The 144,179-nt window shown below is 43.1% G+C and overlaps 2 protein-coding genes and 1 long non-coding RNA gene across 4 annotated transcripts; 1 reads left to right on the top strand and 2 right to left on the bottom strand.

Moving 5' to 3' along the window:
• Positions 1–53,354: 53,354 nt before the first annotated feature.
• On the bottom strand, positions 53,355–73,952 carry LOC121286714 (D-beta-hydroxybutyrate dehydrogenase, mitochondrial-like). 2 transcript variants are annotated; one of them, XM_041203723.1, is made up of 6 exons: positions 73,815–73,952; positions 66,943–67,003; positions 64,279–64,389; positions 62,563–62,704; positions 61,609–61,761; positions 53,355–54,906 (listed from the first exon to the last, which is right to left on the bottom strand). In XM_041203723.1, exons 1-6 carry the CDS (start codon positions 73,877–73,879, stop codon positions 54,437–54,439), a joined length of 1,002 nt encoding a protein of 333 aa, XP_041059657.1. In that variant the 5' UTR covers positions 73,880–73,952; the 3' UTR covers positions 53,355–54,436. The 2 variants fall into 2 exon arrangements, with proteins under 2 accessions (XP_041059657.1, XP_041059666.1); XM_041203732.1 differs by having other exon boundaries at positions 66,943–67,000; positions 73,815–73,948.
• A 7,561-nt stretch (positions 73,953–81,513) lies between these two features.
• LOC121290623 lies at positions 81,514–97,394 on the bottom strand. Its single transcript, XR_005945853.1, has 3 exons — positions 96,952–97,394; positions 83,676–83,853; positions 81,514–82,327 (listed from the first exon to the last, which is right to left on the bottom strand). It is a non-coding gene; the product is annotated as an uncharacterized LOC121290623 (long non-coding RNA).
• A 15-nt stretch (positions 97,395–97,409) lies between these two features.
• bdh1 (3-hydroxybutyrate dehydrogenase, type 1) lies at positions 97,410–135,191 on the top strand. Its single transcript, XM_041211280.1, has 5 exons — positions 97,410–97,801; positions 107,958–108,068; positions 114,683–114,824; positions 125,236–125,388; positions 134,354–135,191. The coding sequence occupies exons 1-5, from the start codon at positions 97,586–97,588 to the stop codon at positions 134,821–134,823; spliced, it is 1,092 nt and encodes a 363-aa protein (XP_041067214.1). The 5' UTR covers positions 97,410–97,585; the 3' UTR covers positions 134,824–135,191.
• The last annotated feature ends 8,988 nt before the right edge of the window (positions 135,192–144,179 follow it).

The raw sequence follows: 144,179 nt of genomic DNA, 5'->3' as shown, positions 1-144,179 counted from the left end.
GTTGGAGGAAGTGAATGTTTAAGGTGGAGGATGAGGTGCCAATGAAGCAGGCTGCTTTGTCCTGGAGGGTGTTAAGCTTCTTGAGCGTTGTTGGAGCTACATTCATCTAGACAAATGTTGAGTATTCCTTCTGCCTTTTAGATGGTGGCCAGGCTTTGTTTGTCAGGAGATGGATTCCTCTCTGTAGAACTGCTAACCTCTAACGGCTCTTGTATTTATATGGCTAATCCAGTTAAGTTTCTGGTCAAAGATAACCCCTAGGATATTGATGAGCGGAATTTGATGATACGAATACTGCTGAATGTCAAGGGGCGATGGGTAGGTTCTCTCCTGTTGGAGATGTTCATTGCCTGGCACTTGTTTGGCACAAATGTTAATTGTTGCTTATCAGCCCAAGCCCGAATGTTGTCCAGGTTTTGCTGCATGCAGGCACAGACTGCTTCAGAATGTGAGGAGTTACAAATGGGGCTGAAAATCAGTGAACTTCTCTATTTTAGAACTCATGATGGAGGGAAAGTTATTGATCAAACAGCTGAAGATGGTTGGGTCTAGGACAAAGTTGGGTCTGGGTGAGGAATGCCAGCAGCAATGTCCTGGGGTGGAGATGACTGTTCTCCAACAACTGCAACCATCGCCCTGTGCACTACGTGAGACTCTAGCCAATGGACAACTTTCCCCCTAATGGCCACTGACTTTCAATTTTACTAGGGCACCTCAATGCACAGCCAAATTCTGTCTTGATGTCAAAGGTAGTCAATCTCATCTCACCTCTAGAATTCAGGCCTTTTGTCATGTTTGGCCAAGGCTGTAAAGAGCCTTATAGTTGGGTCATCCTGTCGGAATCAAAACTGAGCATCGGAGAGCAGGTTAGTGCTGAGTGAGTGCTGCTTGGTTACACCTTCCATTACTTTGCTGATGATCAAGAATAGGCAACAAAAAACGAATGAAACCAGGCAGATCAACCGGCATCAACCTAGGCACCGGAAACAATAGCAAGCCCAGCCCTGTTGACCCTGCAAAGTCCTCCTTACTAACATCAGGGCGTTGGTGCCAAAATTGGGAGAGCAGACTCATAAACTTGTCAACCAACAGCCTGACATATTCATACTCAAGGAATCATACCTTAGAGGCAATGTCCCAGAAACCACCATCACCATCTCTGGGTATGTCCTGTCCCAACAACAGGGCAGACCCACTAGTGGTGGTAGCACAGTGGTATACAGTTGAGAGGGAGTTGCCTGGGAGCTCTCAACATTGACTATGGACCCCATGAAGTCTCATGGCCTCAAGCTTGGGCAAGGAAACGTCCTGCTGGTTACCACCTACCAATCTCCCCCAGCTGGTGAATCAGTGCTCCTCCATGTTGAACACCATTTTGAGGAAGCACTGAGGGAGAGGCAGGGGCAAAGAATGTACTTTGGGTGGGGGACTTCAACGTCCATCACCATGAGTGACTTGGTAGCCCTGTTTCTGAGCGAGCTGGCCGAGTCATAAAGGGCATAGCTGCTAGACTGGGTCTGCGGCAGGTGGTGAGGGAACCAACAAAAGGGAAAAACTTACTTGACTTTGAGCTCACCAGTCTACCTGTCTCAAATGTATCTGTCCATGACAGTATTGCTAGGAGTAACCACCACACAGTCCTCATGGAGACAAAGTCCTCCCTTCACATTGAGGATACCCTCCATCGTGTTGAGTGGCACACCATTGTGCTAAATGGGATAGATTTCCAACAGATCTAGCAACTCAAAACTGGCCATCAGTGAAGCGCTGTGGGCCATCTGCGGCAGCAGGATTGTACACAACCACAATCTGTAACTTCATGGCATATCCCCCACTCTGCCATTTCCATCAAACCAGGGATTCAATCCTGGTTCAATGAAGAGTGCAAAAGTGCATGCCAGGAGCAGCATCAGACATACCTAAATATGAGGTGTCAACCTGGTGAAGCTACAACACAGGACTACTTACATGCCAGACAGCATAAGCGACAAGGGATAGACAGAACTAAGTGATCCCACAACTAATGTATGAGATCTAAGCTCTGCAGTTCTGCCACTTCCAGTCATGAATGGTGGTGGGAAATTAAGCAACTAGCTGGAGGATGAGACTTCACAAGTATACCCTCCCCAGTGATAAGGGATCCCAGCACATCAGTGCAAAAGACAAGACTGAAGCATTTGCAACAATCTTCAGCCTGAAGTGCCAAGTGGATGATTCATCTCTGCCTCCTCCTGAGGTCCCCAGCATCACAGATGTCAGTCTTCAGCCAATCCTACTCACTCCACATGATATCAGGAAACGGCTGAAGGCACTGGATACTACAAAAGCTATGGGCCCTGACAACATCCTGGCAGTAGTATTGAAGACTTGTGATCTAAAACTAGCTGTGCCCTTAGCCAAGCTGTTCCAGTACAGCCACAACACTGGCAATGTGGAAAATTGACCAAGTATGTTCTGTGTACAAAGAGTAGATCAAGTCCAACCCAGTCAATTACCGCCCTTATATCTACTCTCAATCATCAGCAAAGTGATGGAAGGGATTGTCAACAGTGCTATCAAGCAGCACTTACTGAGGAACAGCCTACTCACTGAAGCTCAGTTTGGGTTCGCTGCTCATTGCACAATGTTCAGCACCATTTACAACTCCTCAATACTGAAACAGTTCATGTCCATATGCAGCAAGACCTGGACAATATTCAGGCTTGGGCTAAGTGGCAAGCAGCATTTGTGCCACACAAGTGCGAGGCACTGATCATCTCCAAAAAGAGAGAATCCAACCATCGCCCCTTGACATTCAATGGCATTACCATCGCTGAATCCCCCACTTTCAACATCCTGGCGGTTACTATTGACCAGGAGCCATATAAATACTGTGGCTACAAGAGCAACCCACCTACTGACCTCCAAAGCCTGTCCACCATCTACAAGGCACAAGTCAGGAGTGTAATGGAATGCTCCCCACTTGCCTGGATGAGTGCAGTTCCATCAACACTCAAGAAGTTTGACACCATCCAGAACAAAGTAGCCCGTTTGATTGGCACCACATCCACCACCTCCAGCATCCACTTCCTCCACCACCGATGCACAGTAGCAGCAGTGTGTACCATCTACAAGATATATTGCAGCAACTCATCAGCTCTCCTTCGACAGCACCTTCTAAACCCGCCCCCTCTACCACTTAGATGGACAAGGGCGGCAGATGCATGGGAACCTCACCATCTCTATGTTCCCCTCCAAGCCACAACCATCCTGACTTGGAACTACATTGCTGTTCCTTCACTGTCGCTGCATCTAAATCCTGGAACTCCCTTCCTAACAGCATTGTGGGTGTACCTACACCACATGGACTGCAGCGGTTCAAGGCGGTGGCTCACCACCAACTTCTCAAGGGCAATTAAGGATGGGCAGCAAAAATACAGGCTTAGCCAGTGATGCCCACGTCCTGTGAAAGAACTAAAAAAGACTGATGGGGCTATAATTGGCTGTATTGAAATTGTCCTGGTTTGTGGGGGGAAGGGGGAAGTGGGGGTGCGGGGGGGAGGGGGGAACAGGGGGCAGGAAAGAGATGCTGTCTGTTTCATAAAATGCCAGAACTGAAACTCCATGCAGCTTTTAGATGATATGAGCCTCGGGCACTGCTGGAAAGTGGTTCATATCATTTTGAAGCTCTATAGACTTTCAGTTCTGGAATTTTTTGTAGCCCTGGGCATTTATGAAAAGTGGCTCATAGCATTTTAAAGCTCTATGCAGTTTGTGGTCAGTTTATTTTTGCCATGGTGCCAATGCTGGAGTGCTGCCCCCCCCAAAATTTTACCATCCTACACGAAAGTCTAGTTTGCCTAGTGGCTGTATGGCCCTACTTTGCATTCACATGCTGGGTTCCATCATCGAGGAGGGCAATGTTCATAGAGCCTCCTCCCCTGAAAGCTGTTCAATTGTCCACCACCATTCACAACTGGACTTGCAGGAATGTAGAACTTAGATCTGATCTGTTGGTTTTGGATTGCTTAGCTCTGTCTATACAATGCTATTTCCACAGTTTGGCATGGATTTTGTCCTGTGTTGTATCAGTTTGGCACCTCATTTTTAGGCATACTTGGCGTTGCTCCTGGCATGCTCTCCTGTAGTTCTCGTTGAAGCCGGGTTGGTCGCTTGGCTTGAGGGTGATGGTAGAGTGAGGGATTTGCAAGGCTATGAGGTTACAGATTGTGGTTGAATACATTGCCGTTGCTGCTGATGACCCACAGTGCCTCATCGATGTCCAATTTTGAGTGACTAGATCTGAACTGAATCTATCCCAGCACTGTAGTAGCGCCACAAAACACGATGGAGCATGTCTTCACTGTGAAGCCAGGACTTCATCTCCATAAGGACTTTGTGGTGGTCGCTCCTACTAATGCTTTTATTGGATAGGTGCAGCTGCAACAGATAGATTGGTGAAGACAAGGTCAAGTGGGTTTTCCCTCATGTTGGTTCTCTCACCACCTGCCACAGACTCCATCTGGCAGATATGTTCTTCAGGACTTGGGCAGCTCAGTCAATAGTGGTGCTGCCAAGCCACTCTTGGTGATGGCCGTTTAAGTTCCCCATCCAGAGTACTTTCTGTGCCCTTGCTACTTTCCAGGCATCTTCCAAGTAATGTCCAACATTGAGGAATATGATTCAGCAGTGAGGAAAGGTGGAAGGGGTCATTCATCAAGAGGTTTCCTTGGCCATGCTTGACCTGAAGCCATGAGACTTTGTGGAGTCCAAGTCAATGTTGAAGATTTTCATAGCCACTCGCTCATGATGTACACCACAGTGTTGCCATCTCTTATTGGCTTGTCCTGCTAGTGGGACAGGACAGGCCATGGGAAGGTAATGGAGAAGAATGGGTCATTGCCTGTAAAGTATGATCCTGTAAGTATGACTATGTCTGTGGGACATGTCTCTCAATTTTGGCACAAATCCCCAGATGTTTGTACAGAGGATTGGCTGGTTGTGTGTGCCTTTGTTGTATGCCTAGGTCAATGCTGGATGGTACACCCTGTTCTATTCTTATTTGAATTTTTCATAATGGTTTAATACAAATGAATGGCTTGTCAAGCTATTTGAGAGGTCAGTTAAGAGTCAAACACTGTGCTGTGGGTCTGGAGTCACACGTAGGCCAGACCAGGTAAGGATGGCAGATTTCTTTCCCTGACAGATGTTAGTGAATCAAAACTGTTTTTAATGATGTTCTGGTAAGTTTCAGAAGTCACCATTACTGAGATGAATTTTTTATTCAACTTGATGATTTGAGTTCAAAATTCCCCCAGCTGCTGAGGTGGGATTTGAACTCATGTCTCCAGAGAATTTGTCCAGGCCTCTGGCTTATTATCCAGTAAGTTTACTAGTATGTTACTGTTATGTTCTACTGTGGAGTTGCTTCACTTGCAAACCGGTTGTGCTCTTATCTTTCGGCAGGTGAGTTGATAACAAAATACTGCAGACGCAGAAACCAATATGAAATGAAGCACATGCTATTTATTTACACAGACAACAGAGCACTAACATGATGGGTGCTTCTCCAACCAGGCCCTACTCTAGATTAACATTAACATTGTAGCCCGCGCTACACAGCTATTGTTTCATACAGTCAGGTGGTCAATCTGCACACATTCTCTTAAAGGTGTATTGCACCTCAGATTACCACAGCTACCGTTCCCTATAGTTTAGAGAAATTACATTTCTCCATTCTTAAAGCACAGTAAATGATGCAACATAAATCGCTCCATCAGACAAGTACATAAATATCTGGGACACACACATGATTGATTAAGGAGATATATATATATATAATAACTTCCTCCAAGGATTAATAGGAAAAAGAACCTGCTGGTGTAGTATTAAATCATACAGACCATAGAATCCTAAAATCAATTCCTCAACTACATCAAGCTAGCTGATCTTAGAAAATGGGCCACTCTAATTGGCCTCAATGCCTCTTTGGCCAGCTGTTTGTTTTTAAGAATGAAAGGTGATCTTATTGAAATGTATAAAATTCTTAGAGGGCCTGAGAAGCTGTTTCTCTTAGCCGGGAAGTCTAATGTATGTTGGTTTTAACGGGGTAAATAAGGTTGCAGAGACATTGATATGTAAGAACAATAACAATTTATTGAATGAAAATAACCATTTACAGATATATAAGACTAAACCATAACCTTTAATTCTCCTTCTGGACTTAGTCACATGACTCTCTCTTCATCATGTGGGCAGTACTGTTTCTCTAGTCCCACACATTAACTCTTACAGTCCTGAACACTCTAATATTACATCTGGAACTAGGGGTCACAGTCTTAGGATAGGGAGTCGGCCATTTAGGACTGAGACGAGGAGTAATTTCTTCACTAAGATGCCTGTGAATCATTGGAATTCTCTATCTCAGAGGGCTGTGGATACTCAAGTTGTTGAGTATACTCAAGGCCGAGATTAATAGTTTTGAGTGCCAAGGGATATGAGAAAAGGGGGGAAAAGTAGGATTGTTGTAGCAGTTCAGCCATGATCTTATTGAGTGGCATAGCAGGCTTGAGGGCCTGCTTTACTTACTCCTGCTCTTATTTCTTAAGATCCAATGTAGTTCTTAGCCAATGACCATGACAAGAAAGTAGTTGCATGTGGGCTTCAGGTGATATCTTGTGCTCTATAGATTATAACAGTTTGCCAATAGATAATACTGTTCGAGTTCACATAGGCAAATGAGTTATTGCAAGGTTTCTAGTACATGTGGAACTGTCCTCCACCAAAAGGAAGAATCAGTTGGGAAAGAAGGGGAGAAAATTTTGTTGGGAGGGGAAGATGATGTTAAAAATATCTGAAGCAGCAGGCAAACAAATAACAAAGGGAGAATTTTCACCCTATTGGGGGGCTGAGCAGGAGTGAGTGTGGGTGGGCGCACAGCCAATCGCCACCCGTGATCGGCTATGGGCCATTTTATGTGGGCGGGCCAGTTAAGGCCTGCGCAGTGTGATGCACATCCAGAAGCGCTGAGTGGTCCCTGCACAGGCAGGGGGAGTAGGCTGAGTTGGGACCTGCGTTCTTATGCTCACGTGCATGAAAAAGCACAAAAATCTTCCTGAGGCACAGAGCTGCCTCAGGGAGCTTAATTACATTTTGAAAAATTTGAATAAAGAGAGAAAAAAACATTTCAGACATGTCCCCTCATGTGACAGTGTGACATGAGCAGGGACATGTCAATGAATTTTAGTTAAAAAATTTACTTGAATTATAAATCCTTCATGAAACCTCATCCTGCCCATGGATGAGGTTTCATGTTAAATGCGAAGGACGCCTGTGCTCTTTGCCTGCCCCACCAACCCTAAGGTTGGACGGGCAGCTCCTTCAATCATTTTAATTAGTTTTTAAATGGCCTTAATAGGTCTTTAACAGTTTGGCAGGTACGCAGCCGACTCCGGTGTGCACCCGCCGAACTGAAGATCTGAACGATGGGCGGTGATGTCAGGATGCATGCACGATGTCACCACACATCATTTTACGCGTCAGCAAGTGGAGCCCACCACCGCAACCCGACCTGAAGTTTCTGGCCCGATAAATTTTCCTCTATTACCTTTGTAACAACAATAACTTATATTTATATAGCACATTTAACATAATAGAATGTCCAAAGGTGTTCACAGAAACATTATGAAACAAAATATGACAGCGAGCATATAAAGACATACTAGGTCAGATGACCAAAAGCTTATTCAAAGAGGTATATGTTTTAAGGAGTGCCTTTAAAAGGAAGAAAATGAGGTAGAGAGCCAGAGAAGTTTAGGGAGGCATTTCCAGAGCTTAGGGCATGGCAATTCAAGGCAAGGTCACCAAAAGTGGTGTGATTAAAATCAGGCTTGCTCAAGAGGCCAGAATTAGAGGAGCAGAGATGTCTCGCAGGGTTGTAGGGGTTGGAGGAGATTACAGGGATAGGGAGGAGCAAGGCCGTGGAAGGATTTGAAAACAAGGAGGAGAATTTTAAAATCAAAATGTTGCTTAACTGTGAGCCAATGTAGGTCAGCAAGCATAGAAGTGTTTGGAGAACAGGACTGTGTGAGTTAGGATGTGTGCGGCAGAGTTTTGGATGACCTCAAGTTTATTGAGGGTAGAATGTGGGAATCCTGCCAGGAAACAGTCTGTCACACTCTCAGTAATCATTGCTTATTCCACCCTCAAAATAGAATTCCTATTAAATCCTATTACACTAGAGGTGAATGTTGTACATGACAGTTAAATGTACAAGGCAAATAATATCAACAAGGCATAAATAATTTTCTTTTACCTGTAGAATGACTGTAGATGTAGAGAGTTGGCACACAATTTCAAGTGACATGAATTGTTTCCTTTTTCTAAGTGTGCTAACTGTTAAAGAATGCTGCTCTTATTCACTGTCTGAAGCAACATGTCACCAGTGAAATGATTACTGCTCTGGTTGTGGTTAATTCAGTTTAACTATTGTGAGCCTAGAAATTCAACCATGTAGCACTTGTGTTTTAGAATCCAACTGGCTTCCTAAGCCTACAACATGGAAGTGCATGCTTGGTATGAGCCAGAAGTAGTCTACCCACCATGTTTGTGTAGACAAGAAAATGGTATCTGGGGCCCATGTCAAAAACAGAATTTAAACTCTTTCAATATTCAAAGAAAGAGCTTAATGCCTGTTTGAAGCCCCCGATGCAATGTTGGTTTTCTCTGAAGCATGCAGGAAAACTAGGGGCAAAATTTTGCAGTTGGTGAGCAGGGGGCGGGGCCCGCTTGCTGATGCGTAAAATGATGCAGGATGATGTTGGGAGGAACCTCAGATGTCATCCCGGTCCATTTAAATTTTCAGGAAGGTGGGGGCGCAGCGAAATCAGCTGTGCTCCCGCCGACCTGTCAATGGCCAATTGAGGCCATTGACAGGATCATTGAAACAATTAAAGGACCTGCTCGTCCAACCTTAAGGTTGGTGAACAGGCCAGGAGCCCAGGCGGGTAATAGAGAAAACATGAAACCTCATCCACTGGCGGGATGAGGTTTCATGTAAGGATTTAAAAAGTTTAATAAAGTTTTAGTGTAAATTATGAACATGTCCCATCTCATGTCACATGAGGGGGACATGTTAAGGATTTTTTTTTCTATTTTTAATGTTTTTAAAAGTATAAGCGATCTCCCTGAGGCAGCACCTAGCCTCAGGGAGATGTGCGCTCTTTCGTGCGCATGTGTGAAAAAGCACACTCTCGCTTTTGGGGAATCCCTCCCCCCCCCCCCCCCCGCCCCCCACCACCCCCCCCCCCCCCCAACCCCCAACCCGCCTGCACAGCAAGTGCATAGTGTTTCCTGGTGGACGTCATGCTAGGTGGGCCTTAATTGGCCCGCCCATATAAAATGGCGGCGGGGCCCGCCTCTCCAGCGGGGATCGGCTCCCAGCCCGCCGGAGATTGGGTCAGGCCCATCCGCCCGACAGGCAGAAAATTCTGCCCTAGGTTTATATGCAGCCTAATAGGCAATTGTTAAAGGGACCATTGGGCTTCAATCAACAATGTGAGTGCTTAAGATATATTTTCCTGTATGTAAAGCCTGGAGGAGCAAATGTGCTTAACCCAGCCCCACACTGAAACCACTGCTGGGCACCACAGCTAAGCGAGTTATAAGGGCAAGTGACCAAAAAGCTGGTCAAAGAAGAGCATCTGAATGGTGGACAGGGGCTGAGAGGCTTTGGGAAGAAATTCCAGAACTTAGGACCAAGGCAGCTGAAGGCATAACCCCCAAAAGTGGAGTCATTAAAATTGGACCAGAATTGGAAGAGTGCAAGCATCTCAGAGGGTTGTAAGTTTGGTGCAGGTTACAAAGTTTGCCATGGGAGAAGGGTGGAGATGTTTGAAGTCAAAGATGAGAATTTTTAAAATCGAAGCATTGCTTATATGGCAGCCAATGTAGGTCAGTTAACACAGGGATGATGATGACTGGGACTTGGTGCAAAATGGGATAAAAGTAGCAGAGTTTTGGAAGAATTCAAGTTTATGGAGGGTGGAAGATGAGAAGCTGGCCAGGGAAACATTGGAATAGCTGAGAATAGAGGTGATAAAGGTACAGATGAGGATTTGATGCAGAGACGAGCGATGTTAGGAAAGTGGAAATGGGCAGTCTTGATGGTGGAGCAGATGTGTGTTCATATCCCAGTTCTGTCAGAGTGGTTAGGATCTGATTGAATGACTTTGATCAAGAGGTGGGGTGAGACGAGAGCGCATACTGTTGCCTGATTACATTTAATCTAATGCTGCATGCAATTATGAATCCTTCACTAAAATATGATATTGGATAATTTTCCTTATGTAACAAGATTTTAAACGACCTGAGATTTGCTGATGACATTGACCTAGTAGCAACATTTAAAATAGATTTGCAGGAACTGATAAGGGTGTATATGGAGAGTAGAAAATTTAGATTACAGATGAACAAAAAGAAGACAAGGGTCATGCCATTTGGGAAGCATTAGGATGATGTACAGATTACAATTGGAGAGGCTGTAGGTGAACAGGTAAATAAATTTATGTATTGTGATGATTTTTAACCTGCACCGAAACATAAAGTTGGTATTTATTTCAAGGGAACTGAAGATCAGGCAGTTTTTATAAGGAGTGGCCAATCCGCAAGGGCTTGGGTGGCAAGTTGAAAATATATCCCCGTGTATATTTTCACACACCAAGAACAATGCCACAAAAGATCTACGAGTTAATATATCAAACGTTTTGAGCCTGTGACTGTCTGCCACAAACATAAAATGCAGAGCGCAGTAAGTGACTCAAATTTCACTTTTGTTAAAAAGCAACCAATCAAAAACACACACAGTGCACTGCACCACCCTTTAAAAAAGACTCCCATGGCCACAAAAAAGGAACTAGTCGCATTCCTCAAAATATTGAGAGAAAGCCTTTGGGCACCATGACACTTCCCCTTAGTTTTTTTTTTACCCTTGCCATTTTAACATGATACCCCAATCTCCCTTCATTTTTGCTGTTGTCGCTTTGCTTGATATTATGACAGGCTTCCCGTCACTTGAGCCTGGCCTTGTCTTCTATTCTAATTTGAAATCTGTGATCTTTCATCTTTACCTTACCTCCTGATAATTGAACCAAGTCTCAGTTTGTCTGCACATGCATGCAAGGTGTTGCTCAGTGCCATCTCTTAGGTCCTCTGTACATATGTGACCTCAAGGCCAGTGAGAAGCCATTACACACATGGGATCTCCAGCTCAGCCTGTGAGAATGTAAATAAATTGCAAGGAGAAAGGGGGAGTTGGTGTAATCTGTGAATAAATAGGCAGACAGAGAAAGTAAAGGAGACATCCCAAGGCAGACAAATTAATGAATCAGTCAAAGAGAGAAAAAGTAAGAAGATAAACAAAGGGAAATCAGTAAACAGAAAATCAAATAGGAAAATAACTACACAGACTGGGAGAGGGCAGAAAGATGGTCACAATTTTTCTTTGTAAAGAATAACGTGGGAAATCAACTGGTAATAAAGTATAATGGGATTGAACGGGTTGTGGTTTACCTCATCAAAATCCATGCAATGGGAAAGTAGGCATTATGTTCTTGCATTAGTTATGCACTTATTTTGCAGTTAAATAAAATTGCCAATAAATCACTTGTTTTCCTTCAGAATAGAAATGTGTATGAAGGCCGTCAGGTTGGGTATGTAATTTGTAGTGGTGTCTTACAGAACACAGATATTCACTGCATGCAATTATTATTGAATTCCTCAATCCTCATCCTATATGGAACATTCCAGCAAGTACACAATCAAAAATTCACTTTATATTTCAAGCCTTGAAGTTGCAGAAGAGTATCGATGGTGTCATGATTGCTGGAAAGTGACGCCAAGTTGCCCCTCCACCACACGCTTACAGCTTTAATTGCTGCCAGTTTGAGATGGATCAAATTTAATTAGTTCAAATGCACATGTTGGCTTTTAAATTTCACCATAGTATTTTATACTATTCAGAAGCAATAACCATGTGCAATGTCCACCGGCAGACAGTTACATGGAATATGTATTCTCTGAAAGTGCATATCCTATTTCCAAAGCAATATTCAGATCTGTACTTAATGTCATCTCATTAATATCAAACTCCAATACAATACATGCTTAGCTCAAATGTTAAGGCAAAATTACAAATGGATCTTCAGTGATGTCATAGACAACATTAAATAAATGGGTCTTCAGTTAATTACTTTTTTCATGGCTTTTTTCTTTTTAAGAAAAAAAAACACACTCTATTAAATATTAACAGAGGTGCAAATCTCAGTTGTGAGACTACATTTTTTATATTTTCTTCATCTAATGCTTCTGTGATTGTAAACAAGGGAGGAGTCAAAAGGAGACAGATTGAAACTGATGTTGGAAGCTCTATGTAACATGATGCCAGTGAACTAAATGTGCAAGTGCAATAACTTTGCATCTGGCCTTATGTCCCACCTCAGCAACAATCACATCTGCAAACAAACAAAATGCTTACTCTGAAATCCAGCTTTACTCAATAACTTGAGGCAATGCATATTTCCTCAGAGTCATTTTGATTGCACTAGGGTTTACAACAAATAAGGCTGTTGTGCAAATCTACAACAAGGTGAAACCAAATGTGGACATTCTTCTAACATATGGCTGTCAGAAGCATTGGGGGAGGGGAGGGAATGGAAAATCTCCTTCTTATGACCAATGGAATAAATATTGATACAGACTTGGGTTGAAGGCATCTGTGTGCTCTTTCAGCGTGTGTTTTGTGCAATGTAGTTGAATAAGAGAAAGGAGCCTATTAAAAAGAGTAAAAAATAATTTGAGAATATGTTAAATAAAACAAATTTAAATTTGGAAATCAAAAATAAAAAAGCACTCAAATTTGAAATCCAGATTGATAACATTACTTAAAATCAAACATAACTTTTGTCTTGTAAATATTTCATGAGTTGCAGTGTACTTCATTAGAAATACTGTTATAAGCTATAATGTGAGAATGTGAGTACATGTCCTACACATGCTTTTTAACACAAATGTGTGATACAATGAAAGTTTGTTATATAACTTCTAAATATGGTTTTTACTTCTCAGTTAATCCATTAAATTAATTAGCACAAAATAATGCCTTAAATACAGGAAAAAGGAAGTGTCCATAATAATTATTACCTAATCAATCACTAACTGCCATGACTCAGGATATCCTGGATTAGGTTATATTGTTTCAGCCTGTGCTAAATTGATTCCTTGAAGCGTGAGTATTTTTCTGTCCAATAAGACTGAGGGAAAGTTTCTGTATTTGAATGAAGTGCTCAAAGTCAATAAGGCTAGAACAAAATCATCTGTTTTGTAAAATAACTTTTAGTTGCATCTTTTTATCAAGTGAAGTTTTAAAGGTCCTGGATTTCCTGCCGTTGCTTCACTGTAGCTTTAAGAGTATAGCTGAACCCTTGTTTACATATGTAAACCCTGCACATTTGCTAAAGTTGTGGTGACACGGTGACAGAATGTGCAAGGTAATTAGTCTTTTAAGTATGCCCCTTTTATTTTCTAGATTGACTAGATTGCCCATCTCTCCCCTGCACTGCTATCTTTTAAGTCTCCCCACACCAGTCATAATTCCATGAACTAGGGGAATAACTTCTGTGTTGCTTTGTGCAACGTAACTAAATATACTCAAAAACAACACAATTATCATGTTGCTATATATGTAGAGACCAGAAGCAATTCTTGTAAGCAGCAAAGCTGTCTATGTCAATGCCATTCCTAAAGCATCCACAAGGCCCTCCCCTTAACTGAACATATTAATTGTTGCTGCCCGATTCCATGCCCAAACAGAAATTTCTTACCATTTGGGGAATTGTTGGAAAGAGAATTAAAATGGACAACTGAAATACAACATTGGCATACATGCCAACCTAGATAATGAGCAAATGCCAACACAGCCCCTATTTCAAGATCAGGCCAGACATATAAGAATAAGTAGTTATTAGTTCATCTCTTATGTTGTTGTACACAGTAATTTGGAACATTAACTCCCTCCCCCACGTGTCTCTGTTGTCTTCATGTTGCTGCTTCTCTACCTCACCACTATGGCTTTTTTCTCTCCCTTTCCCATCTGTTTCTGTCTCCCTAGTTAATAATTTTGCTTCTCTTTCTCTGTCCTCTTCTGCTTTTTCCCTTTTTTTTACTCTTTTGGGATGGCAGTGTCACAGTGTGGCATAGAAAGGAGACAGCAATGGCTGCAGTCTACATTTGGAGTGGTGGCTGTGGTGGAATGTGGCTGTCAGCAGCTCCCTTCTAATTTCCTCCCCCTATTACTAGTGTTTCCCCACTCCTTTTCTGCCATTGCATCCTCAATGGCTTCACTTTTCCACTACCCTCTGACCTTCCGATTACACCCCGTGATCTCATCCCTATCTATTATCCTTTGAACTACCCACTCAACTCCTACATTCCCTCCCCAACAATCCCACCCTTGACTTCACTGTGTCTCATCTCTGTATATAGTATACTTTAGAAAGGATATATCAATCTTGCACGAGCACAGATTTTCCCAGAAAGTTTCTAGGCTCCAGGTGTTAAATTATGTGGAGGGATTACATAAGGTCATAAGAACATAATAGGAGCAGGAGTAGGCCATTAACCTAGCTCCACCATTCAATCAAATTATGACTAATCTTATACCTTATCTCCACCTTCCCACAAACTTCTATCTCAACTCAATCTTACATAGGCTTGAATTCCATGGAATATAAAGGTAAAGGGATACTTTGATTGAGATTCTTAGGCCAGAATCTTCAGGATGGTGTGTGGGGGCAGTGACATCGGGCATGCATCCTGACGTCACTGTGCGTCATTCCGATCTTCAGTTCGACAGGCGTGCACCGGAATCGTCTGTATGCCTGTCAAACTGTCAAAAGCCTATTAAGGCCATTTAAAAACTAATTAAAATGATTAACAGAGCTGCCTGTCCAACCTTAGGGTTGGTGGGCAGGCAAAGAGCCCAGGCAGCCTTCGCATTTATCATGAAACCTCATCCACGGGCGGGACGAGATTTCATGAAGGATTTATAAATCAAGTCAATCTTTTCATTAAAATTCATTGACATGTCACAGCTCATGTGACACTGTCACTTGAGGGGTCATGTCTGAAATTTTTTTTCTTTATTTAAATTTTTAATAAAGAAATTAAACTTCCTGAGGCAGCTCTGTGCCTCAGGGAGATGTCTGCGCTCTTTCTTATGCATGCGCGAAAGAGCGCAGGCTCCGACTCAGCCTCCTCCCCCAACTCGCACAGGGAGCTCTTGGTGCTTCTGGGTGCGTGTCACACTGGGCGGGCCTTAATTGGCCCACCCATATAAAATGGCAGCGTGCATCCGCTCCCAGACCTGCTTAGACCCCCCCGACGGGGATCAAATTCTCCCCTTAGAGTTTTGAAGAGAAGTAATAGGGTAGATAGAGAGAAATATTTTCTTCTGGACAAGGGAACATAATGTTAAAATCAGAGTAAGGTCATTCAGGAGGGAAGGAGCAGATGTTTAGTAGGAGTGTAGAATGCTCTCTTACAAGATGCAGTAAGAGCTAGCTCAGGTTTTTTGCTAACCAAGGATATTAAAGGATATGGAGCCAAGGGACGTGGATGGAGTTAGGATCAGCTTTGATCTCATTGAATGATGGAACAGGCTTAAGGGGCTGGTGGTCTATTTTTATGTTTCTATCTCATTCTAACCCTCCGTCACGCACTCCTCCCTGTTGGGATCATTCTTTAGTTATCCTTTTGTAAAGCTAGAGACAGTATTGTGTCTAAGAATTAACTTAATTTATTCTGATTTCCAAACTTTTATCATTTAACATTTCATTGGGTAGTATAAGTCTAGTACCATGCCTGAAACCATCTGTGCAGGAAACTTCTAGATGTCAGTCATGAGAAAGCATTATGTAACCTTGAAGGTCGTGTTATGATCTAGTTAGGAACCAGTAACCTTTTGTTTAAAGTAGACAAAGTTTGAAATCCCAGTTACCCACTAAGAGATCCCTGGTTTTAAACAAACAAAAGCTATACAAAGTAAGAAAAGTACAACAATTTACAATACCTATCTTATGTTAATTCTGAATATTAGAGAATGAGGTAAATATAAATTAACAGACAAACTGTGGTCAAACACACCACACTACACATTAAATGGCAAATGTGACCAAGGTAGATCACACAGACTTCTCAGCGATCCACCCAGACACCAGTGACCACTGCGAGTCACAAAATCTCAGAAAAATTCTGTCTCGCTCAGGAGGGGTTTCAACTCTTCACTTTCAAAGTTCTAGCCTCTGAATTCTCTCGTAAGCCGCTCCCGACTTGGACTACCTCAAGGACTGCTCACCTCCCAATTGTTCAATCTCTCCTCCATGGAATTCACAAATCTGCACTCCTACCTGTAATTACCAGCATATTTCCAACTCTTTTGCAGATCACAAACTTCACTAAGCTGGCACTGCCGTCTGGGCTTCTCTGAACTCCAATATCCCAGTTGCACTGAGCTACAAATGGCTTCCAGGACTTTGCTGAGCGCTAATTGCCTCCAGCACAGAGCCAGCAACATTCTGCCACCATCTCAACTCTCTAGGACTTCTCAGAGCACCAGCTGTCTGGACCATGAAAACAGATCCCAGGGCTTCTCTGTGAACTGTTAGCCACACGAGGTCCAAACTGCAACCAATCCCCTCTCCCAGCAAATACACAGATAAATTGAAACTAGAGAACCTTCATAAGCTCCACCCACCTCCACGACGATGTAGCCTTTCAGGATTCACTGAATACTTTCAAACAAATTAACCTGTGATTTGTAAAACAAAACATCTCTCTGGACTGCACTTCTTTGCAAGCAGTGTAGATATCATGTCTCCAGCTAAGTAAGCCCTGCTGTTTTATGGCTTTAACCTTTATAGCTGTTAACCCCTTAAGTCACCATGGCCCCAACCTTTTAAGTGTAATAGACTCTGAGCTGCTTTAGTTGCATTTATCCCATTTTCTATAGTTAAACTTTAATCTTCCCAGAATTAAACATTATCTCTGAAATATTTCCATGAACTAGACATATATTTGTCACAGTTGGCAAAGCAAATTTTCAACCACTTTTTATATTTTCTATCTGCTGGTGGAACACCGTTGGGTGTTTTATGACCCCAATTCTTTGAACAGATTACCAGATCAGGATGAGAGGCCTTGTATCTTTTTATATCATGATGTTACTTTCCATCATTGCTTTCCAAGAGCCATACCATTGTGGTACAAACCTTTGATGTATCCTCCATGGTGACCAATTCTTTTCTTATGGTCCAGTACTCTCCTCTCTTACATTCCCCCTCTGCTGTGAACAAAGGCTTGAGTTTTAAAAAGGTATGGGAGCTAAATTGGATAGCCCCCGAAATTGCACATGGAGATTATGATGCGCAATTAACCTGTGTCCATTCAAAATTGATGCAGGCAGCAATACAAACTTCATGTCACCTGCTCATCACAATGATTGTGGTGTGCAGCCCAGTGCTGTTGACTAGGGGACCCACGTTTGTGCGAGATGAGCACCATTTAAAGCTAGCCTGCAATACTTAATACAAAAACAGAATTACCTGGAAAAACTCAGCAGGTCTGGCAGCATCGGCGGAGAAGAAAAGAGTTGACGTTTCGAGTCCTCATGACCCTTCGACAGAACAGAAGGGTCATGAGGACTCGAAACATCAACTCTTTTCTTCTCCGCCGATGCTGCCAGACCTGCTGACTTTTTCCAGGTAATTCTGTTTTTGTTTTGGATTTCCAGCATTCGCAGTTTTTTGTTTTTATCTCTGCAATACTTAATGCCAGACTACACCTCTTAAGAGGTGAGGTGCATTCTGATTGCAGCAGGTGCTGGAACTTTTTAAAGAAGAGTTGAAGATCAGGCTGACATTAAAGAGTGTGGAGTACTTACAACTTCTTTGCTCGGGGACTAGATTGATAAAAATTTGATCACTGTTGCTACCAAGAAGTGGTCTATGGCAATGGAGTCTGGAAAGGAAGGGCAAGAAAAAAAATTAAACGTTCAGCAATTTGAAAACAAAGCAATAACAGCAAGAGCTCAACATGTGTGAAGTGAAGGGAACTAGTCCATATCAAAGCCCAAGGGCAGGGCTATCAGATCTTCCACGGGACAATAAGCACCAGACTTTTAGTTGGAAAATTACCAAAGGAGAATCCACGTCTGTTTAGTACAGATTACAGATATCTAATTTAATTTTATGTGAAGAGTTTAATAGAAGTAATTAATTCAGTACCTCTGAGTAATCTGAAGTGGCTCTTTATTACTTCCCCTTCATCCGCAGCAGAAGAATTCTAAGCACATGGAGGTTATCAGAATGTACAATGAGAGTTAATTAAAAATTGTAATCCAATCTGTCTTCATAGTAGCTTCAAATTGAACTTCCAGAAAAGAACAGGTTTGTTTTTATTTCCTCCTGTGCTTATAGGTACAAATATATAATTTTCCTATTGGTAGTTTTTGTACCTATAAATGTAGTTTGGATAAAATTAATCTGTGGAATTCAAATTTAGCAAGTTATTGAAACAAGCAGCAGAAAACATTGATGCACTGGAGGGCTTTGCCATAGAATGCTAAAAGAGGGGTTGGGGGCTGTCACCTTTCCCTATATATAACCTCTCAGCAAGGGCAGCAGGACAGGCAGTGAGGTGAAGGTAGGAGCCTTTGAGGCAAAATAAAGGTCTAACATATTACTGGGTTATGCAGAACAGGAAAGGCTCAGGCTTGTGCTCAGTTACTTGCTCTCAACTGAGGGAGCAGTGGAGCACTCAGGACTTTTTCCACTGAAGCACGAATCATAAAATTACAGAGCTAAGTTATGACACAGCCGATGGTAATTGCGGAGTTGTTCAAATTCCAGAGGGAAGCTTGAGATAACTGCCAAAACTATTTTTTGCAATTTGTATGTTTTGAGATGTGGGCTTTGAATTCAATAGTAACAAGACCACTGAGTCTTACAGGTTTTTATAAAACTAGATTAAACATTTATTAATAAAAGAAACAATTTTAAGCACATGCCTATGTCTACAAATTACTACTATAATAACTTCTAAATTCCCTAATTAATCTGACTCCCAGTTACATCTCCATTAAGGCAACAGTAAGTCACATCGATTTTAAAAGATCCAGGCAAAGAAACATGATACCCTGAACAATCCAATTCAGAGTGAGTTTCCTTAATTTCAGTTCATTGTAGACAGCAGCTTGAGGCATAGATGCTGAAGGCTTTTCATACTTGTTAGATCTTAAAATGCCTACCATTACACACAGCCTTTGCACCTTTATAAATATTTTCCCCTTTGAATGCAAATTCCCATTGTTTCACTATGTCTTTGGACTTTACCTCCCTGATCATAAAAAATTATTATAGTACCAATTTTACCAATAAACTTTGGGAAAAATAAATGCACTGTTTCTTAACTTTACCTGACTAGGTAATACATTTCATTCCTCTTTTGAAAACAATCTGGTCTGTTTATTTAAAAATGCAAGTGTCTTTTTACACCTTATATTCTGAACTTTCCCCATGTTTACCTATTTAACATTTCAAACCTAGCTTATCTTTTAACACACCAAAGCCTTCAGACCAGCTACCTTTAATCCACTTAGGTCTCTCTCTCTCTCTCTCTCTTTCACTCACTCACTCACTCACATATATATAGACACAGATACCACTATGTTACAATAAATTCCAATAATATTGTTATATCTTCCTGACAGCTGTGGAAACTTTTATCTACTTAAACAAACCCTTGTTTTGTAATATCTTTTTATTTACTGCTATCATTATAGTGCTAGTATTATTTAACACCATAATTCCATTTGGCCCCAATCAATCACTATAAACTGAATTCTACTGCATCAGTGTGCTTTTAATCAGCTGTATGTTACTGCCCTAGTCAACAAATCTGCATCAGATTTACCCTGATTGCAGCAATTTAGGAAATTACCAGTTTTCATCAAGCTGTCATCCAGACGTTATTGAGCTGTGATCTCTAGGTAATTAGGCTGTTAATTAGGCTAGTATGCTGCTGTGGCCAAGTTATTAAGCTATTGTCTCAAGATAACTAGTTTGCTATTTCAAGGACCTGGTTCTTAGGTACCTGAACTATTATCTTTAGCTGCAGTCTTCAAGCTGTAATCATTTTGCAGTTATATAAGTTAATACTCCATTATCACTGGGTTATTGAGCTGTTTTTGCCAGATTACTGGGTTATCAAGTTGCACAGGAACTATCAAATATTTATTTTCTTTTTAACTCTATGGCCGCTTTCCTTCTCTTAATTTGCCTTTAGCAGCATTGAAGATACTAATTATAGCTTTTCTAATTAAGCTCATCTGAGTTGCTGTCAACTCTGGAAATTAAATTGGCAGGTTTTAGTTACAAAAGTAGCTTAATTTCAAGGTGAGAGTAATTGAGGAACCTTTGTTATTAAATATAAACAGCTGGAGTCTGCAGATGAAAACAGGATTTACAAAGGAATTTGCAGTAATGGTCGCCATTTTAAAAAGAGTATTTTTCAAACTACTGTATCATTACTACCATAATCATGCCCCTCCTTTTCTCACCTTTTATGAATAGCAATAAGGGTATAATTCATAGTATTCGTGTGTCTGCTGATTTTCTCTGTTGACCTATCTATCCACAGCCTCCCATGCCACAACATTCTAACTTCTTCCACTTCCAATAACCAGACTCATTTCCTCTATGAGACTTGGCACCAGCTCCTTTGATCTTATCCCAGCCAAGCTCTTAGCCACTTAACTACCATTTTACAATGTGCTCACTGACATTGTTCATTCCTGCCCTTCAAAAATTCCCTGCCTCTTTTAAAAAGATTTCCTTCAAATGTCTCTGATTAAAGCATTATCTCCAGCTTCTTCTAAGTCATCAACTTGAAATATTTACTCTATTTCTCTCTTCATAGATGCTGCCTGGCCGGCATTGAATGTTTTTATGCCAACTTCCTCTTGCTCTGTTAAGATGTATACAGTTTTCCACCCATCTCTTCCTGTTGCAGGCCTACCAGTCCATCCTATTTTCTGAAGAGTCATATTGGACTCAAAATGTTAACTCTGTTTCTCTGCCAGACCTGCTGAGTTTCTCCAGCACTTTGTTTTTATTTCAGAACTCCAGCTTCCACAGTATTTTGCTTTTATCCCATCTTCTGACTCTGGTCTAATGTGCATCTATCTCCCTTCCCTCCACCTAGACTTGCCGACTCCCCAGGAATTACAGAAGGCTGCTGTAAGTATCGCAGGAGAAGGGTCATAGGGACATCAAAAGAAACTTATTTTTTCATTTTCTTTGTGGCTTAATTATAAACAAAAGGAATTGCATGAAAGACTGTTTGACTGATAGTCAGGAATTATCCAATTGGCTAACAATGAAACAGTTGGTTTCCAACTGGCATGGGAATGTGGTGCACCGAGATGATGGGCATGTCATGCAACTAATATCAGGAGCAAGGGGGCTAGATGGGTTGGAGGCCATGTGAATGGGATGTAACCATCATCGTCAGCTCTGCCTTGATTCAACGATGTCTATATAGAGTCACAAGTTTCTGCCATGGATCTTCATGTGATTGAACAGGCCGACACCAGCACATCTTTAGGCACATGGGCCAAATAGGTCCAATCACAGCCTGTAGCCCTAACCCCTCCACTGATAACAGAGTTTTCAATTACCATAGTTCTGCACTCTAGAATTGTGTTCTACAACTTTGCTACCGATTTCTCCATCTCCTGGCAGAATCTTTTTTTATTCCTTCATAGGATGTGGGTGTTGCTGGCTAGGCCAGCATTTATTGCCCATCCCTATTCGCCCTTGTGTTGGATCCTGGTCTTTAGTTTAGTTCGACTAATGGATCCTGGTATTCCTGAGTAAAGGGGAAGGAATGTAGTAATCTGATGTGTAATATACCTTTAAGAAGAATGCATAATGGAAGAGCACAAGGTCTTAGCTTTGTCAGGAACCTCTTTTTCAGGTATTGTCCGAATATCAGGTTCTTTGGTGGGCACCTGCAAATCTATTTCCTCAACTCTTGTAGGTACAGCCAATCTTTCAGTCACATCTGTACTCAGTTGAATTCTTCCAGCAGGAGGTGTTGATGCAGTTGTGAACACCGGCTGAATCATTTCCTGATACTTTGTTTCTCTCCTCCTTATATATGTCTCCTTATGACTCGGTCTTCCACTTTCACGTGGTAAGAAAGAGGCCCAGTCACTGCACTTATTTCACCTGATAACCATTTAGGTCGTTCACCAAAATTTTTCACATATACCATCTCTCAAATGGTAAACTTTCTGTCATGACTATGCCAGTCATGTCCAGTTTTCCGACTTCCCTGCTCTTTTCCACCTTCCCCCCTAAATTTGGCGTTTTTAAGCTCAATCTCGTCCCGAGACGGCGTTTCATCAACAATTCCGCAGCTGCGATACCTGCTGTCATTTGAGGGGTGGTCCTATAAAGGAGAAGAAAACATGCTAGCTTGGTCGCTATGCAGTCTCCTGTTAATTTCTTCATGCCGGTGTTGAATGTTTGAACCGTCCTCTCGGCCAGTCTATTCGAAGAAGGGTAGTACAGTGAAGATTTTATGAGTGATACCATTGAGGCTGATAATCTGTTGAAACTTAGCACTCTTAAATGCTGTGCTGTTTTCTGATACGGCCACGTTTAGTATTCCGTTGATTGCAAAATGTTGAGGTAGCTTGTCAATTGTCACAGGTGTTGGTGACTTTACCTCATCTATGTCCATTTTGAGTAAGCATCAACAATCAGGAGAACCATTGTTCCCATAAAAGGTCCCACATCGTCAATATGTAATCGCAGCCATGGCCTTCCTGCCCATTTCCCAGGTTGTAACAGAGCTGTTGAAGGTAACTTTTGACTTGCTGACACTGCATACAACTTATCACTAAGTTCTCTATTTCTCTATCCATTCCAGGCCATCATAGAAAGCTGTGTGCTATGGCCTTCATTTGGGAAATACCTGGGTGTGCACCACGTAGTTCAGTTAACAATGGCTTTCGTCCTTTTGGAGGAATAATCGCTTGAGTTCCCCATTATAAGATACCATCCTGTCTGGTTCCCTCGTATCTTCTGTGAAAATACAGTTTCATTTCATCTGATAGCTGTTCTTGTGACCAACCATGAAGAACCTGTTCTCGTACTTTGGATAAGACTGGGTTTCGACTTGTCCAATCTCTGATCTGTCTCACACATACTGGTGATGAATCTAAGAAGTCCAGTAATAAAATGAGTTCTTGAGGAACTGGAACATATTCATTGTTTTCTTTCAAAGGCAAACGACTAAGTGCATCAGCATTTGCAATCTGAGTTCCAGGTCTGTGGATGAAAGTATACTCATATGCTGCCAGAATAAATGCCCATCTCTGTATTCTTGCTGAGGCTATGGGTGGTATAGCCTTGTCCTCACTGAACAATCCTAGCAAAGGCTTGTGGTCGGAATCGATAGTAAAATGACGACATTGTACATACTGGTGAAATTTCTTGACACCAAAGGTAATTGATATGCCTTCTTTTTCAGTCTGTGAGTATCCCTTTTCCACTGTGCTGAGCATTCTTGACAAATATCAAATAGGTTGTTCTGATCTATTGTCCATTTGATGGGAGAGCACTGCTCCCACTCCATAGGGTGATGTGTCACATGTCAAAACTAATTATTTTCTTTGGTCAAAATGTACTAACAGGGTGGATGATTGTAACAGTTGTTTCACTTTTGTGAAAGCTTCTTTCTGTGGTGTTTGCCAAGACCAATGTTGGCTTTTCTTGAGTAGGTAATACAGGGCTGCCAGTTCTGTCGACAAATTAGGCAAGAAGTGCCCAGAGTAATTGATCGTCCCCAAGAATGATTTGAGCTCGGAAGTGTTTTTTGGCGCTGGTGCTTCTCTAATGGCTTTCACTTTTTCCTCAACCAGGTGGGGGCCCTGTGCATCTACCCTGTGACCAAGAAAAATTACCTCCTTCACTTGGAACATGCACTTTTCTTTTTTTTTTGAAACACACTCCCACCTGTGAAAAACGTTGCAAAACTGATCCCAAGTTTGCCAAATGCTCCTTTTCAGTGAGCCCTGTCACCAGAATGTCACCTAAATAAACTACAATGTGGGGCAGTCCCTGTGGTAAATTTTCCATTGTTCTCTGGAATATGGCGCATGCTGATGCTACACCAAAAGGCAAACGGGTATATTAATTGTGACAAACTTCTGGGAGGCCTTCTCTAACTCCTTTTGTCGATAAGTATGACACATATCAAGCTTTGTGTAGGTGGTTCCACCTGCCAGTTTAGCATACAGATCTTCAAATTTTGGTATAGGGCGTTCTGTCCAACTTAGCCACTTTATTGACAGTCAATTTGTAGTCTCCACGTTTTTGAACGTTTTGGTTAGGTTTCAGTATGGGACTATTGGTAGAACTGCACAGGTTGTTTAACTCCCAGTTTCTCTAATCTGTCCAATTCAGTGTCTACCTTTTCCCACACTGCATAAGGTACTGGCCTTGCCTTCAAAAATCTGGAGGGAGCATCTGAATCCACGTGAAGTTTTGCTTGTGGTCCCTGGATCTTCCGGAGTTCATCTTGGAAAACTGAAGTGTATTTTTGTAGTAGCTCAGGTAGCCCACTAGCTCTCAGTTGGGAGATCTCAGTCCAATCCAATTTCATTTCTTTCTACCAGTTTTGTCCAAGGGGGCTTGGTCCCTCACCTGTTACCACCGTCAAGGGTAATTTTACTGATTGACTTTTGCACTGTACAATAACCCTGATTATGCCTTTGATTTTCTCCTGTGTAAGTTTTCAATTTGGTATCTGTTTCTTCCAAACTTAATTTACATTCTCCATGATTCAGGTATTTGAAGCTATGCTCACCTGTTACTGTAGTGGATGCTCCTGTGACCACCTCTGATAAGCCTATCATTCACCCTTAGAGTTACATAGATTGGTTCTGTTCTTCCTACCTTTAAATGATACAACAAATAAATATCTGTATCTGTTACTTTAGGCTCTTCTATGTTATGGATCTCACGGGGTTTTTCCTTTAGATTGAAAATCTGCCTGATTCTATCCTTGCAATGTCTCATGAGATGTTCGTTTCGACGACAGTAAAAAAATTTAATTTTTAAAAATTTCCATTCATTACAAGGTTGTCTGCTTCCACTTCTGTTACCATTATTCCACGTTTTAGCTGCTGAGTCATTTCTTTTTACTTGTCTGCAAGTGGTGGCTGCTTCCTGCTTCTCATCAGAGCCGTGCATTTTTGTGCCCTTTTTGGCTGGGGGTCACCGCCTAATGTGATGGACAGCACCATTTTGCACTCCCTATATGGCTTTCGAGTCCCTCACTGCACTTTCCATGGTCAGTGCTATTTCTAGTACCTTCTGAACATCCAAATTTGTTTCAGACAGTAATCTCTTCTGAATCGCATCTTCATTTAGACCACACACAAACAATCACTAAGCATATCATTTCTAGATGTACCAAACTTGCAATATTCTGTTAACTGTTTCAGACTTGCCACATAACAAGCGACTGTCTCCCCTGGTGCTCTACTTCTTGAATTAAATTTGAATCATTGTATAGTTACTGAGGGCTTGGGCTGGTAATGACTCTTCACAATGTTCACTAAGTCATCAAAACATTTTGAATCCAGGGCTGTCAAACTTCAATCAATCCATAGGTCTTACTCCCACACGTGGATAAGAGGATCACTTGCCTCTTCTCTTCCCCCAAAATGTCATTAGCTTGGAAAAAGAATGCAAGGCTTTCAACAAAAATTAGACCAATCGTCCGCTGTTGGGTTGAAAGAATCAACTCTTCCAAACTGCGGCATGCTTTGAGGGGGCTGCTTTGATGATTAGGTCAGAAATTCATACCGTGCGAGGTATGGCCTGATTTTGGTTCACTTGATTTCCTTCTTCACTTTTTCTTGCTTTTTTTTCATCCCTTCTTACTTTTTCGTTCATTGCCAGTTTGAAGGTATATCACACTTCAGATTACTACACCTCGGGAAGGTGCAGATGAGCTGCCTTCTTGAACCGCTGCAGTCCATATGGTGTACGTACACCCACAGTGCTGTTGAGGGTGTTTTGGGATTTTGACCCAGCGACAGTGAAGAAACAGCGATACAGTTTCAAGTCAGGATGAGTGGCTTGGAGAGGAACTTCCAGGTGGTGGGTGTTCCCATGTGTTTGCTGCCCTTGTCCTTCTAGATGGTAGTGGTCATGGGTTTGGAAGGTGCTATCTAAGGAGCCTTGGTGAGTTCCTGCAGTACGTCTTGTAGATGGTACATACTGCTGCTACTGTGTGTTGGTGGTGGAGGGAGTGAACGTTTGTGAATGGGGTACCAATCAAGCGGGCTGCTTTGTCTTGGATGGTGTCAAGCTTCTTGAGTGTTGTTGGAGCTGCACTCATCCAGACAAGTGGAAAGTATTTCATTGCACTCCTGACTTGTGTCTTGTAGATTGTGAACAGGCTTTGGGAAGTCAGGGTGTGGGTTACTCACCACAGGATTCCGAGCTGCTGACCTGCTCTTGTAGTCACAGTATTTTTATGGCTAATCCAATTCAGCTTCTGGTCAATGGTAACCCCCCAGGATGTTGATAGCTGAGGGTTCAGTGATGGTAACATAATTGAATGTCAAGGGGAGAGGGCTAGATTCCCTCTTGCTGGAGATGGTCATTGCCTGGCACCTTTGTGGTGTGAATGTTACTTGCCACTTGTCAGCCCAAGCCATACGACCATAAGACAGAGGAGCAGAAATTAGGCCATTCGGCCCATCGAGTCTGCTCCACCATTCAATCATGGCTGATAAGTTTCTCAACCCCATTCTCCTGCCTTTTCCCCGTAACCTTTGATCCCCTTACCAATCAAGAACCTATCTATCTCCATCTTAAATACACTCAATGACCTGGCCTCCACAACCTTCTGTGGCAATGAATTCCATAGATTCACCACTCTCTGGCTAAAGAAGTTTCTCCTCATCTCTGTTCTAAAAGGTCTTCCCTTTACCCTGAGGCTGTGCCCTTGGGTCCTAGTCTCTCCTACTAATGGAAACATCTTCCCCACGTCCACTCTATCCAGGCCTTTCAGTATTCTGTAAGTTTCAATCAGATCCCCCCTCATCCTTCTAAACACCATCAAGTATAGACCCAGAGTCCTCAAACGTTCCTCATATGTTAAGCCTTTCATTCCTGGGATCATTCTCGTGAACCTCCTCTGGACCCTCTCCAGGGCCAGCACATCCTTCCTGAGATACAGGGCCCAAAATTGCTCACAATATTCTAAATGTGGTCTGACCAGAGCCTTATAAAGCCTCAGCAGCACATCCCTGCTTCTATATTCTAGTCCTTTCAAAATAAATGCCAACATTGCATTTGCCTTCCTAACTACTGACTCAACCTGCAAGTTAACCTTAAGAGAATCCTGGACTAGGACTCCCAAGTCCCTTTGCACTCCAGATTTCTGAATTCTCTCCCCATTTAGAAATTAGTCTATGCCTCTATTCTTCCTACCAAAGTGCATGACCTCTCACTTCCCCACGTTGTTTTCCATCTGCCACTTCTTTGCCCATTCTCCTAACCTGTCCAAATCCTTCTGCGGCCTCCCTGCCTCCTCAATACTACCTGTCCCTCCATCTATCTGTTTGTCATCTGCAAATTTAGCCAGGATGCCCTCAGTTCCTTCATCTAGATCATTAATGTATAAAGTGAAAAGTTGTGGTCCCAAAACTAACCCCTGTGGAACTCCACTAGTCACCGGCCGCCATCCTGAGAAGGACCCCCTTATCCCCACTCTCTGCCTCCTGCCAGATAGCCAATCCTCTATCAATGCTAGTACCTTGCCTCTAACACCATGGGTTCTTATCTTACTGAGCAGCCTCCTGTGCGGCACCTTGTCAAAGGCCTTCTGGAAGTCCAAGTAGATAACATCCATTGGCTCTCCTTTGTCTAACCTACTCGTTACCTCCTCAAAGAATTCTAACAGATTTGTCAGGCATGACCTCCCCTTGATGAAACCATGCTGACTTTGCCCTATTTTATCATGCACTTCCAAGTATTCTGAAATCTCATCTTTAATAATGGACTCTAAAATCTTACCAACGACTGAGGTCAGGCTAATTGGCCTGTAATTTCCAGTCTTTTGCCTCAATCCCTTCTTAAATAGGGGCGTTACATTAGTGATTTTCCAGTCCTCTGGAGCCTCCCTGACTCCAGTGATTCTGGCCCAGAAGATTTATCCACCTTCAGACCTTTCAGTTTTCCTAGTACCTTCTCCTTGGTAATGGCCACCATACTCACCTCTGCCCCCCGACTCTCTTGAACTTTGGGGACGTAACTCGTGTCTTCCACCGTGAAGACTGACGTAAAGTACCTATTCAGTTCCTCCGCCATTTCTTTGTTCCCCACTAATACTTCTCCAGCACCATTTTCTAGTGGCCCAATGTCCACTTTTGACTCTCTCTTACCCTTTATATATCTAAAAAAAACTCTTGCAATCTTCTTTTGTGTTACTGGCTAGCTTACCCTCATATTTAATCTTCTCCCTCCTTATTTCTTTTTTAGTTGGTCTTTGTAGGCTTCCCAATTCCCTAGTTTCCCACTGCTCTTTGCCACATTGTATGCTTTCTCTTTAGCTTTTATGCTGTCCCTGACTTCCCTTGTCAGCCATGGTTGCCTCATCCTCCCTTTAGTATGCTTCTTTGTCCTAGGGATGAATTTTTGCTGTGTCTCCCAAATTACTTCCAGGAACTCCTGCCATTGCTGTTCCACTGTCTTTCCTGCTAGATTCATCTCCTGGTCAATTCTAGCCAGCTCCTCCTTCATGCCTCTGTAACTCTTTTGAGTACAAACCTGTTTCCATCTGTTTCAGATGAAGTTACATTGTTTCATAGTTTGCCATTGTGAGATTTGAACTCTTGATCTTGGGGTTACAAACCCAGTACCATAACCACTTGGCCATTTAGGCTGCCTTTATTCAACTGTAATACCGTTACATCTGATTCCAGCTTTTTCCTCTCAAATTGCAGGGTAAATTCTGTCATACTATGGTCACTTCCTCCTAAGGGTTCCTTCACCTTAAGCTCCCTTATCAAATCTGCCTCATTACACATCACTAACTCTAGAATTGCCTGTTCCCTAGTGGGCTCCACCACAAGTTGCTCCAAAAAGCCATCTCGTAGACATTCCACAAATTACTTTTCTTGGGATCCACTACCAACCTGATTTTCCCAGTCTACCTGCATATTGAAATCCACCATGATCACTGTAACCTTGCCTTTCTTACACGCCTTTTCTATCTCCTGGTGTATCTTGTGCCCCACATCCTGACTACTGTTCGGAGGCCTGTACATAACTCCCATTATGGTTTTTTTTACTTTTGCGGTTCCTCAACTCTACCCACACAGATTCTACATCATCTGGCCCTACGTCATTTCTTGCTTTCGATTTAATTTCATTTCTTACTAACAAAGTAACCCCACGCCCACTGCCAACTTACCTATCTTTTCAATAGGATGTATATCCTTGGATATTTAGCTCCCAGTCCTGATCCCCTTGCAGCCATGTCTCCATGATGCCCACCACCTCATACCTGCCAATTTCAATCTGCGCCACAAGCTCATTTACCTTATTTCGTATACTGCGTGCATTCAGATACAACACCTTCAGTCCTGTATTTCCCATCCCCTTTCTAATTGTTGTCCCTTTATCTGACGTGCTTGAAGTTAGATTCCCAGCCCTTTCCAAACACTCTGTCCTATTTTGTGTTCTGGAGACTTTAATAGCCTCTCCTGGGCTCTCCTTTCTTTTCAATTTTTTCATAATTTTCCATGAAGTTGAATCCACCCCCCCGCCCCCCGCCCACCCCGCCCCACACGCTAACCTGCTGCTTTGTTTCCCATTAGTCATACTTCTTGGAGTTTTACCCTTCCCCCTCCCACCACCCCCTTTCTAGTTTAAAGTCCCGTTGACCACCCTATTTACCCTTTTTGCTAGAACATTCATCCCAGATCGGTTCAAGTGGAGACCGTACCAACAGTACAGATTCCTCCTGTTCCAATACCGATGCAAGTGCCCCACAAAATGGAACCCCTCTTTCACACACCACTCCCTCAGCCATGTGTTTACTTCCCTTATTCTCGTGTCCCTATTCCAATTTGCATGTGGCTCAGGTAGTATTCCTGAGATTATAACCCTTGAGGACCTGTTCTCTAATTTAGTTCCTAGTTCCTGATAATCCCCAAACAGGTCCTCTTCCTTAGTCTTACCTATGTTATTTGTCCTGACGTGGACCACAACAACTGGATCATCCCCCTCCCTCTCCAATATCCTTTCAAGCTGGTCAGAGATGTCCCTCACCCTGGCACCGGTCAGGCAACATACCATGTGGGACTCTCGATCCTGCTTACAAAGGATGCTATCAATTCCCCTCATTATAGAATCGCCTACAACTACCACTTGTCTTTTTGCTCCCCCCTCTTGAATGGCCTCCTGTGCCATGGTGCCGTGATCAGCTGGCTCATCCTCCCTACAGCCCTGTTCCTCATCCATACAAGGAGCAAGTACCTCGTACCTGTTGGACAAGGTCAAGAGCTGAGGCTCCTCTGTTCCTGAACACAGGATCCCTCTACCTGCCTCACTTGCAGTCACACCCTGCTGACCCTGACCACTGACCGAACATGAGGTACTTAATCTACTGGGTGTGACCGCCTCCTGAAACAAAGCATCCATGTAACTCTCTCCCTCCCGGATGTGCCACAGCATCTGGAGCTCGGACTCCAGCTCATCAATTCTGAGCCGGAGTTCCTCCAGCAACCAACACTTGCTGCAGATGTGGTCACTGCGGCTCGCAGTAGAATCTGCCAGCTCCCACATCATACAGCTACAGCACATCACCTGCCCAGCCATCTCGACTTAGATAATTAATTTATTATTTAGTTTTTTTTTCAAATTTGGTGCAGATTTCCTACCAACCAATCAGGTCACAGCTTTCTTGTGATGTCACTTTTTCAGTTTTGGCTTCAGTTACTCTGTGCCCCGAGGTCACCGCTCCAGTGCTCCTCCCTCCGAGACTGCTCCCTGGAGACAAGACCGCAAATCCCCGAGGTAAGCTACATTTATACTCACCGCTCCGGTGCTCCTCCCTCCGAGTCTGCTCCCAAGATTTACTCACCAATCAGCTGCTTTTTCTTTTAAAATCCACTTTCAGAAGAGTGTCCCCCGCAGGCACTGCCTCTTCCTCTTTCTCCTTTTTTTTAGGTTTGAGGAGGAGGAAGGGATGGAATCACTACAGCAATGTAATATTTGGGGCTATTCCATTCTTTGACAGTGGTCTCCTGAGTCACAGTGTCTGTGGTGACTTTTCCAGAATGCTTCAGTCACTTCTCACCAGCGCCCTCTGTTGGATGCTTTTCTTCCTGTTGAGTGCAAGAGTCCTTCTCCTTGATTACTTCCTGAGTTGCAGTGGCTGCGGTGACTTCTCCCAGAATGCTTCAGTCACTTCTCACCAGTGCCCTCTGTTGGATCTCCAAGCCTGGATATTGTCCAGGTCTTGCTGCATTTGGACAAAATGGGAAGCATTTGTCCCACTAGGATCCATGTTGCTCACCATGTACATAAATGATTTGGACTCAAACATTTGGATACAACTTTGTAGATGATAGTAAACTGAAGGGTATAGCTAATAATGTGGAGCATTGCGCCAAAATACAGGAAGATGTAACTGGCTCTCGAGTGGGCCCATAAATGCAGATAAAATCAAATGTAGCAAAGTGTGAGGTGATTCACTTTGGTTGGAGGACTAATGAGGCCACTTAGCGCTTAGAAGGTAATAAACTGAATAGGTTGCGGAGCAAAGACATCGAAGAGTACAGATACATAAATCATTAAAAGTAGTTACATAAATTGGTAAAAACCATAAAGCATTTGAAGTAGTGGGGCTAGTTTCTTTTGTAATAGAATACAAAAGCAGGAAGGTAATGATGATTTTATATTAAAAAAAACCTTGGTTGCTTCACACATGGAATGATGTGCACAGTTCTGGCCTCTTATGTTTCAAGAAATATATTGAAATACTGGAGAAAATGCAGAAAATATTTACAGGTATTCTGCCAGAATTGAGAGAATGCAACTATCAGCAAATATTAAGTGGACTGGAGCTTTTTCCCTCTGGAATAGAGAATATTAAAAGCAAGTCTTTAAAATTATGCTGGGATTAGATAGGGGGATGTGGAGAAAATGTTTCCACTTGTGGGTGAACCCATGACAAGGAAGCATTTACTGTCCAGCTACCATTAGATCAAATAAATAATTTAGGAGGAATTTACTTACACAGGATGGTGAGAATGTGGAACGTGCTGCCACGTGGAGTGGCTAAAACAAATAGCAATGATCCATTTAAAGGGAGGCTTGATGTGTGCATGAAAGAGAAGGGGATAGACGGATTCGGATGTAAGTGGGGAAAGGTAGCTAGAGTGGGGAGGGAACTCATCTAGAGTATGAATGCCAGAATAGACCAAAGGGCTGAATGGCCTGTTTCTGCACTATGTACAGTAATTCAAAAGCCCCACAGGACTTATCTCTTTCTGTGCAGCTTCAATCACCTCCCCTAAATTTTGCCTTAATAGCATTTCTCTGTAAACAACTTTGTTGTATAAATGGTTCTGTATTAACTGTGCTCTGTATGTCATAATCTGCTGACTTTTGTGTCACTACCTTATTTCCATCCTTATTCCTAATTTCCAATTTTTAAATGGCTTTTGAATTGCCAGTGATGATTTGGGATCAACTTTGTTAGTTCTTGCATTCATTTTTGCCTGTTGCGAGGCAGACCCAAAAAGAAGGGAGAGCTCTAAATTTGAGGAGGTGCAGAATACAGATTACCAAAGCTTTTAGATATTTGAGTCTTGCTCATTGTTTTCCATGTCATTGAAACGTGGGTGTCAGTGAGGCCATTGCATGAATGGGACTGGTCAAATCGTGTCCCTGCAGCAGTTTTGTTTATAACTGTGAACCTTAAACCAGGGGGAAAAAAACTCTCCAACAGCTCAACTGTTTCTCTCCGCCGCAACTGGTGTTTTGCTGACATGAGTTTAAAAAATATCATTAGCAAAAGCCAAGCTGCTGCTAAGTGTATTTCAACAATGACTATCCTATTGTACATTTGGGTGAAAATATACAAATAGATTGCGAGATGGCATGCCCTGATACAACAGAAGAAAATAGAGATTTTCCAGTCATATCGTGGGCTGCAAGTTATCTGAATGCTTGGCAGTCTTGTGTGGTAACACAGTACCAGGCTGTACAAAAGAGTTGTTATTCCTCCTGAAAACACCAGGGAGAATTTGTGCTAACGGCTGAATAACTGGTTTGTTCAATGGCGATACCTTTTAACATTTACTCCCTCATCAGCTTGATTTGTGTTACAGTTAAAGTGTGAGTTTTGCCACAGGATCATTTATAAAGAATGGCTTTCACTCTCATATTTTGAGAATAAAGTCTCATAAGCAGCCATGTGCTTGTTGGGATATATTTCTATGGGTACCCCCTGCCTATGTGGATATGGAAAGTCGGTAGACTGACCATGGGGAGCAAGGGTGTTGATTCCAGTCTTGTTCTCACTTATTGATCACACAAACACTTTCCCAAACATTGATTCATATTTGTCATCCTCCATAGTACAAAGGCTAAGTGTATTGTCACATTGGCTAAGATCAGCTAACAGCACAGATCAGGAATTGATTCTGGGGATCACTATATACCAGATTGCATTTACTCATTGAGCTACTGGAAGAGTTTTAGGATCTCTTTTAATGGAGGAATATCACCAATCAATGTGCTTTAAGAGCTGGAAAGGGATGATCCCTCACTTGTAAATTTTTAAAAAATATCACGCAAAGTAATGGTGTTAAAAGGATAACATTATCTCAAGGATCCCTCTTTAAATCAGGATAGCTTCAGTCCCATTGCTTCTGCACTGCCTTCCACCCCTCACCTGCCCGCACACAGCTTTAGCTCTTATGTCATTTGCTCACATGGTGAGATTCACTGGACATGCATCAGCAACATAGGCCGGTGATTGTGGGTATAGGTTCTGGTATGGTGATATCACACGTGCTTCAGCAACAGGAAGGTTTGTTAACAGTGGCTGAATGAAGAGAGGAAAGGGACAGGAATGCACAAAAACTACTCAACTTTGATCAGTATGCTAATCTATTCTGGTTTGGCAGCCGTTTTGCCACAATTTGTGGCACCTAGGATGAGGATAGACAATCTATAAAAAAAAATCACTTCACTTTAATGATGGGGTAATAAAAGAGAAGTGAATTCTCTATCACTAAACCAGAACTTCATATCTCATTGTTCTCTGCAAATAGCCTGCCTCAGATTGTCTCCAGGCAGTCGTTAGAAAACACTAAATATGATGCTAATATGATTAGCCGAGAAAGATCAGCATATCTGCATTACAACACTTGTGAATACGGAAGTTCCACTTTGAATCTCAGCCAAATATTTGCTGCTCCTTGGCTGCAGGTTTTTTTTCAAGATGAAAGTTTCAAGCATAATGATCAGCGGCCACCCGCCAACCACCCCCCAACCTCCCCGCCAGCAGCCTGCCAAAGCCAGGAGGATGGTGATGGATAATGATAAAATCACATTCATGCAACAAGCTGACAATTTTGTGACTCAAGTGCACCCTCTGCTGCTAGCACATAGCCAATCAAGGAAAACCTCCACAAAACAGTTCAGGTATGGGTGTGGTGGATGACCTATCAGATAGCAAAGCTTTTAAAAGGTACCTCATTAAGGGCCGACCAAGGTTTCTGTGAGGAAGGCAGTGATACATATCTGAAGCCCCAAATACTGTGAAATCAAAGGTAAAATTCAATTACTAAAAAACGGGTTCCTCCAACTATAGTTTATTGACGATTTGACTTGTGGTTTCACCTTTTGGTGCTAAATATATTTCAGTTTTGCAGGATCTCTCATTTGGTAATTTGCTATTAGTGCTAAGTTAAATCTCCAAACAAACTTTAGTCAAGTCATGCAAAATCTGACAACTGGAATTTTCCTGCTGACTTTGGTTAGAAAGAGGCTCATTGTATATTGAAAGTGGAATGAGGAAGCTGGCTCCAGAGTAATAAACAGAAACATTATAGGGGGAAAAGTTACTTTTATATTAAGGGAGCCAGTCATTAGATGGCAAGGAGATTCTTAGATCCACTAAGTTCTAGGTGTCAAAAGTTTGGGCTCAGGAGATCAAAAATTTAAAATGCTCTCTTATAATTACATTTAAATAATTAATATTTGGACTTTTGGCACCTAGGAAATGATTGGTTATCGATGTAAAGGGAATATCTCTATTACACATCTCGTGAGGGAAGGGCTGCTCATTCCTATTTTCTGGTGAATTAATTTGCAATTAGTTTAATTAATTGATTATATACTGCTATCAGCCATATGTAATTTATTCCTGTTCACATCATTGAGCTGGGATTAGACAGAGTGTTAATTATCTACTTTGTCCTGTCTTCCTGAAATTTGAAAAACAAAAAAGCTAGAGTTCAATAGCTTTCCCCTGACAGCACCACTTGATATTAAGAGATATGAAAGATTGCAGGTTCAGTCTGTGCCAAGTGAGCTGATCTCAGGACAGCAAGTTGGATATTGGAATTGGGTCAAATGTCTCTGAGCTTTGGAAGAGGTTGTGGTGGGGGAAATAATCAGGTGGGATTTTCACTTTTGACAACTATCCAGGTTCCCGGGCTGGAAATTCTGTTGGTGTCGACACATTAGGTAAGGGCACACAAAGGCAAAGTGCCTAGCACACACTATCCAGGTACATATTAGAAGATAACCAGCTGGTTAAATTAATACAGGTCAGTTAGTACCTGTGGAACTTACTTTTATAATGCTGACAAGGCAATGTTAATGGCCCACTCCTATTTACTCTGATGGCATTAAGATTAACCGCACACTGATAGTGGAATCACATTATACGTCAGACTGAATAGGGGTGGCAGGTTCCTTCCCTTAAAGGACATGAGGGAACATGAGTTTTTCAGGATTATGCGGCAACTTTTACGGTCATTTTCTGGTGCTAGCTCAGTGTTTACCACAATTATATAATTTAGCTTCATATTTTGCATGCTAGTTATGGATTTGAATTTACTAATCCAAAACCATAAACCATTAGGTCACTGTATCCTCTCATGTATCCTAGGAGTGTGAGAAGTCAGGATATGAAATAAGTTCAATATTTTATGTAGAAGCCCTAAAAAATGTCATGATTGTGGGAGAGAAATGTATAGAGGAACAGGAATAATGGAAAATCAATATCTCAGGTCATTGCAAGAGCTAGGAAGAATAGCTGAGAGGACTCAGTGCTCTTGATTTTATTAGCAATTTCTTAATTTTGCCTTATTGTTTTAACGAATGTTATTTGCTGGAGAAGAGAGAGAGAGAGAAATGGTCTCCATCACTTCTGTTCGCTGAATTCCATTAAAACACTGGAGCAAAATAAACAAGTCATTAACACAACTGAAACTGTTAGTAATGTTGGATTTCTATACAGGTCTATCTAACAAATTACTAACTTTGGCCGACTAACAAAACGGGCATGGAGAAACAACAAACTGACCAAATGCTTACCTACAAGGCTGACATTCTCACACATTAGTGTATGGCAGTGAAGCCTTGATAACTTACACCTGCCAAGAAAAAAGGCTCAAAATCTTCCATCTCTGGTGTCTACACACATCCTTGGCATCACATGGAATGACAAAGTCACCAATGAAATAGTCCTTTCTATGGCAAACATGCCAAGCCTGCGAGCACGAATCAAGCAAAGAAGGCTTCCCTGGCTTGAGCATGTGCACAAAATGGAAGATGGCTGCGTCCCCAAGAATATGCTATACGTGGAGGTAGCCTGTACCAAGAGATCAACAAGGCGTCCAAAGCTCTGATTCAAGGATGCTGTCAAGACATCAAACACGACAAGTAGGAAATTCTGGCTGACAATCGATGGAAATGGTGACACCAGCTGTGGGCAGGAATTTGCCAACATGGTGACATGTGACATGACGACATTAGCTGGTGAAGTGATCTGTGATGCCTCGTTTGCCCTCATTCCATGCCACTGGCAAGGGACAACTTCATGTGTGGCACTGTGGTGTACCTACACCAAAGGGATTGCAGCGCTTCAAGAAGGCAGCTCGCCACCACCTTCTCATGGGCAATTAGGGATGGGCAATAAATGCTGGCCTATCAGTGAAGCCCACATCCCTTGAACGAATAAAAAAAACTTGTGACAGACTGTCTTTCCAGAAGCGGCTTGTTCAGTCATCAAAAGTAGCACAGCAGATGATCTCATCTGACCTCACTGAACTTTTGAGGCAGCATTCCTATCATCTCGCACAGGAAGGATGCTGATCAACTATCCCACAAAAGGCTGAGGAAGTGGAAAACATTGGATGCCCTCATTGCAGTGATAAATGGGGGTGGAATGAATGTATGATTTGGCTGTTCTTTGCTTCTGTAAACAAGTTAACCATCAATTTATTCTATTACTGTATGTAACATATGAAGGATGATTTATCATTTTAGTAAAGATTTGTCAGATAAACTGTTCAAGTTTCATAAACTACCCCCCCACCCGCCGCCTGCTGAAAGCCAGAAAACAAAATTATTAAGCTTGTTATTTTTAAAACAAGTAAATTTGTGTCACTATGTTCTGTGCTTTAAATTTCTGGGAATTCTAACACAGCTGGTTCTCTCTGCATGTTCGTGGATGGAGCTTGTCTTGTGTTCGTTCATTTAGAAGTATTGTGTTGACTCAATCTTTAATTTATGCTTTGTAGGGATCCTTCAAAACAGATATATCATGAATAATCACAGTTGATTGTCTAAAAAGATCAGTATTTAAACACTTTAAAATACATTGTGAGTTGCATCAGAGTTCGTAGTAATTCATCTTTATAATTGTATGGTTCATAGTAGATTCATACTTTTCCAAAAAATATATTGGATATAACTAATGAAGAATTATTATTAAAATGGAACCTATTATAGTCTACTTCAAATGTCTTTCTGTGTCCTAACACTTGGCTTAATCATTTTAATCATTATGCACTAATGCATCATAGCTAGATTAAATTACAATACATTGGTAAAAAGGGATGCACAGTAACTACAGTGATTGTTAACTTACCAATGGTATAACACATTTAAAGTTCTTTTACAATTAATGCTTTTGTAGGTCAGGTCATGGGAGAATGGTGTCAGTGTGCTCCCCAGTGTTTACACTGCTAAAATTTACTTTCTTACCTGGTTAGGTGCAATATTTTAATAGCCTTATCTGATACCATAACACTCGTGACTGCATTGTTTATGCCAAGTCATGCCAAGTTAGCTAAACATTGCATCCAATGGAAGCCTACAACTATTCTCTACATCAGGGCTCTCAGCCTTTTTTGCTTCTAAGATTCCCCTCCCATGCCATAAAAATTCCATGGATCCCCTGTAACACAACGCAAATACTTTTTCTGTATAAAATTCTCTGTGCAAAGTTCCCTGTCACCATGTTTCTGCTGCTACTATTCCAATGCTGCAGGAAATATTGGCTCCCACATTCATCCCACTCCCTCTTTCTCCCTCAATGTCCAACTCTGTCATCAACTGTTTGCAGCATATCAGCAGGTCCTTGGTCTCTGATTTTCAGTCAAACAGCCTCTGTCTCTGAAATCTAATATTTTTACAACTAATAACTAGAAGATACGATGAAAACGAGAAAAGAAAATCCCTCAATTTTTCCCCAAATTGCTCATAGCAATGTCCAGATTCATGCTTCATTCCTGGAAAGTCCAGGACAATCCTAGCTTGGGGACAATACTGATATGAACAATCAGGTCTGACTGTGATGTCCTCTTTGGTACAGCAAGACAGCTTTAAGAGATATGGGCTTGCAGGTTAAGAATGAATGAGGTTAGGCACTAAAGGGCAACCAGCACCTTTGGAACTATCCTACAGCATGACTCAAAACTTTGCAGACAGTAGAAGAGAAAATGGGTGGCAGGAACAGGGAATTAGACAGGGAAAATTTTAAAATAAGTTTGCAAACTACCACTTAGAAGGGCAAGGGCAGCAGAAGCATGAGAACACCACTACCTGCAACCTCCCCTCCAAGCCAAACAATATCCTGACTTGCAACCATATCAAGAGTGGATAGCAAGACAAGCAAGATACAGATAGCTCTAGTGGGGGTGGGGTGAAATAAGACTGAAAGGGCAAAAAAGGTGTAGATAAATGATGGGTGGAATACATTTAAGAATAATGGAAATAGGTGGGAAAAGAAAAATCTATATAAATTATTGGAAAAAACAAAAAGGAGGAGGAAGAAACGGAAAGGAGGTGGGGATGGAGGGTGGAGTTCAAGATCTAAAATTGTTGAACTCAATATTCAGTCCGGAAGACTGTAAAGTGCCTAGTTGAAAGATGAGGTGCTATTCCTCCAGTTTGCGTTGGGCTTCACTGGAACAATGCAGCAAGCCAAGGATAGACATGTGGGCAAGAGAGCAGGACGGAGTGTTAAAACAGGGAGGTCTGGGTGATGCTTATGGACAGACCGAAGGTGTTCTGCAAAGCGGTCACCCAGTCTGTGTTTGGTCTCTCCAATGTAGAGGAAACCGCTTTGGGAGCAACGAATGCACTAGACTAAGTTGGGGGAAATGCAAATGAAATGTTGCTTCACTTGAAAGGAGTGTTTGGGCCCTTGGACGATAAGGAGAGAGGAAGTAAAGGGGCAGGTGTTGCATATTTTGCATTCGCATGGGGAGGTGCTGTAGGAGGGAGTTGAGGAGTAGGGGGTGATGGAGGAGTGGACCAGGGTGTCACGGAGGGAACGATGCCTACGGAATGCCGCCAGGGGGGTAAAGGGAAGATGTGTTTAGTGGTGGCATCATGCTGGAGTTGGCGGAAATGGTGGAAATGGCGGAGGATGATCCTTTGAAAGCGGAGGCTGGTGGGATGATAAGTGAGGACAAGGGGGACCCTATCATGTTTCTGGGAGGGAGGAGAAGGCGTGAGGGCAGATGTGCGGGAGATGGGCCGGACACGGTTGAGGGCCCTGTCAACGACCGTGAGTGGAAAACCTCAGTTAAGGATCAAGGAGGACATGTCAGAGGAACTGTTTTTGAAGGTAGCATCAGCAGAACAGATGCGACGGAGAGAATGGGATGGAGTCTTTACAGGAAGCGGGGTGTAAGGAGCTGTAGTCGAGGTAGCTGTGGGAGTCGGTAGGCTTGTAATGGATATTGGTGGACAGTCTATCACCAGAAATTGAGACAGAGAGGTCAAGGAAGGGAAGGGAAATATCAGAGATGGACCATGTGAAAATGATGGAGGGGTGGAGATTGGAAGCAAATTTAATAAATTTTTCCAGGTCCTGGCGAGAGCATGAAGCAGCACCGAAGTAATCATTGATGTACCGGAGAAAGAGTTGTGGGAGGGGGCTGGAGTAGGACTGGAACAAGGAATATTCCACATACCCCATAAAGAGACAGGCATAGCTGGGGCCCATGCAGGTACCCATAGCCACACCTTTTATTTGGAGGAAATGAGAGGAGTTAAAGGAGAAATTGTTCAGTGTGAGAACAAGTTCAGCCAGACAGAGGAGAGTAGTGTGGATGGGGATTGTTCGGGCCTCTGTTCGAGGAAGAATCAGAGAGCCATCAGACCATCCCAGTGGGGGATGGAGGTGTAGAGGGATTGGACGTCCATGGTGAAGAGGAGGCGGTTGGGGCAGGGAACTGGAAATTGTTGATGTGACGTAAGGTGTCAGAGGAATCACGGATGTAGGTGGGAAGGGACTGAAAAGGAGAGAGAGAAGGGAGTCAAGATAGCGAGAAATGAGTTCTGTGGGGCAGGAACAGGCTGACACGATCGGTCTGCCGGACAGTCCTGTTTGTGGATTTTGGGTAGGAGGTAGAAGCGGGCCGTCCGAGGTTGGGCGACTATCAGGTTGGAAGCTGTGGAAGGAAGATCTGCAGAGGAGATGAGGTCAGTGACAGTCCTGGAAACAGTGGCTTGATGTTCAGTGGTGGGGCTATGGTCCAGGGAGAGGTAGGAGGAAGTGTCTGCGAGTTGATGCTCAGCCTCCGCGAGGTAGAGGTCAGTGCGCCAGACAACAACAGCACCACCCTTGTCAGCGGGTTTGATGACAATGTTAGGGTTGGACCTGAGAGAATGGAGTGCAGTAAGTTCAGAGAGAGACAGGTTAGAATGGTGAGAGGAGCAGAGAAATTGAGATGACTAATTTCACGCCGACAGTTCTCAATGAAAAGATCAAGAGAAGGTAAGAATCCAGAGGGAGGGGTCCAGGTGGAGGGAGAATATTGGAGGTGGGTAAAAGGATCCATTGAACGGGCATTGGACTCCTGCCCAAAGAAGTGAGCACGGAGATGAATGTGGTGGAAGAAGAGTTCAGCATCATGCCGAGCCCGCAATTCATTGAGATGAGGGCCTAAGGGTATGAAACTAAGTCCTTTGCTGACCACTGAACGTTCAGCGTCAGAGTGGGGAAGATCGGGGGTATAGTGAATACCCGGCCGGGGCTGGGATTGGAAGATGGGGTGGGGACAGAGGGACAGGCAGGGGAGGAGGGTCCTGGATGGGTGTTGGTGTCGATGAGTTGTTGGAGCTTGCGTTCCTTAGCACTTGAGAGAAAGAGAAAAAGTTTCTTGTTGAGGTGTCGGATGAGACGAAGAATAAAATGAAACTGGGGGCACGCGCAGCTTTGAAAAAGGGTGCAGCGGTGCTGCTGGAGGGAGAGGTCAAGTGTGTTCATATGGCGGCGCATGGCACTGAGTGTGGATCTCTCCTTCTCAAGGACAGTTAGGGATGGGCAGTTGTTATGGCACAGCAGATTGTAAATGCTGAGCTGTTCAAATCCCAAAGAAAAACTTCAGCAACTGTCACAACTTGTGTTGCAATTTGTATAAATATTGAGATACGTGCCCTGAGTTCAGTAGTAATAAGACAAATAAGTCTTATAGGTTTTTACAAAACTAGATTAAACGCTTATTAATAGAATACATGAATTTCAATATACACATAGGTCTACAAATTACTCCTGTGATAACTTCCAAGTCCCCTACTTAATCTGATTCCCAGTTACACTCTCGTTAAGGCAACAGTAAGACATACAGATTTTAAAAGACCCAGGCAAAGTGAATTGTCGGATTCAAAGTGAGTTCTCTTCACTTCAATCCCTGGAGGAGGCAGTTTGGTACATACAGGCTGAAGGCGTTTCACACTTGTTGAATCTTAGACTGCCTTCCCTCACACACAGCCTTCGCCTCTTTATACATATTTTCCCCTTGGACTGCAAATACCAATTGTTTCACTATGTTTCTGGATTTTATCTTCCTGATAATAAAAACCTTTCATAGCACTAAATTTTACAAGTAATCTGTAGGAAAAATAAACACACTCTAAAATTCTAAAATGTGGCTAGGTGACACATTTCACTCCCTCTTTTGGAAACAATCTAGTCTGGTTTATTTAAAAATGCAATGTTCCCTTGACACCTATGTTTCTAAACTTCCCCCATGTTTACCTAATTAATATTTCAAACCTAACTTCTCTTCTTACATCAAAGCATCCAGGCTGGATGCTTCTAACCCAATTAAGTCTCTCTCTCTCACACACATATACACACACACTCTTGCTCTATTTTATATAATACATTCCAATAACATTATGGAAATTATTACATCTTCCTGACACAGTAAATGCTGGCCAAGCCAATGATGCCCACATCCTCCGAATGAATAAAACAAACTTTTTCATTTATGTGTCAACCCTCATAGTTTCCTAAGATTGACATGTTTTCCTTCTTTTTCCATATAGACAGTGACCCACTGCGAGATCTCAGCAACTCCTTTCCTCCTTTACCTTCAGGAGGGGGCAAAGAGAGGTCCTACTTGGGGTTGGACTTGCCAGTTTTCTCAGCTTGATCTTACCTTCACACAATGATGTATGTTTCATTGTTTTTAATTTTCTTTTTAAATCCCAGAGGTTACCAATTGCAGACCCCTTGAAACCTTCTTGTGATCCCCTAGGGGACTGCAGGTTTTGATCAATGCAAGTAACACACAAAACATTGCAAATTAAAATAGAAAATGCTGGTAATACACATCAGGTCTCAGTATTTGTATAGAGAAAAGGTTAGTTAATGTTTCTGATGCAGTACCCACGTTGAAGCATAAATCGATTAAACCACAGACAGCTCACTTGTTCAGCAGTATTATAGGGTAAGACCATATTTACTTGTTTAGATCATTGGACTCTTAGGAACTAGCTTGCAGCCTGTGTTGGCAAGCACTGCAAATACCTAAAGCCTTCTCTGAAGTTGTGCCTGTCTAATGGCTTGTTATTGATTTTTGTAAATTTAGTCCAGCATTGGACCATTTTGTGAAACACTTCTTTCCTTCTGAACTATTCCTCAATACATCGTTCTATCCTTGTTTAGGAAGGGAAGTCTGAGACTGAACCACAAACAGCCATCATCTGTTGAAAAGTTAGTAAGAGGAATCAGGTTGTCTGAGTCAAACAAACATGAAACATGGTTCTAAGATATACCTTTGTGTCTTTTTTTCCCAATGAAATGGCTCACTTTTAATGCGATGAACTATCCAATGTCAGGGCAAAAGTGAGGAAAATTAATCCTTCCTTAAAGAGTTCAGGCTGGCAACATCCCTTCAGTGAGCGAGGTGTTAAGGGTGCAATGAATTCAGATTGCTACAAATTGCTCATCAAATGTAAATCATAGAACACAGAGGCTACTCAGTCCATCATGTCCGCTTTGGCTCTCTCTCTGCCAATCAGTCCCCACTCTCCTCTTTTTCCCCACAGCCCTGTAATGTTTTTCATTATTCGAGGTCCAATTCCATTTTGAAAGTTACAAGTGGATCTGCTTTCATCATCCTTTCAGGCAATGCATTCCAGATCATAACAACTCTTCTGAAATTTTTCATCTTCCCTGTGGCTTTTTGCTATTATTTTAAACCCGTGTCTTTTGGTTACTAACCCTTCCGCCAGTGGAAACAGTTTCTGTCTATCAACTGCAGCAAAACCCCTTTGTGCCTACTTTCTCCTCTCACCCAAATCTCTCACCCCACCTTGCAAACGCCTCATTGGATGAGTAAAAGCCTTTTTTTCCTGTTAACATGGTTAAGTAAGTGAAGTGAGAGATTCTTTCAAACTATTTGCTAAGCCTGGATGAAACTCACCCCTCCCTTAAAATATTTACAACAAAGCCAGCCAACATTGCATAAACAAAAACAAAATACAACAGACGCTGGAAATCTGAAATAAAAGCAGAAACCAGCAATCATACAACATTTGTGGAGAGAGAAACAGAGTTAACGCTTCAGGTTGTTGATTCATCCAGAACCTAACTTCTTAGCTCACCTGAAAATCTCCCCCTCCTTTAATTGAATCAATTCTTGAAACAATTTGGCCAAGGCTGGATCATTGTTATTTCTTTCTCGTTGCCAATCCCCCTCCCAAATCATTTATAAATTGTGTTTAATAAGTTGGTGAATTCCCTCTCTAAGAAGGGAAAGCCAGCATTTTGATGTCTGTTGAAATTGAAGTCTCCCAGATCAGTATCTAAAGTGGTCACATTCTCTTCTGTGAGCAATATATTTTTAAAATTATAAATCTTCAAGTTGAGATGAAATAAAAGCTGCTAAGCAGAAGAAAATATCTCCCAAAGGCCAAGTAACAAGGTGATTTAACAATGTGTTTCTCATGTGTCGGTGCAGACTCGAAGGGCCTCTTCCGCACTGTGTGATTCTGTAAATGGATGTTGAACCATGACAGAGAGATGGGGAGACATGACTGAATTTTAGTGTGAAAAGATGTTTTTTTTTAAAAACAGCAGAGAGAAGTGGAGAAGTTTAGAGAGGATGGATCAGACTAACAGAACTGAAGGCTCTGCTACCATTTTTGAGGTAAAGGAACCAGAGTCAGAAGACTGATGGTGGCAGATGGGACTATAAAGCTGGACAGTATTGTATAAATGAGGAGTGAAGGTGGAACTAAGTCGTCTTAGTGAGGGAAACAAGGTAGCTTTTGAAACTCAGCTCATTGTCAAGCAAGATTAGGAGTTAAGGCTTAAGGGTTATAAGGGTAGTGCAGGAAGGTGGAGTTGAGGAAGAAGATAAGCCATGATCTTGTTGAATGATACAGCAGGCTTGAAGGGCCAAATGGCTGAATCCAACTCCTATTTCTTATAAGATGCTGAGTTTGTGCAATTTAATTTAGCTTGAGTAATTTTTCTGGGTAGGCAAAAACAATGGCCTTGGTCTTCCTATTGGTCAGTTGCAGAAAGTTGTGATCGCCAAGGCTATTGGACAGGCAGCCTAACAGAACAATAATAGTCATAGTAGTAAAAAATGTTGAGCTGGACATTCTTAATGTTCATATAAAAACTGACTGCATGGCCTGGATTTTCGCAACAATGGAGAGCCTCTCCAGTGTTGCAAAAATAGAGGAAGAGGTCAAAAATTGGAAGTCCCGCCCCCAAACACAGCATTTTCGCGGGTGTGGGAATGGGCCCAGCTCAAGATTTGTACATGTGCATTTTGTGGAGGCAGCTGCCCATATAAAACCTGGTAGGATCAGGTATAAACTTTGCTGAGTCATTTGGAGAGGTGGAGTACCCCTTTAGATATGGTCCCAGGGCACCTTTGGGTGGGGGGTTGTCAGGTACCCCTTGGGATTTATAAAAGTTGGCATGAATATGCATAAAAAGAGCATAAACCCATTAATTGTCTAGCTCATTGCAACTGTTAAAAGTGTCAAAATGAACTGTCAAAAGCAATTGCAAACTTTCAAGGCATTTAAAAGACTCCAATTTGGTTGAATTTTTCAGAGGTGACCGGTGTGTGGATGAGGGCAATGCATTTGATGTAGTCTACTTGGACTTCAGCAAGGTTTTTGATATGGTCCAGCACAGGAGACTGATTACAAAGGTAAGAGCCCATGGGATCCAAGGCAATTTGGATTCAGAATTGGCTGAGTGGCAGGAAGCAGAGGGTGATGGTTTAGCGGTGTTTTTGTGACTGGATGCCTGTGTCCAGTGGGGTTCCACAGGGATCGGTGTTGGGTCCCTTGCTGTTTGTGGTATATATAAACGATTTAGACTTGAATATAGGAGGGTTGATCAGTAAGTTCTCGGATGACACAAAAATTGGTGGGGTGGTAAATAGTGAGGAGGATAGCCTTAGATTACAGGAGGACATAGATGGGCTGATCAGTGGCAAATGGCATTTAATCTGGATAAGTGTGAAGTGATGCACTTGGGCAGGACAAACAAGGCACGGGAATACACGATGAATGGTAGGACCCTGGGAAGTACCAAGGATCAGAGGGACCCTGGTATACATGTCCACCGATCCCTTAAGGTAGCGGGGCAGGTAGATAAGGTGGTTAGAGAAGGCATATGGGATACTTGCCTTTATTAGCCAAGGCATAGGATATAAGAGCAGGTTATGCTGGAACTGTATAAAACGCTGGTTAGGTCACAGCTGGAGTATTGCGTGCAGTTCTGGAATCTGCATCATAGGAAGGATGTGATTGCACTAGAGAGAGTGCAGAGGACGTCACAGAATCACACAGTGCAGAAGAGGTCCTTCGGCCCATCGAGTCTGCACTGATACGTGAGAAACACCTGACTCACCTATCTAATACCATTTACCAGCACTTGGCCCATAGGCTTGAATGTTATGAGGTGCCAAGTGCTCATCCAGGTACTTTTTAAAGAATGTGAGGCAACCCGCCTCCACCACCCTCCCAGGCAGTGCATTCCAAACTGTCACCACCCTCTGGGTAAGAAAGTTTTTCCTCACATCACCCCTAAACCTCCTGCCCCTCACTTTGAACTTATGTCCAGACTTACCTGAATGTTGCCTGGGCTGGAGTGTTTTAGTTATGAGAAATTGGATAGACTGGGGTTATTTTCCCTGGAGCAGAGGAAATTGAGGGGGGACATGATTGAGGTGTATAAAATTATGAGGGGCATAGATAGGATAAACAGGAAGGAACTTTTCCTCTTGGTGAAGGGGTCAATAACCAGGGGGCATAGATTTAAGGTAAGGGGCAGGAGGTTTAGAGGGGATGAGGGGAAGAATTTTTTCACCCAGAGGGTGGTGGAAATCTGGAACTCACTGCCTGAAAGGGTGGTAGAGGCAGAAACCTTCATAACACTTAAGAAGTATTTGGATGTGCACATGCGATGCCACGGCATACAAGGCTATGGGCCTTGCGCTGGAAAATAGAATTAGAATAGTTAGGTACTTGTTTGACAGGCGCAGACTCGATGGGCCAAAGGGCCTTTTTCTGTAGACCTTTATGACTCCTTCCCTTTAAATCTTTGAAAAATGCCTGGAGTGTTTAAAAAAAATCATTGCTTGCTATTTCACTCTAAATTAGCATAAGCCTGAGGGCTACCATTACTGAATTAGTGCTACATGACTGATTTCACAGCCTTCCATTATCACAGTAAAGTGCCTTCCATTTCAGCTTCAATTGGTTATAGACTCTTTGAGGTGTGACTACGAATTCCAATGTTTGTTTTTATAAGGCATAAGTGCTTGAATGAAGTATTTGTTTTTATAAGGATATAGTTGAAGGAATGTAAACGTAGTGAATGGATTTTTATGAATGTGTTTTTTTTAAAAATCAAGCCAGCAATAGACATTTAGAATTTTGATTTATTTAATCTCATCATGGGTTGATTCATGGTGGACACTAGGTGAGTTGGCATGGTAGGTTTAAGGGCAAAGGATGATGGGTGTGGGGCATAGGTTGGTATGAGTTGGCACTGTTGACATAGGAGCTATAAAGGGCCATGGAGAGTGGGTAAAGGGCATAGGTTGGCATGGCATGAACAGGGCATATGCAATGTGTAAGGTGAAGCGAGATATAAGGGCTGTTCTTCGTTTTACTGCTTTTTTAAAATCTTGGACACAGTGCCGGAGCTTAGAGACACCCAGCCTGTCCCCACACCCAGCAGCCTCCGCACTCGCTCTGGGGGATGGCAGGGACTATTCCCAGAGAATCCCACCATCCGGAACAAAAATCCCAACTTCCAGGGCACTTTTTCCAGGGTTGGGTTTGCGGAGATGGGAATTGTCCTGACTCTGTGCCCCTGCCCTGGGAGTGAAAATCTAGGCCCATGTCTACAAAGATGTTGCCAAGCAATAGCATACAAAATAATATAGAAGCAAAATACTACGGGTGCTGGAAATCTGAAACAAATACAAAAATGGAGACCAAGGATGGATGCTTTGGGGAGGTGATGGTCTGGGGAGGAAAGAGAAGTTATTGTTGGAGGTGATGAATAAAACAGGTGAAATGGGAATAAAACAATGATATTTTCAGGTTCTGAGTGGTTTAGCATAGGTAAGTTTTAAGACCGAAATGTTGATTTCATTCCACTTTGAAATTAAATCTCGTGAAATCTTCAGCTGCAATTTTCAGGTAAAACAGAGTTTTGTGATTCCTTAGTCTCAAATTTTTCCTTTTGTATTTTGGTGCAAAGCTTTAAACTTGCTAAGAAATTGTGCCCAATTACGAGTTATTCTCAGCTGAACTGTCTGTGGTTTGTGGGATGGAACTCCTTTACAATTCTGCACATTCCACCCCTCTTATAAATGATCTTTCCCTTTTTTTTACAATAACATATTACTGTTGTTTCCCGAACATGAAATTCACCTTCTTAGCATGTTTGCTGCTACGTGACACAAACAGACAGAAAGTCAAAGCAACAGAGAAGTAGAGAGAAAAGAAGATTAAGAAAACCAAGTAAACAAAAAGGGAAGCAGATAGAGGGACAGAAAATATTGAAATAAAGAGGAGAAACATAGGTGTGAGCGTAAGTGACAAGTAGGCAGCTAAATGACTGAGCTTGGGCCTGCTCTGTGCCGATCGTAGGCAATTGAAATATGTTGAGACAAAAACAGAAAATGCTGGAAAAACTCAGCAGGTCTAACAGCATCTGTGGAGAGAAGAGTTAATGTTTCGAGTCCGAGTGACTCTTTTTCAGAGCTAGCTCTGAAGCTCTTTTAGCTCTGAAGAAGAGTCATACGGACTCAAAATGTTAACTCTTTTTTTCCTCTCTCCACAGATGCTGTTAGACCTGCTGAGTTTTTCCAGCGTTCTCTGTTTTTGTTTCAGATTTCCAGCATCCGTAGTATTTTGCTTTTATCTGAGATAAGTTGAGGCTGTGGTAGAAGTTCAGTTGATTAGGGACTATGTTGATAAATCCAAACAACATCAATTGTGTTGTCATGTGCAAAGTTGACTAGGCAAAAATTAACTATAGTATCAATAAACTGGTAATGGTCAGGCTGTGAAGTGTGATTACAATCACAGGACTTTGGGGAGGTGCTAATGTTGGGCATCTCTAATGCGGACTATGACCTTAAGCACGTGAGCTTTTACCTCAATTCGCGTCTCAACCCGGTCTTGGTTCCAGTTTTCTAGAAAAGCTTTGGGGAATCAGGGAGCATTTGTGCAGAATTGTTTTTTTTTGGGAGAAGAATGATGGCTGGTACATGGAACAAACAGGCTCGAGTGGCAACATGCCCTTTTCTAATTCTATGGCAGTTAAATGGTTACCTTTACACATACAAACGTCTAAGTCATAGAGTAAGTAAACAGATTGCAGTACTGAAATATTCAAAGTCCAATTTTCTTGCCACATTAAATTAAATATTTTTGTTAACATAACATGCAGCATTCAAGTAAACACAACTTGGTCATGGTTGAACTCAATTAAATTAAAACACACATTCAGCTATGGTACTCTAGTTTACAAGCAAATTTCAGCATCAACAGAAAGCTTCTTAAAGTGAGTTATTTCTTGCCTCACTTCTCAGGCTATTCATGATTCAATGGAAATTTTCCATCAACAGTCATAATCTTGGCTAGCACCGAAAGTTTAGCTGGATGCAGGCTGATGGCACGTATTCTGCCAGAAATTTGGCTTCAGTCCATGATCCTGCCACGTGGCAGGACCAGCTTCTCAGAGCTCAGCCAGAATTTTAACAAGAGTAATAATTAATAAGCAAGGGTGCATCTGTAACATCATAGCCACAACAGGTTATTTGCCATACAGTTTGGAGAGAAAATCTCATTACGTGACATGACATGCTTGAGTCGCAAGATTTTCTACCAGGTGGCAGCTGCAGGACAACATATTTATATAGCACCTTTAAACATAGGAAAATATCCAAAGGCGCTTCACAGGAGGCTAGGAATCATGCGACGAGTTACTCACCTCCTAACTCCCCAAAGCCTGTCCACCATCTACAAGGCACAAGTCAGGAGTGTGATGGAATACTCTCCACTTACCTAGATGAGTGAAGCTTCCACAACACTCAAGAAGTTTGATTCCATCCAGGACAAAGCAGCCCACTTGATTGGCACCACATCCACAAATATTCACTTCCTCCACCACTGACACACAGTAGCAGGACTGTGCACCATCTACAAGATGTGCTGCAGGAATTCACCAACGCTCCTTTGACAGCACCTTCCAAACCCATGACCACTACCATCTAGAAGGACAAAGGCAGCAGATAGGTGGGAGCACCCCCACCTGGAAGTTCCCCTCCAAGTCAGTCACCATCTTGGCTTGAAAATATATTACCAATATATTATATATTCACTGTTGCTGGGTCAAAGTCCTGGAACTCCCTTCCTAACAGCACTGTGGGTGTACCTACACCACATCGACTGCAGCGGTTCAAGAAGGCAGCTCACCACCACCTACTCCAGGGCAACTAGGGATGGGTGATAAATGCTGGCCCAGCCAGTGAAGCCCACATCCCGTGAATGAATAAAAAAAATGGCACCAAGCTATAAAAGATGATATTAAGAAAGGTCACAAAGAGCTTGATCAAAGAAGTTGACCTTAAAGGAAGAGGGTTAGAGAGGCAGAGGTTTATGGTGGAATTCCTTATCTTAAGGTCTTGGTAGCTGATGACGCAGATGTCAACAGTGATGCAGTGGCCAGCATGCTGAGATCTTAGCAAATTATAGGGATGGTGGAGGTAACAAAGATAGGGTGGGGTGCAACCATGGAGGAATTTGAAAACAAGGTTGAGAATTTTAAAATATAGCCATTGCAGGACAGAAAGTCAATGTACATCAGCGGGCACAGGAGTGCTGCATGAACAGGACCTGATGCAAGTTACAATGTGGCCAGCAGGGTTTTTTATCTTCCATAAACTTAAGCTGATCCTAAGTTGGAAGCTGGCCAGGAGATCATTGGAATACAAACTGATTTCCTATATGGAATTTTCATCAACATAGAACCACAAAAGGAGGCCATTTAGCCCATCAGTTCTGTGTTGACTTTTTGCTAAAGCAAAACTAGTTCTGCGACTCTGTGCTCTGCCATAGCTTTTTATCTTCCTATGCTTCAAATGTTTATCAAATATTGCTTTAAGGAAGCCACGGTCTCTGACTCAACCACTTTCTACAGCAAAACATTTCAAGTTCACTGCATAAAAGATTTTTCCAAATCTCGCTTTTCACTCTTGAACAATTTTAAATTATTGCTCCCTCATCATTCACTTCCTAACAAAGGAAATAGTCTGACCTATTCTCTATCAAAACCCTCAAGATTTAAAAGCTCCAATCTTCTCAACCTTCCCAGTATCTGGTTTAAGGCTGGGGGTTGTTGGGGGGGAGGGTGTAGGAGAAGGGGGATGGTTGTGAATGGGAGGTGTTTCCTTGTAAAGGAAGGAAGAGCTATGTTTCTCAGGTTTTAATCCGTGAACATTTGAGCTAAACAGACTCACTTTAATCCATGGCCAAAATGGAATTAGCTGATCTGAACCAAGAGACAATAGGTAAACTGCAATAGAACATGGCATCCTTGGCTAGGAAAGGAATATAAACTAACAAGTGAAGTGGACACTCAGTAGGGCGCATACCTTTGCCACACTGTGTTAACTCAGTGTTGTGACAATTACGCAGCTCTTCCTTGAGGTTTTCCCCTGCCTGGTTGATGCTATGTAACTTAAAAGCTGAAAAAAAGAGCTTCCATCTCATTGAGGAGGCTTCAGGCCAATCCACATCCAACAACCAGTTTGGAAAACTCTCCTCACATTTTGACAATTCTGACAAATTGTGCCACAGCAGCTGAGAGATGAGATCTGGCAACCATTACTGTAAATGCAGTTGTGTACTCATTTTTCTACTTCTCAGTTGGTAATCAAGATTCAGACTGGAGGGGGCATGGTGCCAGTGGAACCATACTCCAACAAGGAGTAAAAGGAGAAAAAAGAAAAATTGAAAAGAGAAAAAAATAATGAAGGGTCAATAACTTGTGCATCCATCAGTCGTGAAGAGTTATTGAAGGAAGTCTGACAGCAAGTGACTCGTCTGTCCTCTCAATTAGAAGTGATCTATAGGCAGGGGGAAAAGATCAATAAATAAAATAGTGCTTACTTTTTAAGCAGAAAAAGTACATACGCCAAGGCAATGAATCCTGATGTGTGCCAAAAGCGGTGCACAAGTTTACTTCCCATTTCTTCTGTTGTAGGTTTCACTGCATGATTACGGGAATCAACCATTTCCCCTCTTCTTGAATGCTGACCGTAACAAGGTCACAATCTCAACTGCCACTTTTAACATCAAGAACCAGCGTACTCCATTAGCTACACATTAAATACTATATTTGCTCATCAGCATGTAAGGCAGCTGCTAAGTGAAGCTGATGATGGTGCTTGAAGAATCCAATTTTGAAAAGAACTGCACTGTAAATCTGTAGAATTAAAGGCAAATCTTGATGTGAAAATGCACTCAATTGGGAGGTGAAGTGAGATTGCTAAAATTATTGTGCATGTTATTTATAGCAGCAGTAACCAGACATTACAATTAAGTGTCTTAGTTTTGATATTGTCATTTACTTTAGCCAGTTTTTTGACTCACAAAATTGAGTTTTATAGAGTCACAAATATTTTTAGTACAAAATGAGCAGAAACTGGGTTTGAAAATGTACTATCACAAAAGGGATGAGCATTAATCCCTGGCTCACTACTTTCTGGTTATGATTATGCAGGTAGGTTTTGAAAAAAATAAGCTATGGCAAAATTATAGGAAACACTTGATGATATGTTCACTCTCCTCTAGAATTTCCAGTGTCTTTTCTGTGCTATCAAAATAAACACCCAATCCAAAATGTTTTGTTCAGTGCAATTTTATTTCCTTTCTAATGAATCAACTGGGAACCTTACATATAATTAACCAAAAAACATTTTTAAACACTATTTTTGAAGTGATCTTATAGAATAGAGACAAAGGCAACTTTTCAATTTAATTCCAATAAATAAATGCTGTAGATCAGCACTTTCAGGTTTGTTAAAAATGTTAATTTATACAATTTCACTGAAGTTCCCTTAAATGCAAACAAATCATACTCATGTCAAGATATCTGGGTAAGTTATACAGCACCAATTCAGGGGATGAGATTCCACTTATTTAAAAAAAAACACTAATTAAAATGCTTGGCTAAGTGTAAAAAGGCATGTCAAAAATAAAATCTACACAATTTACTTCAAACTCAGTCTTTTAAGGAGCCTGAACAGATCTTAATATATGCAGTCACATGAAAACAAAGTGCAGTCTGGGTTTTTCAATGTAGTAAAGTGCTCGAATTTCCACCAGAACAAATATGTAATGTGACACTAATGCAATATAAGTATGAGACTGATAACTAGTGAATCAATTCCCAGACTGCTATACCAAATCTAAACCACTTAGCTACAATTGCTTTCTTACACTTGTGGAGTTTAGCTCCTGGTTGGCAGATGGTTGTACAATACAGGCATTGGTATCAGCATTCTCAAAACATTAAGGAAAATGCTCGAGTTTCTAAGTACCTGCCCCCAGCATTTTTTGAGCAAGACTTAATTCTGCCTTCCATTCAAAATTAAGGTTATGAGGTGTGAAACAGCCTCCCTGAGTAATTGACAAAATTGCATTTCTGAAGCCAGATCAGGGCTTGAACCTTCTGTGTCATCATGGAGCAGATTTGCAAATTTGGTACCTGAACAGTGGCCACAACCACCATCGTAATTGGTTAGAACCGGAAATATTCAAGTCATGACAATCACTAACAAGAGTTTATAGAACAGCACATTCTGTTCAGTGATTTCATTGTGTAAATATTATATTTAAACACTGCCATAATCGTCATATATTATTTTGATCAGTAAGAAGGTACAATGCATTCTTAACATACGAGTTCTCTGTTTATAATCACTTCAATGAATGTATATTCGATCAGATATAGCAGCTGGAAAGTGAGTCATAATCTGCATTCTCAACCACCAGTAGTAATCCATTGGATTGTAGCGGGTGTATGGGGATGCAGAGGTCAGTGCGTGCGTGACATCGTTAATCACTATTGATGTGTCTGACGAACCACCCCCAACATAAGATTCCATTTTTGAAATCTGTTGATCAAAGTATTCCTTCCCATAATCCTTACGGATAATGTCCGGCAGGTCATTCCACATTTTTTCTGTGATCATTTTGACACGTTCAGGACTGTAAAGATTGGTAGCGGCTATGAAGTTACCAGGTTCAACAACACTAACTTTAACACCCCAGCGGTGCATCTCGTAGCGCAAGCAGTCCGAGAATGCCTCCACTCCAAACTTGGTGACACAATAAGGGGAACGAGCAGGATTGGCCATCCGTCCCAGCATACTTGTGATGTTAACCACACGACCTTTCCACAAGAATGAATAAAAATAAAATGAGAATAAAACATTGCAGCATTAGTAAATGAAGAGAGTTTATACATTATTAATACTTCAGAACACCACATAAAGGTTGCATTAGGTGGATTGTTGTAATCAGTATTTCATGTGGTTATAAAGTTTTAAAGTATAACCCACAATACATTTACACATAATAATGAGTCTAATAAATAAACAAAAAATAATTAAGCACTTATTTGTAAAGTTTTATCCTCTTGCTTTCATAGCCATTTCCCTAGCATAATTTCCAATAAGATTATTCCATTTTCAGGGTACCACTAATCTAAACTTGAATGGACACAGTGAGAAATGATTGTATAGATCAGATTTATTTTCCCTTGTTTTAACTCCTTCTCGGTGAAAAGGCTGGATCAGGGTGAATTGATTTTGGGAAAGAAATTGTGCCCTATCCCTCGATGAACCGCGGACGAATTTACAAATAGGATCAAATGATTTCTGAAAAGAATCACCCGCTAATGCAGGCATTAGATTGATTTAACAGTACTAATTTAATGACTTTCAAAGAGAAATGTATTCCAAATAGACTCTCTCATCAATGCAATACAAAGCTGATAATGAATTTGTGAAAGCAGGCTGGTTAGATGTGTTTATAAATTCAGGCAAACTTGTTCACAATCATTAATGAGGAACTCAAGTATCCATATTCTTTCCAAACTTGCCTAGTGAGCATCTCTGGTGAGAAAGGGCTTCTTATACGAACATGGACATCACAGCTTATCATGGGGTGATTTTTGTCTCATTATCTCTGGGTTCATTAATATGAAAGAACCTGTAGCAAGATGCAAATTCTGAAATCGCTATCTGCGCCCTTGCCACCCAAGGTAGGCAGCCAGTGCTCCCACACAAAACAAGCAGAAGACTATTCAAAGTTAGGGTCCTAACACACACTTATCACTTGGAAGCCATTTTGGTCTCTACCCATATTACTCATGTCACTTCCTTAACCTGCCAACAAATGGGCAGTATAAGTTGGGAGGTGGCCATAATATTTAAATAATCCTCCTCTGCTCACAGGTAAAAGATTGGAATGTTTGGGAAATATTTTGCTTCTATTACATTGTGGTTTTTGACTACATAGACCAGTGCTTATGTTGGTGGCAGAATATTTCCAACTCTTGAAGGACTTCTGGCAATTCCCTCTAGGGGAACAGGAGGTGACTTAGGAGGAGGGTGAACACAAGAGCTGCCCCTGCAGGAGGTAGACATTCAGGAACCTTTGACCTTCCAGAGTGTATAGGCCCAGGATAACACACCAGCAGTTCAAGAGCCAATGCATAAGGAAGCAGTAATTCATGAGGGAGGCTATCGGAATTCTTTTACTTCATAAAACAAGATCTACGACAAACTTCCATAGCTAGTACTTGTTGCAGCCAAGGTCACTGCAGCCCTCAAACTCTTTGCCTCAGCTCCTTCCAAGCTGCCACAGTGGATATCTGTAACATATGTTTTGGGGAATCTTACGATCCGTACAAATCCTACACCCCTAGCCTTATGCTGCTGCTTGTCTATAGCGAGAGTGATGAAACTATTTACAGTAAACATGACTGTATGGCCCAGTTGGTTTTCTGGCACCAGTGCAGACATTGGGTCAAGGGAACCATGAGGGTGTAGACATGCTGTCATCTTGAGAGATGGCAACGTGTTCATTTCCCATTGCATGGCAGCCAGTTCTACAGGGCTATGGCCCAGAACTCTCATTGCTTAGTGGCTGAATAGAAAGTAGATAAGTGACGATGCAATAAAGTGGATGACTTAACAGCGCAAATAGACAGGTAATAGACAGTAAACAGGTATGATATAGTCAGGGTTACGGACACATGGCTGCAGGGTGACCAGGGATGGGAACTGAACATCCAGAGGTATTCAGTATTTAGGAAGGATAGACAAAAAGGAAAAGGCAGTGGAGTTGCATTGCTGGTTAAAGAGGAGGAAATTAATGTAATAGTGAGGAAAGATATTAGCTCCGACGATGTGGAACCTGTATGGATAGAGCTGAGAAACACTAAGGGGCAAAGAATGTTAGTGGGGGTTGTATATAGACCCCCAAACTGTAGTGGTGATGTTGGGAATGGCATTAAACAGGAAAATAGAGACAATAAAGGAACAAGTGAAATTATGGGTGACTTTAATCTGCATATAGTTTGGGCAAATCAAATTAGTAACAATACCGTAGAGGAATTCCTAGAGTGTATACGGGATGGTTTTCTGGACCAATACGAACAGGCCATCCTAAGACTGGGTATTGTGTAATGAGAAAGGAATAACTGGCAATCTAGTTGTGCGAGGCCCCTTGGGGATGAGCGACCATAATATGACAGAATTCTTCATCAAGATGGAGAGTGACATAGTTGATTCTGAGACTAGGGTCCTGAATCTTGAAAAAGGAAACTACGATGGTATGAGGCGCGAGTTGGCTATGATGGAGTGGGAAACGTTTACTTAAAGGGATGACAGTGGATAGGTAATGGCAAACATTCAAAGAGCGCATGGGTGAACTGCAACAATTGTTTATTCATGTCTGGCGCAAAAGTAAAACAGGAAAGGCCAAACCATGGCTTACAAGGGAAACTAGAGATAGTATTAGATCCAAGGAAGAGGCATACAAATTGGCTAAAAAAACAACAGACCTGAGGATTGGATGCAGTTTAGAATTCAGCAAAGGAGGACCAAGGGATTGATTAAGGGCAGTACGAGAGTAAGCTTGCGGGGAACATAAAAACGGACTGTAAAAATTTCTATAGGTATGTGAAGAGAAAAAGATTGGTGAAGACAAATGTAGGTCCCTTACAGTCAGAAACAGGGGAATTTATAATGGGGAACAAAGAAATGGCTGACCAACTAAATACATACTTTGATTCTATCTTCACAAATGAGGACAGAAATAACATACCAGAAATGTTGGGGAAGACAGGATTTAGTGAGAGGGAGGAAATGAAAGAAATCAGTATTAGTAGGGAAATGGTGTTGGGGAAATTGATGGGATTGAAGGCCGATAAATCCCCAGTGTCTGATAATCTACATCCAAGAGTATTTAAGGAAATTGCCTTATAAATAGTGGATGCATTGGTGGTCATCTACCGAGATTCTATAGACTCTGGAACAGTTCCTACAGATTGGAGGGTAGCTAATGTAACCCCACTATTTAAAAAGGGAGGTAGAGAGAAAACAGGGAATTATAGACCAGTCAGCCTGACATCGGTAGTGGGGAAAATTCTAGAGTCCATTATAAAAGATTTAATAGCTAAGCACTTGGAAAACAGTGGCAGAATCGGACAGAGTCAGCATGGATTTAAGAAAGGGAAATCATGTTTGACAAATCTACTAGAATTTTTCGAGGATGTAACTAATAGAGTTGATAAGGGAGCCAGTGGATGTGGTTTATTTGGACTTTCAGAAGGCTTTCGATAAAGTCCCACATAAGAGATTAATGTGTAAAATTAAAGCGCATGGGATTGGGGGTAGTGTATTGAGATGGATAGAAAACTGGTTGGCAGACAGGAAACAAAGAGTAGGAATAAACGGGTCTTTTTCTGAATGGCAGGCAGTGACTAGTGGGGTACCGCAAGGATCGGTGCTGGGACTCCAGCTATTCACAATATATTAATGATTCAGATGGGGGAACTAAATGTAATATCTCCAAATTTGCAGATTTCACAAAGTTGGGTGGGAGGGTGAGCTGTGAGGAGGATGCAGAGATGCTTCAGTGTGATTTGGACCAAGCTGAGTGGGCAAATGCATGGCAGATGCAGTATAATGTGGATAAATGTGAGGTTATCTACTTTGGTAGCAAAAACAGGAAGACAGATTATTGTCTGAATGGCTATAAATTGAGAGAGGGGAATGTGAAACGAGACCTGGGTGTCCTCGTACACCAGTCGCTGAAGGTAAGCATGCAGGTGCAGTAGGCGGTAGAGAAGGCAAATTGTATGTTGGCCTTCATAGCCAGAGGATTTGAGTACAGGAGCAGAGATGTCTTGCTGTAATTGTACAGGGCTTTGGGAGACCACACCTAGAATATTGTGTGCAGTTTTGGTCTCCTTATCTGAGGAAGGATGTTCTTGCTATAGAGGGAGTGCAGCGAAGGTTTACCAGACTGATTCCTGGGATGGCGGGACTGACATATGGGGAGAGATTGAGTCGGTTAGGATTATATTCGCTGGAGTTCAGAAGAATGAGGGGGGATCTCATAGAAACCTATAAAATTCTAACAGGACTAGACGGGGTAGATGCAGGAAGGATGTTTCCTGATGGGGAAGTCCAGAACCAGGGGTCACAGTAGACCATTTCGGACCTAGATGAGGAGAATTTTCTTCACCCAGAGAGTGGCGAGCCTGTGGAATTTGCTACTACAGAAAGTAGTTGAGGCCAAAACATTGTATGTTTTCAAGGAGGAGCTAGATATAGCTCTTGGGGCGAATGGGATCAAAGGGTATGGGAAGAAAGCAGGAGCAGGCTATTGAATTGGATGATCAGCCATGATCATAACGAATGGCAGAGCAGGCTCGAAGGGCTGAATGGCCTACTCCCGCTCATATTTTCTGTGGTTCTATGTTTCTTTCTGACTGGAACCCTTGTCCATTTGCCATCCCAGTTGCCCAAGCATCTCAGAGATCCTATAACACTGGGGATAACTCCCCTGCTCTCCTTCGAGATAGTGTCACAGGATCTTTTACGTTATCTGAGAGAGCAGATGGGCCTCAGATTAACATCGCATCTGAAAGAAGGCAGTTCTGGCAGCGCAATACTCTTCCAGTGGAACGTTTGCCTTGATTTTGTGCTCAAGTCCAAGAGTGGAACTTGAACCCACAACCTTCTAATTCTAGTATGAAATTATGGTGATGCAGGGCTTGGATGAGTGTGGAAGAGACGTACAACAAAGTCTTACCTAAGCATAAGAACAAAAAACTGCGGATGCTGGAAATCCAAAACAAAAACAGAATTACCTGGAAAAACTCAGCAGGTCTGGCAGCATCAGCGGAGAAGAAAAGAGTTGACGTTTCGAGTCCTCATGAACCTTCAACAGAACTGAGTGAATCTTAGGAAAGGGGTGAAATATAAGCTGGTTTAAGGTGTTGGTGGTGGGGGGGGGGGGGGGGGGGGGGGGGGGGGGGGAGAGAAGAGAAGTGGGGGGGAGGGGGTGGTGTGGTTGTAGGGACAAGCAAGCAGTGATAGGAGCAGATAATCAAAAGATGTCACAGACAAAAGAACACAGAGGCTTTGAAGGTGGTGATATTATCTAAACGAATGTGCTAATTAAGAATGGATGGTAGGGCACTCAAGGTACAGCTCTAGTGGGGGTGGGGTGGAAAGGCTAGCAGGGCATAAAAGATTTAAAAATAATGGAAATAGTTGGGAAAAGAAAAATCTATATAAATTATTGGAAAAAACAAAAGGAAGGGGGAAGAAACAGAAAGGGGGTGGGGATTGAGGAGGGAGTTCAAGATCTAAAGTTGTTGAATTCAATATTCAGTCCGGAAGGCTGTAAATTGCCTGGTCGGAAGATGAGGTGTTGTTCCTCCAGTTTGCGTTGGGCTTCACTGGAACAATGCAGCAAGCCAAGGACAGACGTGTGGGCACGGGGGCAAGGTGGAGTGTTAAAATGGCAAGTGACAGGGAGGTTTGGGTCATTCTTGCGGACAGACCGCAGGTGTTCTGCAAAGCGGTCGCCCAGTTTACGTTTGGTCTCTCCAATGTAGAGGAGACCGCATTGGAAGCAATGAATGCAGTAGACTAAGTTGGGGGAAATGCAAGTGAAATGCTGCTTCACTTGAAAGGAGTGTTTGGGCCCTTGGACGGTGAGGAGAGAGGAAGTGAAGGGGCAGGTGTTGCATCTTTTGCGTGGGCATGGGGAGGTGCCATAGGTGGGGGTTGAGAAGTAGGGGGTGATAGAGGAGTGGACCAGGGTGTCCCAGAGGGAACGATCCCTAAGGAATGCCGCCGGAGGTGTGAAGGGAAGATGTGTTTGGTGGTGGCATCATGCTGGAGTTGGCGGAAATGGCGGAGGATGAACCTTTGAATGCGGAGGCTGGTGGGGTGATAAGTGAGGACAAGGGGGACCCTATCATGTTTCTGGGAGGGAAGAGAAGGCGTGAGGGCGGATGCGCGGGAGATGGGCCGAACACGGTTGAGGGCCCTGTCAACGACCGTGGGTGGAAAACCTCGGTAAAGGAAGGAGGACATGTCAGAGGAAATATTTTTGAAGGTAGCATCATCAGAACAGATGCGACGGAGGCGAAGGAACTGAGAGAATGGAATGGAGTCCTTACAGGAAGCGGGGTGTGAGGAGCTGTAGCCGAGGTACAGTTCTGGAGAAGTTGTTAATTTGTGTCTCCACTGCTGGCAGATTTTGGAAACAATGCTTGCTTTGCCATTTACCTCCATTGAGGCTGTGAAGTTTTCCTGGTCACTAGATGCCACTCAGAGGAACATACCCTTATTCCTGATGCCCATTACTCAATTAGCATCATCCAAATTTCTGGATAACCTAGATTCAGTCATCTCACCAGACTAAAATCAACACACTGTGAAGGCCACTTATGCAAATAGTGTATTGTCCAATCCAATTGTGTTACCCACAGCGCGCGTGCGCGCACACGCACACGCACACACACACGCACACACACACACACCTCAAGCTCACCTTCACTCACCTTTTGCTCTACGAATATAGGGAAGGAAACCTTTGGTGACACGGATAGTTCCCCACAGGTTAACCTCTGCAACCTGCTTATAGGTATCCAAGGTGGTGAACTCTACTTCCCCAAAGGTGGAGATACCAGCGTTGTTAATCAAACCCCAAAGACCTAATCAAAGGAAGCAATTGCTGTTTTGAAATATTTCAGTCATGACTAAACTGACATTAGTGACAATAGTACTTAACCTAAAAAGAGAAAGGAAATGCTTCCACTTTTCATATCAGGAAACATTTACTGGATAATTAAAAAAAAAATTCTTCACTAACGTGGAAATCTTTAAGGTAGGGTCTCTCCCCCTAGCAGGTTTCTTCAGTGGTCAATTGCTCACAGGATCCTGGTGTCTCTCTGACTGGTACCAATACAAATAGTAGAATAAACCACACCCTGCTTGTGGCATGATTTTCCTAAGTCAGGTAGCTTCAGTGCTCCCACTCAATGTGATGTTGCAATATGACTCTGCACAGCCACTTCAGATTACAGAATATCAAAAACTGGAATCACCAGAGCTTAGCCACAGATGGTTATGTTGTGACAAAATTGGCATTCACTAATGCAAAAAAAGGAGAGTATTTTGAACCAAAAAAATTCTCTCCTTTTACTATTTTTCCACAGCTCTATATACACAAATACACCCTCGGCACACATGTGGAGCTGAACAGGATTCCTCCATCCGCCCACGCTAATTTCTCTTTCTATTTATAAGAACATCATAGACAATAGCTGTGTAGAAGTATGCCCAGAATGTACTTTCCTCCTGACTGAAAGAAGCAATTCTGTATTGAAAACAGTACTTGCAGATAATTTAAAATAAAATTCTCAAATTTCTAAATATTATTGGCTTGCACATAAATATTCACCATAAACTCTATTTAAAGAAGCTGTATAGGTGGGTTCTTAAAACCAACCAACCCTTTTCAGTATCTGTTAAATGTTCTTTCACAAACTCCACTGCTCTTGCCACCTCTTCATCTTTGCAAACATCTAACTGGACAACAACCATCCGATCACTCTTCATATCCTCCAACTTCTTTGGCCCTTCCCCACCTTTATCCTGAAAGCAGAAATTTACTATTAGTGCAGAATCTGTATAAGATTGTAATTCATCTCTAGCAAGATTTTTGTGTTGATTGAGGGATAAATATTGCTCAGGACACTGAGGATAACTTCCCTGCACTCCTTCGAAATAATGTCTCAGATTTCCCACAGGTTCAACCCGTGATGCTCACATTAACTGAGGACAATATGAAGTGAAGATGAACTACCTTCCAAACCAAGAAAGGAAGAGAAAGTTAGCATTGGTTTGATTACATGTAATCTTCGCTTCTTCTATCAAACAGCACTGAAACAATCCTGTCACAGCAGGACATTTAATACTGGGTGCATAATGGTCAAAATGTTCAACCGTAGAACAGAATGCACTGCACTTAGAGTTGGGCCAATCTACTAATATGGCTCATATCCAAAACAGTGATTGCAAAGCATTTATACGTGGACATTGGGTAAAGGCAGGAAAGGGCTTGGCTGTGACATGCTCATGGTAAAAGGATCTTCAGGTTCACACAGCTCCTTGAGTGAAGTACCAGAGGGTAAATAGCAGCTATTGATTTCTACTCCAACAGGATTTAACGCTTTCAGCACAGGAAAAGGGGGTGAAAGTAAAAATAATATTCTACCACTTGCAAAATTTCTTCAGGGATAAGATTATATCGGTGTCCAGAGTAATCAATTCCAGTCAGCATTCTGAAAATTCAGTCGCCGGTCAGGAATGCTGAGTTCAATCCAGAAGGGATAAACATAAATCTGTTTAAACAGTCAGGTGAAATAGAAATTTGAATCTGAGCAGATACCAGAACTTGGACTTTTCAATTTTATATATTAATCCATAGCCCCTGGAAACTGAGTAACTAATACTTTAATTAATTTCCACTTAAAACCTTTGAAGCTGCAATAAGAAGAAAACTTCTCAGTCATTAGTCTGAGCCACATTCATCAAGGGTGAAGATCAATATACCATTAGCCACTCTGTAATATATATTTTAAGGGATTGCTAAGACAATGATTTAGCTGCACTTGTGATTTAATAGAAATCTGCTTGGTAACTGGAAAGACCAAACATTTATTTTGTACTCTTGTGTATTTTATCTTGAGGTTTCTTACAAGTTGCCAGCAGAATGCATTTTTCTAACAATTATAGCTCCAAAGGTTTTCCTGATCCAGAGTTCCTTCTCAGCAACTGAGAGACAAGCCACTGAAGCAGGTTGAACAGTGAGGAAGAATGACATCACTTGGCTAGATAGTGCTACATTCGGCCTTAAATAGGACAACTCCCATCAGAAGACAAATAAGTGCATAGTAAAAGTCATTAGGGTCAAATATATTAGTTATTTTCTGTATAAGGCGCTGCTTATTATAAAGCATTCCAGTCCTTTTTCTGGAGCAGCCTTTTAATGATATCGTGCAAAACATCAACAGGTTTTGCTCCTTTTATTATTTGATAAAGCATTAAAAGGAGAGGATTTTTTCCTATTTTAAACCAATTATTTTTATCAGAAGCTTTATGAACGAAACATTGTTTTGAAGCCAATTCACAAACCTTGTGTAATTAAGAGACAATAATATTCATACCTTTAACAGGCATCCTGCAAATATTTTGAATCCTTTTTCATGCAGGTGTTGTGCCAAGGAAAATCCAAATCCAGTGTCACACCCTGTAATGACGACACTTTTGCCTTTGCTCTGGTTTAAATAATAAGAAAGTTATAATGCTATAAATGTTTTTTTTAAAAAAGTTGCATTTGTGAAGCCCCTTCCTTGACATTAGGAACTCTCAAAGTGAGTTACAGCCAATGAAGTGTTGTTGTAATCTAGGAGATGCTGCAGCTAATTTGTGCACAGAAAGCTCCAATAAACAGCAATGAGATAATGATCACATAATATGTTATAGGATATTCAACGAAGAATCAGTGTTGATCAAGACACTCGGGAGAACTCCTCTGCTCATCTTCAAATAGTGGCAAGAAATCTTTTACCTCAACCTGAGAGAATTTCGGTTTCACATCTCATCCCATTGCACTTCCCTACAGTGCAATAGTCCTTCAGCGTTACACTTAAGTGTCAACTAAGATTATGCGTTCAAGTCTCTGGAGTGGGACTTTTAACCTTTTGACTTGAGTGGCGAAAGTGGTACCAACTGAGCCAAGGTTGACACCCATGTTTCGTCTTTACTATTTCAGCATTTTCCTTACTTTAATACCAACCTCACCAACCCCGGGCACGTGGAAGAAAATCTTAGACTCTGCCAACATTTTCTTATCATTAGATAGCCACAAGCGCCACAAATCAATTCCTCTTCCATTTCTAATCTTGTAAAAGTGACTCTTTGCTCAGTTCTGTTCTCAGGTGACTCACTAAGATCAGGCAGCTTGTGACTGGGTGATCCTGAGAAATATTAATACTACTAGGCATGCTTGAGACAGAAAAGTGACAAAATTCTAAAAATTATATTTACACAGCCTGTAAAGCTTTTAAACTTAATTTTATTGCTTTGAAGTTGAGGGGAAAATAAAGTATTATAAACCTTCCAAAGCACGTTCAAAGTCCAGCAGAACCTGGGGACAAACCAGAGTTAACAGTGTTCCAGACTGATGCCATTGTAACCATTCTGCTGGAAACGCAGTCAAATATTTGTTTGATCATTCTGTATGAATGTTACAATGCAAGTTCTAACCTCTCCAGTTCAAACTCTACCATCTTCTAGCTAAGGGATCCTGGGAGCTTAACTCTTCTACAAAAAATACCACAAATCAATATCCAGTTCCAATGTTGGGTAAATTTATATTTCCAAAATTAAAAATATAATGTAAACTTTAGCCTCAATTTTAGCTTTAGTCAAACAGAAAGGTAAGTTGTTTGGCCCTGTTTTTGTCAGCTTTTCGCATTTTAATTTCAGACTTCTCTTTCACCACCCCCACCACACCCCACACCGCCACATACATTCTTAATTTGTAATTTCTTAGTTTGTAATTTCTCATTCTTCACGTTGTCTAATGTAAACATTTGGCAGCCACCTAACTATCAGAACAGAGAACCAGAAGTTCTGATGGACAAATTTAATTCTGGTTTCCCGTGACAGATTATCATGATCAAATCCATGCGTCGCTCTTGCACACAGACATCAAGCTAGGGCTTTGTCTGTAGGCGGTGATATGGCATTCAATAAATGTAATTTTGCACAGCATTCTTTCCACAGAGAGCTATGTTATGAAGCTATTAATGTATAAAATATTTTGGAAAATATCTTTCTTTTAAATTAGAGGTTTACTCTGCAAGTATGTCTTAATTGGATTAAAGCCAGCTAGGTCTAGGTACTATTTTTGATATGTAAGAGAGATAGTGTGCATTTGCATTTTTTGAATAGAGCACTCAAGAAGTGGGGTTAAAACCTGACGCCTATCTAGCAGATACCAACCCATATGTTTATATTACTAAAAAAATTGGTACTGTGAAAGGGGTTTCATTTTTGAAAGGTGAAGTTCAAAGAGGCTGTTGATACAATGAGAATTAATATTCAATGGGGCCGGTAGGTATAACTTCAATAGTTTACAGGTGTGCAGGCAGAGGCAATGTAAGATCAAAAGGCAACTGCACGCCTCCAATTGCCTCCACAGTGAAAGGAACCTCATTTTGAATTCGTAACGCGGAAATGTTTTGCCTGGTGTTTGGTTAAGTCTATGGGTTGCTGTTGCCTTAACGGAGATACGTTTGGGAATTTGTTAAAAGTTACGATCGTAATAATTTGTAGCCACATGTAGATATATTTTAACCTGTATAAATTAATAAAATGTTTCATTTAGTTTAATGTAAAATCTCGAGAACTAGTAGTCCGATTCTTGAGTTTATCTCAAACATAACACTTAAAATTATTGGTTATGACAGTTGTTTAAAGTTTCCCTGTGGGTTTTTAAAAAATGACTCCGCTTTATCAACTGCATTGGTCATAACAAGCTATCATTTGAATTCTGCCCATAGAGCACTCAGAATTTATAGGAGAGAATGTAATGCCCTTATCAAACCATCCCCCCGCCTCCCCCAACCCCATGTCTCCACCACAAAGTGAACATTGGAGTGTTACTACTTTTAATTACACAGTAAACAACCTAACACTCTGAACAAATTCCGTTATAATATGGAGTTTATAATAATTTTATAAAATGCCGTTGCATGTATTGCAATGACCTTTAACTACTTCATTTTGGAACAGAAAGCCTTCCAACACACAGAGCCACTCACCGCTACTGGCTGGCTTGCAAGCGATCGAGCAGCTGTGATGCAAATAGCTGGCTGCACCCTACTGAAAGACAGGATAATAAAAATAATGATCATTCCCAGGATTTAAAAATAGTTTCTAGTAAAGTTTTAGAAGAATGAAAGAAAACACATTTTAACAAGACTTCATGGATTTAAATCCATGAGGCAGAAGGCGGACAGTCATTTTAGACTCAATTATTTCACAGAGGAAAGGCAAGTCATATTAGTAAATTTAAGAGGGACTGGCATCTTATTTGCACATGCAAGGAAGACCACATATCGACCCTCTGCCTTATATACTCAAATGAAGCTACAATGTGGAAAAATGCAGACCATAATTTACTGTGCGAGGGCAGCTAATGGTGTGTCTTCCATTAGTTAGATTTCCTCTTCCATGCTTAGGCTTTTTTTCTGCATGGCAAGTTGCTAAAAATGGGAGCTGAAAATATCACAGTGAGGGAAATAGAATATCTGGGATCTGGTGTTCTGACCTCTGTAGAGACCAATAACATACAAAAAGATATTTGAAGTTTCAGTTACTAACTGGAAGGATCACACAAGATTTCAAGTTAAAGCTTTCACTGTAAACACCAAACTAAAAACAATATTTTCTGAACACTATTCAGTTGCCAACTTATACTCTAAGCAACAGAAAAATTCCCCCATTTAACCTCATAATGATCAAAAATCCCCTGCCATGGTTATCCTTTACTCTGTCCCTTAAGTAGACACTTCATTCGCCAAGAACCAGTCCAAAGCTATTCTAAATGCCCGATGGCTTGCTTCCTTTTCCCTTTTCCAGACAGATAACTTCTAATCCCTGAAATGACTTCCACACTGAGGGTTCCCTGGAGATTCCTCCCTCTAGCCAAAGCAAGGCAAATCTTTCAGCCTCGTTTAAATTCTCACAAACCTGGTCTCTTCAATCTGGTGTGAGTTCCCACCTGCATTCTGCATGGTCAACAAAACAGATTAGCTACCTCTTTCTCTCTCTGCTCTCAGGTTCTTGCAGACTGACTGTCTGTGAGATTTGCAGATATCTTAAGAAAAACCCTGTAGCCCGATACAACAATGGCTGCTATGGACTCTTCCCCTCTCAAAGCCCACCTCCATGGCAATGTGAATCACACGGGTCTTGTATCCAGGTAGAAATGCTAATTAGCTATCATTTAGGTGCCTAACTCAATTCTATCTTGAAATTAAATAGACAGTTTAAAGCATAACCATTTCTACTTCTACAAAACTGTACCGTTTTGGTCTTTTTACTTAAAAAAGGATATAATCCCACTAGTAGTTCAAAAAAAGTACACGACCGATTCCTGGGATGAAGGGGTTATTTTGAGGAAAGGTTGGACAGGCTGGGCCTGTATTCACTGGAGTTTAGAAGAATGAGAGGTGATCTTATTGAAACATGTAAGATCCTGAGGGGACTTGACAGGATGGATGCTGAAAGGATGCTTCCCCTTGTGGAAAAGACAGAGAGAGAAGATTTCTCTTCACCTCTGAAGGTTGTGAATCTGTGGAATTCTCTTCTGCAGAGAGAAGTGGAGGCTGGGTTATTGAATATTTTTAAGGCTGAGTTAAATAGATTTTTGATTGACAAGGGAGTCAAAGGTTATAGAAGGCAGGGTGACCAGATTTTCAAAACTTAAAACCAGGAGACATCGAAAAGCCTTGGAAAGGCGGGGCTGTGTGATGATGTACATGTTGGGTGACCCATGGCAGGAGTCTTGGGGAGGGGCAGTAGAAGGTAGGACATGTGATGACATCTCCCAGAAAATGCGCGGGCTGAGTTGGCAACCTTATTAAGAAACCCAATTACTGAAGGCATAAGTTACGAACCACAGACTTTTATTTCAATTACATTTCTGCCTCATTTTCTTAACAGAAAAATATTCCACTGTAACTACTGTGCAATGCACAGTGGTAAGACCAATCTCTGTTTAAAAGCCTTGCTTATTTTCATTCGCACACTGGGTTCTAACAATAGATGCTTTCAGCCAGAAGCTACATTTTAAACTTGCGAACATAACTCAAGTGTGGGAGATTTTGTTTGCACCCAGAGTCACAAGCTGGAAAGCATGCAGACATTCAATCGGAAGTTCAATGTCACCTTTTGGCAAACCCAAAAACGCCTCTCTTGGCCACACCCTGTGAATCAGAATACCGTCCACTCGCCGACTGTTAAGCGGCTGCGCCAGGATGATCGCATATGCACAGAAATGCTTCTCGCCGGCATCCAGAGCTGGTGCCAGGGGCAAAATCTTTTTCCCCAAAAGGGACTGGTTATTATAGGGACAACTTTTCGCTGCCCCGATTGGTTCGCCTTTCAAATGTTTTGATTTGCCATTCCATCAGAACTCTTTGATTGGCCAATCAGGGGTTCAATGGAGGAGGCCAGCGGAAGAGAGCATTGGGAGAACTGGAGGCCAGTGGAGGGAGGGGTGGGGGGCATGGGGAGACAGAGGAGGCGGAAGAGAGGTGGGGTGCGGAGGTGGAAGAGTGGGGGGGGGGGGTGCAAGGGTGGAAGAGCAGGGGGGGTATGCAAAGGCAGAAGAGCGGGGGGGGTGCAAAGGCAGAAGAGCGGGGGGGGTGCAAAGGCAGAAGAGCAGGGGGGTGCAAAGGCAGAAGAGCGGGGGGGGTGGTGATGGAAGCTAGTGGAGGGAGAATGGGGAGGTTGAGGAGTTGGGTGGTTGGGGGAGAGGCATAGGTCAGTCAGGGGTGGACAGGGAAGGGGGGTGGGGAGTGGTGAGAGCCGAAGGCCAGTTGTGGGGGTGGGGGGGAGCCAGAGACCAGTGGGGGAGAATGGGGAGTGGGGGGGGTGTAGCTAGAGGCCAATGGGAGAGAGCTAGAAGTCTGCAGGGAAGGCACTGATCTTTAGGTGGCACTTGGTTCATTTATAAGGGTTACAGGGGGTAATTTATAGGAGGTGCCTCCAAAATCTAACCCCATGACCACCTGGGAGCCCCCATCACCTCCAGGTGATGACAGAAAATTGATACAGGTGTCCACCAACCACAAGCCATACTTGAAGAGGTAGTCAGACAGTGTCTGTTGATAAACCACCAGTTGATTGCTGAGAAAGGCAGGCAAGTTCAGTTGAGCTGTGGCACATTCAACCAAACTTCTGATTAAACGTCTGCATGTTTTCCAGCTTGCGGCTCTGGGTGCAAACAAAATTTCCCACACTTGAGCTATGTTTGCAAGTTTAAAATGCAGCTTCTGGCTGAAAACCTCTATTGTTAGAGTGCAGTAAATGGAGAGCGAGGTAAAGGGGAGGGCAGGGGAAGTGAAAAGGAGAGATGCTGGTGCTGTGCGAAAGGGTCAAGTGCTGACAGAAATCTCTGATATGGTTCATGTAAAGAAGGAAAAGCTGCCCAGGACATGAGCTACTTTGAGCAAATTGTTGGGACACTGGGATATTGAGTGAAAATCCAGGATGTCTGATCACCATAAGAGGGGCCAGACAGGAAAGTGGAGTTCAGGCCACAATCACAGCAGCCACGATCTTATCAAATGACAGAGCAGACTTGAGGGGCCGAACGGTCTACACCTGCTCCCGAGTCATATGTTCATTCGTATGTTTACAAAACCTGACATTCCTAACACTTCCTTGAGAGACTTGGAGATTAACAGTCTACCCACAGTCATCACTGATGCCTTTGTCATTGTCCACGGGTGTAAACATCTTGCACCTTCTTTCTAGTTTTAAGAAAAATTTCATTCACGGGTAGATCTCTGAAGGCGGAGAGGCATGTTAGTGGGGTGGTGAAAAAGGCATATGGAACACTTGCCTTTATCAATTGAGGCACAGATTACAAAAGTAGGGAGGTCATGTTGGAGTTGTATGGAACCTTGGTGAGGCCACAGGTGGAGTACTGTGTGCAGTTCCGGTTGCCACATTATAGGAAGGATATGATTGCACTGGATGGGGTGCAGAGCAGATTCACCAGGATGTTGCCTGGGATGAAACATTTAAGTTATGAAGAGAGGTTGGATAGACTTGGGTTGTTTTCGTTGGAGCAGAGAAGACTGAGGGGCGACCTGATTGAGGTGTACAAGATTATGAGGGGCATGGACAGGGTGGATAGGGAGCAGCTATTCCCCTTAGTTGAAGGGTCAGTCACGAGGAGACACAAGTTCAAAGTGAGGGGCAGGAAGTTTAGGGGGGATGTGAGGAAAAACATTTTTTACCCAAAGGGTGGTGTCAGTCTGGAATGCGCTGCCTGGGAGGGTGGTGGAGGTGGGTTGCCTCACCTCCTTTAAATAGTACCTGGATGAGCACTTGGCATGTCATAACATTCAAGGCTATGGGCCAAGTGCTGGTAAATGGGATTAGGGAGGTAGGTAGGTCAGGTGTTTCTCACATGTCATTGCAGACTCAATGGGCTGAAGGGCCTCTACTGTAATGTGTGATTCTGTGAACATCGCTGGCTAGGCCAGCATTTATTGCTCATTCTTGAGAAGGAGATGCTGAGCCGCCTTCTTGAACTGCTGCGGTCTATGTAAGTTCAGGGAGTTCAGTAAATCAATCTGGGCCTCACTATCCCCATAGCAACCAAACCACCCAGGTTTGTTACGAAGCAGGATTCGGAGCAAGTCACATGGCCTCATTCACTACTCCTTTTAACTTAAATTAAACAGACAATCCTAAAACAAACTTATAAGCTTATTACTAAATACTGAGTAAACAGGACAAGCAATTTTACAGCTTTCGGACTCAACATTGAGATCAACAATTTCAGATCACAGCCTCTCAAATTTTTTCAGATGGCAGCTATTGGCAATGACTCTGCTAGTTCCCATTTACACCTCCTCAAAAGCCATAATTTATTTCTTTATCTGTCACATTACTGTCTGCTTTTGCCTTGCACCATCATCCTGTCCTGCTTTCCACCCTGTCACAGGCTCTCTCCTTTTGATCTGTCCCTGCCCTTATCATCTTGCTGTCCCTGTACTTACCCAAAACCTACTACGTCCCTAACTTTCCAATTCTGATGTAAGCTCATTGACCTGAAACTATAGGTGCTACCTGACCTGCTGAGTACTTCGATAAGCAAAGCAACGGGAGGGCCGAGAAAAGGCCGAACCAGGTGCGGGGGGCAGAGGACTGGTGAGGGTGGGGCCAAAGACTGGTGGTGGGGGGGGGGGGGGGGGGGGGGGCGGGGGGGCGTGTCGAGGACTGGTGGTGGAGGGAGGGCTGAGGGCAGGGGGGTGCTGAGGGCAGGCGGGGGTGGGGGGGTTGAGGGCAGGCGGGGGTGGGGGGGGGTTGAGGGCAGGCGGGGGTGGGGGGGGGTTGAGGGCAGGCGGGGGTGGGGGGGTTGAGGGCAGGCAGGGGCGGGGGGGTTGAGGGCAGGCGGGGGCGGGGGGGATTGAGGGCAGGCAGCATGTATCATGTGATCCTGTCTTCAAGATTTTGGAAGGACAATCAGTGCATAAAGGACAGTTGTTCATGGAACTACAATGCCATCAGTTACACACGTTCTGCTGAATGAAGGACAGTCTTCAATGGGTTTGCTAGTCATGTGCAAGCACCTTATAGTTACTTATTCCCCTTATTGTCCAGTTGCTAACCAATTAATAGGCGCTAAATTAAACAACTGCTGTAGCTGAGAGTCTTGTCCTCGTCCTTCACGACCTTGAAGTAATGGAAATATCTGCATAATAAAAACTCTTAACTTGAAATATTGTTGATTTTATCCAGTTTCATATTCAGTCCAAGTTAAACAATCGTCCCAGGGCAGACATGAGGACATTAGGAGAGGTGACACAAGGTAGCTTAAATAGACCAATTTTGAATCAGCAGCAAAGCCATTGACAATGGCTTTGGTCTTCCCAATCCTTTGTTGGAAGGGACTGTGGAATTTTGATGATGTTGGACAGGGAGGTGAATGGAATTAATACAGTACTGGAAATGAGGGAGAGATAATGGCTATGTATTATCAGCAAATGTATGGATAATGTCATTAAGGGGGACATCATGAAAAACAGGAGGGCAGAAATTGTAATCACAGGGATCACTGGGGATGGTTTTGTCAACATGAAGGGATGAACCACTTGCTGGAATTTTGCTGGCTGCAGTGGGAAAGGTTTTAAAATTCATGGATGTAAGTAAGGCTCCTTGTGACATCCAGAGCAGGTGAAAGGTACCGTATAAATGAAAGTTCTCTCTAATGTAAAATAATATGAATTCAATCAAGGTCAACATAGAAAAACTATTCCACCTAGTGGGGGGACCCAGAACAAGAGGGCAGAAACTGAAAATGAGAAATAGGTCATTTAGGAGTGAAATCAGGAAGCACTTGCTTAACATGAATGTTAGTGGAAACCTGGAATTAGCTCACCCAAAAAGATCTGAATGCTGGGCTAATTAACATTTTCAAGGTCGAAACTGCTCATTTTTTTTGTTCGGTAGGGGTAAAGGAACATGAATCCAAGCAGGTCAATGGGGATAAGTTCATGACTTAGTAATGGAGGAACAGGTTGGAGGGGCTGAATGGCCCACTCCTATTCCTATGATGACATTCCCTTCCCTACAACCACATTAACCAGGATTTGAAACTCTTTTAATGGCCTCAACTCTATAATCTAGGCAGATAATTAAAGGGCTCTGCATCTCTAAAGCATACCATTTTCGTCCCCATGACAGGTGCCACCGTTGGCTCATGAAAAATCAAATTTACAATTAAATTACATTGATTTCTCCTGGGGCATGATGATAAAAGTGAAAGAGCGATAGGAATATTGAATCTGTCAGACAAAAAGGCACCATTTATCCAGAGAACAGCCAACCGCCTGGCTAACCCTCACCTCCCTTTAAGCTGAGGCCCAGCTTTCTCTCCGCACTCTCTTACCTCAGTACGGGAGGAGCTGCCCTCCACAGCGCGGCAGTTACACCCCGACTCACACCCCGGTACATGGCACCAATTGTAACGACACAACCCTCAGCAAGGTCACCGACTCACACTGCGGCTACCGTAATACACTCAGCGAGGCTATCCAATACCATAATACACACAGTATAGGCTACCATTACCGTAATACACCCAGTGTGGCGGCCCGATACCGTAATTCATCCAGTGTGGCTACCCGATACCGTTATACACCCATATAACCAGCTTATATTTCACCCCTTTCTTGGACTCACTCAAGTTCTGTCGAAGGGTCATCAGGACTCGAAACGTCAACTCTTTTCTTCTCCGCCGATGCTGCCAGACCTGCTGAGTTTTTCCAGGTAATTCCGTTTTTGTTTTGTTTACCGTTATACACCCAGTTGGCTACCCGATACTGTAATATACTCAGTGCGGGTACCCATACCGCAATACACCCAGTGTGGGTCCCATTATTGTAATACACCCAATATGGGTACCCTAAATTGTATTATTCCCAGTGTGGGCACCCCAAACTATAACACACCCAGAACAAAAACAAAAATACCTGGAAAAACTCAGCAGGTCTGGCAGCATCTGCGGAGAGGAGCACAGTTAACGTTTCGAGTCCAAATGACCCTTCAACAGAACTAAGTAAAAATAGAATAGAATAGTTCTGTTGAAGGGTCATTCGGACTCGAAATTTTAACTTTGCTTCTCTCCGCGGATGCTGCCAGACCTGCTGAGTTTTTCCAGGTATTTTTGTTTTTGTTTTGGATTTCCAGCATCCGCAGTCTTTTGCTTTTATAACACACCCAGTGTGGGTACCTGATAACATAATACATACAGAGTGGGTACCTGACACCGTAATACACCCAATATGGGTACCATTATCATCATACACCCAGCCTGAAAGCCAGTACTGTAATACACGCAGTTCAAAGACCCACTAACATAATATACCGAGTCTGGATACACTTAACAAGTGCTAGTCCAAGTGCCTGAGGACTGTAATACACCTAGTCCAGGTACTCTTACTGTAACACACCCAGTCTGGGTGCCCAGCACCCAGTTCAAAGACCCAATACTGTAATATACCCCAGTCGGGATACACTTACCGTAATACACCCTGTCCAGATATCCAGTACTGTACTACACCCAGTCCGAGAATCCAGTATTTGGTAAACAATACCTTAATACGCCCAGTCTAAGTACCTAGTACCATAATACACCAGCCTGGATACTCAGTAATTTAATACAACGAGTCATTCAGTGTGGCTACCCAATACCGTAATACACCCAGTTGGTTACCCGATAACGTAATATACTCAGTACAGGTACCCATTCCCCAATACAGCCCAAATGCCTGAGTATCCTAATACAGCTAGGTACCCAGGCCGTAATACACCCAGTCTGGGTAAACCTAACATAATACACCCAGTCCAATTGCCTATATACTGAAATACACCCTGTCCAGGTATCCTTGACATAATACACCCATTCTGAGTTCCAAATACTATGATACACTCAATCAAGGTATTCTCACCCAGTTTGGGAATCCATAACATAATACACCCTGTCCAGGTATTCTTACTGTAATTCATCCAGTGTGGGAATCCACATCATAATACACCCAGTCTAAGTGCCCATTTACCATCATACATCCAGGGTAGGTATCCTTACTATAGTAAACCCTGTGCAAGTACCCCAGAACTGTAATACACTCAGTCCAAGTGCCCAACAAGCCCTCTGGCTGAGCACACTCATGATTAATCTCTCTTTATTTCTATGTGGTTCTTTCTGGGTTTTTTTTTATCCTTTCTTTCGCTCTGTTTTTTAAAATTACTTGCCAGCTGTTCCTAAGGTGGCTGATGACATTGTTTTTAAAAAGCTGCACACCTCGCTACGACCAAAGAGATAAATTTGTCCCCACGGGAGAAACAACTGCAAAAACCCAGAAACCCACTTGCTCCAGATGTATTTTACACGGTTTGTCCTACCTCCCTGGATCATAAAAGTAGTTGTGAACGATGGATTTTCAGATTGCAGGAAGGCATATGCTGGGGTTCCCTGGGCTTCAATATTACTCCCATTGCTTTTCTTGATAAATATTAATGACTTAGTGTATATGGCACAATTTCAAAATTTGCATGTGTATTGTGAACTGAGGAGGATAGTGATAGACTACAAGTGGACATTAACAGGCTGGTGGAATGGGCAAAAATATGGCAGATGAAATCTAACACAGAAGTGAGAAGGGATACATTTTAGTAGGAAGAACATGGAGAGGCAGTGTAAAATGAAGGGTATAATTCAAAATCGTAAGCAGAAATAGAGACACCTCGAGTATGGCATGATGGAGTCCTGGCAAAATTGAAATCAATGGGAATCAGGGGGTAAACTGTCCACTGGTTGGTGTCATTCCTAGCACAAAGAAGGATGGTTCTGGTTATTGGAGGCCAAGCATCTCAGTCCCAGGATATAGCTGCAGTAGTTCCTTAGGGTAATGTCCTAGGCCCATTCATCTTCAGGTATCTCATCAATGACCTTCCATCCAACACAAGGTCAGAAGTGGGGATGTTTGCTGATGATTGCAGAATTCATGCCCATTGAAATTCCTCAGTCTTCATCCAAGTGCAGCAAGACTGGACAACATTTAGGTTTGGACTGATAAGTAGCAAGTAGCATTCGCACCACATGAATGCCAGGCATTGACCATCTCCAGCAAGAGAGAATCTAGCTATTACCCTTTGACATCCAATAGCATTATCATTGCTGAATCCCCTGCCATCAATATTCTTGGGGTTACCATTGACCAGAAACATAAGCCATATAGAACTGTGGCCACAAGAGCAGGTCACAGGCTGGGAATTCTGTGGCAAGTAACTCATGTTCTGACTCCCCAAAGCCCATCCACCATCTACAAGACACAAGTCAGGAATGTGATGGAATACTATTTATTTGCCTTGATAAATGCAACCCCAACAACTCTCAAAAGGCTTGACACCATCCAGGGCAAAGCAGCCCACTTGATTATGCACTACCCCAACCACTACCTTAAACATTCACTCCCTCCACCACCGATGCATAGTGGTAGCACTGTACACCATATGCAAAGTGCACTGTAGCAATTCGACAAACCTCTTTCGACAGCTCCCTCCAAATCTGCGACCTCTGACACCTAGAAGGAAAAGGGCAGTAGACATATGGGAGCAAGTTCCCCTCCAAGTCACACACCATCGTGACTTGGAAATATATCACCGTTCCTTCACTGTTGCTGGGTCAAAACCCTGGAATTCCCTTCCTAACAGCACTGTGGGTGTACCCACACCACATGGACTGCAGTGGTTCAAGAAGGAGCTCAGCACCACCTTTTCAAATGCAATTAGGGATGGGCAACAAATACTGGCATTATCAACAATGCTCATATCTCATAAAATGACAAAAAATGTGCATAAACTGTTGAAAGTGGAGGGACGTGTTGAGAAAATGGTTAACAAAGCATACAGGATTCTAGGCTTAAAAATAAAGGCATAGGGTACAAAAGCTTGCAATGACCATTTTTAGAATATGGGTTTGGCCTTACCTGAAGTATTGCATCCAATTCATCCATTAAGGATGATACCAATTGGCCACAACAGGACATAGATAGACTGGCAGAATAGGGAGACGAGGGGGAGGAGGAATTTAATATAGAGAAGTGTGAAGTCATCCTTTTTTGAAGAGATATGGAGAGGCAATATAGCATAAATGGCACAATTCTAATGAGTATGCAGGGACAGGGGGACTTGTGGGTTCCTAGGCATAGATATTTGAAGGTGGCAGGATATAGTGAGATAGTAACTAGCAAAGCATATTAGCTCTTGAGCTTCATAAATAGGGATATTGACTACGAAAGCAGAGAGGTTATGCTGAACCTTAAGCTCTACTTTGGCCACAACTAGAGTATTGTGTCTAGTTCTGCTCACCACACATAAGGAAGGTTGTGAGGGTCTTTGAGAGGAGAGCTTTAGCAGAATGGTTCCAGGGATGAAAGATTTTAGCTACAAGGTAAGATTGCAGAAGTTGAAGTTATTCTCCTTGAAGCCAAATAGGGGGGCAGTGGGCCATGGAGAGGCATGAGTGCGAGATGAGAGTGAGAGTGCAGTGCACAGAGGTGAGAGTTTCGGATAGTGCAACCATTCTAGGCAGTCTCTTCATTGATGTAAGCCTCAAACATGGAGTCCCCATTGATCATTGGAAGACGATGGCACTGTGATGCAGATCTCCACTGTCCACCAGCGTGCATGTGCAGTGACAGTGTGATGACTTTAACTAATGACATGTCCTTCTTCTCCCTTTTAGGTTCACCAGCAGCGTTCATGCTCCTGACCCCAAAGGGCCACCCCTGACACCGGAGGACCACCGGGCATCATTTGCACCTGCGTCACACCTGCTTTCTGAAGCAGGCACCAACGCAGATACCAACACCTTGGTGGGCATTAGAGTGGTGGCTAGTTTCTTGGTGCACGTTGGTGAGGGCACTTCACAATCGCTTGAGGTGCAGGCAGAGGCAGAGAGCGTCCAGGGCGACGGCAATCGGAGGACTCTAGAGACCAGAATGATGCGCAGTCAAAGGCTGATGGTGAGCCTCTGGCGTTGTCCATTAGGTGGCAGATGCTGGATGTCCAGCAAGATGTATGGGAGGATTGGGCAGAGATCCACGAGGGTCTGCATGCCATGGTCTCTGTGATGGAGGAGCCCATGTGGAGCGTGAGCACTGCATTGACCGTCATGGCCGAGTGCACTGCCTCCTCCATTGAGAAGGGCAAATCTCATGGTGAGGCAGCTCCAGGGACAGAATGAGGGGTCCCCGGGCCTGCGCTTGGACCTGCAAGCCCTCACACAGGCACTGACCTCAGGTGGTCAGAGTCAGTTTGGGAGATGGATGAGGTACCCAGTATCCCAGCTAGATGCCTGTCCATCAATGGTGTGCTGGGAGGTGCAGATCGACCTCACGTTGGCAGATTAGCTTCCTTGTCATCTTTGCGGGCTCCTCTCAGAGTGCTCTGGATGACGGTAGCAGCTCCTCCGCCCCTCTGCCAGTGACCATGACATTTGATGAGGATGTGGTGACTGGGGAGATGCCAGCCATGGAACTGGCTGCTCCCTCCCAGGGAGGGCCAGCACAGGCTCCACTGGCCAGAGGATGACCGTCAAGGTCATCAAGGCCAACAAGACAGCAGGGTCAGCAGGCTGTCTCCAATGCCGGTGCCAGCAAGAGGAAAGCACCTAAATGTTGCACTCGCAAACGTAAGCTAAAGGTACCATAAGCACAAGAGGGACAGGTCACGGTGATTTTATGTTCATTTCTGTTAACTTTATCTATACTGATCTGGGATTGAAGACCAGGAATGTTTATGTAAATAGTTTTGAAGTATCACAAGGAGATAAATTTTATTTCTGTCATCATGGTCTGTGTATGCTTCACCTTTTTATTTTATTGATGCAGGGTACACTGGTATGTAATACTCGACATAAGTGGTTCTGAACTTTATTGCACAGATACTGAATGTTCTTTTTGTTCAAATGAAAGGGTCCTTTCTGACATCCAGGATGGAGGAGGCAGCCCTGGCATGCAGCTGAAGCTGATCTTTGGTGGCCTAGCTGAAGGAGCGTTGGATCAAGGCATGCCTGGTGTCCCTGCTTCTCTGGAGGTTACTGAAGTCTGCAACCATGTCCTCAGCGTTCTCCTCACTGTGCTTCTCTTCCGACTCACTACTGGGTTCATCATCTGTGGTCTGTGCAGCTGTGTCAACATCCTCTTCCTCCAGTGAATTCCCCTTGCCAGTGTCAGATTGTGGAGAGCACAGTATGCAACACTATCAGTGACACCTGCTCTGGGGGTACGATAGTGCTGCCCCTGAACAGTCCAGGCATTGGAAGCGCACCTTGAAAGGACCTCTCTCCCACCGCCCTTGTGGAGGGGTGACTCGGTGGTAACAATTCTCTGTCTCTGTTCTTGGGTGGCAGACAGGCATCGTAAGCCACCTTTTCAATGGATAGCCCTTGTTACCCAGCAGCCATCCATCCAGTTAGGCTGGAGCAGTGAATAGCCCTGGCACCTGGGAGTGTCTTGGGATGTACGCGTCATGGAAGCTGCCAGGGTACGTTGCACAGACTTGCAGAATCTGCATCCTGTGATCACACACTCTCTGCACATTCATGGAGTGGCATCCCTTCCTGTTGACGAAGGCACCCAGCTGACCTCCTGGCGCCTTGATGGCCATGTGTGAAGCAGTAGGTACCCTGGATGCAGGAGAACCCAGCAATCGCTGTAACCTCTGGCTCACTCAGCCTGGCTGGCCTCGTCTATATGGTAAAGAATAAGTGTCAGCACCCGGCTGAACATACCTTCTGCCACCAGCTTGATGCAGCTGATTGGGAGACCCGACAAAGATCCCCCACTGAGCCCTGGAAAGAGCTGGAGGCATAGACATTGAGGGCCACTGTGACCTTCAGAATCACTGGCATGGGACGTTCACCCACACAGTCGGATCTGATCTCAAGCCCAATCGTCTGGCAAATGGAGGTCATGGTCTCCCCTGAGAGGCGGAGCCTCCTTCAGCATTGCATCTTGGATATATTGAGGTGGCTGCATCGCCGCCTGTGAAATCTGGCAGCAGGATAGTGGTGTCTTCTGTGGCCCCTTCTGCCTTGGACCTCCTGCTGGCCCTGTGCCCCTTGTGCCTGCGCCCCTCCTCCAACAGGTCCCTCCCCTGGAAACTGCATTGAGACACCTGATCTCCTCCCTCTTCCGCCCCTCTTTTCCTCCTCAGAGAAGGTGCCTCCAGCAGAGACCACAATCCCCTTACCAGGGTAAGGGAAGGCTGTCTGATACCTGGAAGGGTCTACACAGTATGAATCCTCCAGGGGCCTGACAGACAGCAATGAGTCCTGAAATGAGATCTAGAAATGCAAAGAATGAAGCCCCGAACAGAGATAAAGCTGCCAAGCACCAATAAACAACCAGCTGCAAACTATCTCCAAAACTGCCCACTACTCAGACTGGCAATGCCGCTGACCCTTTTTATGCCGCCCTTGGATGAGGTTTGTGAAAATGCCACCTGGCTGCCTGCCGTGCAGTGAGCAGAAAATCACACAAGCCAGGACAAATCAGTCAATTGGATTGTTAAAGGCCTTAAGTGCCCTGTTAATTAATGGCGGGTGCCACTCCAGCACCCACGTGTGCCCACTGAGCGAAATATCATGCGAGCGCACGATGACGTTGGGACACTTGCCCGACTTCATCCCATGATATTTTACTCCTGATTGGGTCGGGTGCGTGCCAGCCCACAGGACGAAAAGTTCTGCCCTATGTCTAACTCTGGGTGATGCACTTTTGGAAGGATGTGAACAGAAAAGATTTAAGAGGAGGGTTACAGGTATGAGCGCCTCCCATTATGTGGATAGATTGGAGAAGCTGGGATTGCTCTTTTTTGAGAAGAGAAGGCTGAAAGGAATTTTAATATGTGCTTAAAATCAAGAGGAGTCTGGATATAATAGATAGAGAGAAGCAGAGGACATGCATTTGAAGTAATTGTCAAAAAATCAAAGGTGACCTTGTTATGATCCCCATAGAGACTGATAACTTTTAAAAAGAGATGTGAGTTTCTCAGCGATCAATGGAAAGAATTGCACAAGATTTCATGTTTTAAGACTTTTATTGTAACAAACAAACTAAAATCAATAAGACACAAAATTGTAAAGGCAACCAATACGCCAGAAGAAGAGATACTTCCCCATTAATTAATTAATGCAAACAAAAATACTTTATGACCCATTTGTATGTTATGCCATGCTTTTAGTTTATAAATAGCCTTGAAGATTCAGTTCCAAACTCCTTCCAGATTTTCAGCAGGCTCCCTGCTACACCAGGGCAAATCTTCCATCTGGTGACCAGACATCCCGGGTTTTGCTGGGACAGTGTGGGTTTTTCACTAAATGTCCCAGTATCCCAACAGCTTTCTCCAGATTTCTCAAATGTCTGGGTTTTTAGCTCCACTGAGGCCCCTTCCCTTTAATTTGCCCCTCAGGTTCAATTTTATATCCATTGGTAGCATATCAGGGAGAACTGAACATATATTTTTTTAAGAGTACATTCTTTTTAAATTTAAAATTCTTATAAGTACCAGACTGACATTTGGAAATCAACAAATCAAGCGAGCCCAAGCAAAAGTCTTTGGTTGGTGAGTCACATGAGGGGATTTCATCAGATCAGAGGGAAATTTGGCCTGCAGAAAGTCAAAGGCTGTTCCAGAGATGGAACCTTATCAATGGTCTCGCCATTTATAATTTCTTGCTTTATGATATTAATATATATTTTAATTTAAAAAGACATCATAGTGACCATCATCCTGGTGGTGTAGAAGTGTGTAATTTTTTTCCTTTCCTCTCTCTCTCCGGCCCAACAATTTACAAATCACTTCTTAGTTGTACGTTCTGTTCTTCATATGTCCCTTCGATAAAGTAAAAGAAGACGACAAATGAGGTGATGTTTTAATGGAAAATGAAGACCTGTGATAGCAATTGGTTATAATAGGACATATTTTCCGACTACCACAGGGATTAGAAGAAATAAATACCTACCTACCTGGTCTTGAAAATTACGTTGACGCTTTAAAAGGGGCATTGTTATTTGATGACACTGGGGCAACTTACTGTCTCCTTATCAATGAAATTTTAAAAAGGCAATAGTATATGTGTGTAAAATATCACACTTCATAAATGGCCAGTATACCTTAAGGTGTCACACTGCAGGGTGTCTGTAGGACGAACAGACTTGTGGGTGGTGTAAATATCATATTGCTGAAAAAAGAGACATGTTGTAGAAACTTTTAGCTTTGCACTCATCAGGACAGATTTGCAAAACTGCCAAATCTCAAAGGGAACAACAATTTATACTGCATGAGAAGAGGGTGCTGATTGGTTGGCAAGCATTGCCATGGAGAATGCACCAGGGGACAGTTAACTGCCAAGATTTTGTTTAAATTCAAACCAGGCTGTTTGACTCTGATTGGTCAAGGGATTGTCATAGGGTATGAACCAGGGAATGCTTGTCCCCCAAGCTTTTGTTTAGTATAAAAAGGTGTAATGGACTTGTCTGTTTGCAAAGGACAGGGCCCTGTATGTGAATATATGTAACTTCTAGCACAAGTAACACATGTAAGTGACACACACTGTGAACCCAACTGATCATCTTAAATTGGTTGTTAGTGTAATTTTTAGCACAATCTGGATTGTTTAGTAGACCTTGTCCAATTGCGGAATCACATCTAATGTTGGACACTATGTTCTGAGTTTTGAAACATGGGCTGATTGAGTACAGTTGGTGCTTTGCCTGTTGTGAACAGCTGAAGGGACGTGCTATTTGACACAATCCACCAGAAATTGTTTGGAATTGTCATTGGAATGTAGGCCTACATGTCTGGCATCACATCAGCACTGAAATTCATACACTACATTACTCACTTGTATGGTAGGCAGAAAATATCATGGTCATAAAGAGAAACTATTCAGAAAGTACTATCTTTTATTAACTTATGCTGATTAACTGAAACTGACTTTGTGTCAGAAAAGTACAAAATTAGTAACAGCTGTGAAACAAACTGACCACTGCTTCCATTCACAAAGCAGAACCAGCAAACAACAAAAGAACTAACCAATTAAATTGTTTAAATATTTATTTCAAAAAGTCATTTTTCCAATAGCATTCCCTTCTAAAGGACCACATTCTGCATCTTAATGGTTAACTTCAGGGCATAAATATTAAAACTACATCACTCTTTCAAAAATTCACAAACTTACCTCCACATCTGGTGCAACAAAAATGAAGTTATTTTTAAAATCTATTTTTCTGTTGTCAGCCAAAGCATCCTTAACTGAAATGTGAATTGGTTTGTCAATTCTGTCCTGAGTATTTTCTGATTCTGTTTCCTTCCTGTTCACCTAAAGATAACAAATGATGCTGATTGGCTGACATCACCTTCAGGTAGAAAAAGAGAACTAAATCAGTAAAGCAAACCAGAAAAGGGAATGGTGCACCAGAGAAACTGACCAAAACAAAAGATTTCTCATGGTAAAAGCAAAAAACTGTGGATGCTGGAAATTCAAAACAAAAATAAAAATACCTGGAAAAACTCAGCAGGTCTGACAGCATCTGCGGAGAGGAACACAGTTAACGTTTCGAGTCTGTATGACTCTTCAACAGAACTAAGGAAAAATAGAAATGAGGTGAAATATAACTGGTTTAAGGGGGGGTGGGGTGGGACAGGTAGAGCTGGATAGAGGTGGAGATAGCCAAAAGATGTCACAGACAAAAGAACAAAGAGGTGTTGAAGGTGGTGATATTATCTAAGGAATGTGCTAATAGGTGACATTAAGGGTAGAAAGCAGGATGAGCAAGGTACAGGTAGTCCTAGTGGGGGTGGGGTGGGGTGAAGGGATCAAAATAGGCTAAAAGGTAGAGATAAAACAATGGTTGGAAATACATTTAAAAATAATGGAAATAGGTGGGGAAAGAAAAATCTATATAAATTATTGGAAAAAAGGGGGATTGGAAAGGGGTGGGGATGGAGGAGAGTTCATGATCTAAAATTGTTGAACTCAATATTCAGTCCGGAAGGCTGCAAAGTGCTTAGTCGGAAGATGAGGTGCTGTTCTTCCAGTTTGCGTTGAGCTTCACTGGAACAATGCAGCAGGCCAAGGACGGACATATGGGTATGAGAGCAGGGTGGAGTGTTGAAATGGCAAGCGACAGGGAGGTCCGGGTCATGCTTGTGGACAGACCACAGGTGTTCCGCAAAGCGGTCACCCAGTCTGCGTTTGGTCTCTCCAATGGAGAGGGAACGGCATTGGGAGCAGCGAATGCAGTAGACGAAATTGAGGGAAGTGCAAGTGAAACGCTGCTTCACTTGAAAGGAGTGTTTTCTCATGGTGTTACTTCATTTGTTTGGAAATACAGCTAAATTAGTTTGGACTGGGAAGCAGAAGGAGAAGACAGGCTTTACTTGCAAAGAATGAATGTTGATTGCAGACTGATAAGAAAAGCAGCAGTAAATTTCTAAAAGTAAATGACAAGAGTTACAATTTTTTAGGAGAGAAATTATCTGTCAGCCCCACCCATAACATACATGGGATTTGGGGTGCAATGTTTTTAATGATTGTGTGTTGATTGAAAAGTTGAAATTGATTGAAAATCAAACTGACTTCTGCAAACATTTGGTAAAATAGGTAAGATGATTTCAAATATATGATATTTCATAAGTTACTTATTTCCAGGGTTCAGAGTCAGCACTGAATACTGTTTTTAGAAAATAAAGATGCTTGCTATTTCCTTACGTTTCAGTAAATATTATAACGTTTTTTGAATCTGGGCTGGTATTCCTGTTCTGTTTATTTTTAACGCAATATAAAATATTTCAGCAGGATGAGTCAAGTAATTTTGGACAGATTATTCTTTCATTCCTATTTGCTAAGTTAAAGTGATTCAAATCTACTTCGATGCACATATACTTAGTCATTGCCATCCTTCTATTGATGAGAGAAGATGGGAATGCAGTGTCAGATAAGATTATCTGCTGCACTTCTGTTTGGATGGCTGAACAAGTCGATTTTGGAAAGGCAACATCTACCACAAGTGCAACACCTGAAGCTGTCCCTTGCTGGTGGTTTTTAAAATTCATTTGTGGGATGTGGGCGTCACTGGCTAGGCTAACATTTATTTCCCATCCCTAATTGCCCTTAGAAGGTGGCGGTGAGCTGCCTTCTTGAACTGTTGCACCCATAGTGTTGTTAGGGAGGGAGTTCCAGGATTTTGACCCAGTGACAATGAAGGAACTACAATATACTTCCAAGTCAGGATGGTGAGTGGCTTGGAAGGGAACCTCCAGGTGGTGGTGTTCCCATGTGTCGGCTGCCCTTGTCCTTCTAGATAGTAGCAGTCATGGGTTTGGAAGGTGCTGTCTGAGGAGTCTTGGTGAGTTCCTGCAGTGCGTCTTGTGGAAGGTATACCTTGATGCCACTGTGCATTGGTGATGAAGAGACTGAATGTTTGTGGGTAGGGTGTGGGATGATCTGCTGATGCCTAGTTTGCAGGACTAGTGTCTGCATTGCAGCTTCTGAAACCACATGTTGTTATGCTGGTGAATTCCTGTTCCCACAGCTGGTGCACCATTTGCATCTATTGTCAGCTAGTGTTTCCCACTTGTCATGATTGATGTTGAGGCTTTCATGTCTCTTTTGTCACCATCCTGTGATGGTCACATCATGTCTGCGAAGCTTACTGAGCGGTGGACACTTTAAAAAAAAATCAACATGAGATTGGACACTGTATCTTCACCAAAGTGGAGTCCGGAATGTCAGGTCACTCTTTTTGTGGTTTCTGGACAAAGGCAAAATGTCTGGGAAGTTACTGAAAATGCAAATGGATTCCCCAGGTGCTAATTGACTAATTTGGGTGGAGGAGGTTTAAATGACAATGGCTACTGGACCTGCTAGTTCTTTGAAGATCGATTTTCAAGTAAAGTCTTTCAGGAAGCTGATCATAGCTGCAATATTGATGGGATGTCAATCATTCTCCAACAGTGTGTCAATTACATCGGCTTCAACCCATTATGTGGACAATGGAATGCACTGATACTGTCATCACATAACTGAAACTGACTGGAGAGACAGCCAATATCTTTTTAATCAAGGCAGCCCAGCAACGGAGTCTGGGACCAAAAACAGAGGGAGAGATCACCCAGAGAAAAGGAAAGAACCCTGCCTCAAAAAGTCAGTCATCTCAGACAGTGAAAAGGGGCTAATTTGTTTTACCTGCAAGGTTATATCTCTCACTACAAGAATTCCACCACAATTTCATCTGAAAAAGCCAGAAACTTCCAACCTTTATTTGTCCTCAAGGAACTAGGTGGGAATCTTCAGGCCTGCACTGTTTTCAACCACTATCTTAAGGATGTTAAACAAGCACCTTTTTTCTAGTTAGTAATCTAAGTGCATGTTACATCTTTAGAAATGATCTTTTCTTGTGTGTGTGTCTGCGTGTTTGGGGAGTCAGTGTTTGTTTCATTTACATTTTGTATGTTGTCAAAATGTACATTTATCCTTTCTTTTGATTTAAACTTCCAAGGAAACCTGTTTGTGTCTATTCTTTAACATCACAGCACTCAAAAGGGTTAAAACACTTCTTCTCAAAAATACATCTTGTTGCAGTCACTGAGAGGTGAGAAAGGGGGAAAATTAACCCACACCTCTCCCTGTCTGAGGGTCACTTAGTTGAATCAGAGTTTTGGGCATCCTGTACATCTCTTGGTATGGGGTACCTCCCCATATATCCTTGGGAATGTAGCTATCTTCCAGCCTGTGTACATGCCCAAGCCAGTGAAGCCTTGTTTGCTTGATTAGTGCTAGCATGCTTGGCATGTTTACCCAACAAAGAATTGCCTAATTCGTGACTTTTGTCTTTTCCTGTGATGCTGGGGATGTGTTATAGATACTGGAGACTGAAGTTGCTAAGCTTTTTCTTGGTTTGTATAAATTGTCCAGGCTTACTGCCAGACAGCAATGTGCTAAGGATGGAGGCTTTGTAGATAAGCATCTTAGTCCTGAGGGTCAGTTTGTTGATTTTCCATACCTGTTTTGTTAGTCAGCTAAAGTTGGTGGTTGCCTTTCCAGTGCATGTGCTAAACTCCTCGTCATGAGACAGGTTGTCTGTCACTATAGATTCAAGGTAACAGAATTTTCTGACTGTTTCTAGTGGTGTGTTGTTGAGATGGTTGCACAGATGGTGACACAACACTGTTCCATAACTATAGTTTTCTTAACACTGATTGTGAGGGAAAACATGACACACAAAATGGGACAGATGATCCATGAGCCTTTGGAGCTGGTCTTCTGTCTGGTCAACTAGTGCAGCTCATCATCATACAGAATTTCTCTGACCAGGACATGCTGTGCTTTTGTCTTGGCTTTCAGTCTTGATAGGTTGAGGAGTTTCCCATCTGATCTTGTGTGGAGGTACATTCTTTCCAAACTTTGGTGTACATATACTGACAGCAATTCAAATCTAACAATGGTACCCCTTTTTAAAGGGACACAGTTAATAGAATATTAAATCATAAAGACAAAATGAAGCTTATCAAATCAAAGGAGAATGTTTCAATGCATGCTGATAATACATGTCAGTCCCTGCGGTGCCCACTAATCGTGAAAAGCCTCCAGTATACTGTCAGACACAGTGTGCTCCTTCTCCAGGCCAACCCAGGCACAAACATCACTGTGGAAGAGAGGCCAGCAGCCTGAGTGAATAACCTGTTGGCTGCATCTAAGGTCAACCTGGGGATAGACCAATCCCTTCCCATTTCAGAAAACTTTAAATACTGTGTGTGGGCTGCTTATCCAACGCTTTTTAAAAAAAAGCAAAGTGTGGATAGAAAGCCAATTTTCACAATAGTTAATCTCAGCTCCTAACTGATACCAGCTGTAAGTGAAGCTCAATTTCTGCATTCAGTTTAATTTGACCAGTTCTTGGCCTGCTGCTGGCCATGGCTGCATTATTAAGCTGAAAGTGCAGCAATGTGTGGGCTTGTCATAATTTAAGCTGCAGGTGCATACAACAGTTGATCACTTTTAAACCAAAAGAGCATTAAGGTACAGTTTGTAACAGAGTAAATATAGAAATATACACTAGTTTGTCCTCAGCTGGAGTATTATGTCCAGTGCTTTGTGTTGCACTTTAGGAAGAATGTGAGGAATTTGGAGAAAAGATTCAGAAAAGAGAATGGTTCCAAGGTTGATGAACTTCAGTTATGAAGATAAATTGGAGAAGTTAGGACTCTTTTCCTTCAAAAAGAGAAGGCTGAGAGGAGATTTGATAGAGATATTCCCGTTGTTCCCACTCATAAAAGGATCAAGAATAAGAGGGCACAGATTTAAAGTAATTAGCAAAAGAAGCAAAAGCAAAATGAGAAAAAACTTTTCTACGTATCGAGTGGTTATGATCTGGAGTGCACTGTCTGATAGTGTGGTTCGACTGAGACATTGAAAAGGAAATTGAGCCAGTATTTGAAAAGGAACTATGTGCATGATTATGGGAAAGGGTGGGAGAATGGAATTGGGTGAATTGCTCATTCAGAGAGCCAATGCAGAGATGATGGGCTGAATGGCCTCCTTCTATGCTGTAACAAATCTGTGATTCTGAGAAATTACTGATGGGACTGAAGACATGAGATTTTTTTTTTTGGTGGGCTCCTCAGGCTTGCTCCTGCCAACCCTTGAGAAAATTTAAATTTCTGACTATATCTGGTTCACTTTCTGATAATTTAAAACGTACTGCAATACAGTCTTTTGAAACAAAAACAATATTTCCTGGTATAAACTAACTATGAAAATAAAATGAATTCTGGAAATTCAATAGAACTTTACAGGGTGAAAATCATTCTACCCAAAGATACTTAATATTAATTTGTAAATTAAAGCTTTTTAAATCATATATCTGAAAACATTCAAAATGGTTCTCAAGCCAAAACTGGTCTATTGTCCCACCAGACCCCTGTGGGAGTCCAATTGCTCAAAATGAGGAATTCGCTGAATCAGTGTATGCTAATACAACAAGGATCGGTACAGTAGCATCGCAGTTTTGTACATTACTGGAGGAGTAATGTAGAGACCCCGCTCTCCAGAAATTCCCGCCAAAGGTCAATGGGTGTTTTTCTTGGTTACCAAATTTTCTGTCCCACCCATGGCGGGACCTGTCGTGAGCAGGACTGGAAAATCCCGGCCTCGGCCTAATACTGCAGAGAATATGAGCTTGAATCCCATCGTGGCAGACTTAACTATTCCAAGGATCTCCTGGCTAGCCTCTTATTCTCTATAAAGTGCAGTTCACCCAAAACTACTATCACCTTTGCTATCCTGCACCAAGTCCTGGTCATCCATCTTCCCTGTCTTTACTAAGTTTCATTGCATCCCTCTTCTCCAATGCCTCAAATATAAATATCATTCTTGTACTTAAGTTCCATTATGGCCTTTTCCCACTGTCTCTGTAATCTCCTCTTGTCCTATATTGCCCAACAACCAAAATCTCTGATGGCCTTTTGGCATCCCTTCTCAATTTACCCTACCAGTGCCAGCTGCCTCTTCAGCCATCAAGGCCCACGCTCTGGAATTGCCTTTGTAAATCCCTCTGATTCACCACTTCCTTCTTCTCCTTAAAGGGCCTTCTTGAAATTCATATCTTTGACTAAGCTTTTTGTCACCTAATATCTCCTTCTTTGTCTTGACATCCATTTTTATCTGATTATCCTTCAGTGGAATGCCTTAAGATATTTTCCTGTGTTAAAAGTGAAATAGAAATGCATGTTTTACCATAAGATGAAGAAGTATGCAATGGTAATTCTGAAAAAAGTCAGAATTGTTTAATGGTATAATTATATATAGACCAGACCATTTATTCACAGCAGTTTTCCTTTCCTGAAGGATACTAGTGGCGTCACCTGGGTATTGACAGCAATCCGACAGCTTCATAATCACTTTTGCTGGGAATTAAAAAGCTGCAAAGTTCAAACTATCAAATTGTCATGATGGGATTTGAGCTCCCATTCTCTGGAATATTGGACCAGGCCTCAGGATTACTCCTCCCGTACAAAATCACCGTCGTACTGTATCAAAAGAAAATGCTGTAAATACTCAGCAAGTCTGGCAGCTTCTGTGGAGTGATGATGTTCCTAAAAATGAGGTGCCACTCTGGTGGAGCTACAACACAGGACTGCATGCATGCCAAACAGTGGAAGCAGCATATTATAGACAGAGCTAAACAACCTCACAAGCAGTGGATCAAGTCTAAGCTCTGCAATCCTGCACCATCCAGTCATAAATGGTGGTGGCTAATTAAACAACTAACAGGATTAGGCTCCATGAACAGCCCCCTCCCCAGTGACTGCAGAGCCCACCATGTGAGTGCAAAAAACAAGGCTGAAGCTTTTGGCTGTATGGTTGATCGTGAGGAAGAAATCAATGGGCTGGTCAGGTGGGCAGAAAAGTGGAGAAATGTGGGGTAATCAATCTGGGGAGGGCAAACAAGGCAGAGGAATGCACAATAAATGGTATGATTTGGAGAAGTGTAGAAGACTCTTGGAGTGCATGTCCACACAACCCCCAAGGTAGCAGGAGAAGTAGATAAAACAGTTAAGAAGGCATATGGAATATTTTCCTTTAATGTCTTAGGCATAGAATATAAGAGAAGGGAGGTTATGGTAGCATTAGTTATGGGGCATTCGTTAGACCACGCTAGAACATTGCATACAGCTCTGGTCACCATGCTATAACAAGGATATGATTGCATTAGAGAGGAACTTCTGCATTCTTCTACTTTCAGCTTCTCCCATTTTACTTGGGGTCACCACAATGCTGGTTGATCATCCTTCTCCATCTCCTCCTATCAGACCCCTTCCTCTTCCAATCCTGCTGCATTTAAGTCTCTCACCACTGCATCTTTCCATCCAACCCCGCCAATTACCGCCCCATCAGTCTATTCTCGATCATCAGTAAAATAATGGAAGGGGTCATCAACAGCGCTTTCAAGCAGCACTTGCTTAGCAATAACCTGCTCACTGACACCCAGTTTGGGTTCCACCAGGGCCACTCAGCTCTTGGCTTCATTGCAGCCTTGGTTCAAACATAGACAAAAGAGCTGAACTCCCGAGATGAAGTGAGAATGACTGCCCTTGACATCAAGGCAGCATTTGACAGAGTGTGGCATCAAGGAGCCCTAACAAAACTGGAGTCAATGGGAATCAGGGGGAAAACTCTCTGCTGGCTGGAGTCATACCTAGCACAAAGGAGGATGGTTATGGTTGTTTGAGGTCAGTCATCTCAGCTCCAAGATATTACTGCAGGAGTTCCTCAGAGTGGTGTCCTCGGTCCAATCATTTTCAACTGCTTCCCAAGTGACCTTCCTTCGCTGATGATTGCACAATGTTCAGCACCATTCGCGACTCCTCAGATACTGAAGCAGTCCATGTCCAAATGAAGCAAGACCTGGACAATATACAGGCTTAGGCTGACAAGTGGATGTAACATTCGCACCACACAAGTGTCAGGCAATGACCATCTCCAACAAGGGAGAATCCAAACATTGTCTCTTGATGTTCAATGGCATTACCATCACTGAATCCCCCAATATCAACATCCTTGGGGGTTACCATTGACCAGAAACTGAACTGGACTAGCCATATAAATACTGTGGCTACAAGGGCAGGTCAGAGCTAGGAATCCTGTGACAAGTAACTCACCTCCTGACTCCCAAAGCCTGTCCGCCATCCACAAGGCACAAGCCATGAGTGTGATGGAATACTCTCCACTTGCCTGGATGAGTGCACCTCCCACAGCACTCAATAAGCTTGACACCATCCAGGACAAAGCAGCCCACTTGACTGTTTGTGGACATGGTGCCATTCACTCCCTTCACCACCGATGTACAGTAGCAGCAGTGCGTACCATCTATAAGATGCACTGCAGGGATTCACCTTTGACAGCGCCTTCCAAACCCACGACCACTACCATTTAGAAGGACAAGGACAGGAGATAGATGGGAACACCACAACCTGGAAGTTCCCCTCCAAGTCACTCACCATCCTCACTTGGAAAAATATTGCCATTCCTTTACGGTCGCTGGGTCAAAATCTTGGAACTCCCTTCCTAACAGCACTGTGGGTGTACCTACACCACATGAACTGCAGTGGTTCAAGAAGGCAGCTCACCACCACCTTCTCAAGGGCGACTAGGGATAGGCAATAAATGCTGGCCTAGCCAGCGAAGCCCACATCCTGTGAATGAACAAACAAAAAATGTTTCTAAGAGCAGGTCTGAGGCTGGCTAGCCTATGGTAAGCAACTCACCTCCTGACTCCACAAAACCTTTCCACCATCTACAAGGCTCAAGTCAGAAGTGTGATGGAATACTCCACACTTGTCTGGATGAGTGCAGCTCCCACAACATTCAAGAAGCTTGACACCATCTAGGACAAAGCAGCCCAATTGATTGGTACCCGATCCACCATTAGCATACATGGCAGCAGTGTGCATCAAAGTAAGATGCGCTGCAGCAATTCGTCAAGCCTCCTTCAGCCATACCCTCTCAAATCCATGATTTCTACCACCTGGAAGAACAAAGATAACTGATGCATGGGAACACCACTGGCTGCAAGTTCCCCTCCATTTCATACACCATCCTGACTTGGAACTGTATTGCGTTCCTTCACCATCACTGGGCTAAAATTTTGTAATTCCACCCCCCGCCCCCCCCAACAAAAGCACTGTTGGTGTCCTGCACTACATGAACTTTATTGCTCACCATCACCTTCTCAAGGGCAACTAGGGATGGGCAACAAACACTGGCCTTGCCAGTGACACCCACATTGAATAAATGAATAAATAAAAAAGAATAGGCAAATTTTCTGATGATGTCAGTGTTTTTGCAGCACAAGTCAGTTTTTTCTGGTTCCTTAGGATGGTTTGCAGGAGATGTGGAAAGGCAGCATTTCTGGTGAAACTGCTTCAAAAAATAAATGCAGGACCACGGGGAAAACATTTTGGTTATTTGTGTAGACTGTTAGAGCTAGGGTATTCAGGGTGATGTCAGGAAACTTTTCTTCACACAGTTGTGAAGCGTCAATGTCAGCTGTAGCTCAGTTAATAGCACAAACTCTTTGGAGTCACAAGTTCGGGCATCAGGTGCAGAAATTTACGCCTTGTAGGTGGGTGCATGCCTGAGCTGATTGGGCGTAAAATCGCACGAGATGATGTCAGGCAAGCATCCCAACGTCATCTCACATGCATGCAATCTTCAGGCGGACGGCCCACTTTTTGCAAAACCTCATCCAAGGGTGGGATAAAAAGGGTCAGCAGCATTGCCAGTGTGAGTAGTGAGGAGTTTAGGATAGATAGTTTGCTGCCGGTTGCTTAATGGAACTTGACGGCTTCATCTCTGTTTTGAGCATCATCCTTAGCATTTTCAGGCTTTACTTCAGGACTTATTGGTGTCTCCAAGGCCCCCGGAGGATTTTGACTGTGTGGAACCTTTGAGATATCAGGGAGCCTTCTGGAGCCCTGGTAATGGAGATTATGCTGTCTGACGGTGGCGCCTTCTCTGAGGAGGAAGAGACGGGCAGAAGGGCCAGGTGTCCCAATGCAGCTCCCAGGGGAGCGACCTGTGGGAGGGAAGGTGCAGGCACAAGGGGCGCAGGGCCAGCAGGTATTCCAAGGTGGAAGGGGCCGCAGAAGATACCACTATCCTGCTGCCAGGGTTTCAGGTAGCAATGCAGCTACCTCAATATGTCCGAGGTGCAATGCCAAAGGAGATTCTGCCTCTCCAAGGAAACTCTGAGCTCCATTTGTCAGATGATTGGGTCTGAGATCACCTCCAGCTGTGTGGGTGGAAACCCCATGCCAGTGGCTCTGAAGGTGGCCCTCAAACTCTATGCCTCCAGCTCTTTCCAGGGGGTCTTTGTGGAGTGTTCCAATCACTTGTCCACAGTTCCATCAACCTGGTGACAGAAGCTTTGTTCAGGTGGGTAATGACATTTATTCATTTCAATATGATTGAGGCCAGCCAGGCTGAGCGAGCCAGAGGGTTTGCAGTGATTGCTGGGTTCCCCCGCATCCAGGGTGTAATCCATTGCACACGTGATCATCAAGGTGCCAGCGGGTGCCTTTGCCAACAGGAAGAGCTTTCACTCGATGAGCGTTCAGATAATTTGTGACCACGAGACGCAGATTCTGCAAGTCTGTGTAAGGTACCCTGGCCGTTCGCATGACACTTATATCCTGAGACACTCCTAGGTGCCAAGGCTCTTCACTGCTCCAGTCCAACTGGGCTGACAAGGGCTATCCGTTGAAAAGGCAGCTTATGACGCTTCTCCACCACCCAAGAACAGAGGCAGAGCAGCGGTATAATAGGAGCCATGCCTCTACAAGGACAGTGATAGAGAGGACCATAGGTCTTCTGAAGATGCACTTCCAATGCCTGGACCATTCAGGGGGAGCACTACAATACCCCCTGGAGCAGGTGTCATTGATAGTGGTTGCATACTGCGCTCTCCACAATTTGGCATTGGCAAGGGGGAACCCGCTGGAGGAAGAGGATCTTGACGCAGCTCCATAGGCCACAGAGGATGAATCCCGTTGTGAGTCAGAAGAGGAGCACGGTAAAGAAAATGCTGAGGGCATGGCTGCAAACCTCTGTATCCTCCAGGGAGGCAGGGACATCAGGGACGCCTTGATTCAACACTCCATCAGCTAGGCTGCCAAAGATCTGGTTCCACCTCATGCTTTCATCCAGGCTGTCTGAAATGACCCTTGCATTTGAACCCAAAGTCCACTCAGTGCCTGTGCAATAAAGTTTAGAGCCACTCATGTCCAACATTAGACAATGGCATACCCTGCATCAAAAAAAAGTGAAGCATACTCAGGCCATTGCGACAAAAGCAAAATTTATGTAATTTTCACACTCAAAACAAATTAAAATTACCATCTCTGGTGTTCATTTCCACACCAGTAAACATATAAACAAAACATTACAGAACAGAAGATCATCCATGAACAGTCCCTCTTATGCCATGGTGCCTTAAACTTACGTTTACGAGTGCTGCGTCTTGGTGCCCACTCCTCGCTGGCAGTGGCATAGGATGCAGCCTGCTGACTCTGCTGTCCTGTTGGCTTTGATGACCTTGGCAGTCATCCTCTGGCCAGTGAGGCCTGTGCTTGCCCCGCCTGGGAGGGAGCAGCCAGTGCCGCAGCTGGCATCTCCTGTCATCGCAGCCTCATCAGTTGCCACAGTCACTGGCAGAGTGGCGGAGGAGCTGCTGCCATCATCCAGAGTGCCCTGACAGGAGGCTGCAGAGGTGATAAGCAGCTTGTCCGCCAACATGAGGTTGTTCTGGACCTCCCTGCTCGCTGATGGATGGGCAACTAGCTGGGATATTGGGTGCTTCATCCACCTTGCACATGGACATTGACCACCTGAAGTAATTGTCTGTGTGAGATGTATCACCAGCCCTTAACACTTCTCCACAATGATCCATGCCAATATGGTAATCACCCTTCCCAAGTAGAGCAGGTTGTTGAACCTTTTGCGACACTGCGCCCATATGCGCCACACAACGTTATGGTTGCTTACCTGGGCTGCCACCTCTTCCCAAGCTTTTTTAGTCTGAAGCTGTGGCCTCCTCCTTCCATCTCTGGGAACGAGTGTGTCCCTCCTGGCAGCCACCTCCTCCAAGAGCACCATGAGGCACCCGTCCAAAAAACACGGGGCCGTGCCCACCCGACCTGCCCTCCCGCTTGGCATCTCCAGCCGCTAATGAGGGCACAGCTTCAGTCTCCAGAAAGTAGAATATATGATTCTTCCCTGGCAGCATTCAAGGAGCTGCCGCTGCCATTTTTAAACCGCCCACTGGGTGGCCATTGGACCAGGCACCCGACAGGCCCCTGCCCGGCCCTTCCCGACTATTGGGAAGATGTGATTCACGCTGGGCGGGCCTTATTGGCCGTCCAGCATGAAATTGCGGTGGTGGACCAATTGTGTTCAGGGGCTTGTTTCCCGGCCAGTCCCGAGCCCGCCGACTGCACAATCCCACCAAGGGTAAAATTCAGGCCCAGGGCCTGAGTACAAAAATCAAGGCTGACATTCCAGTGCAGTACTGAGGGAGTGCTGCCCTGTTGGAGGTGCCATCTTTTGGATGAGATATTAAACTGAGGCACCATCTACCTGTTTGGTGGATGCAAAAAAAATGACACTATTTCGAAGAAGAGCATAGAAATTACATTTCTATCTTTCTTCAGGTCTGACCTGAAACAATAGCTCCACAATTTTTTTCCACAGATGCTGCCTGACCTGCTTAGTATTTTTCTGTTTTTATTTTACACTTCCAGCATCTGTAATATTTTGCTCGTGTATGAGTTATCCCTGGTGTCCTGGCCAATATATATCCCACAAAACCAACTTCATAAGAACAGAGTATCTGGTCACTACCACATTGCTGTTTGTGGGAGCTTGCAGTGTACAAATTGGCTGCCACATTTCCTACCTTACAACAGTGACTTCAAAAAGTACTCCATTGGCTGTAAAACGCTCTGAGAGGATCTGAGATCATGAAAAAAGCTAGAGAAATGCAAGCTTTTCTTCAGAGTAAGAGAAATCTTTTCCCAAAAGGCTGTTAAGACTTAGGTTGGAGAAGTCAAAGGTAGATGGATTGATAAGATTTTTGTTCGGCCTGGGTTTTTTAAGGGTTATGGAACTAAAATGGGTGGATGGAGTTAAGATACAGATCAGATGAAGAGACTGCAGAGGCATTGTTCCTCACCAAACCGTAAAATCGTCCTAAACTATCTGGGTTCAGAGTTTCATTCATTACGAAAGAGCGGAAATCTTTTCACCGCGATTAAAACGTCTGCAACATTCTTGTTTATGAAATGATGCAGCAAACCAGTCAGCGCATGTTTGATAAGATTTGCACACGGAAGTGATCTCATTCTCTGTCCGGACCCCGATTTGTTTTGTACGGCTGCGTGGGAGGGGAATAAATGAGAGTGGATGAGAAAGCAAGCTAGAACTGCTCAGCGGGCCTGAGAGTGCACAGCGATCACAGCGCAGACGTTGCGGTCGCTGCTGCATCAGGTTGACAGAGGGACCCGAGCCGAGCAAGGGGAGGGGGGGTCGACATGTCCAAGCTCCCATACGTGCAGAAGGCCCTCATGGTGCTGTTTTCATTCCTGTTGACCCTGGGTTTGGGCTTGTGGCTCCCCGAGATTCTGAGCGCATTTGTTAAGCTGTTTGGTTTTAAGGAGGACATGGTGACTCACAGTATCGTGCTGATGTACTTGCTGTTTGTGTTATACTTGGCGATGCCCTCCCTGCCTCGCGGGGGTTCGGTGAAGGTAAATTCCTTAATCTCTCAGTAACGTTTCATAGTACTAAATGTTGTTAGGATCTGTGTGCTGAAGCAGGCGATGAGTTTGTTTCTGTTTATTTTTGTATGAAATAAATTTCCTCGCTCTTTATGTTATCGCCTTATTTTTTTTTACGAACATGGCATTTGGAAATCACCAAGTGCGATGTCCACACGGTAACATTCAGGATGAAGTACACCAGAATGACTTGTTGAGCTTCTGTTTTTTAAAGGGAGAATGAAATCCACTATAACTTCCAAGTATCTGGCCGCGTTTTACATCAAATCCGCCCCACCTCTCTTCGTCAAGCTTTCCAACTGCACCCTGAATGACATTAAGGCTTCCTGTATCACTATCACTATTACTTTTCCTGGAAGTCTATTGATTACATTTTGTGTGAAGAACCAATTTAAATCAGTGATCCCTGCCCTTCTATCTTTGTTTATTGTACCATTCAGTACTAGGAAGATAAATACAAAGAGAGGACGATGTTCTTTGCATGGAAATCTATTTGACCCTTGATGTATTCCTACCTCCTCTGTTGTCTTTCAAGGGCAAAAAGCTGAGTTTCGTACAGAGATAAAAACAAAAAAACTGCGGATGCTGGAAATCCAAAACAAAAACATTATGAGTTTCGTACAGCTCAGTTTTCTGCTAGGGATCTGCCTTGTGGCTCTTGTACATAGAACTGTACCCAAGTTACAGCGTAGAAACAGGCCACTTGGCTCAGTCAATCTATGTTGCTGTTTACCCTCCTTGACAGCAAGTCGTTCTCATCACATTCACCCCGTTGTCCCCACATCCCTTCAGCTCCTCTTCCCTTCATCCATTCCCTTCATCAAACCTGGGATATTGCCTCAAACACTAACTCTGGAAGTGAATTCCAAATTCTCACAACTCTCTGCATCTCTAAATCTCCTGTATTCAATCTTGTATTTAGATACTGAGTTATTTACTGCTCAATTGCTGGAAGAAAAAGTCTTCCTCTATCTGCCCTTCCCATCCTTTCATAATTTTAATCATTTCTATTAAATAATCCTGTAGTCTGTGCCGTTCTACTGAAAAAGGATCAAATCTTCCAATTCTTCTGTCATAACTTATAATCCCTTATACTTGACAGCATTTCTTTTTCTGTGGCACCCACTGGCAAGGCCCCCATTTATTGCTTGTCCCTAATTGCCCTTAACTGAGTGGCTCAGTGGGCCATTTCAGAGGGCATTTAAGAGTCAACCACGTTGCTGTGGGTCTGGAGTCACATATAGGCCAAACCAGGTAACAATAGCAAATTTCATTCCGTAAAGGATGTGAGTGAATCAGATGAGTTTTTTTTACAACCATCTGCTAGTTACATGGGACAGAATCTTCTGGCTGGCGTGCAGATGGCAGAGTCCACACACCAGCGCTTAAAATGTCGCGCAAGCGTCCCGACATCAGTGCACGGTATCGCGATATTTCGGTTGGTGGGCACGCTATGCAGTGGGATGCGCGCCCGCCATTAATTAAAGGTCTTGTTAAGGCCATTAACTCTCCAATCGACCAGGATTTTGAGGGGCCCGTGCGAACTTTGAGTCGGCGCATGGGCCCAATGGGCAGGCGGGTAAGTGATTTTTTACAAACCTCATCCAGTGGTGGGATGAGGTTTGATATCGGGTTTAAAAATTTTTAATGAAGTGTTTGTGTTCTTCACTAACATGTCCCATCTCGTGTGACATTTTCACATGAGGGGGGATGTGTTAATGATTTTTTAATTGTTCTATCTTTAGAGTTTCACAGAGTTTCACCGATCTCCCTGAGGCAGCACTTTGCCAAATACAATTTCTTAATTGGCCCGCCCACTTACAATGGCGGCAGGGCCCGTTTCGGCTGCGGCGATTGGCTGCCCGCCCGCTGCCAAGTCGGTCGAGCCCGCCCGTCCATCAAGGGCAAAATTCTGCCCATGGTCACCATGATTGATACTAGCTTTTCATTCCAGATTTATTTATTAATTGAATCCAGCTACCCAAGTGGAATCGAAACTCAGGTCGCAGGATCATTGGTCCAACCCTCTGAATTACCAATTCAGTGCATAAGCATGATACTACCATTCTGACTGCATCTTAGTGAATCTGCGTATTACCCTCCTTAAAGTTACATTAGCTTCCTTACAGTGTGGAATCCAATACTACACACACAGCCTTATACAGGGCCATCATTTTAGTTTTTATATTTTATACTTTTTGAGATAAAATGTAGAATTATCTTCACAGTTTGTACAGTATTACTGATCTGAGGTGCTGTCTTTAATGATCTTTTGATCCATACCTCCGTATCCTTCTGCTCTTCTCTAGCATCAAGTTTACTTCTTTTCAGAGTACAATTCCTACTGTTATTTCTTTTACCAACATGCATCATGGTCACACTTCGTATCATGGAATCATAGAATGGTTACGGTACAGGAGGCCATTCAGCCTGTCATGTCTGTGCTGGCTCTCTGCAAGAGCAGTTCAGTTAGCCCCACTTCCCCATCTTTTCCCCGCAGCCCTGCAATTTTTTTTCTCTTCAGGTAATTATCCAAGTCTCTATTGAAAGTTGCAATGCCATCTGGTTCCATCACGCACTCAGGCAGTGCATTCCTGATTCTAACCCACTGACTGTGTAAAAATGTTTTCCTCATGTCACCTTTGGTTCTTTTGCCAATCATCTTAAGTTGGTGTCCTCTGGTTCTTGATGGGAATCTTCCAATGGGCACTCTTTCTCCCTATCTACTCTGTCCAGACTTCCCATGGTTTTGAACACCTCTATCAAATGTCCTCTCAAGCTTATCTTCTTCTAGAAAAATGGCCCCAGCTTCTCCAATCTGTCCATGTAACTGAGGCCCCTCATCCCTAGAAACATTCGCAGAAAGCTTTGCTGCATCCTCTGTAGAGTCTTTGCCTCCTTCCTAAAGAGTGGTGCCCAGAATTGGACACAGTACTTCAGTTGAGACCAAACTAGTGTTTATAAAGATTCACTCGAACTTCCTTACTCTTGTACTCTAGGCCTCCATTTATTTATAAAGACCAGGATCTTGTATGTCTTATTAACCGCTTTCTCAACCTACCCTGCCACCTTTAACAAGTTATGCACTCATATCAATGCTCCTGTTGGCTCCTTTTATTCTATTGGCTTCAGCTTTGCTGACAACCCCATTACTGACATTGAATTCCATTTGCCATCTTATCAGTATCTTTTTACAGTTTCCTTTGCCCTTCTGAAAATTAAACTAAATCTCTTTGGTATCATTCACAAATTTCTTTAACGATTCTTTTAGACATAAATCCAAAACATTAAGATAGATAATGAACAGAAGACGTCTCTGAACTGAATTCCAGGAGTTGCAATGACCCATTTCTAAGCACTCCGTGCAAGCGTCTCTTAAATGCTGATTCTATTTTCCCCATTCCAACCAGCTTTTAATCCAGTTTGTTATCCATCCCTAATTCCATATCGCTTAACCTTCCATAATATTCTCCATGTGGTACATTGACAAAATCTTTTCCTAAAGTACACACACTACAACCGTTGCATTTCCCTAATCTATTATGTCTGTTATCTGCTCAAAGAATTCTATGAAGTTTGTCAAGAACAGTGATTCCTGACTATCTCCAGTGTCGCTCTATCTAGATATGTGGTAATTTCATTCTTAATTAAAAACTAAAATTTTTCCCTGCCACAGTTGTTATGCTGGCTGGCCTGTAATTACTTGGATTGTCTCAATTTTTAAAAATGGGTACTATGTTGGATTCTCTCTGGCACTGTGATATAAATCCACGCTCAACACAGTCCTGAAATAAAATTTCTAATGCTTCTACAATTTCTCCCTCAACTCTTTCAAGTTCCTAGGATGTATTCTATCAGCCTGTGATATTTTGTATTCTCTTACCTTAACTAATCTTTTGTTAAAAAATCACTTTTATCTATTACAATATCACTAATCTAGCTCTCAATCACTTCAGAATTCACTCCTTCGATATTTTTCTCTTTGGTAAAGACCAATACAAAGTACTTATTTGACCCCCTGACATTTTTTGAAAATCATTTACAAATCAGCAATCTGTTTCCGTCGGGGCTCCTATCTCACTTTAAAAAATTCTATTTTTACTGATTAAAACAAAACAATTATTAGAATATGGGTATTGCCCTAGTTTTCCAGTTACCCTGAGAAAATGGTGATGGGTGGCCTTCTTGAAACACTGGTAGTGATTTGATATAACCTTGTGGCTTGCTAGGTCACTTCAGAAAGCAATTAAGTCTACTTTGGGACTAGAGTCATATATAGATCAAGTAAGGTAGGAACAGGATTCTTTCCTTAAAAGGCATTAACTGGTTTGATTTTTCAATAATCTGGCGGCTTTTACTTATGCCAGTTTTTTACTTCAAGATGTGTTTCATCTGAATTCAATTATTGAAACTACATGAAGAGATACTGAAGGAGAGAATATGTCTGGAAACAAAAAAGAGAACAGCTGTTGTATTTTATGTTGGAAATTATTAAAGAGCACAGAAAAATGTTCAGCTGCCAAGAAATGATAATGAACAGGTGACAACTGAGAAGGAAATTGCTGAAATCTTAAACCACTACTTTGCATTGGTGTTTACAAATGAAAAAGGCAGAAAAGCAGGAAGAGACTGCTAATGGTGAGAAAAGATTAGAAATGGCTAGAAATCACTTGGAAACATGTTAGGGAAATTGCAGAAATACAAGATAAATACTGCCAAGGCTTTGACAATTTTTGGCGCAGAGCTCTAAAGTTGTCTCCATGTCAATACTCCCCAAGCTCTCTGAACCTGGGTCATATCCCAGAAAATTAGAAAGTAGCAGTGTGATTCCCATATTTAGAAAAAGGGTTAAGGATGACAGTCAAATTACAGGTCTTTAAGACTTGGTACAGTGGCAAGGAAATTTTGAAACTACGTTGAAGGATAGCAAAGGTTTAATTTTGAAGGTGTTACAGATGGCGTGGCTTTTTTTATTCATTCACAGGATGGGGGCTTTGCTGGATCGGCCAGCATTATTGCCCATCCCTAATTGCCCTTGAGAAGGCGGTGGTGAGCTGCCTTCTTGAACGCCTGCAGTCCATGTGCCATAGGTACACCCACAGTGTTGTTAGAAAGGGAGTTTCAGGATTTTGACCTAGCAACAGTGAAGGAATGGCGATATATTTCCAAGTCAGGATGGTGAGTGACTTGGAGGGGAATTTCCAGGTGGTGGTGTTCCCATCTATCTGCTGCCCTTGTCCTTCTAGATGGTATTGGTCGTGGGTTTGGAAGGTGCTGTCGAAGGATCCTTGGTGAATTCCTGGAGTGGCAGGCCATGATTAACCAACTTACCTGGATTTCTTTGAGAATGTTATAACTGAGTGGATGGAGGGAGATGGTTGATATTGTATCCCTGGATTTCAGAAAGAAAATGTCAATCACTGCAGAAAATTTGTACCTGTAGAATAAATTGTGTATTACCCTGGATTAGAAATTGGCTGGTTGATTGTGATGCGCAGTGGAGTACCTGTGCGGTGGCTGACTGCTGGTTCTGTGCTACAGACGTTAGTGTTGGGAATGCTATTGATTGTATTTTTTTGGGAATGATTTGGAAGATGGACCAAAACATGTCCATCGTGTCAAAACGGGTCCAAAACATGAAACTTTGCGGAAGGCACCAGACTTGGAGCAGTGATAATGATTAATGTGAAACAGCCAAATATATCTAGAAAAACTAAGACATGGATTTTAACTCGAGATAGGATTGGCGCGCATAGCAGAATAATGGGTTGGCAGGATGAGTGACAAACTTGCATGCGAAGGTGCAGAGAGACTTTAGCTCCTGGGCTTCACTTACATATGCAACCTGGAATCCCTAAGGAAACATTGGTGGGGTGGAAAATAATCAAGAGGAGGCCCAAACATTAGACGCGCGTACAAACAGGCTGGTCAGATGGCCTAAGGAATGCCACATGGAATGTTATGTGGCATTGGAGTGGGGAGAGTGCAGAAGTACCTGACCTAGATGCATGCTGGCCTGGAGAGTTGCGGTGCTGAGGAAACATCACAAATACTTGTGATATTTGCCGTGGATCACAGGAGATTGACAAGTCACATTATTGACCTTCATACCGTTATGAGGGGCATAGAACGGGTGGACAGAAGGTAACATTTCCCCTTTGCACAGGGATGAGTAACGTGGTGGCATTTATTTAAGTTGAGTGCCATGAGATTGACAGGTGAGGTGCTGAGGACCTTTTGGACAGAGTAATGTGGGACGCACTGGCTGAAAGGGTGCTGGAGGTACCAACCCTAAGATGCAAAACGTCTTTGGCTGTGCAGCAGCGATGCCATGGCATATTAGGCCATGAGGATAGAGGTCACAAATGGGATAAGGCGACTTTGGAAGGTGCTGGAGACGCACATCCTCAAGGGGACGAGGGACCTTTGTGTATGACCCACAAGTCTGAGTGTCTCAGACTGTGAATGAGCAGTGTTGCAGCATTAACGATTGCAGCAACCATCAGTGGTTTGGATGTGGGGAGACAGAGTGGATGGGACCGTGGACCCCAAATACCTGGCCACTGCGCCCCAGCCTCGCTGACATCTGCCGCCCTGGCTGCCTGCCTCCTCCCCAGCTCCATGGCCAGCTCCTCGTAGGTGGTGAGGGGCTGGAGCACAGCGTGCCCACCACCAATCCTCTGCCGCTCCCTGAGATTGTGTTCGGTTTTTGCCTGCAGAAGAGAGAAGAGGATTTATTGGGGCTGATCGCTCATGTACTCTGCACGTGCACGCCGCACCCCAACCACAGTGGCCCATCTGAGGCCTCCAGCGGCTCCTGTCCACACTACTGGTGATCAGTCCCCAGAAGATAGTACGGCTGGTCCCAACCCCCTCCCCCAACGGACACCTTGGCCACGACACCTTGAGGCTCCCCTTGCATCATCTCATCACCATCAATATATGTGTTGGAGTTCAAAGTATGTAAAACAAAAACAGAATTACCTGGAAAAACTCAGCAGGTCTGGCAGCATCAGCGGAGAAGAAAAGAGTTGAGTCCTCATGACCCTTCAGCAGAACTAGGTGAATCCAAGGAAGGGGTGAAATATAAGCTGGTTTAAGGTGTGTGTGTGTGTGTGTGTGTGTGTGTCTGTGTGTGTGTGTGTGGGGGGTTGGGTGGGGGGAGAGAAGTGGAGGGGGGTGGTGTGGTTGTAGGGACAAATAAGCAGTGATAGAAGCAGATCATCAAAAGATGTCACAGACAACAGAACAAAAGAACACATAGGTGTTAAAGTTGGTGATATTATCTAAAGTTCTGAGTATGTGTCTAGCTGCCTCCCCTGCAGGTTGCCCCCAGACTGCTCAAATGTGACAAACACCAACATATGCTGCAGGGAGAACCCATCTTGTCCTCAACCCCTAAGGCTGATGTAAGCATGGTCACTGTCAGTTTGCCCACCCAGCGTGCGCCAAATGCCCAATGCAGTGATGACACTAAGACGTGGGGGGTGCAGGGGCTCAAAGGTTAAGGCTACCTTCTGGGTCAAATGGCCAAGGCCGACATGGTACTCACCCTTCCAGAGCGCAGCAAATCAGTGAATCTCTTGTGGCACTGTTTTCCTGTGCACCGAACATCTTCATGGGCGCTTACAGCCACTGCCACCTCCTGCCACGCCTGCCTGGTGACGTGGGGGGCCCTCCTCCTCCCATCCTCTGGATACAAAATATCCCGACGGTTGGACAGCTCTTGGAGGAGGACAGCAAAGGCAGGCATCTGCGAAAAGAGGGGCACAGTGCCCCACCCCACCCCCCCCCCCGCTGGTCTGTCCTGCAGCCTGCCCCCCTCCTCCCTCCTGTGCCCTGAAAGCAGCATATCGCTCTCTGTCAGTGGCCATGGTGCACTGCTTCAATGAGGCTGCCTGGCTACTCTTTATACAGCCTGTCAGTTCCCCATTGGAACCGGCAGTCTGAACACGCCGGCTGCTGCAACGATTTTCCCGATGTACACGGGAGTCGCTAACCCGCTGGGCGGGCCTTAATTAGCCCACCCGCGCAAAATGGCAGTGTGGCCCATTTTGACGGCGGCAATCGGCTACCCGCCTGCTGCCAAGTTGGTTGTGCCCACTCACTTGTCAAGGGCAAAAGTCTGCCCAATGTTTCAAGTCTGTATGACCTTCTTCAGAGCTAAATAGAAGTGGAAATGTGATTTATACTGTTTAAGCAGGGGTGGAACAGGTGAAGCTGGGTAGAAGGCCAACAATAGGTGGGGGCTAAGGAGAGATTGACAAAGATGTCATGGACAAAACAACAAAGTGAGTGTTAATGGTAGTGGTAAGGGTAAAGTAGGTGCTGATAGTGGCATAAAGGTAAGAAAGCAGAATGTGTTAATAGCAGAACAAGGGTAAGCACTCTGTGAAAGAACAACATGCAACAAGTAACAGATGGTTTTTTGGGGGGTGGGGTAGGAGGAGGGGGCAGTGGTTGTGAAAAGCGATGGGGAAAGGGATGAAAAGGGGATAAAACAATGAATAAATGAATAAAAATTAAAACGTGGATAAAAACTAAAAATATTTTTTTTTAAAAAAGGTTTAAAAAAGGAGATGAAGATAGAGGAGAGAGTTCATAGTCTGAAGTTGTTGAATTCAGTGTTAAGTCCAAAAGGCTGTAAAGTGCCTAATCAGAAGATGAGGTGCTGTTCCTCCAGCTTGCGCTGGGCTTCATTGGAACATTGCAGCAGGCCAAGCAAGGGCGGACATGTGGGAGACTTTTAATTCCAGATTTTTAAAAAATTGAATTCAAATTCTGCCAACTGCTGTGACTCGAAGAGAAGCAGGTTGATATTTCCTCCTCTGGGGCGGGGGGTTCTACTTCATTTCACTGTCACATCGGATCTGCATTCGGGATTCAGGGTGCACTGACTGTAACTGCAGGGCTGGTGCAAAGTGAAAGGACTGGACTAGCATCAGAGTTGCGATGTGAATGCACCCATAGAAGCACATCAAGGTAACCTGGTGAGACATTGGATGAATAGATTAGATGATGTATCTGAAAATTGTTACTGTATCACTGTAAGTTTTTGAATCAAAATCCCTGATGCAAATTAGGAATGGTAGAGGTTGCAACACTGAATCCTAACTCATCCCCCAACCTCAGCCTACTCTAATATTAGTCGCTTAACCTTTATAGCAAAGTATATTATATTTAAATGTTTATATTTTAATTGTGCCAATAATTTCATAGTTGCTACCTTTTTTAACAAACTGAAAGCAAACACTTGTGTTATGCAAGACTAACGTTTCTTCAAATACTGCTGCTCTCTTTCTGTCAGAATATATGACCAATTTGAGTTGTTGCAGCAACTCTTAATGTAATCATATGTTCTTTTGCACAGCAGTTTTCACTTGTCATTTTCCGAAATAGAAGATCATGTAAATCACAGCAAACTAGATGCTCTATAAGTGATATTGTTTGGGTTTGAGATTTGTATGCTCAGATCTCCCTATAGGGCAGCATTTTAAAAATCTGTGGGACTTGTTAACACCAAGTTGTTCAAGCAGAAAATCACCTACTGAGCAATAAATACCACAATTTGCAGGATGCCTTGCAGCATTTTCCTGCGCTTACTCACTTCCTGTAATTAATACAGGATGATTTCAGTTATGCTTGGCCTAAATAGCCAAGTGGTTATGGTACTGGGTTTGTAACCCCAAGATCAAGAGTTCAAATCTCACAATGGCAAACTATGAAACAATGTAACTTCATCTGAAACAGATGATTTCAGTTATAGCTTTTCTTAGCACTCACTCAAGAGGATTGACCTCCTGTTTTGGTCTGTATTATTTGGTGACTAGTCTAATGCTTTATAAATGTGTTTTGTGAGGTTTCTCTGAAATCTCTCTTTAATGAAATACCATGATCAAAATTATTAATTCTAATTTAATTTGCCAATATTCAGCTAGCAAATACCATGAATTTGAGATTGTCTAGCTGTAGTGTGAATCCGCATAACAGTAGTTTACTAGCATTTCATTCCCTTGGTGCTTTATAGCTATACTTAAATAACTAATTTATTGCTGGCAAGTTAGGAGCATTCTTGAGATTTTTGTCAAATTAACACGTCTGTTTTATTGGTTGTCCTTGTTTCTAGGTTAAGGACAAAGCTATCTTGATCACAGGGTGTGATAAAGGAATTGGATTTGCTTTAGCAAAGCACCTACACACCAAAGGGTTTACTGTCTTTGCCGGCTGCCTCTTAAAGGTGAGTCTGTGACATGCTGGAAATCCAAAACAAAAACAGAATTACTTGGAAAAACTCAGCAGGTCTGGCAGCATCGGCGGACAAGAAAAGAGTTGACGTTTCGAGTCCTCATGACCCTTCGACAGAACTTGAGAAGATGAGCAAGGCAAAAGAGAGGTACAGAAATCTTGTCGCAGAGAAGAACAGAACTTCTTCAAGGAGGTAGGCATTTCTTGAAGAGCAGTGGTAGTCAATTAAACACAGAGATAAAAACAAAAAAACTGCGGATGCTGGAAATCTAAAACAAAAACAGAATTACCTGGAAAAACTCAGCAGGTCTGGCAGCATCGGCGGAGAAGAAAAGAGTTGACGTTTCGAGTCCTCATGACCCTTCATCTCTGTGTTTAACTGACTGCCACTGCTCTTCAAGAAATGCCTACCTCTTTGAAGAAGTTCTGTTCTTCTCTGCGACAAGATTTCCGTTCCTCTCTTTTGCCTTGCTCACCTTCTCAAGTTCTGTCGAAGGGTCATGAGGACTCGAAACGTCAACTCTTTTCTTGTCCGCCGATGCTGCCAGACCTGCTGAGATTTTCCAGGTAATTCTGTTTTTGTTTTGGATTTCCAGCATCCGCAGTTTTTTTGTTTTTATCTCTGTGTTTAATTGACTGCCACTGCTCTTCAAGAAATGCCTACCTCCTTGAAGAAGTTCTGTTCTTCTCTGCGACAAGATTTCCGTACCTCTCTTTTGCCATGCTCACCTTCTCAAGTTCTGTCGAAGGGTCATGAGGACTCAAAACTCAACTCTTTTCTTGTCCGCCGATGCTGCCAGACCTGCTGAGTTTTTCCAGGTAATTCTGTTTTTGAGTCTGTGACATATTCTACTTTGTTTTGTTAGACCTTTGGATGGAAGAATTTAGCAAAGTGTTTCGTGATCTCTGCTTTTCCAATCATATTTCTGATGATGAGTGTAAACTCATGGGAGATGGAAAACTGGGAACAACGCTGTTTTCAAAGTGATGCAGAAAGTTTGACTTAGAAACAAACAATTCTGCAAATTCTGAGCAGATTAGTCACATATTTGGAGAGAGAAATCAAGTTAACATTTAATGGCATTGACCTTTCATCAACTTTTGGAAAGTTTGAGTATTTCGTTGAATGAAACTGTAGGCTGCATTTTTATGTTTATGAATAAATATAACTTGGCAATATTGACACCTTTCAAGCTTTCATTGACTTTAAATTGGATTCAAATCCAAGTTCTAAATGTGAAGAGTCCATATTCTAACCTACTTTCAGACCTAACTTCTTCTCGAGTTATTGTTTCACTGAACAGTCATGGTGCAGAATTAAGGTGTTGTCATCAGCATGCATTTGGAAAATGGCTCCATGTCGAATGTTTTCCAAGGGTCAACTTATAAACAATGGAAAGGATGGAACCTTGTCACGACACTAGTACTAGGAAGATGGGATGACAATATCTTGGGTTGCACCTGCTTATGTTTTTCTCAACCACTCCATAATGAAAAATACACCAATAAAGCAACAATACTATTTCCTTAAAATCTCAGAACATCCCAAATTCCTTATTTGTTCAAAATCAGAAGTAACCGAGTCTGCAGCTTTATTGTATGAGCTCTTAAATACATACTTTCCAAAACAATCTTGCCTTGTTTATGGGACAGTAGTTACATTTACATTTTAAATTTTAACATTTACATTTTAAACTCCACTTGCAGGGAAAATTGCTCGCTGTTGCACCACATTGCACTCCTTGGTTAAACTTTGGCATCTGCCACCTAACCTGGGTAGGAACAACTCATTCTGTTCCAGTGTGACTGCACTACGTCACAGCTCATGCTGAGTCTTGCTTATGATTCATCATCTTGTGCTGACTTTCACTCTTTAATCCTTCTACTACCCCACTTCAACCACACAGAATTACAATTATCTGTTTAATTATATGTTTAACCTCTGTACAATCAAATACTTAGGATGCATATTTTGATGTTTCCAACTGATACAATTTATTGTTCTCCATTCCTTTTCCCATTTGAAAATGTAATAAATAATTGAATGCCATGCATGGCAAGCTGTACACTGTCAAGACCAAGGCCATTGCAACTTGTACGTGGGATGCAGTAGCAAAGTGGTTATGTTAATGGACTAGCAATCCAAAGGCCTGGGCTAATAATCTAGAGATGAGAGTTCAAATTACACAATGGGAGCTTGGGAATTCAGTTAATTAAACAAAACAAAAAAAATCTAGAATAAAAAGCGAGTAACAGTACTGGTAACAATGAAACTACCAGATTCTTGTAGACACCCATCTGGTTCAGTAAAGGAAAGGAAATCTGTTGTCCTTAACCGTCTGGCCTTAATGTGACTCCAGACTCACAACAATGTGGATGACTCTGAAATAGCCTAGCAAGCCACTCAGTTATACCAAACCACTTAAAAAAAATCTTAAATGTTTCAGGAAGGCTTACCACCATCTTCTGAAGGGCACTTAGGAATGGGCAATAAATGCTGGCCTTGCCAGTGACGCCCACATCCTGTGAATGAATAATAAAGAACTTGAAACGTAATAGTGATGATCTGGATTATAGATTAAATTCCTGAAACAAAACTAAATTTTGTAAAGCACTAGATCACTTACAAACTGATTAAAGTACTTAATATGCATTCTTATAATTATGCCATTAAAGACTAGATTGTAGTACATTTCTTGTTTCATATCAGTATGTTGCACTTCAGGTTTGTCCATAGAATGATAAAGCATCCATTCTGATTGACTGAACCTGTTCATTCTGAGTTGTTATGATGTCCAATTATAGCTAGCCAGAGAGGGAAAAAATCCCATGAGCCATCCAATAACTTATTTTCATTGCCCATGTTACTTATGAGCCATGCATTTTATTTGCATGAACGTTACTCAGTGTAATTCGCCTACATTATTTGGACTAACTTATGTACTATTCTGTGAAGTCAATGGAAAATAAAATCAGGCAGCGTGTAAAACGAACTGTCAATCTGATTGTGATAGTTTCCTGTCAGGCGGATTGGCTTAAAATGATCTTCAGTCTAAAGTGACAGCAGATCTATTATTATTAAAAATATAAATCTCATACTTTAGAATTGAAAAAAATGTGACATTGAAAAATGGTCCCTCTACCCATCCAGCTTATCCATCATCTGGATCTTCTATCAGCAACTTAGAAAACATTTCCTTATCATCCCAGACAAACAAATTCCTACGTTTTGTTGAACTGCCAATTCGATATCCTTTTGAATGTTTTAACTGGCACAGTGTTTGCTGCACTGAGTGACAATCAGTTTCCTAATGTCTTTCATAATTTTAAAATGAAAACTGAAAAATCATTCCTTATGCTAAGCTTATACGACATAATCAATAGATAGTCACCTGCTCTATTTTCTATTCTGTTCAGATGAAAGGTCATTGACCTGAAACATGAAATTCTGTTTCCACAGATGCTGTCAGAACTGCTGTGTTTCCAGCATTTTCTGTTTCCACCTTTTATTTTCTACCCTTGTATCATAAAATATAACTGTTCTCCACATCATCCTTATTTGTTTCCTTCATTCTTGTAATTAATGTTCCATTGGACTGTTCACAGTAAGTTGGAGGGTTTGGAATTTTTAAAGAAATGAGTGTAATGCAGTGTTGTCAAGGTGATTTATTTATTACTGGGCATGAAATTTATAGACATTTGGACTGGGTCAATGTATTTAATCGTAGCAGTGGAAGTGTACTGTTTTGTATTTATTTTCTGATTTCTGGTCCCAGGCATTTATCTATAAATTTGAACCTTGGTGATTTATTAATAGAAGGACTGTAGAGGGAATGAACATAGGAACAAAGGAATTGCAAGATGAAAATAATACCAGGGTCCATCAAGTTTGTTTCCTACTATCTTGGTAGTCGCATGATACAATAATAATGGAGTTGTTGGCTAATCATAGTAATCAATCTCTATTAATAAGGGTACACCAGGCTCAGAAATGACATGAGGAAAACCTTCATGTGGTGAAGAACTTTGGGAACGATAGTGCCAAATTCATCCTTTTTTCTCCCAAGCGCACTACATCAAGTTACCCACATGCTACTTCCCAAAATTTTATTTACTGAAGTTTCTAGTTATATTAATGTTTTTTTATCAGTTATTTATAAAAGGGCAGGAGTGGGAATGTAGTAATAATCATAATGTTGAGAGTGCAAGTTTACTTATGAAACACCAGCGCTGAGAATGAAATTTGTAGGGACGGATTGGTTATGAATTGTAAACATGGTTTATTTATTTATTTCAAGATTGCAGGCAGAATCTTGTTCCTATGTATTTATTTTGAGAATTCCACTGTAGAAATGAATTTAATGGAGATTTGATTGAGGTATTCAAAATCATGAGGAGTCTGGATAGAGTAGATAGGGAGAAACTATTCCCAATGGTCGAGGGATCAAGAACCAAAGGGCACAGATTGAAGGTGATTGGCAAAAGAAGCAGTAGTGACAAGAGGAAAAACCTTCTTCCGCAGCAACTGATTAAGATCTGCCTAAGAGTGTGGTGGAGGCAGATTCAATCATGGCTTCAAAAAGAGAATCAGGTTGTTATCTGAAGAGGGAAAAGTTGCAGAGCTATGGGGGAAAGGTGGGGGAGTGACACGAGGTGAATTGCTCCAACAGATGGCTGGTACAGACATGCTGGGCCAAATGGCCCCCTTCTGTGCTGTAATCAATCTATGATTCTATTCTTAAAGATAAACTTGTGAGAAAAAGGGAATTCATTTTGTAAAAAATAAGTTTTAAATATAGGGCGGAGCTAGGAACTGCAGTATCTGTATGGAGACATGGAAAGTTGTTCATTTTCAGCAACTGGTCTGGGAGAAGCGGAGAATGAATTATTTATTTTCCAGGATGCAATGAATCAATTGGGGACTTAAAGGCTTCCAGAAAATACTTTACAGCAGGAATCTAATACTGCCACAATGGAGGAAGTAATTATTGTGGATGTAATTTGACTGTGTCACCTTACCCTGTTAAAACTTTTGTTGAAGGGTGTTGCAAGAGTGACTGAACTGTTAACAATTATAGCAAACTGAAAAAAAAACTCAGAAGTATTTTAATTCCCTATTTTGCAGTCAACAGCAAATGTATGGTGTTTACTGTTTGTTTTGGTAGCTGCCCAGAGAATTTTTGCAGGCTTTTGAGTAGAGACTTGCAGTTATTTACTGATAAAAACAAAAAAACTGCGGATGCTGGAAATCCAAAACAAAAACAAAAACAGAATTACCTGGAAAAACTCAGCAGGTCTGGCAGCATCAGCGGAGAAGAAAAGAGTTGACGTTTCGAGTCCTCATGACCCTTCGACAGAACTTATTTACTGTCTGGGTCACTGCCACGCTCTCTGCAGTAAGGCTCTTCAACCAGTCGGATTGTGGAATCCACACTGATACATTCAAGTCTAAACCAGAACACCATGTACATAAAGCAAAATAAAGAGAGAACACAAAAGAGAGACAGACAAAGTTAAAAAAATATATTCCTAGCTCCAACACAAATTAAGTCGAGGGAATAATCTTCTATACTTGTAAAATTAAATTTTAAAGGTCAGAGAGGTTGTTTGACAATGATTATTACTGATCACACCATGAAAAACCCATGCCAATAGGACCCTATCTGTCACCTGAAATACTAACTTGAATATTCACTCCCTCCACCACCAGCACACTTTAGCTGCAGTGTGCATCATCTATAATGGATGCATTACAGCAAGTTGCCAAGGGTTCTTTGACAGCACCTTTGCAGTCTAGAAGGACAAGGACTGCAGGTGCATGGCAAAATCATGAAACTCTGCCCTTAACAACACTTTTAGTGCACTTACCCCACATGACTGTAGTGTATCAAGAAGGCAGCGCACCACCATGAATAAGTAATAAATGCTGATCTTGCCAGTGACACCACTTCCCCTGAATGAATGAAAAATCCTACGTCTGAATGGACCAACCCTAACTTTGGTCTGCCCTGTTCAGTGGTAACCAGTAAGTAAGTGCATCAACTTTATGCCCTTACATGGATTTGAATGCCAAGTCTATTGGTGAGATTCTGTTATCATGCAGTTTGTGAAGGAGCCGGGTAACTCAAAGGCTGTGCCCTCTGGATTTCTGCATTTCACTGTGCATTTGGGGACTCTGGAAATTGCTGTCCAAATTATTGCACGAGAACAGTGACAGCTTTTAGTTTCATTCTTAACACAGAACCAGGCCCAATCTATAACAGTAAAGTTTCGACATTTTTTTAAAAGCACCTACAACTTCCTAAATATTCACGCCATCTTGGAATTTCTTGCCAAATTTCCTACCTTTCCTTTGGATATTTTTGGAGAAGCCGACTCCCGTTGGCTATTTTCAAGGTGGGGCGGGGGGGTTAATTGTTCCTTCCCATTGCAATGCTGACTAAGGTCAGTTAATTCAGCATAGATGCAGGATTGAACAAAGGACGCTTCTGCTTTATTGTTTATTGCGACACCAGTTAGTACATTTACCTACCGAACGAAGGGGAGAACTTATTTTTGTTAATTTAGTTATTAAAAAATTGCAGTAATTGTATTTTTCTTTGGAAGGATAAGAACGGAGAAGGTGCTCAAACACTTGAGAAGATGAAATGTGAACGTATGAAAGTTCTTCAAATGAACATATGCACAGATGAGGAGGTGCGACAGGCCGTCGATTTTGTAAAGACCCAGTTGAAGGAACCTGAGAAGGGTATGATATGGGTTCCATTTTACATAGAATCTGGTCATGTAAACAGGATAATTTAACAAAATGCCTTGAAAGTTTACTCTTTGGGAAGAAGTAAGTTTTAATATTAGACAGTGAGTGAGGTATTGCTACGCTGATGCAGTCTAGCTGATGAGGTTGGATTTGTTATAGCCATTTTCCTTATGTGTTTTTTGCCCTTGGATTTAATTTGGTCTGAAATATATCTAAATGTGAAATTGATCTTCTTTGAAGACTTGTGGGTCCTTTGTAGAGGTATTTTTGGGTTTCTCTTTTCTCATTACCAGAACATGATGTATCCTGTGGCAACTGGATGGACTCCATTCATGAGGTTTTACAGTGCACCAGAAGAAAATCATATGAGCGGCCTGATAGTGCAGAGCATCATCAGAGTGAACCGTGCAACTAATCTTTTCATTGTGTAAGCGTTTATATCAACAGTTATTTTCTGATCCTTACCAAGGTGTCATCAAATGCACTGGCACTTCACAAAAATAGGATCCAAAATAACAGTCTTCTATCATTCCTAATGGAGTACCTCTCTTTTACTAGTGTGACATTTCCATTTTTCATTGCAGGAATTCTCCACCCTTGGCTGCGTGAAACAGCCCGTTTATGGCAAAGTTATTTGTGGTTTTATGTTGTGGACTCACACGCACTTAGAACCAGCTTTGAGTTGCCAAAATTCAATTCATGTAGGACCTTTACAGTTAATGGCAAGAGGAGGTAATTCTCTCATTTGCCTGGATTAAAATGCAGGTTCCAAGGCTGATAGCACAACATTGTAACGCTACATTATCCAGACACAGGGTGTGTTCACTTTTGAATAAAAAGTACAAGTTGTTTGAGGAAGACACCATGGATCTCGACCATATTTTATTTATTTTATTTGTAAACAGCGATTACAACCCTTTTACACTGATAGCTGCTATCCAAGATGTTTTTGAACAAGTGCGAACATTGCAATTGACTGCTAAAGTAGAAACTTATGATTTATTTGATATTAAATAAACTTTAACATGGCATAGCCAAAGATTGAACCATCTATTTTTTAAAAATGCAACAGACAGTTCTGGGGTTAGCATGCAAAGCTGATAATGAAACTCAGTCATTGATGCATACATGGATGATGATACAACAGTGGCCGCCAACAGAGGGATTGGCACATTCATGGATGATGTAAATGTGGTTGGTATTAGTTTAGGGATTGAATGCTGAGAATTGCTGTTGGAGCTTTAGTATAATCTATTTCCTCCGCCAGGAACTTTTGTGCAAAGTGTTTGGGAATTCTAAAGATAATGTGAGTCTCAAAGTTAGGGGAGAAATTGCAATGAGCAGAAACCTGCAGTCTTTGGTACAGCAGAGTAAGTTTTCTCGTGAAAAATGAAATGCCCATTCATGGATCACCCACACCTTGTGAATCTGGAAGGGACACTTGCTAAATTGTACACCATTCAATAGATTTCTATAATGATATTGATGCAGTTATGAGGCAACAGAATGTCTTGCACATTGAAGAGAAGGAGTCCACTGCAGCAGTGCTTTCAGCTTCTATGGAGAAATAAGGCAAACCCCCACCTGAGTGATCCAAGCATCAGGAGATTGCCTGATGAACACTCTGGTTCTGGTTGCAGTTGAGTAAGTTAAAGAAGAAAAAGTGTGCTTACAACACCTGTCAGCAAATACAATTGAGAACCAAGCTGAATACAGAAGGTTCAGAAGGGATGTGCAAAAGCAAATACGTGAAACAAAGAGGGATTATGAGAAAAGACTTGCAGCTAACATAAAAGGAAATCCCAAAGTATTCTACAAGCACATCAATAGTAAAAGGGTGGTAAAAGGAGGAGTAGGGCCGATGAGGGACCAAAAAGGGGATTTTACACATAGAGGCAAGAGGCATTGCTGAGGTGTTAAATGAATACTTTCCTCCTGTCTTTACCTATGAGGTAGATGCTGCCCAGGCAATGGTCACAGAGGAGGAAACTCAGTCACTTGAAGGGTTTAAAATTGATGAGGAGGAGATATTGGTTAAGCTGTCGGTACTTAAAGTTGATAAGGCACCAGGGCCAGATGAGATACGAATATTGAAGGAATTAAGAGTGGAAATTGCAGAGGCACAGGCCATAATCTTTCAATGTTCCCTGGATTTGGGGGAGGTGCTGGAAGACTGGAGAATTGCAAACATTACGCCCTTGTTTAAAAAAGGTTGTAAAGATCTGCCCTGTAATTATAGACCAGTCAGCTTTACTTCGGTGGTGGGGAAACATCTAGAAACAATTATTCGGGATAGAATTAATAGTCATATGGAAAAATTTGGATTGATTCAGAAGAGTCAGCATTGATTTAATAAAGGAAAATCATATCTAACTAATTTGCTGGAGTTTTTTGAAGAGGTAACAGAGGTGGTTGATGAGGACAAGGCCATTGATGTCATGTATATGGACTTCCAAAAGGCATTCGATACAGTGCCACATAACAGGCTTGTGAGGAAAATTATAGGTCATGGAATAAAAGAGACAGTAGCAACATGGATACAAAATTGGCTGAGGGATAGGAAACAGAGAGTAATGGTTAATGGGTATTTTTCGGGCTGGAAGAAGCTTTGTAGTGGAGTTTCCCAGGTGTCGACATTGTGACCCTTGCTCTTCCTGATATATATAAATTATCTAGATCTTGGTGTGCAGGGGACAATTTCAAAATTTGAGGATGACACAAAACTTGGGAGAATTGTAGACTGAGGAAGACAGGGTAAAACTTCAAAAGGACATTGACACATTGGAGGAGTGGGCAGATAGGTGGCAGATGAAGTTCAATGCAGCAAAGTTTGAGGTGATACACTTTAGTACAAAGAACATGGAGAGACAGTATAAAATAAAGGATACTAATCTAAAGGGTGTGTAGGAGCAGAGAGACTTAGGTGTATATGTATATAAGTCATTAAAGGTGGCAGGACAGGTAGAGAGAGTTGTTTCTAAAGCATGCAGTATTCTAAGCTTCAGTAATAGGGGCATAGAGTACAAGAGCAGGGAGGTTATGATGAACTTATGTAAGACACTAGTTAGACCTCAGCTAGAGTATTGTGTACAGTTCTGGGCGCCACACTATAGGAAGGATGTGAACGCATTGGAGAGAGTGCAGAAGAGGTTGACGAGAATGGTTCCAGGGATGAGACAGTTCAGTTATGGGGAAAGACTGGAGAAGTTGGGATTGTTTTCCTTGGAAAGTAGAAGGCTGAGAGCAGACTTGATAGAAGTTTTCAAAATCATGAGGGGCCTGGACAGAGTAGATAAGGAGAAACTGTTCCCACTTGTAAATGGATCGAGAACCAGAGGGCACAGTTTTAAGTGTTTTGCAAAAGAAGCAAATGTGAGGTGAGAAAAAGCTTTTTCACACAGCGAGTAGTTAGGGTTTGGAATGCACTGCCTGGAAGTATGTTGGAGGCATGTTCAATGGGCAGGGTTATGGGGAAAAGGCAGGAGATTGATACTTAGTTAAAATGCTCAGAGACCCAGTGCAGATATGATGGGCTGAATGGCCTCCTTATACACCATAACAATTCTGTGATTCTGTAAGGGATTGATGGGTGTAATTGTTCATGGACACAGCATTTTCAGAAGGTAGCCTTCCACGTAACCGTTCCTTCAAACCATTCTCATGTTTTGATCTGTCTCTGTGAATGAATCATAATTACTTCCTTCAAACTGCACTTGGACATGCATGATTTTGAGCTGTTGGTGATGTGTTGAGAGAATAGAAACCTACCTTGTTTTTTGGGTAACGAGGAGAATCGCATCTTGGGCGCTGTCGATAATTTGGTAGCTTGGTGAGATGGAACGGCATCTTCATACGGAAGGAGTGTCAGTACAGTATCCACAAAACCCTTGTCTGCAGTTGTAAAATATGATTCCTTACAATCACAAGTATACTAAGCTGTTCCATGACACCTTGCAACCTTGGTGCCATATTTGACCCTGAGATGAAATTCTGAACACATATTCTCACCATCACTAAGATCACCTATATCCACCTCCCTAAAATTGCCTGACTTCACCCAGCTCAGCTCATTTGCTGTTGAAACCTTGATTCTTGCTTTTGTTTAGGGGGTTGCAAAGGCTCAAGAGAGAGAGAGAGAGGGCAGGCGAGGATTGGAAGTGGGGCAGAGGGAGCAAGCCAATGGCGGACAGGACATCTAGGTGCAAACTAGTGCTAGCATCAACTGAGAGGCGCGCACAATCTCATCAGCGGTGTGAGAAACTGTGCATGTGATGGTGGATGCAGTGCAAGCAACTGTTTCTGGTGCCTGGCCAGGTTCAGAGTGAAATACTCCAGGTATGAGGGTTCAGAGTGAAATACTCCAGGTATCAGGAGTTAGGGCAGAATCATCCCAGATTTGCACTAAATGCGGTAGCAGCCGGGTGGTTTTCATGCAGTATCGTCCATTATTTATGCATTCCCAGGAAACACGCCGTTTCCAAGGCCGGTGGGCTCTCATTCACATGCCCGCCATCACCTCGCTGCTTCATCACACCAGGCATCATATTTAAAGTCCAGTTGCATGCACAGATCTCAGTGCTTCCAGCCCACGACTGCTGCAGGGAAGATGTCCATGAAATGCAAAAAGACTGCAGCCCCTAGGTTCAGCGACGTGTCACTGGAACGTCTTTTGGATGCCATGGAGTCCCGCCGGGTTGACCTCTACCTCCGCTCTGGCTGCTGGATGGGCAGTGGAGTAACCAACCAGCCATTGGAAGTCCAAAACAAAAACAGAATTACCTGGAAAAACTCAGCAGGTCTGGCAGCATCAGCCATTGGAAGTGGTGGTCAGTGCCAACGCCCTTCAAAAGAGGACAGTCACCCAGTGCTGTAAGAGGATGAATGATCTCCTCTGTTCCGCCAGGGTAAGTCACTCTTCTCATCACTCTCAACTCTCACACTCACACAAACCCATCATATTCACAGGGCCATCACTCATTGCCAGCTCAAGGGACATCACCATTCACTCTCTCACATTCACTGTCGTTGTTTTCATCCCATCCATGGAATCACTCACCACCCGCACAGTCCAGGCATACTTATCGTCTGACCTGACAGACAGCCCGCTTACACTTTCTTCATCTCTATTCATGCAGGACAAGCTGGCATACCACAACAGGGAGAGCTTGCAGACCAGTGGAGGAATGGCTGAAAGAAAGGTCCTCACAGACTTTGAAAACAGAGCCATCCAACTGACCGCTGATGATCTGGACCGGTCCTGTGCTGACATTGAGATCTGTGGACTGTATTGCAGGACTCCACCAGACCAATCCAGGCACCGGAACCTCATCTTCAGTATCACCATGGTCTGCTGCACAAAGTTGCGAGTTGCAGCATGAGCCTCGTTTATACCATCCCTCTGCTGCAGCCTGAGGCTGTCGCACAGGTATCATTAGCCACAGTCTCTGCGGGTAGCCCTTGTCCCAAGGAGCCATCCCTGCAGCTTCTGTGGACCCTGGAAGACTTCAGAGATCTGTGACCGACTGAGTATGTAGGAGTCATGCACACTCCCTGGAAACAGCGTGCACACCTGTAGGATGCATTTCTGGTGGTCTCAGACCATCTGCACATTCAGTGAGTGGAATCCCTTGTAGTTGATATACTTTGCCACGTCTTGTGGTGGAGACCTGAGCACCACGAGTGCAGTTGACCACACCCTGAACCTGTGGGAAACCCAAGATCTGGGCGAATCCAATCGTTCTAGCATCCTGGCTGCCCTGGTCCCGGGCGAAATGCACAATGTTGTGTGCCCTCGCAAAGATGGCATCCGTGACCTCATGGATACATTTGTGGTTGGAAGCTTACGAGATCCCACAGAGATCGCCTGTGGATCCCTGAAAGGAGCCACTTGCATAGAAATTGAGCACCACAGCCACTTTCACGGCCACTGGCAGTGAATGCCCTCCATGTCCCCGTGGCGCCAAATCCTGCAGCAGTTGGCAGATGACCAGTTCCCTAGACATGAAGTCTTTGGCGACACTGGTTCCCGGTTATCTGCAGAAATGAAAGGCTGTGTCTGTAGACCCTGGGTGTCACTAGGCGCTGCCCAGCGACGACTCACTGTGGCTCTTCGGCAGTATGTGCAGGAGCCCCAGCCGTCCCTTCATCCTGAGGTTGCTGCTCCTGCCTCTGTGCAGCCAGGAGCCTCAGTTGCTCTCTCCTCCATCATCTTCGCTTTTGGCAGGCCATCAGGCATATAGCTAGCTCACCAGGCTCCATGATCCTGGTGTACTCCTTCTGCAGGATGAAAGAGAGAGACACGTGGTTAGTATGTATGTACTAAGAACTGGTTAAGTCTGAAGGCCCCTTAATGCACTGTGGAGAGTGTTGGCCACCACTTGGATGGCCAGAGATTAGTCCACTGCATGGCTGCCCAAAACCCCACCCACCTCCGCCCCACTCCCAACTGATTGGTGGCAGCTTTGCTGGACTGGATGCTGTGCTCTCAGCTCAGGCACAGGCATTCTCCTAACCCACACTGCAAGGCTGCACTGTTAGCTTGAACCATGGGGGAGACTGGTACAAACCGGGATGATGACATTGCAAAAGGGGCTGTGAGCACCCCTGCCAGTAACTGCTCCATGCCAGCTTCAGCAAGGAGATTGTACAATGTGTGCAGTCGTCCAACTGTTCTGCAGTCTGCTAAACTGCTCATGACTTTGCAGTATGTGCCTGGGAGGGTTAAAGCTTTGGAGCACTTGGTGCCACTTTGATGCCACTGCATTGCTTGAGTGGGCAGATAAGCTAGAAGCCCGACTCCAATCATATCAATGTGGCTGTGTCTGAACTGTCTCAGCTGCAGAGAAATTGTCACTTTATACAGGTTTCCCTAATGTGTGTGGCCGCTTCCCTCATCCACCCTACCCCCTACACCAAAAGCTTGGGCATTATATTCAACAGCAGGACAGCCCTTGACCTTCTCCGCAACCACCCCCCCTCCACCACCTACCCCCACCCCCCCCACACCACCTCCCCACACCACCTCCCCACAAATCACCTCAACGGCAGGGCTGCCCTTTCCAAGTCATCTCGACCGCAAGGCTGCCCTTGCCCCGCTCTGCAACACTCCTCAAACTTGAAGTCCACCAGGTGACCCTGGTGAGCACTAAATAATGTTGCTGTGTACTCCCCTCTGAGTTCCCCTCAAAGTGCATGCTGCCAAGTGCACATCTGTTATGTGCTGTTCTGAAACACGCTGGCATGCTTTCCCGCCAATGTGGACGGATGATCCAGCTGGGGGGATGATACCGGCGGGCTGGTCTAATCATGGTGTGCTGATGTATTACAATGAGGTTCCTGACATCTGATGGTGGGAAACATGGCCTGCCATCGGCAGGCTGAGTGGACGATCACAAACTGGTTTTACATCGTCGTGAAACCAATTGTGCCATATTGCCCTCTCATGCCACTGAACACACCTGATACCGGTAGGCATGGAAAATCCTGGCCTAAGAGTGAAATACTCCAGGTATTGAGGATCAGAGTGAAATACTCCAGGTATTGAGGATTCAGAGTGAAATACTCCAGGTATTGAGGATTCAGAGTGAAATACTCCAGGTGTTGAGGATTCAGGGTGAAATATACCAGGTATTGAGGAATCAGGGTGAAATACTCCAGGTCTTGAGGATTCAGGGTGAAATACTCCAGGTATTGAGGATTCTGGGTGAAATACTCCAGGTATTGAGGATTCAGGGTGAAATACTCCAGGTATTGAGGATTCTGGGTGAAATACTCCAGGTATTGAGGATTCTGGGTGAAATACTCCAGGTATTGAGGATTCAGAGTGAAATTCAGAACAAATCTGTGGAAACAATATTTCAGTGAGTGATTAATATTGATCCATTCAGCTGAAAACTGGATAACATTTTGGGATACAGTGTGTGAACAATTTAAGACAAGGCATCTGATAAGGGTAGCATGTTTGGGAGGAGCATGCGACTTTGGACCCATGGCCCTCAAAGGGATTTTCCTCATCTTGTGTCTGAGTTTGTTGTAGACTGCTTGATGGAGATTAATTTCTAATAGTTAAACACTCCATTATTGCTGTCTTATGCAACTACTAGGATGGTAGAAAGCGAACTAGATGGACCCTGGCCTTTGTTCGTCTAGCTGTTCCCATGTAAAGAAACTGTTCTGTTGAGCTCCATTGTGCTTGACCTCAGCTCACATGTTCTGTATTTACCCATTTTCTCATTGCTTTGCCTGATAATTTTTCAATGGAGCACAGTGAAACACAGATAAACAATCCTTAGTGATGGCAACTCATCCTGCGAGCTGAGTTAGTCAATTGGCTAACAGAGATAATATTCCAGCACACAAATTACTCTTGAGGTGGAGTTTATCATTTGGCTGAGAAGTATTAAAAAGAAGTGCTAATTATTTTACTGTCTGTTGCTAATAAGTTTGTACGGATTTATCTTTCCCTTTTTCAGGCTTCTGCACTGTCTGCTCTTTATTTATAGTTGAAAAGACTTTTGTAATTCACTCCCAGAGCTGTCTTTTGTCAACAATGAAACCCCTGGCAACAGAAATCTGATAATTGTATATTAATTGTAATTGTATATTATTTTCCATCCCTAATTGCCCTTCTATTGCCCTTGTATGCAGTTGGTGGGCATTAAATAGGTGGGCTTGTGTCCCTGTAAATACACACAGACTGCTGCTGTGGTTCTTGGGCTTGGAGGTGCTTGCTTGCAATCTGTAACTGTGTAAATAAATACTTATGAAAGCGTGTGAAGATTGGACCCAGTTATATCCTTCACCAGCTAGATTTCTTGAATATAACAAGATCTACTGATGTAAAAGAGGGTGGCCTTGAAATGTTATGCCATATCTCGACACACGTACTCTCTAGATGTTTGGAGTCAGCCATTGATGCTTATGGACACTGAACAGAGTGAGTGCAAGTGTACAGCAAGTTGCTGGATTCCCACTTGCCCTAGTCTGTCACTGAGTTGGATTTTCCCACAGGCTATCAAAACCCAGTGACCAGTTAGGTGTCCCAAGCTTGCAGTTGCCAGCAGCAAGACTGCCAGTGCAGTTTACAGGGAGACGGCCTCCTAATTGCCCATCCCTGTGCTCATAAGTAGGCTCCCGATGCCGCTGGCCCATTCAGTTGGCCCACAGCAATGTCAGGCTGGCAGCCCCACTGGGAGAGGTGGGCACTGCTGATGGAGGTTAGGGACCATGAGGGACCCTTGCTGGCCAACAGAGAAGAGCTGCACTGGAGATTTCCGACACCAGTAAGGATGGACGGGAAACCCCTCTGCAGCTTATTGCATGGCCTTACATCCATGTTGTCCCACCATTGCCCTTCTATTGCTTGCTTCCAATGAGTCGGCAGCCCCTTCACAGAGGGGAGGCTGCTCCAAGTTCCTTTGATGCTGCCAAATCACCCCTAAATGGGGCATAAAAGCCAGTCCTTTTACCAGCCCGACCAGCCTGTTCTCCATTGGGGAGAATGTGTCGGGGAAACATCCTGATCTGGCTCCCCTCTACTTTCCTGGACTCCCTTCCTCTGCCTTCAACCCCATCTCCCCTGGACTTGTAAAATCTAACCCATTGTGTGGAAATAAACCTGCTAACAGGAGTGACAGATGTGGAACATGTACACCAGCTGGTGAAAGCCTGAAAATAGATGCCAGTGACATTCTATCCATGCTCGATTGATCTACTTTTAGAAACAATTCAGATCTCCTTTCAGAAGCAAAGGCACAGTTGTAGTTGAGAGGTGAGAGGGATAAATTAGTACAGATTAAACTTGATTTCATTTCTTTCTGTTTTAAAATTAAATGGGATTGCAGGCACATGTTCCATTTTTTTCAAATATTTGGTACAGACTATTAAATAGCCTCTTCGTAATGTTTGACTAGTTGTATGGTATATTGTGTATTAGGTGGGCTGAAAACATGGTTGGCTGTGTGGGGACGAGTATGTGGGTGGGGTCCCCCATTAACCAACACTTATATGCTCCCAAATTCCAACACCAGTTCTTACTTCTCCATGTTTAACCTTTACCACATTCTTTCCCTTGTAGGAAAGTTCTTGATGAAAGTTCTCATTTTTAGTCAGTAAAGTGAAAGTCTAACAAAGTGAGTGCAGTATAAGATGCTATTCAGTATGTGGTAACTAGTATGTGAGAATTCAAAGAGCAAACAGAGGTGATATTTATATTTGGTCAGAAAGGTGAAAATCCATTTTTTTTCCGCGAGAAACTTGAGAGTGGTTTAGAATGGCAGGTCAGCTTCAGCAGGCTTTAAAAATGGGGTTTTCCCTAAATTTCCCATTGTATGATACATTGAGGGTAATAAATGTGATGCATGAATAGCTTGTAGTGATGAAATGCCTTATGTGCTTTACTCAGGTCTCTGGGGTGTAGTGAACAATGCCGGCATTTCAACTTTTGGAGAGGTAGAATTCACAAGTGTGGAACATTACAAGGAAGTTGTAGATGTCAACTTATGGGGAACTGTGCGAGTAACTAAGGCCTTCCTGCCTCTCATCCGGCGAGCAAAGGGTGAGTAAAACTGGGTTCCAGCCCTCAGATAATTGTCAGGTATTGATTACCTCATAAGAAAATTGACACAAACACAAGGTGCAGTTAAAAATCTAACCTGGCTTCGCTCATTATTTCCCCACTATTTTGCTGTATAAGCTGTGTGTCAGTTGCCTTTCAAGTTTTCTAACTATTATTTTATTAACAATGCAGTTTGATATTTCTATTAACCTGGTGAAAACTTGCAGCAGTGTTTTTTTGTCAATTTAAAAAATGAGTGTTGAGGTAATCTTGCTTTAGTTCAAATGTTTATACCAGTCCTACGCTAGAACAGTCTAAAATAAATTGAAAGGTATGACTGGATTTCTGCAGTTTATGAAATAAGAACTATGGCTTAGCAATAGGTGTATTTCTCTCAAAAAATCCTGAAGATGATTACCTTTTCTGAAGATGCTTTAATGATGCAGCTACTGTCCTCTGAATCTCTCTGCGCTGGTCAGATGACCTTTCACACAACAGTGTGTAATTCATGATGAGCTGCTGTAGTGGCCATGCAAATTTGTCATGTAACTAATAATTCTTCTGCAATGGGCCACCCTGGACTGTCTGGTGAGCTGCTGCTCTTCGCTTAGTGAGCCTGCAGCCGATTTCAAACAGTTTATTGCATGCCACTCAATCTTGCAGTATGGTTTGAGAATTCAGATAACTCTTCTGGTTGAGATATATTTAAGTTTTAAACAATCCCAGAAATTAAAATTTTGGCTGGATATAAACCCTACAGAGTCTAATTCATTAAGGGAGCCAAAAAATTTGCTTTGTAACTGATTCAAAAATGTGCTCTATGTAATTTGGCATGGACAAGGGAATATAGGCTTGTATCAGTGATTATTTATTTATTTATGGGTTGTGGGTGTTGGTGACTAGGCCAGCAGTTATTGCAGATCCCTAATTGCCCTTGGGAAGGTGGTGGTGAGCTGCCTTCTTGAACCGCTGCCGTCCCCATGTAGGTGCACCTGCAGTGCTGTTCAGGAGAGATTTCCAGGATTTTGACACAGTGACAGTGAAGGAATGGTGCATTCCCAGCCTCAGTACCATTGGGGGCCCCAAGCAGTTTGTTTCCCACCGAATAGGATTGAAAATTATGGGCCTGTTCTTTTCAATCTTATGGTTGGCTTTGGTAAGGATTAATTATACTGCACGTTTTCTTAGCTGGAAATGCTGGGGTGTTAAAAGCAGACTAAAGGAATGCATACAAAATAAGAGCAGAAGTAGGCCATTCAGACCCTCAAGCCTGCTCTGCCATTCAATAAGATCATGGCTGATCTGTTTGTGTTTCAAATTCCACATCCCCCATTTACCCCCAATAATCTTTGATTCCTGTGCCTAACAAGAATCGATCTACCTCCACCTTAAAAATATTCAATGACCCCATCTCCACCACCTTCTGAGGCAGTTTCAGTTGCACAACCCTCTGAGAGAAAAAAATTCTCCTCATCTTTGTCCTAAAAGGGCAACCCCTAATTTTAAAACAGTGCCCCCTTGTTCTGTACTCACCCACAAGAGGAACACTCTTTCTACGTCCACCTTATAAATGCTGTTCAGGATCATATACTTCAATCAAATCACCCCTCACTCTTCTAAACTCCAGTGGAAACAAGCCCAGTCTGTCTAACCTTTCCTCATTAGTCACCCTGCTCATTCCAGATATCAATCTAGTAAACCTCCCCTGAACCGTCTCTAACGCATTTACATCCTTCCTTAAATAAGGACACCAAAACTGCACGCAGTATTCGAGATGTGCTCTCACCAATGCGCTGTAAAACTGAAGCATAACATCCTTACTTTTATGTTCAATTCCTCTCGTAATAAAAATTTAGCATTCTATTAGCTTTCTTAATTCCTTGCTGTACCTGCATACTAATGTTTTGTGACTCGTGCACTAGAACACCTAGATCCCTCTGTACCTCGAAATTCTTGAGCCATTCTCTGTTTAAATAATAGTTTATTTTATTCTTCCTGCCAAAGTGACCATTTACATTTTCCCACATCTACATTTTCTCTATCTGCCCGATTTTTGCCCACTCACTCAACTTATCTATATCTGTTTGCAACCTCCTTATGTCCTCTTCAGAACATATTTTCCTACCTATCTTTGTGTTATCTGCAAATTTATCTACCAACTCCCCTCATCTAAAGCATTGATATAAATTGTTAAAATTTGAGGCCCCAGTACAGACCCCTGTGAGACTCCACTTGTCACATCCTGCTAATCGGAAAAAGACCCATGAATGCAATAGAGAGGGGAGTTCAAAATAAATTAAAAGATGAGTGGTTGTCAGTGGACATGTGAGTATATCACTGGTACAGTCACTTTCACTTTCAAAACTGCTGTTATCACCCTTCCCATCAAAAACATCACCTTCAATCATTTGTCCTTGCAAACTAGCACCCTCCTGTTCCTCTCCAGATACCCTGAACATGTTGCTGCCTAGTCTTTTCATCCCTTTCTCACCTCCAATGACTCCATTTGACACCAATGCTTTCCCTGCTGTCCTGCCATACTCTACCAGATGTAAACTTCTACTCATCCAATACCCCACCCATATTCAATCTTGCACCATTTCCTGCTCACCCATCACCCTATCCTTGATACTTTCGTTGGCTCCTGTTCCTCCAAATACTAAAGATTAACATTCCTAACTAAAATAAAACTGAAAATGCTGGAAATACTCAGCTGGTCAGGCAGCATCTGTGGAGAAAGAAACAGTTAACTCTTCAGATTCATGGCCTTTCATTGGACGGAATCGCCCCAGAATTTCACTAATTGTGGTCGTGGGTGTGAAAGTGGATGTTTTACTGCTGGCTGCAGTGGCGGACTTTGGCGCTGTATTGTCTGCTTCCTGCCTCATTAATTATGCAGCTATGGGAAACACGCCGTCTGGCTGGCGGGCAGCCACTGAATCGCCCATGACACTATTGCCTCACTGTTTCCTCACTCTGAGTGCCATATCTAAACAGCAGCTGTGAACACAGTTCTCAATTCTTGTAGCCCAGGACTACTCCAGGGAAGACATGGTCCTGAAAGCCAAGAAGAGTTCAGTGACCCATCACTGGCATGCCTTTTAGAGGCTCAGCGTGATGTCTCCCACCCCTGCTTTAGCCGCAGGAGGTCCTGCAATCTCCAGCTTGGGAGGCAGTGGTCAATGCCAGTGCTGCAATGAAGAGGTGGGCCATCCAGTACAGTAAGAGGATGAATGATTTCCTCCGTTCTGCCAGGGTAAGTCACTCTTCTCGTCACTCTCAACTCAAACACTCACAAACCCATCATAAATCCACAGGGATCTCACTCACTACTAGTTCAAGGGACGTCACCATTCACTCTCACACACACACCTTCGTTTACCCTGTGGATTGTGTCCTCATCCCATTCACGGCACCACTCACCACCCACACGTGCCAGGCATCCTTATCACCTGACCTGGCAGGCATCCTGCTTACATTCTCTCCACGTGTCTTCATGCAGGACAAGCTGGCGCACAACAAAAGGGAGAGTTCATAGACTGGTGGAGGAATGCCCGATATCAAGGTCCTCAGAGACTGTGAGAATAGAGTCACCCAGCTGGTTAGTGACGATCTGGACCGTTCCTGTGCTGACAGTGAGATCAGCGGTGCTTAACCAAGTAAGGATCCAGCAATACAACATCCATCAGACATCCATGCTGTGAGTCAGTTCCCCTGTTCCGCAGTCCCCTGCCATGCACTAATTATCCTTCCTTGCTTTCGCAGGCACATCTGGGAAGCAGCCGGGGGGTCCATGAGCCAGGTCCTGGACTCAAGCCATGAAGACACCTCAGAAGAAGATTCTGATGACGCCCTAATTGAAGATCCGTCACAGTGCTCACCCGCACCCTCCACCAGCGCAGAAACATGCACCATGGTGGGACCTAGTTCTAAAGTAGCCTCGGGGTCACAAAATGGTGAGCACATTGCACTGTCTGATCCACAGCAGGTACTTCCCAGGTTTCCGGCACTCGGAGGACTACTGGAGGCCAGAAATCTGCTGAGTCCGATCTGGCTTCAAACTCACTGGACACAATAGTGATCCCTGTACCTCGATGGTGCTTGCCCTTGCTGCCAGGATGTTGTGGGCAGGCATTACAGAGCTCTGTTATTTTCTCTGTGTGCTCTTAGCACCTTTAAGGTGGAGCTGGCCCCCAGCTCTTCATCTGTGACCAGTGACACTGTGCTCTTGAAGGGGTCAGGTGCTGAAGGCTGACAAAGGATTGGGTGCATTTAAAGTTTCATGGCTCTATCTCCATGTTATGACCCTGATCACAGAAGTGAGCTGCCCTCAGCCAGACAGGAGTCAGACATTCACTGATGTAATGTGAAGATCCATGGAGTATCCACACTGCATCATCCTCCTGGAATCCAGCAACAATTAGGGCCTCCGCTGTGCCTCCATGACATGAGTCTGAGCACTGAGGGTATGTGCGTTGCCATCAGCCACACAGGAGTCAAATGTTCACAGATGCAAGGTGAGGATGTCAGGACTATTCCTACTGCATCTCGTCATCATCCTCCATGAATCTTGTGGCAGTGAGGGCCTCATCATCGCCATCCTTGCTTTTGAGGACCTCATTACCATCATCCCCTTCGACATCTTCTTCATCAGAGGAGACATGCAGCTCTTCCATCTTCTCCTCAGCTAGGTCCTCCCTACATTGCAGGGCCACATTGTGGAGTGTGTAGCAAGCGACAATGATGCACGACACCCTTGGTGGACTGTATTGTAGTGCTCCATCTCATTTTCAAATTACCCGTTGTTTGTTCCACCAAAGTCCAGGTCACGGCATAAGCCTCATTATACCGTCGCTCTGCTGCTGCCTGAGGCCACTGCATGGGCGTCATCAGCCACGTCCTCTGTGGGTAGCCCTTGTCCCCGAGGACCAACCCCGCAGCCCTCTGGACCCTGGAAGATGCCAGGCATCTAAATCCTGCTAAGGATGTAGGAGTCTTGGACAATCCATGGGAATCATGCGCAGACCTGCAGGGTGTGTTTGTGCTGGGTGCACACTAGCTGAATGTTCAGTGAGTGGAAGCCCTTGTGGTTGACGTAGTTGACTGCTTGTTCCCATAGAGATCTAAGTGCCATGTGAATGCAGCCGATAGCACCCTGCACCTGTGGAAAACCAGAGGGGGCAAATCCCAGCGCTCTTACTTCCTAACTTTCCTGGTCGCAGGTGAAAGGCACAAAGCTCTGTGCCGTTGCAAAGATGGTGCCCATGACTTCCTGGATATACTTGTGCATGGAGGCTTGTGAGATCCTGCACAGGTCACCTGTGGAGCCCTGGAAAAAGCCACTGGCGTAAAAATTGAGCATCGCGGTCACTTTCACAGCCACTAGCAGCGGATACTCTCCATGTCCCCATGGTGCCAAATCCTGTAGTGGGTGGCATATGTGACCGACCAGTTCCCTAGACATGTGCAGCCTTTAGCCACACTGGTTCTCAGTCATCTGCAGGAATGGCAAGCACCATCTATGGACCCTGGGTCTAGCGAAGTGCCTACGAATGACATCTCACTGTGGACCTTCAGCTGTGTGCCCAACAGACCCTGCCTCCCCTTCATCTTGAGGGAGGTCCTCCTTCCTTTGCTGAGCCAGGTGCCTCCATCGCACTTTTCTTCTTCCCTGGTCTCTGTAACCTGTGAAGCATACCGCTAAATCACCAGGTTTCATGATCCTGATGTTCTCCTCCTGCAGGATCAAAGAGAGAGACGTGCGTTAGCGTATGTGCCGTAAGAGCCTCTCTTGGTTAAGACTGAAGGTCCCTTAACACATGCAGGAGAGTGCTGGCCGCCACTTGGATGCCCAGTGTGTAGTTCGCTTCATGATAGTCCAAAACTCACCCACCTTCGCCCCATACCACTTGAACGGTAGTTTCAGCCATTGGGCTGCATGCTGTGCTCTCAGCTCAGGCGCAAGCATTCTCCTAACCCACACAGCCAGGCTGCACTGTTATATGAGCCATGAGGGATACTGATCCAATCCTTAATAAAGACACTGCAAGGGGCTGCGAGCACCTCCACCAATGCCTGTGCCATGACCACCTTTTGCAAGGGGATTCTACAACTTGTCCAGTTGTTCTGTTGCCCCCTGAAACGCACATTAATTTGCAGTCTGTGTATTTCCTTCAGTCTCGGCTGCCTCCCCCCCTTCCACCAGCATGTGCTTGTGTATTTCATTCAGCCTGGACTGCCTTGCCATCACCACACCCCAGTCCGCAGCCTGACCAACACTGGAGCCATTGCCCCAGCACCACACTGAAAGCCAGCTGGGAATAAGCGATTTGCCTATGTCCCCTGCAAATGTGTGGCCCCCCTTCCTTGCTATCCTGCGGGTGATGCTTGCAAGCGCTGCTCTAGGTTGTGTGCACTCACCTCCGAGTTCCCCTTGAAGTTCAGGTCGCCAGGTGCACGTCTTTTTAAAGGCAGTCATAAAGTATGCCATTCTGAAGTCACGCCAACATGGGCAGTAAATTTGATGTGGGGGGATGATTTTGGCGAGCAGGGCTTGTAACGATATGCTGAAGTATTGAAATTAGGTTTCCAATATGCGGTGGTGTGAAATAGGTGGAGTGGATAATTGCAAACTGGTTTCACAATGTAATAAACCGATTTTCTGCCTGCTTGCCTTAGTGTCCCCACCCGACGCCAATGCCCTTTGTAATGTTCTCAATCTCATGTTAAAACCCCTTTAGCCCTTCTTATCTCTGTGACCTCTTCCGCCTCTCACCCTGGAACCTTTTTCTACTTCCTTGTCTTACCTTCTATTTTTGCCCAGTTCGTCTCTATGAAGCATTTTAAGTGCATATTTCCAACTTGAAAAGCACTATATAATTGCAAGTTGTTGTCAATAGTATTAACAGAAACTTGACTCCAAACTATAAGAGAATACAAATAAGCATATTGAAATATATTGACTAGAAAAATATGAAAGGACTCAGAGTGGCAATGCTGCTTAAAGAGAGAATTCACATTATAGAGAGAGTTGACTTGGACTCTTAACATGATTGCAGCTCAAGGTGAAAAAGGATGTTATATTAATGTGTATTAGTGACTCCCAAACCGTGGGAAGGAAACAGAAGAAGACATGTGCAATCAGGTTAAGAGAGCTTTTTAGGGAAATCAACATTATTATTCTTGGAAATGTGAATTATTAGTTTAATGATTGGAACAGATAGAAAGTGAATGGAGAAAAAGGAAAGGGATTTCTAAAGTATGTTTAGGCCTCCTTCCTTAAGCTATATGTTACTAGGTCTAGAAGGGTGGAGACATTACTACATCTGGTAAAGAACAATGAAGTAGATCAAGTAAATGAACCAACACCTTGGGAGTAGAGACCACAATATGACAAAAGTTGAGAGCTTATTAGAAAGTGAAAATACTAGCCAAAAACTAGAACATCAGATTGAATGAGGGCAGATTTCAAAAAGATGAGGAATGAACAAGCTGAGGTAAAGTGAAAGGAAAAGTTAGCAGACAGAACTGTAGCGAGACAGTAAGATGTTTTTTAAAAAAGAACATTTGAAGGTGTAGAATAAGTGCTTCATGTTCCATTAAAAAATAAAGAAACTACACGTGGTTTTAGGGTGCCATGGATGGAGAGATCAGCAACCAACTAAAATTTAAAGAGAGAGAATAAAAATAGTGGGAACCTAAGAGGATATGAGAAAATAAGAGGTTAAAATAATAATTTGTACATAATGCCTTTTTGAGAATGGAAAACGGTTTCCAGTGGTGTTCCACAGGGCTCAGTGTTGTGGCCCTTGCTGTTTGTTGCGTATATTAATGATTTGGACATAAATGTGAGAGGTATGGTTGGGAAGTTTGCAGATGACACAAACATTAGCCGTGTAGTTGTTAGCGAAGAGTATAACTGTTGACTCCAGAATTATATCAATGATTTGGCTGAATGGGTATAAAAGTGGCAGATGAAATTCAACGCAGGAAAGTGTAAGGTAATGCATTTGGGGAAGGCAAACAAAGCAAGGGGTTAATCAATAAATGGGAGGATTTTGAGAGGAGTTGAGGAAGTGAAAGACCTTGGAGTGCATGTCCACAGGCCCCTGAAGGTAGCAGAACAGATAGATAAGGTGATAAAGAAAGCATATGAAATGCTTTCCTTTATTGGACAAGGTATTGAATACAAAAGCAGGGATGTAATGCTGGTTAGGCTACAGCTGAAATTTTGTGTACAGTTCTGATCACCACATTACAGGAAGGACATAATTGCTCTGGAGAGAGTGCAGAAGAGATTTACAAGCATGCTGCCAGGGCTTGAAAATTGCAGCTATGAGTAAAGCTTGGATAGGCTAGGGTTGTTTTTCATAGAAACAGAGGAAGCTGAGGGGTGACCTAATTGAGGTGTACAAAATTATGAGGGGCTTAGAGTAGGCAGTAAAGACTTATTTCCTCTGGCTTAGGGATCAATTACCAGGGGGCATAGACCTAAGGTGATTGATAGAAGGATTAGAGGGAATATGCGGAAAACGTTTTCACCCAGAGGGTGGTGAGTGTCTGGAATTCACTGCCTAAATCAGTGGTTGAGGCTGAAATGCTCAACTCATTTGAAAGGTACCTGGATCTGCATCTGAAGCGGTGTAACCTGCAAGGCTATAGACCAGGTGCTGGAAAGTGGGATTAAAATGAGTGGCTAGTTTCTTTTTCATCTTTTTTCTGGCCGGCACGGGCATGATGGGCTGAATGGCCTCCTTCTGCGCCAGAACTTTTCTATGGTTCTAATATTTTATGATCTTGCAAAATTCTGTGAATGAAGTGGATGCACCTCAATAAGAAATTTAGGATTCTGTAATGATGGCCTGAAAGCATCTGTGTGACAAGATTTGGCCTAAGAAAGAATTTAGTTGCTCGCTATTAATTCATTTGAATTAATAAATTTTTTTGCTGTTTACAATGTTTACAGGTCGTGTTGTAAATGTTGCCAGTATGTTTGGACGCATGGGCAAAGCAAGCCACTCTGCCTACTGTATTTCAAATTATGGAGTGGAGGCGTTCACAGACTGTCTGCGCTATGAACAACAGCGTTGGGGTGTTAAAGTCAGCATTATTGAGCTGGGAAACTATATAGCTGCCACAGGCATCCTCACTCGTGATCATGTTGAAAGCATAGCTGATAGAATGTGGAATGAAGCTACCAAAATTATACAAGAGGATTACGGGAAGGCTTACTTTGATCGACAGACAATGACAATGAAATCTTTCTGTAGCAGCAGTTCAAAAGACATGTCTCTTATTGTTGATGCCATCCATGACGCACTAACTTCTGTATATCCATACAACCGTTATGAACCAATGGATGCCTATTGGTGGATTAGATTGCACATCTCGGCCCACTTACCTACTCCAATAGCTTACTGGTTATATAAACATTAACCAACTTGCCAATGCATTGCCAGAATGATCTCCTTCCAACACTTTGTGCCGTTTCCCTCGTGCTTCCTGCTCTTTTTTCATTACCTAGTGCCACTAAGAACCACTGTAATACAAGGACACTTAATAGAATTGCACTAAATTAATCAATGTTCTATTTTATAGGTTTTATATATACTTAGTTTAATGTAATTATTTTTCATGTGAACTCATTATGTGTTTATTACAGGGTAACAGGTACTGAAGTACTGCTGTTTATTTTATAATATAATATATATGTGCAATTCCATTCCACAGTGGGAAAAAATGTGCTTTGTTCTTCAGTATTTTTACATCCGTGTGATACTATTTGTTAAATTTTTTAAAAGTCCTATGATTAGTTGCTGCATATTTCTTCCCTTTGTTTTTTTCTTCCTCTCTACTCAACACTTAAAGCTGAGAGGTTGTTAAAGATCTTCTCAGAGTTCCCTACCCATGCTATAAAACTGGCCATGAGTTCGAATTTATTCTCCCTCCCAGTGCAGCAATGGTAAACACTTGGCCCATTCCCACTCCCAAGTTCGAGAAAGAAACTGGAGGATTGGAGTACTGATTTGCATACTCCCACTGCATGATATAGTATATCGGATTTTAAATATCCGTATTTGTACTTGCGTACAACACACTGTTGTTGCTAGCATAAGTTGTCAAAAAATAGAATTAATCCATTCTTTTTGGCTTTTAATAACTAACATGATCGTCGTTCTCAAAGTTAATGACTGCAAAAGTATCGGCATGGATGAATACTTTGTGGGCTAAAGTGGGCACAGGCATTGCCATGCACAATTGATTGCAAGACAGAGAGCATGCAAACTTCATGCCACTTGCCCATTTGAACGAACTGTGTGTGCACCCAATGGAAACCACATGGTGATTGCCTAGACACATCAGCAGGGGTAATATTATGAGTTGCTCCCACCACTTAAAGCTAGCCTGCACTGCTTAAAACCAACCTGGGCCACTTAAGGGAAGATGTGCTGTGGCTGGAGTAGGTGCTGTCTGTCGTGCAGGATGTGAATCTGACCAGGGAATGACACAACTGGGGAGAGAGCAAGCTGCAAGGTTTTCAGACACTCAACTGGATGCCTTGGTGGGATAGATGGAAAGCGGGAGAGATGGCCTGGATCCAAAGGCCCTCCCAGCTGCATTCTCAAATGGCAGTGGGAACAGGTAGCGGCGGCGGTCAATGCCAGGAGCCTAACCCTGAGGACCCAGATGCGATACCGCAAGAAGTGTAATGATCTCACATGAGTAGTCAAGGCCAGTGAATGCATCTTCAATTGCCATATTCTGTCACCTACTCTACTTGCTTCAGACTTTAAACTAACTCAGCAGGGGTGTGGGAACCTAGAGAAAATATTGAAGAGGAATACCAGTGTGCACAAAATACTGGGCGAGACAGATAATACTAGCATAGAGAATAGTAAATTAATAGGTAAAGTCCGGGTAGGGGAGAAAATAACAAATTCTAAATCAGGGTTACTATGCATGTATGTGAATGCATGGAGTATAGTAAATAAGATTGGGGAGTTACAGGCGCTGATTGCCATGTGGAAACATAATGTTGTGGCAATAACAGAGACTTGACTCAAGGAAGGGCAGAACTGGGCATTAAATATTCCCGGGTACAAGGTGTTCAGAAGAGATGGGAAAGGAAGGAAAGGAGGAGGGGTGGCAGTATTGGTTAAGGAGAGCATTGCAGTGCTGGTGAAAGAGGATGTCCCAGAGGGTTCGAGGACAGGATCAATTTGGCTAGAGCTAAGGAACAAAAAGGGTGCAATTACATTGCTCAGTATAGTCTATAGACCGCAAACTAGTGAGAAGGACTTAGAAGAACAAATCTGCAAGGAAATTACTGAGAGATGCAGGCATTATAGAGCAGTTATAATGAGGGATTTTAATTACCCAAATGTAGACCGGGACAGTGGTAGTCTAAAGGGTGGAGAGAGACAAAGGTTTCTAGATTATGTTCAAGAGAATTTTCGACAGCAGAATGTGTCCTATCCCAACAAGAATAGACTGTTGGACTTGGATATTGGAAATATGGCAGGGCAAGTGTCAGTGGGGGAGCATTTAAGAGACAGTGATCATTGTATTATACATTTTAGGATGATGATAGAAAAGGACGCTACGCAATTCAAAGTAAAAATAATTATCTGGACAAGAGGCGACTTTGATGGGGCAAAAATGGAGCTGGGCCAAATAGACTGGAACAAAAGATTGGCAGGAAAAGCAATAGCTGAACAATGGACTACCTTCAAAATAGAATTGGTTCGGACACAGTCAAGGTATATTCCATCAAAAGGAAAAGGTAGGACAAACAAATCCCGAGCTCCTTGGATGAAAAAGGAGATTGAAATTTAGATAAAGAAGAAAAAGTGCACTTATGACAGATGTCAGATAGAAAATGCAATTGAGAACCAAGAGGAATACAGAAGATTCAGAGGGTGAGGGGGAGGGTGGTGGTGAAAAAGCATATTAGAGAAATGAAGAGGAATTATGAGAAAAGACTGGCAGCCAACATAAAGGGGAATCCCAAACTCTTCTATAAATAGTAAAAGGGTGGTAAAAGGAGGAGTAGGGCCAATTAGGGATCTTAAAGGGAATTTACACATGGACGAAGGGGCCATAGCTGAGGTATTAAATGAGTACTTTGCACCCGTCTTTACCAAGGAGGTAGATGCTACCCAGGCCATGGTGACAGATGGGGGAACTCTGTCACTGGAAGGATTCAAAATATATAAGGAGGAAGTGTTGAATAGACTGTCAGTACTTAAAGTTGACAAGGCACCTGGACCAGATGAGAAGCATTCAAGGATATTGAAGGAAGTGAGAGTAGAAATTGCAGGGGTATTGGCCATGATTTTCCAGTCTTCCATAGACTCAGGGGTGGTGCCAGTGAACTGGAGAATTGCAAACATTATGCCTTGTTCAAAAAAGGCTGTAAAGATAAACCCAACAATTATAGACCAGTCTGTTTAACTTCAGTGGTGGGCAAGATTCTAGAAACAATTATTCAGGATAGAATTAGTAGTCACATGGAAAAATGTGGGCTGATAAGGAAGAGCCAACATGGATTCCTAAAGGAGAAATCATGTTTAACTAACTTGCTGGAGTTTTTTGAAGAGGTAACAGTAAAGGCCAATGAGGATAATGCTGTTGATGTGGTGTACATGGACTTTGAAAAGGCATTTGGCACAATACCACACAACAGACTTGAGAAAAGTTATTGTTGATGGAATAAAAGGGACAGTAGCAACGTGGATACAAAATTAGCTGAAAAATGGGAAGCAGAGAGTAATGGTCAATGCATATTTTTCAGGCTGGAGGAAGGTTTGTAGTGAAGTACCCCAGGGGTCGGTATTGGGACCCTTGATTTTCCTGATATATATTAATGATCTATATCTTGGTCTGCAGGGGACAATTTTAAAGTTTGCGGATGATTTGAAGCTTGGGAGTGTTGTGAACTGCAAGGAGCATGGTGTCGAACTTCAAGAGGACATAGACAAGTTGGTGGAATGGGCAGATAGGTGGCAGATGAAGTTAAATGCGGAGAAATGTGATCTGATACATTTTGGTAGGGAGAACATGAATAGACAATATAAAATCGGGGTGAAATTTTGAAGGAGGTGCAGGAGCAGGAAGACTTGGGTGTATATGTGCAATGATCATTGAAGGTGGCAGGACAGATGAAGAGCAGCTAATAAAGCATATAGCATGCTGGGCTTTATTAATAGGGGCATAGGGTACATTAACAAGGAGTTTATGCTGAATTTATATAAGATACTCATTAGACCTCAGCTGGAATATTATGTACAGTTCTGGGCACCATATTATAGGAAGGATGTGAATACATTGGAGAGAGAACAGAAGAGGCTCACAAGAATGGTTCCAGGAATGAGAAACTTCAGCAATGAGGATAGATTGGGAAGGTTGGGGCTGTTCTTCTTGGAGAGAAGAAGGCTGAAAGGAAATTTGATAGAGATGTTCAAAATCATGAGGGGGCTGGACGGAGTAGATAGGGAGAAGCTGTTCCCACTCGTAAAAGGCTTAAAAACATAAGGGTACAGATTTAAAGTGATTTGCAAAAGGAGCAAGTGTTATGTGAGAAAAAACTTTTTCACAATGAGTGGTTCGAGTCTGGAGCGTACTACCTGGAAGTGTGTTGGAGGCAGGTTCACTCAATGCATTCAAGAGGACATTAGATGATTATTTGAATATAAACAATGTGCAAGGGTATGTGGAAAAGGCAGGGCAATGGCACTAAGTTATAATGTTCATTTGGCGAGCCAGTGCAGACATGATAGGCCAAATGGCCTCCTTCAGTGCCATTAAGATTCTGTGACTGCTCAAAGGACCACACACCCATCATTCACCTACCAACAATGTCTATAAGTTAAAGCTCATACCTAAGCATACCTCATATGCTTCAGCTCACCCTCACACACTTAGCACTGCTGCAAGCTGCACATCCTCTTATTTCCACACACACTTCCAGCTATTCACCCAGGCACATCACCGTAACACGTTGCACCACATTGACACAGTTCCTTTTCTCTTGAAGGATAAGGTGTCGCACAATCTGAGGCAGCAGGAGCTACCTGAAGGAAGGCAAGTGCACCTGTGTCCTAATCCCCAGGGAAGATGTAGAACTGGCCATTATTGCAATGTTCGTTGCTGCAGCCATGGCTGGCGGTGAGGCTGAAACCAAGGAGATGATGCTATCTCCATATCTAATGCCCCTCATATCTCATTTCCTCCTCATTCCACAATCTCTTCTGACTTACAAGCTGCAAATGGTGTATCCATACACCTGTTGCTTTCTCCCACTCCCCTCACCACAAACATACCCTTGTGCCATTTCAAATACCCAAGAGGTGCAACCTGGTTCGGCAGTGGAGGAACAGCAAGAAGACAGTGACAATGAAAATGCGCCATCACTTGATTTCACACTCACAGCCATGAGCTTAGATACTGACACCGCACATAGTTTGGAGGATACCTTAAAGGGGTATCCACATCTGGTACAAATGACCTGCATTCAAGCAGGAGTCAAGGATGGCACTGATATCAGCCCCATGGAGGTCAAGGTCGCACACAGGTTCCACTACAGAAGACTCAGATGAGGACTTCAATGGGTGGCCTATGGAAGAAGCCTGACGTGTACGCACAACAAATGCCTGATACATTGGGAAGTCTGTCAGAAAGCCTGTGTTCCAAGGAGCATGGAGGAGTTCAACTTAGTACTGGGCTTTGTGCAGAACTTGGACCCCACCCTTGAAAATAATGGCTAACTCTATTTGCACATTCGTGGACCCAACCATGACGTAGCATCTGAAGCCTGTAGTTGCAACTTCGATTGCAACAAAAACCAGCAAAAAAAACCCAAAAAATGGAAGCCACCCAACATCTGAGTGCTGCAGTGGAAGCTTAGTCTGCAGTCATGCAAGGTCAGCTTGCAGCCATCATGGCTGTGTGTGCAAAACTGAAGTTGGTCCCCAGTGGGACAATACATGATGAAGCCGACCACCATGTTCCTCAATGCCATGTGAATGAGAGGTGAGCAGCCTACCTCCACCTCCTTCGAGGCAACATGGGGGACACATTGTAGGATCATTTGCGAATGCAGGGCACCATCTCGCCTCAATCACTAATGGGTTTGCCATGGTAACACTATCACTTTGTACATATCAAAATTACGCAGTTTTTAAATGCACATCACTACACTGAAAAGTGCCTTGGTCTACTTTTGTGCACTAAAACCCTCATTTAGAATGTTAACAGAAGGTAGGCGGTCTTTACCAGTGGCACTGAAACCTGCATGCTGAAGTCCATCTCTTATTAACATCATCAGGAGCAAAGGTGTGCCCACACATGTCTGGCAGTGGAAGGCTTTTTCCTTCTACAGACCTCCAGATAAGGTGGTAGTACAGCAAGGGTTGTGGAATGAGATGCTTCTTGCAGCATTTCTTGTCCATCGATGATTGACTTTAAGGATGGCTGAATGATCAGACTCAAAACTCAGATGGAGTTTAATCAGTGCACTTTAAGCATAAGTGCTGTGTCGAAGGTAGTCATCGGCATGTGAGTGTTACACAGTCAAGTAAGTGGATGCTCCGCATGTCAAGTATGCTCCAGGAAAACATGTTTGTGCGGTTTCCCCAGTAGTTTAGAAGCTTTTGTCTTCTAGGTGGTAGAAGTTGCAGTTTTTAATGGAGCTGAGAAGCGTGGCAGCATTGTGTGTTGCAGATATCACGCATTCCTGAAACTGAATGCTGGTGGTGGATGGATAATGTGGAAGGTAATTAAGGGAGTTGTTTTAACATAGTTGTGGCCTCACCCTACACAATGTGCATTAGTTGCAGTACTGTTAGCACATACAATCATACCTGTAGGTATTGGGTGTAAAGTCCGGCTTCCTACTGGCAGTCTCAGCATTGTGGTCATGGTTTGAGTAGGCACAGGGTGGCATCTTTGCTGGTTCATTGGCAGCCACTAACAGATATGCACAGGGTCCAGGTTGTGAAGGACTTCTCAAGGTGTGTTTGTGCACTATAGTGAAGCCAGGGTTATGATGGTCATGGTTCCAGCCATGTGGATGGCACTGACTTTCATTATGTGCTGTTGGCGTTCTCTCTTGTTGGGTATGAGCATTTCCCTGAGGAAGTGTGTCTTCCATGTTAAATGTTTATTATGTGGAAGCTGCTCACTGGGGACTAACTGATGTTAATTGTGAGCTTTCAAGAGCCTAGTTGAACCTAATGTAGATTAGCTGTCTTCTAGCAATATCCCTTTCTTGCAAATCAGCCATGGCTATATGGGCCTGCCCCTTCACTGGTCTGCCATTGCTGCCCTCTTCCTCTTCCTCGTCAGATCCAGGAGTCAGGACAGGAGTCCCCACTCCTGCTCCTCATCTTCCTCAGATAATGTGGCTATAGGCCCAGCTCCTGTCCCCTCTAGTTGTAGGCCCCTCCTCTGTGTCATATTGTGCAGCATACAGCACATTACTACTATTCGGGAGACCCTTGCAGCAACTCCTGAATGCTCAAGGCATCTGAAGTGCATTTTGAGAATACCAATGGCCTGCTGTATTGTATTGTGGGTCACTCTGTGGCTGTCATTATAAGGCTCTTCGGGCTCTGTTTGTGGCCACCTACAGTGGGTCATGCATCAGCAATATGCTTAAGGGGTACCCCTTACCCCCCAGAAGCTAACTACAGACCTGTGCTGAGGCATTTGTGAATTCCTCAGGATGAATGAGCCAGATGCTGAAGTGGCAGCTTCTAGGTTCTGTGCACAGACATGCAGAAAACCTTGGTGTGTCACACATCATCCGCTTATTCAGGGAGTGGAAGGGTTTCCTATTCATGAAGTTGATGAGTTATGGTGACGTGGATGCAGTTGATACCCCCCGGCACTTGAGGGAAGCCTGCTAATTCTGTAAACCCCATGGCCCTCTGCGTCCACGAGGCCACATCCATCAGGAAATTAATGGGTGTGCCCCAGTCAAGCAAACAGAGCATCAGTGACTGCCTTGATGTAGCTGTATGCGGCTGATTGTGAGATTCCGCAGAGATCTCCGGCTGAGCCCTGGAAAAAGCTGGTTGCATAAAGATTCAGAGCCACTGTGACCTTGAGGTTAACCACAATCACCTTTTCCATTGGTTCTCTGCCATATTGAGATATGTCCTCTGCAGTTGGTGGACCCTTATCTCAAGGTAAAACCTGGTTGTCCTCTTCCTCCTCCTGCTCCCTGTTGAGTGCAGAGCTGCCTCCAGGACAGACTTTCACTTATCAGGACCGATACAAGAATATTAAATTTCAAAGGAGCAGTTTGCAATAGGCAGAATACTGACTATACCCAACCAACCCATACTTGCAAAACTCAAAACATAATGTCCAACGTTAGATGTGATTCCATGATCGGCAGCATTTCCACAAGATGTGAAAAGAAACACATGACTCTTCAATTCACATCTGTTAACTGTGTTGTGTGCTGTGTATGAAAATAGACTCCCTGAGCTTTATAGCCCTATGCAATTAAGGAGAGAGTCAAGCACCCATGCTACACCTCCATTATTCCTGCTGGCTATTTATCATCCACCATCACTGGTACTCCTATTTCACATGGGTATTTCTCAACAAAGAGGTACAGTTGTGGTAGCTTTGACAAACGGACCACAGGAGGCTCAGGTACAAGTTACGATCATTTACTCGAGCAATTACAAGGAGAGAGCTATCTCAAGTAGCTTGAGGTAGCACTTTGCTAAATTACAAGTATTCAGCATATTTATACATTACCGGTCACGTAGAAGAACATTGTTCAGATTCCAATCTTGTCAACATATAGGTACACACATTCTCCTACACCCAGGCAGAACTTTCTCCCCCAATCAAAGCTGTAACCATCTGACCTTTCCTTATCTGTTGAAGAGCACACTTAATCTATATTGTTTTCAACCTTTGTCTCCAGGCTGGTTCCCAGGGCACCTAATCTGTATTGTTTCCATCCCTCGTCTCCAGGCTAGTTCCCAGGGTCTTCCTAGTGATTGCAGGCTCTAAGGGTGTGCAAAGCTCATCTGGTAACCCTTAACTGATAATGTACTTGATGGCACTGACTTCTAAGTAGTTCCTCTTCAACAAATTCTTACTCTATTCCCCCTAACAGTCCCCCTTTTGGCCCTTGGCCTAGCCCAAGGTAGCCAACTACAGTGATACTATCCATCCCTTTACGTACTGCCACCCATTGATACTGGCCAGGTATCCAATTTTGGATCATAAAGGTGCTAGGTCAAACCATCTGTATCATCTGGCCCTTCAATTCAGACCTCTGACTTGCCAAACCTCTACTCCACCTGTTAAAAGCCCCCAGCGCCACCTCTTTTGCGACCTTCGTTTCGATTAATCAAGTATGTTAAATATATAACTAATATCAGCTGAATCACAACCAGGGCACGGAAGATAATCCGAATCCACGGGTGTATTTGCACATTTGAGCCTCAATTCCCATGTGGAGGAATCTTTTTCCTCCATATCCTCTTTTAAGGCCCTAACCTGTTGTTGCAATGTATAGTAAGTTCTGTATATCTGCGGAGCCTGTCTCCGAATCATGGTTAGGTGCTCTGGTTATAAGGGAATTTCATAGGAGAACTGGTTCAAATACTGTGTCAGGTTACCATTAAGACTTTCCATGACCTGAATAGTAATCATTCCTCTCTTATCTATTTCGACCAGTTCCATCTTCCCTACTCTTGCCAGCACCTGCAGGTGTGGGCACACTGAATGATCGTGGATGGGGCACATCCGGTTGCTCCCGTACT

This window comes from Carcharodon carcharias, chromosome 2, assembly GCF_017639515.1.
Source record: "Carcharodon carcharias isolate sCarCar2 chromosome 2, sCarCar2.pri, whole genome shotgun sequence".
Classification (NCBI taxonomy): Eukaryota; Metazoa; Chordata; class Chondrichthyes; order Lamniformes; family Lamnidae; genus Carcharodon; species Carcharodon carcharias.
Note: the sequence above shows the minus strand (reverse complement) of the source record. Positions and strands in the feature narration are given on the sequence as shown.

Bases quoted from the DNA above. Each gene is read 5' to 3' on its own strand.
- LOC121286714 (XM_041203723.1), bottom strand. From the start codon at position 73,879: ATGTACCGGGGTGTGAGTCGGGGTGTAACTGCCGCGCTGTGGAGGGCA. The intron at 64,390-66,942 runs GTGAGTGGCTCT...TATTTAAACCAG, and splicing joins TTGCAAGCCAGCCAGTAGCG to AGCAAAGGCAAAAGTGTCGT. The intron at 62,705-64,278 runs GTATGAATATTA...TTCTGCTTTCAG, and splicing joins TTGCAGGATGCCTGTTAAAG to GATAAAGGTGGGGAAGGGCC.
- bdh1 (XM_041211280.1), top strand. From the start codon at position 97,586: ATGTCCAAGCTCCCATACGTGCAGAAGGCCCTCATGGTGCTGTTTTCA. The intron at 97,802-107,957 runs GTAAATTCCTTA...CCTTGTTTCTAG, and splicing joins CTCGCGGGGGTTCGGTGAAG to GTTAAGGACAAAGCTATCTT. The intron at 125,389-134,353 runs GTGAGTAAAACT...CAATGTTTACAG, and splicing joins TCTCATCCGGCGAGCAAAGG to GTCGTGTTGTAAATGTTGCC.